Raw genomic sequence first — 124,550 nt, forward strand, 5'->3', positions numbered from 1 at the left:
CGTTACACGATTTCCTGGATTTTACACGATGAATCTTTTACACAATTCCTTGACCTGAAACGGCACAGGGAGAGCTTACAGCAATAGCTAGAAACCATAACCCAGCCTTTGGCTACACCTGGCAGAGCGGATCCCTCTAAGCAGCGCAGAGATATGGGTTTAGATGCGAAAATTGCCGGAAGCTCATTAAAATTTAAAGAAGCTGAGGGGCAACACGGGTCCGCTCATTTTCAGGAGACAGACCGGGTTCAGAATGGCCCCTCTGGGAAAGCGCAGTTTTCTCAGATTTCTTGAGAAACTTTTTTTTCCTTTGAAATAAGGAAACGGAGCGGCTTCTGAGGAGGCAGAGGCGGTGACTGGGCCCGGCGCCATGGCGGGGGGTGACGTCCCCGCCCGCTCGGCGACAGGCGACGCCGCTGTGGGGGCGATCCCTGTCACACAGAGGGTGTCCCCTCCGCGGGGGCCGCCGGCAGCGGGGCGAAAAGGCGGGAAAGGCGTTTCTCCTCAGGCCGGGCCCCGCCGCCATCGCCCCTTTAAGCCCGCGCATTCCGGGAGGAGGGGACCCGCTCCCGGCCTGCCCCGCGCTGCAGCCCCGCCCGGGCCGGGCCCATCCCAGCCCGCGGCCAGGCGGGGAGCGGCGGGACGAGCAGCAGCCAGCGAGCCCCTCCGCCGGCTCCGCGCCCGCTCGGCCAGCCCAGCGGCATGGGGGGTGAGCGCCGGGCGCTGTGGCTGGCGGCGCTGTGGCTGTGGCTGGCGGGGCGGTGCGGCGGCGCCATGGACGAGTGCACGGAGGAGCGGAGCGGCCGGCCGCAGCGCTGCATGCCCGAGTTCGTCAACGCCGCGTTCAACGCCACCGTGCTGGCCACCCACACGTGCGGGGCGCCGGCCGAGGAGTACTGCGTGCAGACCGGCGTCACCGGCGTCACCCAGTCCTGCCACCTCTGCGACGCCGCCCAGCCGCACCTGAGCCACGGCGCCGCCTTCCTCACCGACTACAACAGCCCGGCCGATGCCACCTGGTGGCAGAGCCGCACCATGCTGGCCGGCGTGCAGCACCCCACCGCCGTCAACCTCACCCTGCACCTGGGTAAGGCCCCCCGGGAGAGCGGCGGCAGCGGGGAGGCCGCGGAGGGGCAGGGGGGCTGAGGGGCCGCCCCGGGTCCTAGCGCCGTCGCTTGGGTTCGTGTTGGTTAAGGGCGGTAATTAGGCCCCGGGGCGGCGGGGTTTGGGGGTGTGAGCAGATCCCGGCTCGGTTTGTCACAGTGAAACGCCCCGGGGTCGCCTCAGCCGAGGGTTTGGTCCTGCGGGGCTCTTCTGAAGAGAAACTGCTAAATTAACGTGTGCTGTGATTCAGTTACAAAAGACGCGCCCGTCATTAACCAATTGACGTGATAAATGCTTTCTGACCACCTGCAAAACGAGGGGAAGTTTTTCAAGTTTTAGATCCTTTTGCATGACAAGAGACAGAATATTAAGTAATACACTGTTAAGAAGCAAAGTGCTTACCTTATATTTGACTAGTAATTAATAGATATATTGTAAGTAAGAAACTAAGGAATTGTAACTAACCTTATCAATTATTTCTTGGTATAGATGTATGTTAAAAACTTCTAAAAATTGTAATGAATACGTAAGAATTGTGTGAGCATAAGCAACGCAAGAGCATCTAGTCATTGGAGCACTTATGGAGGATGATCCCCGGTGTTCTAATGAAGAATGCCTGCTTAACAGTATAATTGACTTTGCTGTTTTCTTTGTTTCACTTCACCCCAGGCTGCTGGCGGTGTCCTTGGGGACAGTCACGGCTGCAAAACGGTGCTTTGTAAACGTGAATTTCAGCCTTCCCCACAGCGAGAATGAGTGTTGGAAGGGATCTCTGCTGCCCAGGCTGTGGGAGTTTGCTGTGGGGCTGAAACAAAGAAATAAACTTAACAGCAAAGTCAATTATACCGTTAAGCAGGCATTCTTCATTAGAACACTGGGGATCATCCTCCATAAGTGCTCCAGCAACGGGGTGCTGCTGCGTTGCTTATGTTCACGCAATTATTGCGTATTCATTACAATTTTTGGAAATTTTTAACATAGGATACATCTACACCAAGAAATAATTTGTGAAGTTAGTTGCAATTGATTAGTTTCTTACTTACAATCTATCTATTAGTTACTAGTCAAATATAAGGTAAGCACTTTGCTTCTAAACAGTGTATTACTTAATGTTCTGTCTCTTCTCATGCAGAAGGATCTAAAACTTGAAAAACATCCCCTTGTTTTGCAGGTGGTCAGAAAGCATTTATCATATCAATTAGTTAATAGTGGATGCATCTTTTGTAACTTAATATCAGCACACGTTAATTTGCCAGCTTCTCTTCAGGGTGCGATGAACCCCAAATTGTGAAGCCCCCATACTCTGGTTTGGGTGGTGGGAAGGCAGCAAGCACTGCAGGTAAACGTGTGTGTGCAGATGCACATCTGCCTGCTCTATGTTCTCTTTCTTATACTAGGGCAGCATTGTCTTTTAAATATTAAATACTGTGTGAATTAGGTTTCTCGGGGTAGTCAGCGTTGCTGCGGAACACGTAACGTTGAGTCAAAAAAGGAAAAGGAGAGTTGTCTCGCTCGCCAGCATTCCCAGGGGTTCCTTTGGGATGAAGTATTTTAGCCTTCGCTTTGGTTTGTGGGCAAGGGTTTGTTTTGCTCTGCTCATCCGCTTATCTAAGCTGTTGTGACATGGAGGAAAGGTGATTGTTTAGGACTGGAAGACAAGACATCTAAGGGAAAGTTGTAACCCCAGTGCTTATCCTCACATCATTAAATAAAGTAAAACAAAAAAAAAATCCTCAGTGTAACCGTTCATGTTTTTTGTTGAAGAGCTGCTCTTGAACCTTAAGTTTTAGCATCAATAATACATCTTGGGGACATGGTTTAGAGGTGGACTTACCAGTGTTAGGTTAACGGTTGGGTTCAGAGATCTTAAAGGTCTTTTCCAACCAAAATGATTCTATGATTCTATCTTGCTTTTGATGTAATTTAGAGGGGGGGCGGGGTAAAGAGTTGTGTTAGGGGTTGGGGAGCTGGATGTTTGATTTCACAGCCTGAGGACAGGTGGTGTGAAAGCTCCTGTCTGCTTTTGTGAGATAGAGACAATGGTGTAGAGTCCTGTACGAGGGGTTACCTGCTGACAGCATTCACCTGCCCCAGCTGAGGGGTTACCTGCTGACAGCATTCACCTGCCCCAGCTCTGGGAGCATCTCACTGACCTAAAAATCTCTGTTTGCGTTAGGAATCTTGAAAGCAATATACCATGTAAGTGTCTGTAATCGTTTGCATAAGGGAGGTAGTTACTAAGGCTGGTTTATCTTATTTTCCTTGTACATTGGGGATTTTTATTCAGGAAATCTGGGAAAAAATGGTGGGCTGAGATTTGATCTCAGCTTCTTTTGCAATAGAACATCAACATAATTCTTCATTATCAAGGTAAAACATAGTTTATAGGCGCGTCTGTATTGGTGCTGCCCTTGAGTCTGTGCATCTGTATGTATATGGGTGTTCTTTGAAAAATGTTTTTCTGACATACTGGAGCAAGAAGTGCGCTGCATCCTGGGCTTTGAAGAACTGTGCACATTTCTTTGATGAAAACAACCGCATCTTTAAAATACTGTAGCATTGCAACCTGATTGTCATAATCGCTTGGGTTTCAGGTTTGTTCACAGGCTCCTGTAGCTTTGTGAATTTGCTCCAGCATATCTTTTGGACTAAAGCATTTTAAGAAGCTGCCTGGCTGACACGCAGATGTTTGAGTGTGGCTTTTGTTTCTTTTTTTTTTTCCAGTTAGGTGTTTGGGTGGGGTGTTTCTAGTATAAAGCCTTTTAAGAATCAGAAGCTTGTTACAGGCATGATGGTGGCGGCAGGAGTTAAAGAAGACTCATAGCAAGGCATTAAGCTGTCGGTGCACGTGCTGTGCGAGCAGCAAATATTCCCGTGAGACTTTGTGTACATCGCCGAGGTCATTGCAGGTTGAAGAACTGTCGAGTACCATAAAGTGCCATTTCAGTCTCAAATGCCCCAAACTCCTCTGCTGTGTTGCTCCCTCTCTCTTGTGAAGACTTCAAGCCGTTTTTCTTTGTGTGAGCTTGGATTCTGCGTGCCCCCGGCACACCATGGTCTGCAGGACACTTAATTATTGGCATCGGTAAGAGGCAAAGGGCTTGACGAGTATTTGCGTACTTGGTCGGATGTGAGTGCGTTCTGGGACACAGGGCCCTTTTATGCAGTTAGTTTTGTGTGTTGTTTTTCTAAGATTAGGCTGTGTGCTCAAACCCGTGTCCTTGTTTGATGCTGCAGTCGCCTTTATTTCTAAGAGCACTGGTTATCCTGAATGGTTAGAGCTGGTTTGCACCTGTTTGGGGCTGGCAGTGTCACCTTTGGGCTTCCAACATGCAAGTGCTGCCCTGCACTGAGCTTATGGCAGTTTGTGATGTCTTGATTAACATCCAGCAATGTCTGTGTAAATCAGTGTAACGTTTTGGAGGAGCCTTCAAAGGGTCAGTAAGAACTGCAGCCAGCCTGTGAGTGTGGGTTTCTTTCCAATCTTATTACAGTTTACAGTTCAAAACAAGTTTAAAAATGTTTAGTTTTGGGGCTAGATGTTAGCAATGAGCCTGAGGTAGAAGAAAATACAGCCAGATTGCTATGACCAAGTTAAAGGCTGGGATCCTGGGGGTGTTTAGAAAAGAGATCTGTGCCTAGAAGTCAGGGTGCTCCCTGGGGAGAGTGGAATTGGGGTAATTACCAGTCCCTGCACAAGGAGCATCTGGAGTTATAAAAGCTGCTGCTCTTTGTGTGAGAGGGTATTAAGACCCCCTGAGTAGGAGTCCTCCCCCATGAGGCCTGGCGACATGAATTCGCAGCTGTAAATCAGGAGGGGGGGAGTTGTGGTGTCCGGGTAATGAGGTTAGTGGGCGAGAGGAGGGGGGAGCGCTGCCATGTCCTTTCTTCCACTTTTCTCAAAAGCATCCCTCTCCTTTCCCCATTTTTCTAGTTCTTCAGGTTGAATTATTTCTAATTTAGACTTGACCCAACCAGTCTTTCTTTCCCAATGCTGCCCTCCCCCCATGTTCCTGTATACTCCAGGAATAAGGACTTTGGAGCAGCGGTGCCAGCTTTTAAATAGAAGATGGACGCTGCGGCGTTACGGTATGTAGTTAGTTGGCCGCTTTTTCTGAAGCCAGAGCATCACGTTATTTTTACAGTCTGTGCTGTTTGCTTGTGCTGGGAGCATTGGGATCGCTCTGGCATCTCCCCAGCACTTTGTGTGTGTACATTTTAGCAGGGCTTTGCTATCTAGACCCCTAACACACCAAAGCCATGTGTTAAGGCTGCTCATCTAAACACTGGAAGAAGGGGAAAAGAAATAAGACTGAGTATTTTTGGTGCTAGGCAGTGTTGCTGGGCAAAAGGCTTGTGTCATTTCAGATATATCTTTTTTTCAGATCAGATTCTCACTTCTTCCTTCATCAGCTCTAAGTTCTCTGTGCTTTTTGTTGTTTCAAGACATTTTTTATCCACTTTTTTATGTCCCTGTTCCAAATTATCCCTGCTGGAGCCACCTCTCATTTTTCCCCCGCTGCTTTTACTCTCTGCCTGGATCTGCTTGATTTCGGCTATCGTGATCCCGGTGTTTTGTTCCTCGGACAAAGAGGCAGCGTCCTCAGCACTGAGAGCGGCCACACTTTCATCAACAGGCCTGGGAGGTGGGAGCAGGCTGGGCTGGCCGTCCCTGTCCCCGCATCTCAGCAGGGACGGTGCCCAGGAGACGTGCTGGACCGATGACACCGGTGGCCTCAGCTGTGGGTTCAGGACTATCTGGTAGATGGGAAGAGCTGATTCTCACCTCTTCTCTCGCCGCCTGGGAAGAGGAGCCTGCCGTCCAAGAAGAAAAATTAAGCTGCTGCTCACCTTCACTGGAAACACGTTGGCTGTGTTTGTGGGTATGGACTGTGGTTAGAACTGAGTATTCCCGCTTTCGAATTATTCTGGAATCCCTGCTGCAGACCAGCCTAGAAACCCTTGTCACCGAGCCAGAGGGTATCCTGCATGTATAAAATAAAGAAAAACTTGTAAAAAAAAAAAAAAAAAAAAAAGCTGGTTGTTAGGAGAAATGCATTGCCCATCTCCTTCACCTCCTCCTTTTCTAACCACTCTGTCCTTTATTTGGCTCTGAGGAGAGCGATGATGCTTGGTTATATATACTTTGTCCGTGAAGCATAGTTTGGGGTATGACTGCCATTTGGAGGCATTTACAAGGAAACCCAGGCAAGATGCCAGTTCTTTTGCTCAGCTACGGCTTGATTTGCCAGTTGTTTGTAGCAGATTAGTTTTTTTTTCCTATAGTACGAAAGAAAAAAAGTCCTTTTTTATTTTTTTCAAATGGAGGGCTATGAAATGTACTTTAAATTAACCATGTAGTTTATGCCACTGGGATGCAATCAGTCGCTTTGTTTTATTTAGTACAGTGATGCTGTTAATTTGCTGGGTTACCTTATTAAAACTTCACGAGGCTGCGGTTCGCTGCCTTCCCGGGGAACCAGCGAGGACGCGCGCGTCTGAAGTTCTGCCACAATTTAAAATCTCTGAGAAACGGTGATGACGGTGTTGGGAGCGAGCGTTTCCGGCATTTCGGGATGTGTTGGGAAGCCCTGGCAGATGTGCCGAGCCCGGGCCGGCCCCGTGCCGCGGCAGCTTCGCCGTGGTATTTGCGGAGCCCTGGGGGGACTCTATTTTAGTTGGTCTGGCAAAGGCTTGATTTACTTTTTGCAGGTTTCGACAGGAGTAATTGAGAGATGAGGGCTTTTAATGGCCAGCAGTTGTTCGGTGTGGTTATATAAAGTTGCTTTAAAGCTCTTTGTCGCTTCCTGCATACCCTTTAAATTCCCAGGTTTTCTCCAGTTCCTCCATCCTGCGTCTTCCTTGAGACGCCGATGTCAATGCGTGACGCCTTTGGGAATACTATACATGGCAGAGCGCTTATTTTGGGGGATGGAGAGAGCTGGGATTGTGTGGCATTCTGCTGCAAAAACAGCTGCTATTTGTGGTGCTTGCCCTGAGTTGCTAGAAGGGTTAATCGCTGGTTTTGACACAGTCAAATAGTTGCTTTTGTAGGTTCAAAACTTGGGAGCTTGGGTTTGCTGCTCAGAATTGTCAGCTCGCCGCAAAATTTCTGGCTTATTTGGTAGCGTTTTCTCTTACAGCCAAAGCTTTGGGAGGTTCTCCCAGTTTCTCTGAGTCTGCAAGTGAAATTCCCCGGCTGCTGCTTCCCACAGAAATGAAAAATGGGCTCGCTCTGCAAAGAACACATAGAGAAAACCATTTCCAGCGCAGATGGATGGGAAACTTGGGTCTCTAGTTCACTGTAATTCTGAGCCCGGTGGGATAAGCTGGGATATGAGGTCTGGGTGGTTAAACTGGACTAGTTGCATCAAACGTCGCCGTCGCTGGTTCGTAATAACCTTTGGAAGCTCAGCCTGGGGCTGCGGCCCCTTTGGAGCTCCTGCCCAAGACGGACTGTTTCAGCCCGCTTCTACAGATCTCTTAACCGTGAGATTTTGCTTATTGGTGGCTACCGCAGTGCGTTTTTATTAGAAAATAATATTAGTTTCAGAGTTCACCAATAAATTGCAGAAACCTTGCTGGGTCTGTTGTCCTGCTGCGCAAACAGGATTATGTTGGGTTTCCCCGTGGCCCGTGTGTGCCAAATTGATCTTTCCAGGCTCTAAGTGAGCGATAAATGCTGATGCTGGTGTTGGGGACCTGAGGCATCACTATTTGTGTTTAAAACTCCTTGTAATATTAGGACGAGCTCTTAACGCTGAGCCATTTGCCAAGGATGTACTTGAGTTTGCTCTCGTGGTCTGCAGCATCCTGTGGGTAATGTCGGGTTTTTAGCAGCATGCTGGTAGGATGGCGATGTTGGCTGTCATGTCAGTGTTGGTAAAAATTCAACTGTAAAAAGGAACAGAAATTGCAGGGTATTTTATTTAAATGAAAAAATAAAATCAGCCATAGTCTTTAATCTCTTCTACCAGCCCAGCCCTTTTTGGGAGATCACTTACTGTAAAGCCCCCACCCACCAACCAACCCCTTATATATTATTCAGTGATCTTGAGCATTTTGTTGTGAAACTGGGTGGCAAAGCGCGTCTTGTTTCCATGCTTCTACTTGTTTTAGAGATTCCGGTGCGATAGTCATCAAAGAGCTGTTTCCAGCGTTAATCACGCCCGCAGTTCTGACACAACACAGCTGTGTTCAGTAATGGAGAATTTCAGAATTTCCTCTTTTAGAAATAGTATCCAAAAACGATTATTGGATTTTTTTTGTTGTTTTGTTTTCCCCCTGGTAGGTAAGCTAGTACCATCTTGTACATGGGATGTAGACTTCCAGAAGGCTTGAGGGCTTATTTGCACAGTTGGTTTGAAGGGTTTGTTGTTTTTATGGGGGAAGGAGAAGATGGTTTTCTTTTTTACGGCATTTGTGGAGATGGTAGATTGAGATCTTTCAAAGACTTGGGGCTTGTAGGTTCCTGGGCCAGCTTTGTGTAATGTGCTTGTCTCCATTGTGAACTTGGGTGTGAGAGAGAATTGCTTATCTGACTTGGCTTTGTAGCAGGTCCCGTGTTTTCCAGGAGGTCACCAGCCCCGTGGCAGTGGGGACAATCCTGGAACTCATCCTTGGGGGCCTGAGATGCCAGTCAGGGTGCAGAATTGTTAAATGGCTTTAGGTGAGGCAGCTGGGGCTGAAGCGGAAAGGAGGAAGACTTGACCCTTGCATTGCTCTTAAACCTTTGAAGTTTAAAGATCGGCTGTGTCTGACAAGTCTCTTATTATAAATAAAATATTTTAAAAGCATATAATTAATAATAAAAATGAACAAACCAGCTCAAAAAAACCTAACCAACCAACCAAAAACCCTAAAGCCTACCAGACATCGCAACCTGCTCAATGATGGGTTGTTCTTCCCCGGTCCATGTGTGTTGGAGCGGGCGGCTGCTGACTGCACGTGGTAGCATTTGGATTACCGAGGGTTGCCCAAAATACTCATTCCCTCGGCCGAGGGAGCTCTGCAGAGTTTGGGGTTGGCACCAGCCCAGTTCTGAGCACTCTGCTCTTTCGTCTTGCAATTATTTTTTCGAGGTCTGTTTTATAGCTCAGCCTGCTTGGCTTCAGAAAAGACCTTGTTCCCACCTCGGTGAGCTGGGGCTCGTACAGCACGTTGTGCCTGGGCTGGTTTCTGGGTTTGTTTTTTTGGTTGGGGGAAAACCATCAAAAATCCTGAACAGAACTTAAAAAGTAAAAGACATAAAAATTCTTTTCCCGTGCATTTTGTTTCGGGAAAATGAATCTTTATAACCTACTTTGAGTTAAACGTTTAAGTGTCTCAAAGTCTTTAAGCAAATGGTTGTATTGAAGCCCTTCAGGAGGGGTAAATGGGCAGTTTTTGTGGTACTTTCTTATGCTGTATATACAAGGTTGCAGAGTAGAAACTGCGTGGTCTGAAAGATGCGGTTTGTGTTGGGAATATCTCTTACTGAGGTCAGTGGAATGAAAAACCAGTCCCTTCTGGAAAAAACACCATCAGATACTTCTTGGTGTCACATCATTCAGTGGGACCGCTTGTCCAAGCAAAAAGAAAATGTTCTCACCCTAGGACTTCTGCGGCTTCTGATGATGGTGATTATTTATAGTTCTTTCATCTGCGGTTCTTTACGTGCTCCCATCCGGTGGGATTTCGCAGGGGGATGTTCTTCCTGGCAGCTTTATTTGTGGGGCTCTGGCGTGTCTCCCTCTGCCCTGCCTCCTGCCCACGGTTGTCGGGGAGCAGGGCTTGGCCCAGAAACCTCCTTTTATTTTGTTAAAAAGCTTGGCTGCCTTCGCAGGTCTCATGGGTCCTGGCCGGACTAATGTAGGACGAGCAGTTTCTCGACGCTGAATCAGCTGCTCGATGAACTAGTGAAGAAGCTGATACTTAACGCTCTGGTTGCTCTAAGCTTGGTGCTTACTTGACCCTGTGTCCCCAAAAGTAAGACAGGGTCTTATATTAATTTTTGCTCCAAAAGATGCGCTAGGGCTTATTTTCAGGGGATATCTTATTTTTTCGTGAGCTCCATCTACATTGATTCTTTAACAAAAAAACGAACATTTATTGAAATACAGTCATGTCATCGCATTCTGGAACATCTGTCACATCTGTCTTGCATTCTGTCACCAATTAATTTTATGTTTTTACATGTATAGCTGCCTGGACACAACTTAAATAGACTTTTTAAAATGAACTGTGAGTACGGCTTATATTTCAAGCATCCTGAAAAATCATGCTAGGGCTTATTTTTGGGGAAAGAGGGTACTTGTGTTTTCTGGTCCCTCTCCCTTCCTTCTCCGTTGTCAAGCTTCTTGCAGCCTGTCTGGGTTTCATCTCCCTCCTGCTCCTGTTTCCCACGTACTGAGATGTTCCTGGGGGTGTTTCCCCATCCTGGGGATGTTCTACTGAAATTTCCCAGTTCCAGGAGCAGCCTCTCAGCCCATGTGCTGGCTCCTTTGTACACCTCTTCAGGCAAGAGGCTGACAGGTCTCATTTTGATCAGACTCAGATGAGTGAGGCACAACGCAAATTCAGAATTGATAAAAGCTTAGTATTATTCTGTAGTTTCCCTCTTGCACGTGGTAGGGTTCAGGAAGGTAGGAAGCCCCTCATTGAAGGACAGTTACAAGTTTTCCAGAGTTGAAGGCTTTATTTTTCCATGAAAAACTAACACTTTTCGGTGCTGATTTCCAGCAGGGTTATGAAGAAAACGCACAAAGCGCGGAGTAAAGACATTTGGGATGGGGCAGCTGTTGTAGGGTCTGTTCTTAGGGTGAAATGTGAACTCTAAATAAAACGATGTCCTGCCATCATCATGTAGTGTCTATTTAATGAAATCTCTTGTTTTCCCTTTGTTGCGCTCAGCCTGCTCCCTCCCCTGTCCCCAGCTCACTGGGATTGCTGGTGGAACTGGGACGGCTCTTCAGTTGCCTCCATCCCTGCTCTGCAGGCATGAGTTAACTGATTAAATTAGCGTCATTACACGAGTCACCGCTTTTGTGCTTTCTAAGCAGGGCGACTCTGCATACATTGTACGTAGACCCTCCCTCCCGCGGTCCCCAGGGACAGGGGGACGAGCAGGGACATCCCTGGTACCTCCAACACAGAGGCAGCTAAACCTGGGTACCTCAAGTGCTGATACAGAGATGAGCTTTATCAGGAGCTTTATAGGACTTTTAGGAAATAAAGGTCTTTTTTGCTTTTATTGTAACTGTTATAAGGAAGTGTATTTAGTGCTGTCTGTTTCTTTTTGGCAGTTTGTCTGAATACATTGCAAGTAGGTTGTTGCGGTGCCAGAGTCACCGGATTCTGGTTAGGAAAGGAAGCTTGTGGTTTTTGTGAAGGGCTGATATTTCAAATCGTGGTAAATACCTCTAGGAAATGATTGAGTGACAGAGCTACTGCTCTGAAACCACAGTTCTTTTGCAAGTGACCTTAGTTATTCTTGTCTTTCAGTATCCCGAAAAAGCAGGAATAAAGAGCACCTTTTTTTCTTTTCCAGAATTACATTTCTTTAAAAAAGTTGAGGCTATTGGGTGCAGAAAAAGTTGCTAGAAGTTACCAACATAGATGATGAGTGAGCATCTGGCTGCAAGTCTGCAGGACGAGACCCTGGAGGGCAGGCAGCAATAGCAGTTATGGGTTTGGGACAACTTAAAGTGCATTTTCTCCACTAGAGATATCATTGTAGCCTTATTTTTCTGTACTTCCTCTCCTTGTGGTGCGTAGGAGCCGCATCAGGAGAAGCCCATACCTCTTGCAATCTGCTGGGAAGACAGTAAATCCTGAAATTGGGGCGTCCCTTGCACCCCAGGTGGGTTCTGTCTGTCCCTTGGCAGAGTGCTGCCAGTCTTTATCTGAGTATGGAGCCCACAATTTCATGAGAAACTATCTAAGAGGCGCTCTTAAAAGACCTTTAATGTGGTATCCACTGTTACATTTGGAAATCTCTAGGAAAAGGTCTTTGCTACTTCAAAAGTACATGGGCAGGACACTAGAAGATTCCCAAAGTTGAGTTTGTTGCCTTTTGTGCTTTATTTCTCTGCAAATTCAAGCAAAACCATGGCAGTAACAATACTGGTGGTGGTGTTTGTTTGTTTGTTGTTGTTGTGTTTTATTTATTTTTTTAAAATGACAAATCCTGTTTTACTCCTAATTCATAGCACCTACCCCGATGCAGCTGCAGCAGTGGTCACTTGTGAGTCCTGCAAAGCTTGAGAGATTTGGTTACAGCCCCTGTAAAGCTCCTGTTTGTGTCGGGGAAGGAACTGGACTGGCTTTCTGGTGCACTTGAAGTAGTCAGTTCAGGGCGCTTTGCACTTTCTTACTCACCAAATTAGTGGTTAATTAGCTGCATGTGCAGTTACAACAGCGCTATGGTCTTGGCCGCTGATCTTTGCCTGGATAGTGTTGCTATTACGTAGAAGAGAATACGAGTATTCTCTCAATTCTTCCCGTTGCAAAACCTCATACCAAATACATCTCCTCATGAATTTGGCCGCGAATCGATGACCTTTTTCATGCCATCCATTCAATCTGTGGCATGTTCTTCTGTGAGCTGCATGGTAAAAAATCAACACGCTGCTCTGGTGGCTGGGAAGACCCCTGTCTGCCAGCCTTTCTGTCCCCTGGATCCTGCTTTTTTTAAAATATTAATTGTGTTGCTTTCACCCTTAAAAAGTCAACGTTAACTTGGAAACAGTGGGAGGGAACAATCTGTGTTTGGCAAGGGTGATCCCGTGGTGGGAGTGGTATCAAGTGCTTATACAGGGTATAGAGGGGGCTTATGAGAAGAGAGGTGGCTCAGCAAAAAGAATAAGGTCTGGAGCCATTAATCTACGTCATTACCAGAAAATTTAAACTGTGCCTGTCTAAATTGTGTGAGTCTTTGAACCTCACAGCAGTGCTGGTGGCCCCGCTGGCTTTTGTCCTTCCTGCAAGAACGCAGCTGCCTGGTCTGGGCATCCCCACGTGCTCAGCATCCCCGCTGCCTCCTCCATCCCGCCGCAAAAAACTGCTCACGGCTCTGGGGAAACAACGAGAAAATGGAAGAAACCTCAAAAAAAAAAAAAAAAAGAGTTGGTGCTGCCGTTGGTCCCATGGAGGACGTGAAAGTGCGGGGTCTTCGGTTCACATCTTTGCTGTCTGTGCATAATCAGCGTAACATGGGAAAACTTGCTTTATCATCCCCCTCTGAGGAGTGACGCGTGTCCAGACTTGCTGAAGAAATTTGTTGGTAATAGTCCAAAATGCAAGAGGGGCATGTGCTCCCGTAGCCGTATGTGGTCTGCAGAAACGCTTGCTTTGTTCAGGTAGCTGTGCTGGCTGCTCCAGGGAAGCTTATCTTAAAACATACAGCTTAAATCTATCAGCTTTTGCTTTTTTTTTTTTCTTGCTGATGTTTTCAAGCCACCTTTCAGTGTGGGTAACTCAGCAGAAAAAGTAATGGATTGCCAAAGGTTTTGGTTGGGAGGTAGGCATGGAGGCTGTGAAAGGTGTTTTACATGGAGCAGTTGCTTCAGGTGATGCTACGAGGTGTCTTGCTGGGTCTAACACAAGGACAGCCTCGCTGTGCTTTAAAAATAATAATTAAAAAAAAGTTTAAAAAATCCGTTGTGGTTTTCTCACTGTCCTCTGTCTTACTGCTTGAGGTAGATGCTAACACCACTTCTTTCTTCTTCTATCTGCCTTCTGAGCTGTGAGAAGAGATGGGAAAGGCAAGAGCCTCCAGGGCGAGTGATGATGGTTTTGCATATTGTGGAGTGGAACATCATACTCTTTATATCCTTAATGATTACTTAAGTTCTAGTAGTAGAGACTTGCTTTAAAGTGTAAGCAAGCATTTGTAGTTGAAAGAGCTCTAGCTCTGCACGGTTTTCTCGCATCCTTGAGAAAGGCAGGTTTAAAGATTTCTTAAGGGGAGGAAAAGATTACTGCTCATTCTGAATCAGCAATTAAAACGGGATTAATAAGTAATTGGTAAGGCACTCCTGGAGCGTCTTCCATCTACTGTGCCTAGAGGACATATGCCATTTTGTTTCTTTGAAGAATCCTACCAAGGTAAAACAACCAAGTCGTCATTAAACATCTTCCTTTCAGTACAGGGTGTTAAAGAAGGGAGATTCAGAGTAGATACAAGGAAAGAATTTTGGCCCTTGAGGGTGGTGAGAGCCTGGCCCAGGTTGGCCAGAGAGGTGGTGGATGAACCATCCCTGGAGACATCCCAGGCCAGGCTGGACAGGGCTCTGAGCAACCTGAGCTGGTGAAGACGTCCCTGCTCATGACAGGGGTGGCACTGGGGGAGCTGGGAAGGTCCCTTCCAACCCAAACTATTCTGTGATTTTTCCAAAATGAAGTATAAGCCATAAGGAAGCTCAAGCTTTTGTTCCGGGTGCTCAAATACTTGTCTCTATGTTGTTTTTATCTTGTGCATCTGCTTCATGCCCTCCTTCCTCTTCCGCCAGCCCCAAGGCTTTCAGGCTGACAGTCCCGTTGCTGTGACAACAGATTACAAGGCAGAAGCATTTTGCGTGCGTGAATCCCACGGTGTCCTAGTGTCCCCGCAGAATAGCCGTCCTGCGGCTCGGCAGGGTGTTAGCAATTCGAGAGGCAAGGAATGAAGGGGTGGTGGCTTTACATCTCCCAAGATACACTGGCTTCTCTCAGCCCTGCCCAACACACCACAGCTGGGGGCAAAGAATGACACAGTCCTTGCATCAGCTCGCTTGATTAAGTCCCAGTGGCTAATTTGATGGAAAGATAACCTTTCGGTGGCCTTGGTGATACCGGGATGCGCCTGAGGCCACTGGAGTGCTGGTTGGTGGGGAAGAGGCACCGAGGATGCACAGCCTGGGGATGAGGGTCACACTGACACTAGTTGCATTTTGATTTTGAAAACACCTTTGAACTTTTTCAGAAGGATTGTGGTGATAAGGTGAACTCAAAGCGAGGGCTTTGGATTCTGGGAAGCTACTGTGAGCTTTGAAAGAAAGGAAATGAGCAATCTGAAATTTCCACTTTTGTGCCTTGCACATGGATCAGCTCATTAGTTGAAGTAAGAAACCTGAGAAAAAGATCCAGAGAGAGATTAGAGAGCATTTTTGGGGAAGAATTGTCAAAGACATTACATTCTGACTTAAAACACTGAATTCTTGTAGAGTTTTACTTTATGCAAAATGCCTTTATTTGGAGATTCAGCTGTCCTGTCTTGTTTTAGCTGACTTTGCATGAGCAGAAATGAGATTTGTTTTGTTTTTTTTTTTTAATTAATAACCCATTAAAATAAGTGGGCAAATTGATATTTTTGCAGCTGCTTGACTATCCTGGAAGCAGATTCAAGGGCAAGAGATTGATCTATGGTGGAAAATCACTTGATAAACACTCTGCCTGTTTGTGTTTTTCAAAGCCATTTATCACAATTATTTTAGAGACTAAATCTATTTTTCATAAATTATGCTGAAGATTGAGGTGATGCATCCCGATGCAATTAAATTTATAGGCTTACTCAGAATTAATAACACCGTAATGACTTGCTTTTCTCTTCATGGGCTTGGAGTTCCCATAGTGATGGATGGCGTAGGGCCCGTAAGTGATTTTTGTGCCACCGATACTCGTTGCATATCTAAGAGTTAAACATGCGGCTGAAGGAGAGAAGGGGGCTGGATCGTCTCAGTGATTTGGGTTAATTACTAGAACAGCTTCTGCGGAATTATTGTTCTTTATGTGTCAGGCTGGCTGGGCTGACATTGCGTCAGCATTTCTTTTGTTAAAAGGCCTCCTAAGAGATGAAAAGTTGGCATACACCTCTCCTAGGAGGAGGTTTTCCTGCAGGTCATCTGCCACCTGTGCGGAGCTGCTCTTCCAGCAAACGGGGTCAACCAAGGAACGGCGAGAAATCTCTGTAGAATATAGATATAAAGATGGTTATGCCTTCTGTTGTAGGGACAAAAATAAACGCCCTTTGCTCCTGCAGATGAACTCATTAATCCTAAAATGGGTTTTTTCTTTAAATGCAACTTTCACCTACTCGCTTAATCCTTGGTGCCTGGAGGAGTGGCAAACGAGTTTAGCATACCTGAGGGCTTTTCTTACTTTACACAGGTCTCCCTTTAGTACAGTCCTGCCCACACAGATAAAGCTGAGTGAGCAAACCCCTGGAGCGATGCATTTTTGCACGGGTTCCTGCCCAGGCGACTCTTGCTGGCAGGATCCAGCCGGGAGGTGCCTCTGATATACTCAGAAGAGGTGGGGTGATCACATTTTGGGGGTGCTTGAGCAGAGGTCGTTGCTATTTTATCCCTGCAAGGGATGTTTTGGTGGTGATGCCTGATGGCAGAGCACGAGGAGGGATGCTCTTCTGTCACATCACTTTGCGAGCGCAGGCACAGTTTTGTTGTGCAACTTCATCCCTCCCATTTAGGGGGAAAGGTGGTGAATAGTCAGCTCTCTCCACCCCAGGTAATGCTTGAAAACCGTCCAAAATGGGCTTGGTTTAAGAAGCAGCGTGAAGTCGCTGCGGTACATAAGCCGCAGAGTCCTGCTGGGGGTTTTGGAGCACTCAGCCTTTCCCTCCTGCTGGGAGAGAGACTGGAAAACCTCCGGGTCATTTGATTTTTGATGCTAAATGCATGGTTTCCTTCCAGCGCCGCGAGTTGGTGGCGGTTTTGGAGCAGGGGTGTCTTCAGCCCGAACACAAGCCGAATCCTGCAAGCAAAGGCATGTTTGCTGAAGGCAGTGTGCGCACATGTATGCAGTCCAGCGGGTTGTTAAGGCGCTTTGTTGAACGCTCAAGACTTACAGCACGATCCCAAGGAAAATTAAAGGGATTAGATACATCTAATGAATAACGGGCCGTTTAAGGTCAACCGTATCCTTTACAGCGCCTGTTATACCAGATGACACTTATTCCGTCACACGAGCGTATCGCTCATCGGCCTTTGCACCAGATCCGACTCTATCACGTGCTGTTGTGCTCCCAGACGATCGAGCACCAGTTTTTAGCATCTTTGAGGCCCGTGTACGTTGAAGTTCAGTAACCCTTGCAACACATTTGGGCTGGTGAAGGTTACAGCTTGTGCTCGTAGTAATCCAGACAGCCCGGAAAAAAATAAGCTTTGTTTGACTCTTTTAGTTGTGCTTCCTTTAGGTTTATTAAATAGTTGTCCTTTGCATGGATGGAAAAATGTTAAAAATAGAAGTGCTCAAGGCAGGGCTATTGTGTTGGTGTTGACAGGTTTGCTGGACACTGGAGCACGCCTTGTATTTTAAGAAGCCCTGGGTTTTGGATGGAGTTGCTCTCTGATGTCCTCTTGACCCTGCGCTGAGGAGCTGCTTTTGTGAGCTAAGAAAAGATCATCTTTTAGATAAATTAGGTTTTTTTGTGTGCTACCATTCCCCAGGTAGTGCGATTATTGCAAATAATAAACTGAGCTTGGGATTGTTGCCTTTCGTAATTAAGAGGCACCAACTGCAAAGCCAGTCGGTGAAAAATAACCTGAAATAATAGCCGATAGACCATTTGCTTTTTGGTACAACTCTTTCCTCTACTAAAAATCTATTTTCCTTGTCCCATTGCTGTGCAGACAAGCCCATGTGTATAAGGGAATACAGCACAAGATATGATACAGGGGAAATGGTGACTCTGTACTGATCTGTACCATGCACCAAATAAGTAAGTTTCTGCCATTTCCTTCCCCCTAGTAGCTGTAACCACTACAAAAACCGATGTAATTTTTATTTCAGGACCCCTAATTTTGCTGAGCTTGCCTCATAGGACAAACATAAATGCAGAAAACTGTGGTGTTGTTTTTTTTAATTGGCTTTCCCAGAAGGGTAGGAATAAGGGAGGGTTTTGCTGAAGTTCAGGTTTTTGCAATGCAGGGATTAATCCCTCCTTTCTCCCTTTACGCTGCACAGGTTTTATTTTTCCCTCCTCACGTGATTAGGATTCCCTCTGATTCAGTGGGATCATCTAATCTTCAAGGCCCCAGCCCAACCGGGGAATGTGTATTTTGATAAGGAGCAATTAAACGGTGCTTCCTCACCCAGACTTGGAACGATCCCAAAATCAGATCACAGGGGAGGATGCTGGTCGACTTGTGCAACAGATGGTTGTACTAACAGAAAGAGGTGCTAAAAAGTGCACGTAAAAAGAAAAACCTTCATGAAAATAACTTGTGTTACTTCATGTCACTTACTGATTGTGCTTTTATTCTGACTGTGCAAAACTTTTTTTGGATGTGGTAGGTGTGTGGCGGGGAACACCCCTCCCCGACTTCACAAGGTCAATTGCGTTCAGAGTGTATACATTTACTTTCCACTTTCAGAAGTTATTTTAATATTTCTGGAGGTTTTTACTTGAAGAACAGGGGTCATTTTCGACTTCCGTTAAAAAGCAATGGAGACTCTAAATTGTTTTTTTGGGGGGTGAGAAAATGCTGTTGTGCTCTGAGGCTTTTTTGGAGTTCAGATGAGTAGCGTGCTTCTATGAGTCTCTCTTTTTTTAAGTTTCTATTTATCCTTGTGGTTGTAAGTTATGAAATATTCGCTGTCATAGGTCACAATACTTCTGTGCTAAATTGGGGAATATAGCTGGCAGCTTGCTTTTTCCCTGGGAACCTTCTTGTCTGGTTGGTACAGAAAGCTTAGGTTCTTAGTTTTATTCTTTATCTTTTTCCTCTTCTTTTTTTTGCTTCTGCTGCTTTTGTATCCTCCTCCACGGCCATGGAAGAAATCAAGATTCAAAGTCATTGAGCTGTCACAGCTACTTTTGATTTTCAGTGTCGTGTTTGTGTTGCCTCTGCTGCGCGAGGCTCTTTTCCTCTTTGTGGTTTCTCATGGTTTTGTGCCAAACCCCCGTATTTCGGCACTGCCCGCAGCTTCGTACCAGCTTGGGAATCTCCACACAGTTGTTCTTTGCTTTTCATGTGCAATAGAGGCACAACTGTGCAGGGCGTGAAATTGTAGAAAGTGATGAAAATCTGTGAAAGAGACCTGGGGGTTTTCTGTGCTTCTTCACAGATTTTTGCATATAACTATTTTGCATTTAAAAAAAAATCATACTTTTTTTTAATATATAATTTTTTTTCCTTATGGTATTATAGCTAGTCAAACTTTTTATTTAAGAAAAAAAAAGGCATCGCTGGAGATTAGTGATCTTCACCTGACTGCTTGTGCCTGGACCTTGACTACTGTGTCAAATGATGTGGCTTCTCTTGCAGAAGCAGGAGGAAAAACCCAGCTAATCTTCATGCCTTTCATGAAAGTTTCTCTCCAAAAGCACGGGGGAAACAATTGGTGGTAAGACCCCAAAAAGGAACCTGGCTGATCCTATTGTTTCTGGGGCTTTTCTGTTTAGTCAGCCTGGCTATCAGGTATTTGTCCTGCTCCTTACCAGACGGTGCTCTTACACTCGGCTGCAGGGTTCTCACCTGTCCCTCTCCATGCGATTTGCCTCCTGTTTTTGAAAATATTCACATCAGTTTTGAAGGATCAAAGGGAAACCTCTCCTCCCCTGCCATGGAGCAGCAGCCCATTAAAAAAGACAAACCAAAGAACAAGAAAGGGTATTTAGTTCTTGTTCCTGGCAATTCCTGGCTTTGTCCCTTCATGCAGCTCCATAGCACCCTGCTCCTTTTTGCTCTCACCTGAAACCTGGACATGTTCTTGTGTGTGTGTGTGTGTGTGAGCCTTTTGGAAAAAAAAAAAAAAATATAAAATAAAATATTTCTGTTGCTATGGGTTGCTCTGCGTTTGGGTTTTGGGCTTCAAGACTTCTTTATTCCTTCAAAAGTGGTGCATGCGGCATCATTTGCAGCGCTGTTTGCTCCAAAAGCAAACTTTTTCCAGGGAGCTGGGGCTCTCAGCTGGATGCTTCCTTCCTAACCTCTTGAGAAGAGCAGAGTACTCTCAGCTAAATTAAGTTTTGCCAAAATAAACGTTCTGCCTTTAAAGCAATAATGTCACCAGGAACACTTCTGGATTTAAAGCTGTAGGAAGGGTAGCTGTAGCTTGATTATATTTTCTTTTTTATTTTTTTTCTTTAAACACGGGCCTGCATTGCGGAGATAGGGTTTCAAGCTCTTGATCCAAAGTGAACTGGTAGGCAAGATACCAAATTATTTTCCTTGAGTGTGGTGTATTTTTGTGTGTCTCCCCAGCCTACCCGGGGGGTGATGCCCCTGGAGGGGTGTCAGCCAGTGTCCTACAGACAAGGTGGTGATCTCCAGCTTTGAAAACTCCTGACGGTTTTGTTCCTGAAAAATGTCAGGGACGCTTTGTTTCTGTCCCAAGAAAAAGAACAGAAACAAACTGCAAAACCTTGGAGGTTGCTATGAAACAGAACTGTCTTCCCTTTGGCTCTGTTAATAAAGCATTTAAATACGCTCTTTGCTGAGTTCCCTTGCTGCTGCTGCTGGGGTGCGGTGTGTGTATGTCTGATTTAGTAACTTCCCTGCAGAAAACACGATGCTGTTTGCAGAAGGGCTGCGTGCCAGGTCCCTGTGTGGCCCAAGGTTGCATTTGCCAGGCTCAGCCTTTCTGTGGGTACAGGTCTGGCTTTGCAGAGCAGAGCTTAGCGGAGGGACCTGGAGCCAGCGCAGAGAACTGCAGCATCTGGTTCCACCTGTGCATTTCAGATAATTTGTGTAAAAATAATCGGACTTGAACAAATCTGTGCTATGAAGGGAAACAGCCCAAATGAGGAAAGCTCTCTGCGTGCTTCTCAGCCCTTTTGGACCCCTGCACATACTGTGAAGTGCCAGAGGAAGTTTAAATTAGATATTTTGAACAATTTCTTCCTGGAAAGGGCTGTCGGGCATTGGAACAGGCTGCCCAGGGCAGTGGTGGAGTCACCGTCCCTGGAGGGTTTTAAAAGATGCAGAGTTGAGATTCTCAAGGACCTGGGTTGGAGGTGGACTTGGCAGTGTGTGGTTAACAGTTGGACTTGATCTTAAAGATCTTTTCCAACTAAAATGATTTGATGTTTCATTACAATCTCAGTTTTTCAGGTAGCGATCGCAAAGTGGACTGCTGAGCCCCTGGTTGTTAAGCATCACATATAAAGTAGCTTCTCAGAAAACACTGGTTTGGGTGGTTACATCCATTTAACATGGAGATACTGCCTTAAGCAAAAACACTGACTTGAAAGAAGAAAAAGGAGAAGCCGAATCAGCGAGGTTTTTGCTAGCTCAGTCATTTTCTGTATCTGGCAACTTGAGAACATCTCCATGGTTGTGCAAAGAGGGTGCTGGACAGGATCAAGGAATATCTTGTTGCCCGTGCTCTTCCTTGTGGTGGGACGTGCTTGCAGGGTCTGTGGACTTGGTGCTTCTCTACCTACACACTTGTTATTTTATATTCTCTGCAGACCTTTGTACTTTCTTTCAGAAAGCAAAACCTGATAGATGAGATTACAAAGCCACGTTAAGAACTGACAAGTATCCCACTCTGGGTGCTCTGCAGACCTCCATTGCAGTAACTGTAGCAGTGACTGAAAGGTGTGAATTGTCCTGTTCTCCAAAATGGGTTATTAAAACTCAAATCTGAAAGGTGCCAGTGGCATTTATGCCCTAGAGAAAGGGACTGATTCTGATGTGTGGTAGAGGTGAATGTGCCAGATGAGTTCCACACAATGAGTATTAAGGATATAAGGAGTTCGCCTCTTGTGGGTTGGTGTGATGGAACAGCTATTGCATCCTCTACAGGAGCTCGGAAAGGACCTGAAAAGCCTTAGTTCTGTGTCTTTCTTCAGGGCTTTGAAGTTTTAAAATGGTGGAAAGTAAAAGGAGGTGGCTTGGGAAAAACCCTCAAGTGACATTTCCCCTTCAGACAATTGCGAAGCCCTCTCCCCTCCACATCTTCCCTGGGCTGGTTTTTACTAATGTTGGTAGCAAGCTATTATCTAAATTTGGGGTTTGCTATTATTTTGTAAAGCAGAAGTTGTAGTAGAAATGCATCTCAAGAAAAGCAGGCTAGAGGGGTTGCATGTAGGCACTGGATGCCTGTGGATTTTTATATAAATTGGCACGTCCTTTTTTCCATCGTGTTCCCTCCTGACCTAATAGCTGCAGTTTCTGGTTATAGTCAAGATCTGAAGACTGCTAGATTTATTTGTTTCAATCTTCTGTAGTTCAGGATGCCAACACACTGAAAATCAAGAATGGATCTGACACACAGCTGAGGTTTCCATGGATGAATTTTTATTATAGGGGTAAGTGTTTACCACACAGTACCTGTAGTTCTGCGTCAGTTTGGGCCACACAGCTGAAATCCCACCAGCAAGGGGCAGTTGTCAGCATGTCCAAGGGTTGCACAGAGACTGTGACATCTTGGGCTCACAAATGAGGTGTATTTGGGGCTGGAAATCGGGGAGCTGCTCGTGTGGGCCCATTTTTGTCCATTCAAAGAGCTGGAAGGGTGGGCAGTGGCAGTCAGGAGGAACAGATGCTGCTTATTTCTGAACTTACAGTGTTTTCTCTCCTACCCCCACCCCCTGCGGACAGACAAAATGATTTATCTTATTAATTCCAGAGACTTCTGTAAACAGAATGTGTAAATACGTATAAACATATGCTTGATGTGCATGTCTGGGAGCAGTGGTTTACAAAGCTTGGTTCCAGCCTCCGGGCAGAGGAGGAGAAGTGGAAGAAGGAGCTCAAGTACCAGTTGCTGTTTATCTTTGCTGGCGTTCCCTCTTCTGGAGCAGGACCCTGAGCCTTTGCGACCCAGGGCAGGGTCACCCCAGCTTTTTCAGCTGGGCTGGGAGGCCTAAAGTTCATCTTGAGAGCATGGAACAGAACGAGCTGTTGTGTCAGGGTAGGAATGAACCCTGGTCATGGTTTTTTCTGCCTTTTCCATCCGTGGGAGGCTTACTTTGTGCCAGTCTCCCTTTCCAGGCCAGCATCCCTGTTTTTACTGATATTTTTGTTTATAGCTGGTGTTGATGAACTCCCAAAGGGTTGATGTCATCAGTGAAGTGGCTTTTTGCCACTCTCCACTGGAAGTGCTTGGCCAGGCGTGGTGTTGGGTCATTTTGATCACCATCTAGTTGGAAGTTTGACCCTGGCAGAGCAAGTGATGTGAAAGCCATTTTCTGCTCTTCATTGCTGAGCTTCGGGTAGTAAATTCTGCCAAATACCAGTGCTACCAAGGGAGGACACTCTGTTTCTTCTAGTGAGTTTAACGGGGTTTGGATGGAGTTGCCCATCCCAGGCCAGTTGTGAAAACCACAGTGTCACCTCAAAGTGAGCGCAAGGTATTAATGTGGGAGCTCAGCTGTGAGGTGGCTGCGCTACTATTAATATTCAAGCTCTGAAGTTGTTATTTCAGAGGTCTTTTAAAATGCAAGGAAAACTAAAAAAAACCCAAAACTGTTCATATTCCTCATTGGCAGCCAAGAGGGTATTTTGATGCTTGGTGGGTTTTCTGGGAGAGGGAGGGAAGAGGCTTGTTGGCCGCATTGAACTGAGAGTGGGGTATAGGACACATCAGTGCAGTGATGCTCCTATAAACTCAACCTGCCCCTTTTCAGTGAAAGAAAAAATTAAAAAGTAGCTGTCTAAGATGCATTCCTGCAATTAAAAATGAGAGCACTTGCTGGAGCATGGTGTAGGCTTGGAAAGGCTTTAGACTTCAAGGTTTGCTTGCGGTGAGGAGGGAAGAAACAAGCGCAGTCACTTTTCATCAGAGGTTAGAAAAAGGATTGCTCAAGAAGCTCTGTTGGCATCTGTGGTTTTTAATCTCTTTTAAAAAGTGAAGAGCTAATATTTTCAGATGACACAGCCGCTAAAGTTGGTGCTAATGAAGTCGGTTACCTGGTTTCTGAGGAATTTCAAAAGGCTGCAGCAAGATCAGGTTATTCAGCAGCGTCTTGGCAGATGAAATCCCCCAGGGATGTGTGTAGTATTGCACAATAAAGGGGAAACGTTTGAGCTGTGTGTTTATATTGCTGAGATCTGAATTAACCCTGGGAGAAACACTTATTGTTATCGGGTGCGCCTCCACTAGCGGGTGGGATTAATTGCATCTTGGCTCTTGTTTTAGTAATGGAAGATGTAGCCAAGGGAGAACAGAAACGTCCAGCGGCTGCTACAGCGTTATCGCTGTGACTGCTCCGCAAACCTCGTGTGAACTCTGTGACTCTGGAGACCTCTCCGCTGCTTGGAGCTGGCGGTTGAATTTAAGACGCTGTTGGAGAAATTAGGGGGTTGACAGCGTGGATTCAACTTCACGAAGCTGCAGAAGGGGAGGAAAAATTTTAGACGTGGAAAGACTTGAGGTGAAAACATCAGTGTAGGAAATGGCATCTTTGCTGTAGTGTGGACAATACTGTTGCAGAGTAATTTGGGGAATACAATAGTGAAGATGGGGATTGCCACAGGCCCACTGCTGAGGCTACTTGGCTCTAGCAGAATTTAGCAGGAGCACCTGGTGCAAGATAATTTAATTCGGCATGAATATATGCTGTACGTGATTTGTGACTTTACGCTGAATAACAGTTAAAGCTCTTTGGATCGTTTTTGTTTGTTTTTGGTTTTTGTTTGTTTGAGTATCCAGGCTCAAAACCCCTCCGTACCATTTTCTCAAACTGGGATGGGGTGAGTGGCAGTCTCAATACTTACTAAAAGGGGCAAAGTATTCTAAAACACTGAAGAATGCTAACTATTAAGCCAGCAGCATAATGCTTTAATTTAATGCTGGATAATACCCTAATAAATTTTAAATATTAAGTGCTCAAATAAATTTTAAAAAGTCTTCCATTTATGGGTTTTGTTGGAGGTGGAGTGTGAAAGGTCAACTCCTCTACCCCATACAAACCCTCTTCCATCAAATGAGTTGGACATTAATCATCAAGGGCAAGGGCAGAAATTTCTCTCGGCCATCCTGCCACCTCTCTCAGCGACATGCAATCCCAGATTGTACTTTTTTTTACTGCACTGGGCATTTTCTTTCCCTTGCTCCACAGCCCAAAACTGCTGCAGCTCCTGCACGTTTGGTGAGGACCTGCAAGCCGGAGCAGGAGGCAGAGAGAAGCAGCAGGTGCTTCTTGTGGGCAGAGGAGGGATGGGACACATCCTCTGTTTCATTTAATTGCTGAACAGGCTCTTTTGAAGCACAGGTGATTTATTTATCGCAGACTGTGACTGACATTTGCCCTGCGAGATGCTGTCCCCTTGTCGAGGGTTAAGATTGCGGGGAGACAATAAAACCCTGGCAGATGTATTGTTAACCTCCTCTCTTCCCCCCCACTTCCCCTTCTGCTCCTCCCGCTCCCCCCTTCCACTCAGCACAGGCGATCGGGAGGGAAAGAAGGACAGAGAGAAGAGAGTTGGAAAAAATTAAAGATGTTTTACTAATGCTACTAATAACAATAGAGAAAATAATACAAAATATATAAAACCAATCTTGAAAGTCTCAGCAACTGCAGAGCCGGCACCCAAAGTCCTGGATTAGTCTCTGCAGCCAATCGGAGCGGGATTCAGTCTGTCACTAGGCCTCAGTTCGCAGGGACGACTAGCAATGTCGGCCATAAGGAAAAAGGGACGAGATCCTTGTGGTCTCCCACTTTTATATGAAGTATTCACGTGAATGGAATGTTATACACAGTTGGTCAGTTTCTTAGTCACTTGTTTCTCGTCGCCCCTCTCGCGAGATGTCCATCCATGCTTATCAATAAGTTTGCATTCCATTGCTATGTTTACCAGAACATGGGTCTGGTTCACCAGGAAAATGCAGTTAATATGAAGGCTTTAGCTGACAGGCAAAATTCACTGAAAGAGAAACTTGTTTTTAACAAAACCAGGACACCCCTGCAGCCAGGATGGGTCCTGGGTGCTGGCGTGGGAAGCTCTGGACTTCAGGGCTTGGCGGGACGGCTCAGACGTGGGTTTGGCGCTCCTTGGTGTGGGTGTCCCACATGTGGGGACACAGGAGCTGGATTCACTCTACGTGTTGTTCTGCAGCTCGTGGCCCAGTGGGGCTTCAGTGCTGAGAGGCTTCCCGCCGCAGCTGCAAGTTTTTAAGGGGTCAGCAGGAGGAAAAACAAAAATATTAGTACAGTTTGTGCTCGGTTGAGCTGTCCAGACCCTGATTGATCAAAAGGGAGCAGATGCAGCGGATCTGGTGCGAGTGGATCTGGCAGTTGTTGTCGCACGCTCGGCTGGGTGCCGGACACTACGTGCTCCCCCTTTTCCACTTCACCCCAGACCTGAGTTTTATTAATTTCTTCTTCCTTTCTTAATGCTTTTGCTTTGGCAGAGAGAGAATGGTGACTGTCTTGAGCAACAGTGATGGTTTACCTGAGCCGTTTTCAGAAGGATAAACACTTGCATGTAACAAAAACAAACCCTAACCCCCCATCCCCAAAGCTGCGTGGGTATCGGTGTGAGATTGTCACCTCCAGTAGTGCCAGAGGACTTCAGATATAGTACAAGTATTAACACTTTTCTCTGGTTTTTGAGTATTTGAGCAGTTATTGAGACTAATGCTGATGCTGAAGATGTTTGTAGTCGTGCAGCCTGGGAGGGAATGGGGGAAGAATTCTTGAGCACATGTTGTAAGGCTGTGCTGGTGTCTCATTTTGGAAAGCAAACTTGAAACTTAATTTTGAGTTGGAATTGAAGCGTGAGGGTAATATCAGTGCTGCTGCTGACACACATAGCAGAATCACTGAAGAAAGAGGGTTCTTTAAAGTCTTTTAATACCTTGACTTTAGCTGGGAGATATTGAAGTCTTTTTTCTTCTTCTTTTCTTTCCTATTTAGACAAAGAAATATATTAGGTCGAGAATAATCCAGCTCTTTGCTTACAGGTTTGTTACTAAGCTTTCCAAGCTATCACTAGTTCATCATTTTCTTTTGCATAGATTTGAAGGTGGTTCTCTTATTTTTCCCTGAATGATGTTTTGTTTGAATACACTCTTAAGATTTGCAGTTAATGGTGGGTATTGAGATTGAGAGATTATCCGGAGAGTTGTAGCGTTTCATTGTTAGACTTGGAAGTGGGAACTGGGTGAATTAGCTGCTTTTAAAGGGGGAAAAGGGAGAACTGTAAATGTTGTGCGTGCTGGTCCTGAGCGTCCACCCATGCTTGGGGTATAAACATGAAGGTCTCATAACCAGGACTTAATGTTATTTTTAAATTTAAAATTTCTTTTTGGATTAGTGCTCATTTAAACACCACGTGGAGACTATCCTGTATACAAATAGACTTGGCACAGCTAGTTTGCTATAGAGACACAAATATTTAGGGGAACTTTGCTTAGTAAATATGTAAATCCACCTTTTTCAGCTGTAAAAATCCTTGTGTCAGAGGGACCTTGAAATATTTGAGAGCTCTGTATTTGGAGGGAGTTGAATCGTGAAAAGAATTGATCACAAAAAAAAAAAAAAAAAGATTTTCCTAATGGTAATGTAATATATGGCTGCAACTCGGCAGCACAATGCTTTTCTTCTTCTGCATCTTCGTGCTTGCAGCTTTACCCGCTGAAGTTCATCTTATTTCCAAAGCTTATTGGTATGTCCATGAAAAGGCTGGGAACAGCCTGGCTTTGTTTTCCCATGGGCTGGGGGAAAATAGATTATTCTTCAACCAGCCAGTCTGGGGGAGGATATGCTCATGTTAGGCAATGTGGCTTGAATTTGAAGGCCATTACTATCTGGTCACTTGGTTAATGAAGCGGTGAATAATTTGCGTACTTAGTGTTCCTGGGAGATTGAAATGCCCTTAAAAAGCCAATTTGTCCGACTGCCCTGTCTCTCCAGTACATAAATTAAAACAAGAAGTAACCAGACCTGGTTAGGTGATGGACTCAGCACTGCTTGAGGAAATTGAAGTGGTATGTGATCAATGTAGTGACTATTTCCATAGCAGTGATCCTTGCCTGGGTAAAAACTACTTTGAACGTACACATTTTTAGCTCCACTCTTTTTTTTTTTTTTTTTAATTGTTATTTTTTTTAAATTCTGCTCACATTTACTTACCATCAGTACTTGGGGGTTCTAGATAAATTAAACTCTGCTTACTCTAGCAGCATTTTACCAGAGTAATACTGCACTTGGAAGCACAGGGAAAACCGGTCCCTTTATTCTCAGCAAAATGAGTATTCCAGGAAAATCCTCCCCCCTGTCAGCACTATTGACTTCTTGTCCAGGATTTTACCCTTTCCCATCGTCATCACTGCATTTCAGAGATCAGCAGCACAGATCTGACTTTCTTCATATGCTCGTCAGAAGAAATGCACCTTGCTGTTTTTTCATCAACTGAAAATTAACTTTTCACTGCTATTCCTAGCCTTGCAAAAAGTAATAGAGATTAAAAAGTTCAAATAACTTCTTGCAGAAGTGTCCCGGAGTGATCTGGAAGTGATTATGCTATTGCTGGTATTGATTTAAGGTTCTCTTCTTGTCATCTGTGTGAAATCTGGTGTGTCTAATCATGGGCTGGCATTGTTTTTATAGCAGTGTTTTTCTTTGCAGTGGCTTGTGTAAGGAGACTTGAAATTAAACTATACTGTGTGTAATTGAGCTTTTTTTTCCTTGTGTTCTGAAAATTCAGCAAGTATCTGTTAGCATGCCAATAATAGTGGAAATGTTGGATGAGCTTGAAAATTACTTTTTCTGACTTTAAAGGAAATATAATGTATTTTCTTAAAAAGGCCTTTTCAGATGAGATTTTCATAGTGATGTAAATATTCTACAGCAAAATATAGAGTCATGAGACCTCGGTGAAAGGAAACCTGAGCGTTTGTGCAACTTGTCCACGCGTTTGAAGTACTTCAAGTGTTCTTGAGAGTAGAAGCTGGTAATGGAACCATTTACTAAGTCTGCTCTCCAAGTCTTGGAAGAAATGAAGCTTGTTACCATCCCTCCAGAGAAGAGGCAGTTACATCTGATATTGCCCTGTTAGTCTTGTACGTTAAACCTTATTTTTTTTTCTGACAGTGTCATGAGAGGCTCACGGAGTTCTTGCAGTGACTCGGGAAGGAAGGGCTGTTAATTTTCTTTTTGCAAGTTTCTCTTGCTGGAATGCATTGTCCTGTGAAAGCAAAACTCACCTAAGAATTCGGTCTGTGCCCTATCTTGTCCCACATAGTTTCTGAACCCTTTGCTCTCCTTCTGCTTGGATGGATAGAAGGAGGAAGCTCTTGACAATAATGACAGTTCTTGTTATGGAAAAGATCAACCGAAGAGGGCACCTGGTTTCAAACGTACGTCTCCACCTCTCAGAGTTTCTCACTTCTGCTGTCAGATGCATCTCTGGAGGGATCCCTGTCAAGGAATTCAGACAATGCAAGATTTCGCTTCTAAAACTCAACCGAGATGCTCACATGTGGGACACTGTATGTTGTTAACTCCTCTGCTCACAAGGCTCCTTCTGTCTCACCTCTCCTGTTTTACCAGTACCAGGAATTGTGTGTCATTCTGGGGAAAGTGGCTTCAAATCTCTCACTTTGCCTGAGCAGATCCAGGTGGTTGTCCTTCTGCTTGTCTTGTGTCCATCTGCTGCTCCATGGTAACAAAAGGCCTTGCATTTAAGACCAGCCATGAAGTCCTTGTTAAGCTTTTAATCTCTGGAATCGCTTATTTTCAAACTAAAACCACTGCAAAATGGGGCTTTTCACTTTTAATTTGGTGTGAAGTTCCATAAGGAAAGTTTGAGTGGGTCTGAAGGCAGAAGGCAGTGTTGGTTTTCTTGTGTTCCTGGTGAATGAAGATCCTCCCGCCACTGCTCCAACGCATTTGCAGCATTTCCTTAACGTGGGCAGATCCTGGATTTGATGTATTTTCTCCTTTCAGAGGCTCATGTGACTGCTGAATGTCCTCTAGCAAAATGTTTTTTCTCTAAATGTTATGTCTTTGAAGTACCGACCCAGTGTGATGTGCTTTGTGCCAGAAGATACCTGCTGTCCACCTGGTTGATAAGTGCTGCTTTTGAGGGTTAAAAACTAGGGTTTATTTATGAGTGGACCTATTAATTACTTTAAAGATAAGGACTAATGCCTTCATTTGATATCAGAAGTTTACTGGGAAATGTTAGACCTAAAAATAATTATCTGGCCAGGCCATCAAGGAAGCAAGCCTCTAGAATTTGTACCATTCAGTATCTTCTGGGTTTTTCTCCATTTCTGTTGTGCTGATTTACACAATTCTTTCTTGAAGAGATGAATGTATTGATTGCTTTAGCTGGATCCTCGTTCAGGAAGGAGTGATGACAGTTTTTAAGAGGACAGAGGAGAGAAACATCTCGTCCTGGATGAGGCTGAGCAGAGCTCAAGGGCCTTATGGCGTTTTGGTGAAGTAGGGCTGCACACCTGCTGTGAAAAATGAAATCCTAGCTCTCAGATGATGCTATTTTCCGAATGAAGTAGCTTTGGTTTTCCTTGAGCTGTCTATGCTTCGTACAAATTTTGGTCTTTCATGGGCACCTTGACACTTTGGTAACAGGGTCATGTCAGTGAAAATCGACATTTGGGGCTGGGTGGTGGTGGCCATCCTTGACCTCTGAACGAGGTACCTGTCTGGGCAACAGAGAGACATGGGGATACTGTGGGGTCTTGAAAGTCCAAGCCTTTGTTGGAGCCAAGCCTTTGTTGCTGTAACTTAATGGTAGTTTGAAGAACCTGATACCCTTCAGGTCTTTTCAGGTGTCTGGAGACTGAAGGAGGCAGAGGTAGGTTGGTTTGGGTTTAACCTGTTGCTAAACATGAGGGTTTATTGAAATCAAAGTCTTGGGAGTGCTGTATTGTTTGAGACTTCACAAAGGCAGCTGCTTTACAGATAGGTTTAAGTGGCTGTTTCTTCTCCATTCTCCCCAAAAATAGTGTCAAAAGAGTCAGTATACATACTAAAGACCCTGAAAGCAGAGGGAGGAAGAAATATATTCACCCCTACTTTGTGGTCAACAAATTACTTCAAGTTTTAATGTGTGGTAGTTTATGTTACTAATTGAGCTATGAGTGTCATCTTCTAACTTCAAAAACCACTTTATCAATCAGATATTCAACGTTTTTAAAGGAATTTCATTGCCTTAGCAGTACTAGTTGGAAAAGGAATTTTTAATAGCCTCTCTCCTGAGAAAAATACCTTCTGGTCAGGTTTATTTAGGCTTTGTAGTGGTGTAGCAAGCCTGAAAGAAAATCGCATTGCCTGGCATTCGGTGCAAATGATTAAACTAATTTTCTGTGCAATCACCCTCTTTTAGGCAGTGCTGTTACCTAAGGAAATCTTGAGCTCTTCTTGCACTGCTGAAGAACCCGCGTGCAGGATGTGGTCTGATCTAACGAGTCGTAGTCTCAACGTGGAGCTTGGGAACAGGAGGGTTTTGTTGTCTGATGTGCAAGATGTTTCTTAAACACTTGCTGGAAGGCGGCTCGTCCTTTTCTGCAGTGACCTGGCTGGAAATGTCCTCTGCAGCGGTCCAGGGCTGGCGAACCCACGTCTTGTCCAGCGAGTGGGTTTTTCTGTTGCGTTGTCTGGGCCGTGTGTTTCTGCAGCTGTTCCTAATCCGTGCTTTCTGTACATAAATGTAGGTCTGAGTTCTTGAGCACCATGACCTCCGACCATCTGGGAATAAAATGTATTTCTTTGCCTTTTTTTTTTTTTCTTCTTTTCCTCTGGACGACTTGGGCAGTTCTTCACAAAACAGCTGCCTCACTGCTTTGCCTCTAACAGGGCGAATTAATTGCACACCCAGAATTTATGAGGGTTCAGTTGCATTCCTGCCATTGGGAACCAGGCACTGTATGGCCCCTGTTTCAAGATAAGCTCAACAAATCCCTGTGGTCTTTTAACCATGTTAACTTGTTGTTGTTGTTGTTGTTTCCGCTGGGGCTGTTGTAGGAAAACATGCTTTGTAGGAAACTGGTTTTAAGTTCTAGCATTTCAGCGGGATCCCAGGTGGTGTTCAGTCCACCTTCAGCGAATATGTCAATAGCTGCTTTTACGTCTTTCCTTTGTGAAGGAGCAGCAAAGTGATGCTGTCACAGTCTGGAAATCTCCCTCTTACACAAAATGGTAAGGAAAGCTGGTGCACATATCTATTTTATTCCTTTTACAAACTGTTCTCCATTCCTGGATGGGCATCCTTTAGGAATTTTGATCTAAAGACACCTTTGTGACTGGTGGTTCGGTGTGGATAAATTAAGGTATTTTGGAGCCTGGTGTCAAGCAGGTTTGGCTCGATTATATTCTGTGAATTAAACTAAGGGCTTCAGATTTTGCAGCTGCAAGTATTGAGGAGCCTGGAATTAGTGTTCTCTTTAGAGGGTCAGCAGAGAGCGTCCAGTTTAATTTTCTTTGTTTGTGGTGTTTACAAAATAACCTTGTGGACTTGGGAAACCAGTTGCTCTAAGCCATGCTCCCTTCTTGAGTACATGTAGTTTTCTGCTAAGCTCTTTCTTTAGAATTAATCGCTGCATTTCATAGTTCTCTGCGTGTCTCTGGACAGAAGATGTGGCTGGGCATGAACATGCACCATTGTGTGTTTAACACACCTTTGCAGCTTCCACGAGCATTTGCAGCTTGTGCGGGTTGTTCTCCGCAGGCAGAGTTGAAGGCTTGCTTGCGAGTTGAGAACTGGAGCGCAATTCCCTCTCTTTGCTTCAAGAAAAACTTGGAAGAGCTTTGCTTCTGGCTTTCCAAAAACATATTTGAAACATAACTCAGTGGCAAGCCTTGTTTTGGAAGTGGCCTCACTCCAGCAATGGTTTTGTTGAGTCTGTTTATCCCAATTCCTTCCCTGGCTTAATAGGCTGAGAAAGAAAAACTGCTGTGTGTGGGTGGTTGAAAATGGCCCATATGGATATTGCTGTAATTTGTGTTTCATAAATAACGGTAGCTTGTGCGTAAGCCTGTAATTGACTGAAAATGCATTAAAAGATAGTGCGAACCACACAAACTGCTACTTAAAATCCATAGTGGGAGTCAATCAGGGGAGACTTCTTGGTGGGAGATGGGGAGGCTTGCAAACTCTGTGCAACTTAAACACTGCATTTCAGATATGCTAAAAATTAGTTTTGCTAAACATTTACTGAACAATGCAAAATTCCTTAAATAGTTGAGAAAATAAAGCTGTCTTGTCTGCACCGGGGCCAGGTGATGGATGCTCAGAGCAACAGTATTCTTTCCAAATAGCTGCGGCGTTAATTACGGCCTGTGTCTGGAGAAGAAAAAAATCAATCTGTGAGTGGGAGGTGGAAGGGCAGGGGCGGGAGGGAGATTAAACCATCCAAATTCCAGAGAATTCCAGTGTTTTGTGTCAGGAACATTTCTGGACTCTCCGTGGCTGCGTGGGAGCTACTCTGGAAGGTCCTTTTGCTCCTGGAGCTGCTGAACTCACTGCTGCTCCGAGCACTCCTATTTAGTCATATTGCTTAATTTGTTCTTAATTGGGCTCAACAGCAAGCTCGCTAAAGCGGAGCGCTGCATGTGCTTTGACTTTGGGTGTGCAAACGGAGCTGCTGGAGGGTGAGGCACCTGGGAGGGCACGGAGAAGGAAAACAGACCTCAGGAAAACTTGTTAACATTCCTGTACTAACTATCCCATTTGCAACACGCTTTTTATTTGCGTTTTTTTTTTTCCTTGGTCGCAAGTCAGTAAAATCTAGTTCTCCTTTAAAGAAACGGTTTTGTAATTCTCACCAGATCATTCGATATTTAAATATCTTTGCAATCCAATACATTTACTTTCTTGTTAAAAGAAGTCATGCGCTTGCCAGTTGGTCAAATATCATATTTAAAGAAGCTGCGACTTCATTTTTGTTTAGCTATTCAAACTTTTACTTTGGAATTTGAAAGTGATTTTTAGTGTTTTCCAGACATTCTTCCATCCCCACAGCTTCACCTCTGAAAATATACAGTTGGAGCTGAACAAGGGAAATATCCCCTCCCATTGTAAATTTAAAATATCCAAGGGGAAATTATAACGTAAAGTGATTTGCTCTTTGTTTTGTTACTTCAAGTTGAATGCTGTGAGAATGACGTGAAGATGGGCAAGATTTGTTGTGTTGTTGTGATTCCTTTGGAGCTGCTTTCTTACTCAAGAAATCGCATTGTGCAATTCAACTGAAAGCTTTTTGGTGAATCTCTGATGGTTTGGGGGTTGCGGTGGTGATGGTCCTGTGCTTTGGTGATTACTGAATGATAACTCTGTCTCCAACATGAGGAAAACCCTTGGGAAAACTTAACCTTGCTGGGGCACCAAGGTCCCCAAGTAAGCTGGAATGGGTGGAAATTGCCACGTTTAAAGGGCGGTTATTTGGTTATTACTGAAATTGCTGTTGGTGGTGTTGTTACAGACTATCAGTGATGAAATGATGGTTACTTGGTAATTGTTGTGCCTTCTGCTGGGAATAAAGCACGAAATGTGTCTTTTGTTTTTGGTCTTCTCTAGATAAGTAAATTTTTCGGAAAAATGTATATGTATATTCTTTTTTTTTTTATCCTTGGATAAAGCCCCATTTTGTGGGGATGAGCAACCCCCTGCTTTTCTCTGCTCCTTCATCTGGGGGACTGAGTTGGTTTTACCCAAATACCTGTTGTGTACCTGCGGGTCATGGAGCAGCTTCTGGAAGTCTGGTACAAGCCGATGAACTCTCCGAGGATCCCAACCCGCCGTATCTGTCTGGATACGTGAATGAAATGGAGCCCTCCCCAAAGTGGCCCGTGGTGTCCTTGATCATCTGTGATCTGGCTGTGCTTGCCAAGTGTAAACTGCCTTTTTAAAACAAGCTCTTTTTTTAATCATTTGTGCTGAAAAAGGACTTTGAGGCTTCCTGTGCAGATAGGACTTTTGTGTTGTGCGCGGGATCTTTTGAGTCCCTGGTGAATAAACACAGCTGGCTGTTTTTGGGAAATGGACTTAACATCTTTGCATCAAAGCTGTACAAATAAGGCAGCAAGCTGTACTGAGTTATTAGACAACATTTTTTGACTTTTACACACTGCCTTAGGAGCGATCAAACGAAAAAAACGCATTTCTTACGAGGCCGCCTTCAGCCTGTAAAGGGGAAAATGAGTTTCCCCTTCTCCTCCCTGCAGTCCCCCTCTTTGGAAATATGACTAAAACAAGTAGCCTCGATGACTTATCAATGTTGGATTATCGTGCAATCATTTACTGGGCAGCCTTTTGCTGTCCGGGGCCGCCCACGCGCGGGAGTCAATGGTGCCTTTGTTCGGGAGCGCCGGAAGAATGCATGAGCTAATGGGGTGGTGGGAGTTTGCTGTTCACCCTGGGCTGTGCTCGTTCCCCCGGTGTCCCAAACGCGTTTCCTTCCTCCGTCCCCGTCTTAGAAAAAGCAACACGTGTTTGTATCTCCGTGGGCCTTTCTTAAAACCCCGTCTCTGGTGGAGCTCTGCATGCCAAAATCTTGGGTTTGGTGGAGTGTGGTTTGTGACGACGTTGCATTAAAACGTTGCGGACCTTTCTTGTTCATGACTTACATGCCTGACTCTCTAGACTCTTCAGATGAAGACAGAGAAATAAACCTGAGGTTTATTATTAGAATAATAGAATCATTTCAGTTGGAAGAGGCCCTCAGGATCATCGAGTCCAACCATAACCTAACTCTAGGACTAACCCATGTCCCTAAGAACCTTGTCTAAATGCCTTTTAAACCCCTCCAGGGATGGTGACTCCACCACTGCCCTGGGTGGTTTGTGTTCCTATAAGGGCCACTACTCAGCATTCGAGAGCTCATCTGTTCTCCCACGTAGAGTTATTTCCCCAGTAAAAATCATCAGAAAGTGAAAATCTTGCATCTTCTTCTTTTCAGACCCTGGATTCCATTTGCTTGCGCAATATCAGTGTTCTCGTCTTCTCCTCCTCCTCCACAAACATTCCCAGAAAAACTAGGGTGTAGTTGTAGCAGACGTTTGCTCCAGTGCTACAATAATTTCTTGCTTTCTCTCACAAGTTTGGCTTTTTCATGCACATGTGATGCAAGCAACATAGCTTACCGCTTATGTGTTTTGCAGGTGTTTGACTGTTGTTTAATCAAACTTTTTTTATTCCAAAAGAGCAAGTTGCTCAGGATGTTTCTCGCTCTCCTCCCTTCCTTATAAACACTGTCCTGCTCTGGTGCCCATCTGCATGCTGGAAAATCCTTCACTGTTCCACGAGGTGGGTTAACTCTTAGTCCTTAAATGTTCCTCTCTCACCTGCAGCCCCTGTGCTCCAGGAAAGAAACCTCCAAGAGGGTTTCCGGAGTGGGAGGCTGAACAAAACACTGCAATAGCTGAGAACTTGGAGTAGTGGTTGACTCAAGAAGCAGTGATGAGCCTTGAGCAAGGACTCGTGAACTCGCCGGCGTCTGTCTACTGACATCAGTGTTTCCATCCCTTGAATTCATATGAGGTTCCAGTGTTTGTGCTGCCCTTTGCAGGTGCTGGTAGCGTAAGAGTGGAAGGTGCTGTCTCCTGCTATGGCCAGGAGCTCTTTAGTTTATTTGTCAGAGCAGAGTGTTCATGTCTTGAAGCTGCAGAGTGAGTCTGTTTGCTCATAGCTGGTCCAGCAGTGCGCTTGGTGTTGGAGAGGTTTGATGGTTCAAGATGAGCAGAGTTGTGGTTGGAGTAAGGGTGAGTGGCATGGAGAGCATTCCAGTCTAGTAAACTGGGAAAGCTGGGCTTATTTCCTGGGAATGATGGGGAAACAGGTCAGACGAGAGCAGAAAGAAATGCCAGCAGTAGGTTGCTTGTTCTCTGTCAAAATGGAAATGAAATCCAACCAAAAAGTAATGAGCAGGCTGGTATTTTTTGCTGGTTTGTTTTCAATTCTTTTAACTTTTACTTACACAAATAGGTTGTCAACAAGTACCTGTGTGGAAAGCAAGCTGCCTTGAAACAGGAGCCAACCAAAAGAGAAACAGAGCGAAGTTTTAACCGTTTCATTACTGCTCAGTGAATTTTGCTGAAAACAAATCTGCAAAGCCTTGGTTCCTTTGCCCAGGACAACCTTCTCGGGTGGATTTTCCTCTTTTATTTCCTAGGCAGCAAAACTCTGTGGCTGTATTTTAAAGCTCGGTGCTGGGAGGATGCACCAAGGGACCGCAGAGGGTGCAGAAGGGGCAGTGTGATTTTGTCCAGCGTGCAGGGGATGTGGGTGAACCCATAATGAAGGAGGCGAGAGCGTCCTCTGGGCTTATCTCATCCAGGCATCTGCTCACAATTCAGTGCTTGTAGTCGGCTGTGCCAGCTGGCGGGACCTTTTCCTGATGTAAATTATCCATCCATTCTGAGGGATCTGAACACAAGGAAGCCTTTTGTGTGTAGGAACAAATTCCTAACTTGGGGGGAAAAGGGAGGAGTTTCTAAAGATCTAAATAGCATTTGCTTACGTTTCTCCAGTCTATCTTTATGGTTTTCAGCGTTGCGTGTTTCCTGATAGCCCTTGGGATACAGAATGGGACGATAACCCTGCTGAAGAAGGGCTTTACCTGCTGATGGCACCTGAGGTCGGCCCAAAAAGTGTTCCCTGCATTGAACATCGCTGAACATTTCCAGTGCTGCTGCTGCTGCCTCTGCAGGCATCCAGACTTGCTCACTGGTTGAATCTCTAATTGCAATACTATGTTGAAGGCGTATGCTTGCTTACTTAAGAGGAAGATATTAGGGGCTTTCTACATCAGCCCAAATTATCAAAAGGGACTGGTTATTTGTCACCTTGTCTCTTGCTTCATGCCTCTGAAAAGATGCAGTTTAAAAACATGCGGCTTGTGATTTTGAGCTCTGGGTGCTTTAAAGACGTGTCAGGTTGCGCTCCTGAGGTGTTGAGCTTGCGGTTGCCAATTACTGTGCGTCTTCTTTTTACTAATGAACTTTTGTAACAAACATCCAGAGTTCTTACTGCAAAATAGATCTGCCGCTTCTCAGTACGCAGACGGAAATCTTGTCTGATACTTGACACTACCAGGCACTTCTAAGCCAAACTGAGATCAAAATAATTACCAGCTTCTAGAAACAGGAGAACAATAAACGTTCCATTTGGAAAACTAAATGTTAAAACTGCCTTTTACCTGGTTATTGCTGTTACTGTTTCTCAGCATAACAGCGGTACATGTTTATTTAGCCCTACAAGAACTTGTAGGCTTGTTTTTGCTAGAAGAAGGCTCTGTGACTGTGTAGAGCCCTGCTAGCTGCCAGGCTGCTCAGCGCAGCTTTTACGTTCGGTATGAACAGGGGGAAACCGCATTTCAACACTGTGTCAGCTGGTCCTGGGTAAACTCCATTGTTCCGGCAGTATTTACCCACGGCAAGCTGATAGAGCGCTGGCATTGGGCCGCTCTGTGTGCATTAACTGCATTCCTGTTTAATGCCATTAACAGGATTTCTCAAGTAGTTACAGTGCCAGCTGAAAGAAATGGCTTTCACCTGGGTTGCTTGGTCGGGAGGGTTTTGAATGCGTTTTCTTTGGCCCGCCACATAAAACCGATTGGGAAAAAAAGGAGGGTCCTTTCCGTCTAGCACAAGGGGTTTCTATGGAAGGTGCTTTTTTGTGCCACCCCGAGTGCTGTTTGCACGTGTGGTGCCTTTAGCTGCGCTGGAATTTTTGCATGGAGCAGTAGGAGACCTTGTCAGGGAACAGGGGCCGTAATCCAGTTATACTGGAGAGGGAAAAAAAATTGAACTCATTATTTTTCGGGACACACGGGCTGTGACCTGGTATTGCTGCTAGAGCAGAAAGTCGTGTGTGCGGAGTAAGAGCACGTGCCTGGCCCCTTCATTCCCAGGATTCTTTCGAAGCGTTTTCTTCCTGAAATCATCTGGATGAAGCCTGAACATAAGGTTTTTTGCTTCACGCTAGAGGAATGCAGTACTAGTAGGAGAGGACTAACCTCCCCAAGTTGAAGTAGCAGGGTGTTCTCCACAATTCAGTTGACACAATTTATTTGAATGATCTTTGTGCTGTTGGCTCTTTTTTTTTTTTTAAATTTCCCCCCCCTTGACTCATGGAACAGCTGTCCTTGCCTGCTGTCTTCACTGTTATCAGTCGTCATAAAAATTGCCCAAAGAAATCCCACCAGGGCAGACTCTCAGCCACATATTCTGCTTTATTTTGGCACGTAAGCTCAAAGAAAACTTTCCCATCAAGCTGATGACAGCGGTAACACCGTGATAGTAGGTCTGGTTTTAGTTGCTGCCCATCCATGGTGTTGGTGAAGTTCTCGGACAGGCTGGCAAGCTGCAGGTTGCCACGTCTACTAGAGGTTTCCTGCAGAAGAACAAGGAGGTGTTTGCTGCTGGAGCTCCCTGACTTTACTGGGAAAGCCGGGGAGTATATTCTGGGTTTGGACTGGCAAAGATCTTTATACATGTCTGGCCTGTGGGCTCATCTCAGGTGTGTTCACCTGGAGCTCCTGCCTTTCACCTCTGGAGCATCTTTGAGAAGAGACCATGTAGCAGGATCTATGGGAAACCTGTGGGGGAGTGATTTATACACCTGATGTCTGCTGCTTGTCTCACATTGAGATTCATATTAAACCCACTTCCAACTAAAAGGAAACAGGGTTAATCGTCTCCTGTGTTGGGCAGCGAGGGGAGGCTAAGACTGAGCTGCACTACGGTGTTAAATGTTGATCCTTCGGAGTTTCTAGCTGTTGTGGAAGCAGTTTGGCATTAGTGGTGTGATGGCTTCTCACTTGTCTTCCGCATGTAAGAAGATCACATTAAATAACTTCACCCAAAACTACCAGAGAGCTAGTACCGCACAAGAGCCACAGATCAGGAATGTCTGCTTTCCAGTCTTGTGCTTGGCTCATCTGTAACCTCACACGTGATATAAATAGGAAAGGGGATTTTGTGGGAAGTATCGGGGGATTTGTGTCTGTACAAAGCCCCAGCTGTCTTGCATGTCACACACAGACAGTGCTCTTTGGTACGTTGGGGTATCAGCAGATTTCTTTGCCTTTAAACACAGGATTGGTCTTATTTTTTTTTATCCTTGCGGCATGTAGGTGTAAGTTTTTCGGGTGCTGTGTGTCTGGGTTTTTTCCGGTATGTTGAATTCTGGACCCTCTGCTGTGCTTCTCTTGCTACTTTGGTGTTTCCAGCAGCCAGAAAGGACAAAGGGCTTTGGGTACGATGTACCTAATGGAGACTGGTCCTGGTCTAACCAGTGAGCATCACAGGAGCTGGAACTGTGATTTCTGACTCGAACCTGACCCATTGCTCTCAGGTTTTGCACTTGTGCTCTGAGAGGCATGCTGTTCTTGTTGCCTGGTGCCACCTGGTCCTCTTTAACTTGAGAAGAGAGCCCATCTTCAGCAGGTGCAAAGCCTCATGTTAAAATTTAACATGGTGGAGTTAATTAATTTTACAAGTTGAGGTTAAACCCATGTGACTTAGGCAGAAATAACCTGTTTCTCAACTGGTTGAAACTGTTCTATTAGCTTTTTTTTTTTGGCTTGACGAAGGGACCACTGATGGCTGCAACCTCTGCTCAGAGTAGTGTTTGTCTTGGAGGCGGCGGGTGCGTAAAAGAGCGTGGCGGGGACTAAACGCCCGAGGTTTTGTTCCGGACAAGCCTCACGTTGTTTTAGCAAGTTCCCTACGTGCGCTGGGGTGTCCTGATTGTACCCAGCCTGCTTGCCGAGGTGCAGCAAGCACAGCTGACGTGCAGCTGTGAATCTCCTCCTGGGAACATGCCACGGGAACGGCAGAGGAATGGGGCTGAAGCCTGCTGGGGTGCTTTTCCCCAAACTGGAGTTTCTCGGGGGTCTTGGAGACTTTGATCATATGGTCTGCGAAACTTAAGCTTTGCTTTGTCTTGCCCTGGGGAATGAGTAGAAGAGGGTATCCTCACTGGTGGAGGAAAGGCTTCACGAGTAGTAGAAGGAGTTTGGGATGTTTTCTATTTAGGGAAGAGGCAGAGGTGCAAAACAGGCTCTGTGGTGTGACTCTAACCTCTCTGGTTAATACAGTTTCTCCCATACGTGTATTTGGAAGAAGTATTATCAAATGGTGTGGTTAGCTTGGACCTGGCCTTAGATACATTACACCAGTTTGTGTGTAGCATCTCTTGGGGTAAGGGCACCACTGGTGGTGTCTGCTGAAGAGAATTACAGCTTGTGAGATAAGTGTTTGGTTGCTCAGATGTCTGTAGGTCTGTTTATTTATCTACTCAGCCTGCCCTTGACTTCTGCCTTTGATTCCTTCACCTTCTTTTTGCTGGGAGATACAGTACATAGGACTGGAGGAGATACTTCTGTTCCTGCTGGACAGTACTGGAGATGTTTCTTCCAAAGAGAGAGTTGCTGAGCAGCTCTGTCCATTCTTCCCATTTTAAGTTGGAGTTTTTCCTCATGTTTGTCTTCTCTTATCCGCAGGAAAGGCCTTTGACATCACATACGTGCGTCTGAAGTTCCACACCAGCCGGCCGGAGAGCTTTGCAATCTACAAACGCACCAGGGAAGACGGCCCGTGGGTACCTTACCAGTATTACAGCGGCTCCTGCGAGAGCACCTACCACAAGGTCAACCGTGGCTTTATTCGGACTGGGGAGGACGAGCAGCAGGCGCTCTGCACGGATGAGTTCAGTGACATCTCCCCTCTCACCGGGGGCAACGTGGCCTTCTCAACGCTGGAGGGACGTCCCAGCGCCTATAACTTTGATAACAGCCCCGTGCTGCAGGTACGTGAGCAGGACTAAGTCAGCAGCATAGCTGGCTGCACTACAGATCCTATTTGTACTGAAAGACCCTCGCACAGGTGAGTTGGGACGTACAATCTGAAGAGGTGCTTTTGAAGGAAGATGTGAACTTTCTTTATGGTACTAAAAAGCAAAAGCGGTGGCATTGAGGATGATTTGTTATTAGGCATCATGGAAGTCTTTAGAGGGTGGATGTGAATCTCTGCCTGCTTAGAAAGCATCTGTGGGCATTTTGCTGTTGTTTCAGATATAAGGACAGAGGAATGTAAAGCCTAAGTCAAATGAATATTTGAGGTGTCTTCATGCATATTTTGAGCACAAATATTTAAGAAATGCATGATTCTTCTAAACAAATAAAGGGTTATTGGGAACCCTAACCTGTTCTCTTACATGTGTGTTGGGGTGGGCAAGCTTGATTTTGTCCATAGTATTTGTTTTCTCTTACAAGCAGCTTGGTGAGGGCGTTCAGTTGGGGCTTTTCTTGTTGTTAGCATTTGCAGTGCTGCTTGGGCACTGGTCAAGAGCATACGGGACCACCAGTTTGTCCAATTTCCTCGCCACTTTGTGTATTCTGCTTGGTGACTTCTCTATTCGCCTGAAATGGAAAAGAACCTTGTTGGTGTAGCTGGCCCTTGCAGAGAACAGGATCTAATCGTCAAGGTGAACAGAGAGATTTTGAATTAATGATAGGGCATATAATTTTCTGATAAGCTTCTCTATTTGAGGAACAGAGACGTGGCCACCGGTTTCCTATAAATGTGTACAAACCTCTGGCGTTGCTTTTCAGAACTGAAGTAAACGTGTATTTTGTGCTCAGCATTTCCATGTGTTTATGTCAATGTTTGTAATTCAGTAAATCTTCTTATTGTACTGGTTAAGCAGTGACGCAGCTGCAACACGGTTGTACATACATACAGGGATGGTTTTCTCCTTTTTTTTTTATGGTGCTTGAAGGAAAAGGGCATTTGCAAAAGCTGTAATAAAACCAAGGTGTGCTAACAACAGTCAATGGCTGAAGGTGGTGTGAAATTTGGGGATGGGCTGCATGTGCTGGCTGTTGCAGGAGGAGGGTAGGGTACTGTGGTGAAGATGCTGTGTAAATATTATGGAAAGCTCTTGTGGTTTAAGTTGGAGCTGCCTGTCTGTTTTTCTTCCTCAGCCTCCCCCAGCCTCGTTCGTCTGTGTCTTTTTGTCTGATGTACATCTGCAGATGAGTGTACCCTAAAGCTTTTCCCATTCGTGCTGTATAGCTTTGCGGGAAAACTGCAGTCAGATAGATATGTACAATTAGTAAGCGTGTGTAATTGTGTGCACTGCGCTTTTTGCTGCCCAGCTGAGAGCAGCCAAGAGACAAAGAGGCACTGAAGAGGTACCTGGGGAGGAGCAGGGTCCAAAACCACATCCGAACCAAGAGGATGGGTTGTAAGGCCTCTTGTGCTTCTGCGGTGCAGAGGGGAAATTGATGACGAAGGAACTTGCTGACTGATGAATGACTTTGTAAATACACCTGCTAATGGCCTGGCACTGATACGCTCTTGAGGGGGACGTTTGATGTTTAATCTGATGGGATTTCTCTCTGCTCTAGGAATGGGTGACGGCCACAGATATTAGAGTGACCCTCAATCGTCTGAACACGTTTGGAGATGAAGTTTTCAATGACCCAAAAGTTCTCAAGTCTTACTACTATGCAATTTCTGATTTTGCTGTGGGTGGTAGGTGAGTAGACAATAAACCTCTGTACTTATTTAAAGCTGTTGGTCAGGATTACCAGAGTGCTTTAAAAATTGTGATTATACTCACATGGTACCATTAGGCTCTGGTCTTTATTGACTGTCCTAAACCAAAAATGCAGCAGAATGAATCTTATGAAGCTTGCAAATACTCTGTATAATCTCTTGTGGCTACAATTTCAGGCAGACAGAGATAAAGTATACTTTTTTCCTTGATTAGTTCAAATGTCAAGTGATGTGGGAGGGGAGAGGGTGAAAAGACTGACAAAAAAGTAAAACAAAAGAAAAAAAAACACACAACTGTTTTCTACTGTGCTCTTTGTGTGGTTTTTAATGTGTTATTAATTGTTTTCTGCCTACATCTGTGGCTTAGAGTAACAGTAAGTAGAAAATCTCAACGTCTCTGCTTCACATGTATTTTGGGAGCGATCTCCTCTGAAGATCTGATGCACTGGACAATACCCTCGTTGTACGTTCTTTTTGCCAGAGCATATTGTCGAATACTTGAATATTTTGCTGGTGATAAAATGTTTTGATAAACAGAGCTGAGGCCAGTGCAGTGTGTTGGGCTGTTGGTACAGTGTGTTGGGCTGCAGGGAGCAGTCCTGAGACCAGGATTTGACAACATGGGGATTTGCACTGGCTGCACCATTGGTCTGTGTAGGTCCCTGGGCTTCCGTGTTAGTCACCTTCGTGCTATTTAATTTTTACTGATACAAGCACATGGCTGTGCCTTTTCCTGAGGTGAGAGAAGCTGCAGAGAATATACTGACCTAAAGCTAACAAAATCTTTGCTTCTCCTACTCAACATATTCTGTTTTAGTGACAGATTGTGAAGCAGTTGGTTAATGTTCTCATGTTTCTAAATGCCTACCTTGATCTTGCTACACTTGTTTATCTCAGGGAATGGTTTGGGTTGAAGGGACCTTCCCAGCTCCCCCGGTGCCACCCCTGCCATGAGCAGGGACATCTTCACCCAGCTCAGGTTGCTCAGAGCCCCGTCCAGCCTGGCCTGGGTTGTCTCCAGAGATGGTTCATCTACCACCTCTCTGGCCAACCTGGGCCAGGCTCTCACCACCCTCAGAGGCAACAATTTCTTCTTCATGTCCAATCTAAACCTGCCCTCTTTCAGTTTAAAATCATTACTTGTTGTCCTGTCACTACAGGCACTGGTAAAAAGTCTCTGTCCATCTTTCTGGTAAACCCCCTTTAGGTACTGAAAGACCTCAAAAGTTCTCTCTGGAGCCTCCTCTTCTCCAGGATGAAAAACACCAGTTGTGGTCTCACGTCTGTTGCGATCACCTGCCTTCGAATTTGTCTCATCTCATATTTTCACATCTGGGTTTTGCTTTTGGGATCGCTCTGCGAGTGACCTAGATCCTTGGAGTTTCAATACCTGTTCCTTGTCTCTTGTTAACCAGATGCAAATGTAACGGCCACGCCAGTGAGTGTGTGAAGAACGACCTTGGGAAGCTGGTCTGCAACTGCAAACACAACACCTTTGGGGTCGACTGTGAAAAGTGTCTCCCTTTCTTCAACGACCGTCCGTGGAGGAGAGCGACGGCAGAGAGTGCCAATGAGTGCTTGCGTACGTACAGCCACGCTTGACAGGAACAGCTTTGTTGGCATCCAGAAGCTGGCCCTGCACGATTTGAAGTTGTCTCACTTGCAGTCAGCCAGGGTTAAGCACAGTTCTGGTGTTTTTCAGCAGAGATTTTGTGGGACTGATGGTCATTCCAGTCCCATCCTATAAGAGCTTTCTGGTAGATCCCTAGAAAGGGGCATCTCCGTTCTGGAGAAGGGTGGGAGTCACCTTTAGGAAAGAAGTGTGCTGCCAAAATGTACAGGCTTGTGCTTTATAGGACTCATGGGGGGAAAAAAAAAATGTATTTAGTATGCTAGAGCATAATTGCCTTTTAAAACACTCCTCATTTAGCATCTGCTGACTTCCTGTTGTATTTGGGTTATTAGTTTTAACAGTTACTTGTGGACTATTTCGTCCAATTTGGACACTGTTGCAAGAGTTCTGGGCCGCAAACGTGGATCTCTGTGACCGAACGCCAGTTTATTTTGCTTGGTTTTGCGTTGCAGACCACAGCTCCTGGTAGTTTACTTTATAGGGAAGCTTTTTAGACAGAAAAGTGTTCTTCCTGTCTGACCTCTGTGTGTGTTGATCAATCCTAGCGGTCTGGTCAAATGGTGAAACCTGGATCTCCTGCTCCCTGGACAGATTTGTAATCTGTTCACATGCAGGGGAGAAACTCTCCTTGCAGCAGGGAGTCAGCGCTTGCCATTATCTTCTCATACTTCTTTGCGTGACTGTGATCGGTGTTGCTGTGTAGGAGGCTGGCGTTTTGGCTGCAAGCGGCAGCCCAGTGTGGAAATGAGTGGGGTAGAAAATGCTGGTTTTCTTCTGGATGTAGGTGAGAGTGGTCTGCAGGAGCTAGTTTCACCTTTACAGCCTTGCTTCCCCCATTTTGGTTGGAAAAGACCCCTCAAGGTCATTGAGTCCAACCATAACCCACCCCTGGCACTGCCCCATGTCCCTGAGAACCTCATCTCCGTCTGTTCAACCCCTCCAGGGATGGTGACTCCACCACTGCCCTGGGCAGCCTGTTCCAATGCCCGACAGTCCTTTGGGGAAGAAATTATTTCCAAGATCCAACCTCCACCTCCCCTGGCGCAACTTGAGGCCGTTTCCTCTGGTCCTGGTGCTTGTTCCTGAGGGGCAGAGCCTGACCCCCCTTGGCTCCAAGCTCCTCTCAGGCAGTTCAGAGGTCAGAAGGTCTCCCCTCAGCTCCTGTTCTCCAGGCTGAACCCCCCCAGATCCCTCAGCCTCTCCCATCACACTTGTGCTCCAGCCCCTCACCAGCTCCATTCCCTTCTCTCAACTCGCTCCAGCACCTCAAGGGCTTTCTTGGTGTGAGGGGCCTAGAACTGCCCCCAGGATTGGCAGTTTGGCCTCCCCAGGTCCCAGCACAGGGATGGTCACTGCCCTGGGCCTGCTGGCCACACCAGTGCTGGTACCAGGCAGGATACTGGTGGCCTCTTGGCCACCTGGGCACATGCTGGCTCATGTCCAGCCGCTGTCACCAGCACCCCTGGGTTCATTTCTGTGGAGGAGTTTTCCAGCTGCTCTTCCCCAAGCCCAGAGCGTTCATGGGGTTGTTGCGACCCAAGTGCAGGACCTGGCTATGCTTTGCGTGGTGGGTTTTGTGATGGGGGCGCCTGTCTGGACACACCATTCACCAACGGAACCCTTGTCCCTGCAGCTTGCGACTGCAACGGGAGGTCACAGGAGTGCTACTTCGACCCCGAGCTGTACCGTTCCACGGGCCATGGGGGCCACTGCTCGGGCTGCTCGGGGAACACGGCCGGCGCGCACTGCGAGCGCTGCAGGGACAGCTTCTATCGCCTGGGCAGCGAGGAGGAGTGCCTGCCCTGCAGCTGCAACCCCGTCGGTAAGTAGTGCCAGCAAATGGTTCTGCTTGCAAACTTCCCTGTGCAAAAGCCAGCTCTTCTCTCAGTTATGCATCTGATTGCAAACTATGGGGTAAAAAGAGGGTGTTTTTTTTTCTTTCCTTTTTTTTTCTTTTTTTTTTTTTCCTGTGTACTAAACGCTTATTAGGTTGTGTTTTAGCTTAAATTATCCTTGGATCGAATTGGGATTATGGTGGCGGGGGCAGATGGTTCACCCCTGTGGCGTTTATTCCTTCAAATATGTTCTGAAATAGATATTTTCATTTTTTATGTTTTTGTCCCCTCTGCATGTGTTACCCTGGACACTCCCAGCACTGAAGAACTCATTTAAATTCTTAATAAACAAGATGATGTGAGCGGATATTTCTGGAAGTTGGCCACACTGAGGAATTGTAGTGAACTTTAGCCACATCAGTTTCTCCTACTGAGTGTCCAAGCACTATAAATACAAACCAGTGAAACCTTAAGCATAAAAGGGGGTGGGGGTGGAAAGAAAAACGAAGTAAACTCAAAATATGGAGTTAAACTCCTGTAAAAAAAATAAATGAAGAAAAATATTCTGGCAAGAGAACAAATCTCTTGTCCTGAAGGGAACCACTTGACCTGTATGGAGTGATCCCATAATTACACCAACCCACAGCAAATAAGGGGCAAGGAGACAAAAGGGTAACAGATAATAAGATATGATGTGAGGTTCCAAAATAGAGTAGCTGGAATAAGTAATTGCTTGCAGCATGCCCTAAAAGCAGCCAGGGAGAGGTCTGCCAGGCTACGTCTCCTCTCTAATTTGGTCGGAGAGTTGAACAGTTGTGAAATTTTTGACCAAGAAAGGCCTCTTTCTCCGTCTGCTTTCCCAGGTCCTCGTGTCGGACCTTATTTTAAGAGGGGTCTTTAAGGACAGTTTTCAAAGGGCTTTATAAGTCAGCTGTCAGCTTGTATCCCGTGGCATACCAGCACCCAGAGCGTATTGGAAGCCCCTGGTTTGGTTTAGGTTGCTGATTTTTTTCCAAATACTGTTGTTTTCCTAAATAACCATAAGTGGGACTGCAAAGAGGATTTGAACTTTGGCTGTATATGGTAAAGGTTCTGTCCTGTCCAGCCAAATCATCGTATAATTCTTCACTTTGCTATAATCTTCTGGTGTGGATTGAAGTGGAAAGAAGCAACTATTTCTGTATATTAAAATATTTTTTTCCTGGTAATTAACTCTTAGAGTGCTGACAACTCCTAGGCTGCTAGCTACGCTGGTGCTTGGGAGAGAGCATTTTGTCTGCCTCGGATTAAAGAAACCTGCTGCCGCTTTTTGTGCAAGTCTGCTTGAACAGAGCAGTACTGAGGAACATGTCCTGCCAGAAGATGAGAGTTTTGCTGAAGCAGGTTAATAGTGACACACGCAGCCTCGCTCCGAGGAGGTGGTTTAGTCTTTAAATCCAACTTGGGAATCAAGAGAGGAAATTGGAGCGTGAAAGGGAGAGGTCAGGATATCCCCTGCAAAGGGGGAGATGGTGATTAGAAGGAACACACGGGGTTCAGGGAATAAAATCTCAGAAATGGTGCATTGCAGGGTAAAACAGGCATGGAATTAAAGATGTTACATGCAAAGGTAACACTGAAGATGAAACAGGAATAAGGACAACAACTGGAAGTTAAAATTATATTTATTTATTAAAAGGGTGGTTGGTAGGAATAATTAAAGCTGAATATAGTTTGGGAGACTAGGTAAGGATTCATCTCTCTAGAGGTGCCAGGGGAAACATCCCTGTGAACTAGAGGCAGTCTCTAGGTAAGCTTGAAGCTGTGCTCCCCGCTTTCTTTTCTTGCTGATTTTGTAGAGCTGGAAGAGCTGCGGGCTGGCAGACCGGGCTGGTTTTGAGGTGCCTGTCCCCTCTGTCCCCGCAGGCTCCCTCAGCACCCAGTGCGACAGCTACGGCCAGTGCAGCTGCAAACCCGGCGTGATGGGCGAGAAGTGTGACCGCTGCCAGCCAGGCTTCCACTCCCTCTCCGAAGCCGGGTGCAGGTAAGGGGGCTGCTGCTCTCTAAAAGAAAAAACAGGTGCCTTTTTAAAGTTTTCTCTGCCTGTCTCTGAATGAGTTATCCTCTCTCTTGGCTCCTTCAGGCCGTGTTCCTGCGATCTGGCCGGCAGCACTGGCGAGTGCAACGTCGAGACGGGACGGTGTACATGCAAGGACAATGTCGAAGGCTTCCACTGCGAGAGGTGAGGTTCTCTCCCTGTGGCTTCATTTCAAGAATGAGAAGCATTTGAGTGATGGCCTGAGGTAAGCATTGGGGAAATTAATTCTCTTTCCTTCGCCTCTTCAGATGCAAACCTGGATTCTTCCATCTGGATTCCTCCAATCCAAGGGGCTGTACCCCCTGCTTCTGTTTTGGACACTCTTCAGTCTGCACTAGTGCTGTTGGTTACAGTATCTACAGCATCACCTCCAACTTCCAGTTTGGTAAAGTCGAGCCTTCTTTTATGTCTCAAATCAGGCTGTAGACTCAAGTCAGAAGCGATTAAAAAAACCTGCTCCTTCCTGTCTGTGCAAGACCACAAACCTTGGGCAGGCAGGTCCAGGATCCCTCTTTTGGAAGTGTTGCATTACTGCTGAAGTTATGGGGAGCTTCCCAGTCTGCGGCTCATTTGTTCAGCCAGGGAGGAATGAATTAACATGCACCATACAGGTGCAAGCAGGAATTGTAAATGTAAATCTTTTAGAGCTTGAGAGAGGTGCTGGCAAGGGCATTTTCTCAATTTTAGAACCAAATCAGGAGTTTCTGATTGAGAGGGTTATAATTGCTTTATATTTGGGGTTTACATGGCTCTTAGTAAAACACAGTTGTATTTCCGATGAGTCTGTAAGCTCAGGAGACATCTTTTTTTTTTATACTGTCTGTTTCCTGGGTATGAATGTTTTCATGCTGTGTAGTCTGAAAAGAATGTCTTTTTAATTAAAAAGTTCCTCTGGAGAACAGTGAGTATGAAGTTTGAAACTTGCATCAGGTTGCAGGGGACTGCAGGTTTTCCCATCCCTGCTTAAGTCCTTTAGAAAACAAGATTTTGAACAAGTAGCTGTTGTAGGGTTCAAGTCAGCACTTGAGTTAGGGGCTTAAATTGGAAAGATGACGATTGCTATCGATGTTCTTCTGCACATCTACGTTCTAAAGTCTGTTAGTGCTGGTGTACAGACTATAAATTAGTTATATAGGAGCAGAGTGACACGGGAAGCGTGTGCAAAGCTGCGTCTTCAAAGGGTGTTAATTCTTGCATGTTTGATTTTTTTGTTTGTTTTGTTTTTTTCCAGGAGAGGATGAGTGGCGTGCTGAGCAGCGCGATGGCTCTGAAGTCTCTCTCCAGTGGAGTGCAGAGACCCAGGATATCTCTGTTATCTCGGACACCTATTTCCCCATGTATTTTGTTGCACCACGTAGGTCATTTGAGAATTGAGGCTTTCTGTGCTGCGGGTGCCCTTTCTGTTCTGTCCCCGAACTCTGAGGATTTCTTCCTCTTTCAGGCAAGTTCTTGGGCAACCAGGTTTTGAGTTATGGACAGAACCTGACCTTCTCCTTCCGTGTGGACAGACGGGACACGCGCCTCTCCGCAGAGGACCTGGTGTTGGAAGGGGCTGGGCTGAGGGTGTCTGTGCCACTCATTGCCCAGGGCAACCCCTACCCCAGCGAGAACGTGCTGACCTACACCTTCAGGTGAGAATCACAGAGTGGTTGGGATTGGAAGGGACCTCTGGAGATCTTCTAGTCCAACACAGCTGCTAACACATGGTCACCAGAGCAGATCACACAGGATCGCATCCAGGCGGGTTTGAATGTCTGCAGGGGAGGAGGCTCCACAACCTCTCTGGGCAGCCTGTTCCAGGCTCTGGCACCTCACAGGAAAGAAGTTTCTCCTCTTATTTAGATGAAACCTCCTGTGTTTCAGTCTGTGCCCTCATCCTGTCGTTGGGCACCGCTGAAAGGAGTCTGGTCCAGCCTCTTGACACCCACCCTTGAGATATTTATCAGCATTGATAAGATCCCATCTCAGCCTTCTCCAGGCTGAACAGCCCCAGCTCTTTCCTCATAAGAAAGATGCTCCAGACCCTTCATCATCTTCATAACCCTCCACTGGACTCTCCCTCCAGTAATTCCTTGTCCTTCTTAAACTGGGGAGCCCAGAACTGGACACAACTCCAGATGCAGCCTCACCAGGGCAGAGTAGAGGGGGCAGAGAACCTCCCTCGACCTCCTGGCCACACACATTTGCCTTCTTGCCCACAAGGCACGTTGCTGACTCTCCAGGCACGGTGGGGGCAGCTGGGACCCAGCTTGTGGTGCCTCTGCCCTCTTAGCCCTTGAGAAAACAAACAGCATTAATTTTAGCTTGGAAGAACGGTCTTATCAGGTTAATTTGGAGCTCGCTGTCTAGCAGCATTGCGTAAGTGCATGTGAAGTATGTTGCAATAGCATACCACTGCTGGAAAGGGTGCGCTGAAAGGGCGCAGCTGTTAGCATCAGAAAGCTTTGCCGATGGTGTGTGGCTCTTCTCCGCAGGCTTCACGAGGCCACAGATTACCCATGGAGGCCTGCTCTTACGGCATTTGACTTCCAGAAGCTTCTCCACAACTTGACTTCCATCAAGATCCGCGGGACATACAGCGAGAGAAGTAAGTTGCTGGGCAGAACTATTCGTCTAAGGGCTCGGGTTGCTTTATTGTTGGACCCCGTCATAAATAGCTATGACAGGTTATTTGGCAAACCCGCACTGTTTGCTTTTCACCTGATGTTCCAGTATAACAGCTTCTCCTGGAGAGCAGTTGGGGAAGAAAAGGTGCTGCTTTTGAGAGTTTGGGAGCTCAGCACCCATCACCTTCTGATTCTTTGCTTCTAAACATGGGAGTTTTGTTGTGTTGCACAACCAGTGACTTCCAGATTGGGAGAAATATGTAGCACAGAGTCCTGAAGGACGTGGTGGGATAGATGTAGGGAGTTTATAACATTTGGCCTCAGTTTCTGCTACACTGGGAATAACTATGTCCCATCTCCTCCTCTTACCTTGGCATGACAGATGGGAAGGACAAGGTGTTGAAAGTGCTGCCTGTGCTTAACCCTCTTCTTAATGAGGGTTCATAAAAATTGGTGACGAATTAGGAGCAAAACTATCTGGGTCCTTGGGTATTGACGTGTGAAGAGGAATTTTTGCAGAAAGATGCAAAGGGATGAACTTGCATTTGGGGAAGGTGGGAAGAGCCACAAGTGTTTTCTGTAGAGGTGACTCAGAAAGAAGAACGCAGGGTTGAGAAACGGAGGGGAGGAAAGGTGCGGAGCGAGCTGTTCCCTGCGTGCTGTAGCTGCTGCTAAGATGTGGGAGCTGGGGCTCTGCTCGGTGCTCCGGAGCTGCCGAGGTGGTACAAGCACTCTGCCGTGAGTTAAAAACCAGCTGTGTTGTGTCTGGGCTCTGTTCTGCTCTGGGGAAGGGGCAGGGAGCAGAGGGGCAGCGCTCAGATGCCAGATGAAAGAATGGCTTGGGAGGAATAGCTGAAGAGTTTGCCCAAGGCACGGTTTGCAGACGTTGTGTTAGAGACAGGGTATTAAAGTCGCTGGAGAGATGGTCTGTCCTCCCTAAAAAGACAGGAATTGGTTTTGGTATTTGATTTGGAAATGGAAACCACATGCATGCAAAGTTTAACTTATTTTAACTGACTGTATTTGCTCACGTGCTGTTCTCAGCATCCTCCTCTGTGCTGTTATTCTACGTGAGCTATATTGCATCTTTTCTCACGTGTCTAAGTCTTCCTGGAGGATTTTGCTCCTTGATTCACCTTACCAACTGCAAGCACCCGCCTGTCCATCTCTCGCACTGTTCAGATGTGCATTTGGTGAAGCACTGAGAGCCTTTGTGTTTAAAAAGCGTTTCTCCTCTCGGTGCTTTCTAGGTGCTGGCCACCTGGACGACGTTACCATCACGAGTGCTCGCCCCGGGCCCGGCGTGCCCGTGGCCTGGGTGGAGAGCTGCTCCTGCCCAGCGGGATACGAGGGGCAGTTCTGCGAGCGCTGCTCCTCCGGATTCCGGCGAGAGACACCAAGCCTGGGGCCCTACAGCCCCTGCGTGCCCTGCGCTTGCAACGGGCACAGCGAGACCTGCGAGCCCGAGACAGGTAAGAGTGGCTGATAGAACAGGGAGCAGCAGGAAGGCATTGTTTTCTTCCTACATTGGATGATGAAGCAAAAACCACGTGTTCCTCTCTTCCAGGCGTGTGCAATTGCAGGGATAACACGGCGGGGTCTCACTGTGAGAAGTGCAGCGATGGGTATTACGGAGACGCGACAGCGGGCACGGCGTCAGACTGCCAGCCCTGTCCATGCCCCGGCGGCTCGAGCTGTGCCGTCGTGCCACGCACCAAGGAGGTTGTGTGCACCAGCTGCCAGACTGGCACTACAGGTGGGTTCTTCCACAAAAAGTCTTTTTTTTTTTTTTTTTTTTTTTTAATTTTTTCTACACCCCACGTGCCTGTGGAAATGTGTCTCCCACCAGTTCTGGGGCTGTGAGCAGCACAGAAACCTGCTCTGTCTTCTGGTTCAAATGCTTCTCCCTTTGGCACTGGTGAGGCCTCATCTCGAATACTGTGTTCAGTTTTGGGGCCCTCATCGTAAGAAGGACATTGAAGTACTGGAGAGAGTGCCGAGGAGGTGACGAGGCTGGGGAAGGGTCTGGAGCACAAGTGTGATGAGGAGCAGTTGAGGGACCTGGGGGGTTCAGCTGGAGAACAGGAGCTGAGGGGAGACCTTCTGATCTCTGAACTGCCTGAAAGGAGCTTGGAGCATGGATCAGGTTGGTCTCTTCTCCCAGATAACAAGTGATAGAACAATAGCAAATGGCCTTAAGTTGCGCCAAGGGAGGTTTAGATTGGATAGTAGGAAAAAATTCTTCCCAGAAAGGGTTGTCAGGCATTGGAACAGGCTGCCCAGGGCAGTGGTGGAGTCACCATCCCTGGAGGGGTTGAACAGACAGAGATGAGGTTCTCAGGGACATGGGTTAGTGCTAGAGTTAGGTTATGGTTGGACTCAAGGATTCTATGAATACTCAGCCCTGTTTTCTGTCCTGTGCGAGGCTCAGGGCTCCCCATGTTCTTTGTGCCCATCTCTTGAGAACAAAAGGGAAACAAAGGCTTAATCTGTGTGGAGTTGGAACGTTTCTATGCTACACAGGTGAGCTGTGCTGACTTCTCACAGAGCTCTGTTAATTGCACAGCACTGGGCAGAAAATAGCACAGATTTAAAAGAGCCAGGAAGGTGGGTCAGAGTGAAATAAAATTAGAAAATGCTGTTTGGCAGGCAGAGACGCTGCAGGAAGCTTGCCAGGGAGGGCCAGTGCCCTCCCTAGGAAAAGCAGGAGGGCTGCAGTGACTCACCAACGCTGCCCAAAAAATAGAAGACCAAATTTATGCTCAGCATTTTTGAAGAGAAATATGTGAACGAGTACAGATCTTTTTTTCTTAGCGATAAACCATGAAGTCCAAGTATGTACCCGAGTCATTAAGCAGAGCCTCTTGTTCTGCCTGCAAACAGCAAGGAAGCCTTGGGATGGTTGGCAGTCTTCACGTTTTCCTACTGATTTTATGCTTGGCGTGTCAGAGTCCAAAGTCCAGAATACCTGTAAATGTTTGAAATGCTTAAAAAAGCCCCTGGCCAAGCACAGAGGCATCTCATGGTGGTTCCCATGGGTGCCACTGCTTTGTGAACCAAAGCGAAGTCCAAGGTTCCGGGTTCCCTGCAGCTGTCTGTATGAGTTTACATGTAGCTGTGTGGTCGCACCAGAGTTCCTCCTGTGTCCTGCCACCTTCTTGGGACGTGAGGGGAAAGGCGAGGGAGAAGAGGGTTTGCGTGTGCAAGAACTGCCTCAGAAATGGAGCTCGTAGCTGGCTGGGGAGCTCGAATCCCCATCAAGTGTCAGGAACTGCGGAGGTGGATGCTTTGTGGGCTGCCTGCGGAGGTTTGGCGGATCTCACTGGCAGTGGGGCTTCCTGGAGCAGTGATGTCCCGTAGAACTTTATCTGCTTGGACTCCTAAATTAACAACAAACTACAACAAATAGATTTGGCTTAAAGGGCTAGAAGGGAAAGAAGGAGCTGAAATAATTCATAAGGCAAAGTTCCAGGGAAAAAGCAGCTTTAATTTAGAGGTGGGGAGGGATTCGTGTGTGGTTTTGTGCACCTTTCTGGCCCCAGCAGAGGATGAAGGGGGAGGAAACTGAAGAGTTTGTTTCTCAGAAAGGGCTGTAAAGGGTGTTGGGGTGGGATGGCAGCGAGGGGCTTTCTGCTGCAGCACGTGTGTTTGTCCCGTCCCAGGCAAGAGGTGTGAGCTGTGTGACGATGCCTATTTCGGGGACCCGCTGGGTGAAAACGGTGCTGTGAGGCCTTGCCGCCTCTGCCAGTGCAACGACAACATCGATCCCAACGCCGTGGGCAACTGCGACCGCCAGACGGGCGAGTGCCTCAAGTGCATCTACAACACTGCCGGTTTCTACTGTGACCGCTGCAAAGACGGCTTCTTCGGGAACCCCCTGGCCCCTGACCCTGCCGACAAGTGCCGAGGTGAGAGCCGGTTCCTATCGCATTTAAAAACAGCTTTGTCCCCAAGAGCTGCCGTTTCCTGATGTGTTTTAAGACACACTGTCAGGCTGGCATTTGTGCCCATCAGCAGTGACACGTGGCTTTGTGCTGATTTGGTGGCTGCACCTTGCTAAAGTGCCTGTGTTTGTGGGTGCGTACTGCCATCGAAGCAAAAGCATTGTGTGAAGCTGCGTGTTTTGAATCCAGGTCCATTTAGGGACTGGCTAGCAGAGAACCAACGCCACAAGCGACTTCTAACTTTCCGCATGTTTCCCCACCCTTTTTTATTTTTGCAGCTTGCCGCTGCAATCCCTACGGCACTGTGAATCAGCAGACGAGTTGCAATCAAGTGACGGGGCAGTGCGAGTGCCTGTCTCACGTCACCGGGAGGGACTGCAGTGCCTGCGAGCCCGGCTTCTTCAACCTCCAGAGTGGACGTGGCTGCGAGAGGTGACCGTCACCTTGGCTTGGGGCAAAAAGCTTGCTTTTGGGTGGTCTGTGCTTACTTTGTGCGGGAAGGTGACTTTTGTCACAAGTGACTAGTGTACCTCGGTGCTGCTATGGGTGGGGAAGAGCAGTGGTCAAGGAGCAGCTATGAAGGCTGCGCAAAAAGCCTGACTTATAAATAGCTTTATAAATAGCTTTAAATTGGGGTTTTAAATAGAAAAGTGCCACGTGACTTGGTAGCAGAGACTCGTGCTGTCATTTTTTTTGTGCAGGCACCAAGTGACCTTGCACAGGTCAAAGTCTTGGCACGTTGCCTCCTGCATTAAGCTGTGCTCACTAGGGCTCCTTTGGAGAGGTGCTTCCCCCGTGCCGTACCTCTGTGTCCCCACCTGATGTCCGTCTGTCCCCTCACCAGGTGTAACTGCCACGCACTGGGCTCCACCAATGGCCAGTGCGACATCCAAACTGGGCAGTGCGAGTGCCAGCCCGGTGTCGCCGGCCAGCGTTGCGACAGATGCGAGGTCAACCACTTCGGCTTCAGCTCCGAGGGCTGTAAACGTAAGTCAGAGAGGCTGGTGCGAGGTGGATGGGAGGGACATCGCACCCCCAGCCTTGCCTTTGCGAGGTTCTTTCTCACCTCGCTCTTCATCACAGCAGACGTTGGCACTTTTACGTCCACATCCTGCATGGTGAAACTTGATCCTTGTACAGTGGATTATCTCTTGTACAGTAGCTTATCATAATTTTTTAAATTAAATTTAGTGTAATTTAATTAATAATTTTTATTTTTATTAATTAAGAGATTACTAGCTACCTACTTCTGTTTTGTATAAATCATAGAATCATTTTGTTTGGAAAAGACCTCCAAGATCATTGAGTCCAACTGCTAACCTAACACTGTCAAATCCACCACTAACCCATGTCCCTAAGAACCTCATCCAGCTGGTCTGGATCCCTCTGTAGAGTCTTGTACCTTCAGGCAGATCAACACCCACCCAGCTTTGTGTCACCTCCAAACTTATTTGCTCCGACTCTGTCCTGCAACAGTCCTGTTTCCTGCCGTGGAATTTATGCACAGCTGCTGTGCAAACAGCCTGAATATAGATTCTGTCTTGAAGAGCAACGGATCCTGTAAACATGATTGAAAAACAGGATGATACGAACATTCATCCTCAATATCCCTGCTTGTAAAGAGCAGGAAAAATTAACTGCAGTTGGTTACAATGAAATAGGGTAGAAAATTGTAGTGCTTTGTGGGAGAGGCAATAGCAACACTGTGAACACACGCAAGAGTGTTGTGTCCAGCTAGACAGTGCCCCACTGTGCGCAGATCCACCCCGATGGGGACTGGGACTCCAGCCCTGCATTTGTGCCCCGTTGCCCTTGCAGAGTATTTAAGGTATTTAGGATATGCTCTCAACTTGTGGGTTTTGGGGTATTTTTGCCTCTCCTTCGGTCTGACTGAGGTTTAACTCCCCCGCAGCCTGCGACTGTGATCCCGAGGGCTCGCGCTCCCTGCAGTGCCAGGAGAACGGCCGCTGTGAGTGCAAGGAAGGCTTCGTGGGCAGCCGCTGCGACCAGTGCGAGGAGAACTATTTCTACAACCGCTCCTGGCCGGGCTGCCAAGAGTGTCCAGCCTGTTACAGATTAGTGAAAGATAAGGTAAGGCCGCAAACGCCGCTGTTGGTTCTGCCGGAGGCGGCAGCACGTGCTGGCTCGTGCAGCAGCTTTTCCACCCATGGCTGAAAACTGAGAGGCTGAAGGTGCTTCACCCGGTGTCGCAGCTGTGCTCTGTCCCTCTCGCGTAGGTGGCGGAGCAACGGGAGAGGTTGCAGGAGCTGGAAAATCTTATAGCAAATCTTGGTACGGGAGAAGAAACTGTAACTGATGAAGCTCTTGAAGAGAGGCTGAAGCAAGCGGAAAGAGATGTTACAGAGCTGCTCCAGGAAGCGCAAAACAGCAAAGGTGAGTTGACCTCATCAGTCGTGGACCGATGCGCAGTGTGATCTTTGCTTGATGTTCCCTTTCCCTTAGGATGGAGAGTGTTTTATTTCAATCCCGTGCTGAGCATCAGGACAGACGGCTGTTTCAGATAACACCGCACACAGTCTCAATGCTGTCCCAACAAGGGTGTTTGCGCTTTTATCCCTGCTCTTCTCCCAGTACTCTCTGTTCTCCATGTGAAGTAAAGATCTGCCTCCAGCACTGTACCGATGCAAGTGTTACCCTCTTCTCCAGACGCAAAGGAGGTTTTTACTTACTTTTTAAACAAATAGAAGACTTTCCAATATACTTATTTATCATTCTTATAAATTTGCTCAGATGTCTTGGGATAAAGAACTTCAACAATCAGAATGAAGGCTTCAAAATCCTGCCGGCAAGCTTAATTATCTCACCATGAAGTGTATAACGTTCTGGAAAGCGCTGTTGTGGTGGCCTGGAGCTATTTTTCCTGTTAAACTCCACTTCAAAGTTAGATTCTTGTACTGACACCTCTACCATAGGATGCCTGTGAGCAGGACATTAAGCTGCGTGACAGTGGTTTGTCCTGAGGGTCTTTTTAGTGTATAAGCTGGCATGTGTTTTGAAGAAGAGCAACTTGAAGAAGACCCTTGACTTTGCAGTTAAAGATTTTTCCCCTGGGAGTTGGTTCAGTGATTTCAGACCACTTTGGAAATATGCCTCCTTTCTGTGATGCTGGAAAAAGCTGATGCATGTCTAATGCTTTTGTTTGCTTGGGAAGATTCCTGCTGGTAGGAAGCTTTTCTCAGTTTTAGCTGGCATAGCTATATGCTGCCTGCTTGGTATCTGTGCCTAGATAGTAGTCCTGCGCAGGAGGGTGGGATTGGAGCAAGATGAGGGAGTAGATTGGATATTTCAGTGTTAATTTTCATCTTTCTTTCCACCTCTTGCAAGTTAAATGCAGAAACTACCCTTGCAAAAATATGTGCACACCTGTAGCACTCATTTGTGGTTTTCTACTTAATAAGTAGTTTGTAGTATGTTTTTGAAACATGTCAAACATTCACATTCAATACATAGGATGTGCTGCAAGTTTGAGGCAATCTGTTTAGGAAGAGTCTAAATTTTGGAGGCCTGTGAGCTTTTGCTTGTATTTCACTCAATAATACTCTCACCTTTTCAAAAGTTGTTCCTTCTGGTCATGAGGCACATGTCTGTACCTGAAAGCTCCATTATTAAGACAGCGTTGTGGGGAGTGACCTGGTGATTAAGAGTTTGGGGAAGCTGGGGGCCTCATGACTAGAGAACCAACGCTGGGTCCTCTGTTCTGCCAACTTTTATGTCCTTGCCGTCCAGCTTGGGAGTCCCCACCATTGCCCAAAGCTGGGGGGATAACACGCAGCCTATTAGTCCATGTCTGCTTGCCTTCTAGGAGCTAAACTGAAGAGAATGTGCAAAGCAGAGGAACAGCTCTGTTGTCTTTTTTTTGAGTCAATGATAGAGGTGAAACTTGATTCTGAACACAAAATTCCCCATCGGAGCTGGTTCCAACACCCAGCAGGACTGTCTTATTAGTAGTTAATGACTTTTCATGTCTCGTATTTGATGCACATTCTGATGATGACTTTGATCTCGAGCTGACCGATTTATGAAATGGCTTTGCTGGTCCCCTTTCAATAGAGGATTAACCTACCAACCTGTTGCCTGCAGTGGGAAGCTGCTGCTCCGACTTTTCCTCCTGCCGTAATTAATTCAACTTCCTCTCTTTTGTGTCGTGCATTTCAGATGTAGATCAGGGCCTCATGGATCGTCTCAAAGATATCAACAGCACCCTCGTGAGTCAGCTCAACAGGCTGAGGAACATCCAGGGCACGGTGCGGGAGACAGAGAACCTGGCGGAGCAAGCCCGGGTGCGGGTGGAGGACACGGAGGACCTGATCAGCTTGGCTTCCAATCTGCTTGAGAAGGCAAAGCTGGCAGCTGACAACGTGGTGAGTGTGCTGCTCAGGTCCCATGCAGCAAGGAGAGGAGAGGGCCTTGCCTTTCTCTGCCCTCTGGGTGTGTTTCTCTGCTTGTTCTATCGCTCTCGTAGCAAACTTGCTATGGAAGTATCTTCTCCCCTACCGAAGATCATGGAAAATAAATAAAGGAAGATCACCACTGTCTGTCGTAGATTGAATTGTAGCCCCCGCTGAAATAAATCAACTGTAAAAACCCCTAAATAAACATCAGCGCCTTTGTTTTTGAGGGATAACCAGTGGTGGAAACTGCATGGGCTTAAGAAAAAAATACAGAGAAGTCAGAAGTAGGTTAGACACATCTCTAAGCATTTAGGTCATGACAATAAATATTTAAAGTGAAGGTGAATAAAAGGTGAAAGAAGAGCTTTAAGATTACTTTTTTCTTTCTCTTTTTCCAGTCCATTACACCTCCGGAGTCAAGCGGGGACCCGAACAACATGACCCTATTGGCAGAAGAGGCCCGTAAGCTGGCTGAAAGGTAGGCTGCGGCAAGACACGCTCCTCACAGCCCACTTCAGGGCCCTGCTCTTCCCAACAGCGGGGAAGCAAAGTTTAATTTGCTTGGTACGAAACACACACCCTTTGCCGAGTAAGAGGCTGGTGCTGTGGGTGCACGCCTGTGTATCGCTGAGGGCAAACGCCAGACGTGCAAATGCAGGATGAGTGTAACCGTAGCGGTGCCTTCCAGCTGGTCACTGGGCACTACTGGAGTTGGTCTCAAACAACATCCTCCGCCGCAAATGTTTTAGCATCTTCCATTTGCAAATCTGGGTGAGGGAAAAGAAAGACAGAATAAAACCTGGAAGAGAGAATAAAATCTGGAATTGAGGCTAGAAACCACTGACCGATAATTCTAACATCATTATTTTTCTGCTGTCATCTTGTCCAGACACAAAAAAGAAGCCGATGAGATAGTTCGCGTAGCCAAGGCAGCAAACGATACTTCCACAGAAGCGTATCAGCTGCTGCTGAAGACCCTGGCTGGAGAAAACCAAACTGCACAGGACATTGATGAGCTCAACCAGAAGTGAGTCAGTAACGGAAAGTCGGTTTTATTTCCTGGCTTTAGAGCGGTGCTTGAAGCTACGATGCCTTCTGTGGCGTCATGTGCTTTGGGTTTTATGGGAGTTGTCTTTCAGTTTCTTAACCTCTCTACTCTCTTAGTAAGTTCAGTTCTACAGAAAAAAATTGTAGCGTAACTGGATCCCTGGGGTTCTTTAGGTATCATCAAGCAAGGAACATTTCTCGAGACCTGGAGAAACAGGCCAACAAGGTGCTTGCCGAGGCAGAGGAAGCTGGAAACAAAGCCCTGCAGATCTACGCTAACCTCACCAGTCTGCCCACCCTGGATTCTGCAGGGCTAGAGGTGCGTGTGGGAAGTGTTTTCTAAAGATCAATGAGGACGAGCATTATAGAAGTTTGTTAGGTGGTTGACATACCTTGTGTTTGCTCTGATAAGGTTTCTCTGCATGAGAACGGTCTGTGAAGTTTTGTGCATCTAGTCATCATCCAGATTTGTGCATTTTAGCTTTGTGCAGGTTTACATGTATAAACCCCACCTCCCCCAGTGCCTGAGGGATGAAAAAACCCTGTGAAATGTTTGCCAAACATCTCAACTTGAACAGAGAAGTGCAGAAATTTCAGCTCCCTCTGAAGTCTGCAGAACTGCTCCCTCTCCTGTGCTCGCTGTAGTGCAGCAGATTTTTCTTGCACCTGAAACTGTTTGCGACCTCTGCCCTTCATTGCACTGAACCTCGTGGTATTCAGAGGTTTGAAGGCAAAGTTACAACTGTAGTTGTAAAAGATAGGAGCCCATCGTAGCTTCGACCTCTTCGATGGTTAGAAACTCTGTGTTTTCACACCTGTTTGGAAATTCTCTAACGTTCATGAATGTCCAATTTCTACCAATTTCCACCTGCAGAATGAAGCAAACAAGATCAAGAAGGAAGCAGAAGAGTTGGATCAGCTGATTGCCAGGAAGCTGAAAGATTATGAGGACTTGAGGGAAGACATGAAAGGAAAGGAGCTAGAAGTAAAGAACCTCTTGGAGAAAGGGAAGACGGAGCAGCAGGTCAGTTCTGTTCTGTGCAGACTTTTGTTCCTAAAAAAAATAAAAGGAAAACAAGTGATTGGCCAGATATGAAAGATTTGGTCTTATTCACTCTTATTGTGGTGCTGCTTGTTACTTGCAAGAATCCTGAAGAACAGTCCCAGAAAGATGACGCAAAAAGCTAGTAAAAGCAATGGCATTGATGCTCTACGAGAGAACAGGGGATGTTGGCCAGGTGCGGTGTCATCTTTGTGTTCAGAACAGTATTCCAAAAGTATCTAAATTCACCTTGTTTCAGAGGAAGCGTTGCCACTTGGGGTTGAACGCTGTTCTGTCTGGCGTTGGCGTTTCGGGTGGAGCAATGCTGTTTCATACACCTAGATGGTTGTTGTTCAAGAGGTGAGAATGTGTTGATATGTGTTGTCTCCTTAGACTGCAGACCAGCTCTTGGCTCGAGCGGACGCAGCGAAAGCCCTGGCTGAAGAGGCTGCTCGGAAGGGCAACGGGACGCTCCAGGAGGCCAACACCATTCTCAGCAACCTGAAAGGTAAAGGGGAAGCACTTGCTGTGAGTCCTTCAATTCCTGTGTGACAAGCCAAGTGGCAGTAAGGTAAATAAAAAAAAAATGAAATGTTTTCAGTGACTAGAATCTCCTTTTTGTTGAAGTCATTTAGCATCAGAAGATGTGGAATAGGGAGAGCTGCAACCACACACCCTCCCAAACCCGTTTCCTCTTCATCCCTTTAATGTGAAGGTGGCAAAGCCTGGGCAGCTTGGTCAAAGAAGCATCCTAAGGCTCTTCTGGAGCAAGGGATAACAATCTGTTTTGCTCTTTCTTAGACTTCGATAAGCGGGTGAATGATAACAAGACCGCAGCGGAGGAGGCGCTGAAGAAGATCCCTGCCATCACCCAGACCATCGGCGAAGCCATCAATAAGACGCGCCAGGCAGAACTGGCGCTTGGCAATGCTGCTGCCGATGCCCGCGAAGCCAAGGCTAAAGCTGATCACGCCGAGAATATTGCTGGTTCTGTTCAGAAGGTGAGTCCTTTGCAGTTCTGAAGCCAACACTCCCCCCGAAATATTGGTGTGTAACTGCGTAAACTCCTCTGTTTCAGTATTTCCTGGGGAGCCTTTTGTGTTTTCTGCTGTGTTCCCCACCAGGGAATGCAAATCGTGGCCTGATAGGAAATTGCTGCCCATACCTTCACCACCTTTTTCCATCCCGTTCCCCTTGCTGGCTGTAGGGTGCTGCTGACACCAAAGCCGAAGCTGATAAGACATTCGCTGATGTGACGGGACTGGCCAGAGAAGTGGACGATATGATGAAGAAACTACAGGATGCTGAAAAAGAGCTGAAGCAGAAGCAGGATGATGCTGAGCAGGACATGATGATGGCAGGAATGGTAAGTGATGCTGGCAGGTGGCAGCGGTGGCAAGAAGCTGCCTTGTCCCTGCTGTCCTGCCCATGCCAGCTGTTCTCCTGCTGTCCTGTTGCAAAGACAGCCCTGGGTCCAAACAGCATTCAATCTCTTCCATGTTTTAAGTGGGATTGAAAACTGGAGGCGAGCAAAGGAGCTCCTCTGGTGGCATTAGCATAGGTTCCCTGCTGGAATTTGAGAGTGTTCTTAGTGCAACGCTTCTCTTTTATTGTAACTGAAACCAAACCGTAGCCCTATTGACTCTGTTCTGACCTTCCCTGCAAAATCCTGCTCAGTTGTCAGTGCTGCCCATCCTGGAATAATCAGAGAAAGGATTATTTGAAGGTGATTGTTCTTTACAGGAGCTGTGATAAAGATCTCAGTGCAGGGGTGTTATCCTGGAGAGAGGAGCCAGGCACAAATGTGGCTAAATGCTTGGGCAGACCTGTGCAAAGGAGAGGCAGCGGCTTTGTAATCCCTACAGCTCTTTTTGTACCCTCATATTTTAAACTCTGCAGGCCTCACAGGCTGCCCAGGAGGCAGAAGACAACGCAAGAAAAGCAAAGAACTCCGTGAACAGCTTGCTCGCTGTCATTAACGAACTGCTGGATCAATTAGGTAAGGCTGTCGTTAATGTGCCTTATGCCTTTTGGGTGTTTCCCCACTGCCCGTTTCACATGGGTCCACTCGCTTCTAGAAATGCGGTCTGTGTGTTTCCAGCGAGGGTTTTCGGTTTTGCAATGGTTGGCACCACTTTTCTGCAAGATGAGGAGTGTTGCGGGGGCAGTGAAGGTGTGACCCATTTGGTCGCTCCTGTTTTAAACACCGTTTGTAATGCGGAGGTATCCCGATGGAGGTCTGGGTGTGGGCTCAGCTGTGTAACCGCCCAAAACCAGCGTGTCGAAGGCTTTTAAATGGATTTCACTGTTTGCTTCTGGCTTTTCAGGGCAACTGGAGACTGTGGACTTGAACAAACTGAATGAGATTGAGGGTACCCTGAACAGCGCCAAAGACCAGATGAAAGATAGCGACCTGGACCAGAAAGTCTCTTTCCTTGAGAGAGAAGCCAGAAAGCAAGATGATGCCATACAGGCCTACAACAGGGACATCGAAGAGATCCTGAGGGACATTAGCAACCTGGAGGACATCAAGAAGACCTTGCCATCTGGCTGTTTTAACACCCCGTCCATTGAGAAACCCTAAGGGTGCGCTGGGGGTAGGGGGTGCTCCCCTGGCGAGCGCTGGTTTGGCGATGGAGTGCCTTAACACACAGTGACCTTCTGCAGATCCCCGACTCCACTGTTTTCTTTTCAAATCAGGATAAGTTGAAAGTTGGTTTTTTTTTTTTTTTTTAAGAGAAGCAAATTAAATATCCGTCTTTGGGCATCAAAGGGGTTTTTTTATATAAATTGTCTTCCCGAGCACTCCACCTTTGCCCCTTTCTCAGACACAGTTTCCCTTTGATTAGCGCAAGGATGAGAGATGCTCTGGACTCTTTATACTGTGGTTCGGAAATAACTATGTCAGCTGCATACAGCAAGGCAAAACTAACCCAACTTTCTCTCCTCTTTTCTCCCCTTGACTATAAAATCCTCGGTCCTGGAGCTTTCTGTCCCTATGAAGGAAGGGGATGGCTACCAAAGTGTTACTGTAACGGCCAGTATAGCTGCACTCATTCACATCCTTCTTCCCAGCTTATAACTCTGTGAATTTATATATATATTTTTTTAATCGTTAACTAGTGGCCAATCGACAGCATTGGTAGCCTTTGACAAAAACAGCCGAAGCCTCTTTCTGAAATGCTTTCTGTGATGATGCATCGCTCTGAGAAAAAAAAAACAACCTCTGAGAGGAGTTCTGTGGGCAGATGGGATGCCGGTGGAGCAGTGGGGCTTTGCTGCTGGAGTGGCAGGTCTTGCCAGCCCCGCTCCTGGTCTGGAGAAGTTTTGGGTCTGGTCTGTAAGCAGCTGGGTAGTCCAGGCTGGAGAGTGTGGAATCAATGAGCTGCGTTCCCATCTGTAGCTGTTGCTATTGAATTGCCAGAGGATTTTTTTTTTTAATTTTATTTTAGGCTACGAATGTCGGATTGACAGATTAGCTTGTTCAAAGAGGAAATGTCTTGCTGAAGAGGAGAGCTGCCATCCCGAGAGCTCTGACAGCCTTCGGGTGAGGGGGAAGAGGATAAGCAGGTGGAAATGAAAAGCTCTTTCTACCCATCTCCTTCGCGGAGGAGGACAGGGACATTTTTCTATCTCCTGGCATTGCTCTTATCTTCTGCCTGTTTTTAACCCAGCAGAAAGAGCTGGAGCCCTTGTTTCTTTTTGCCTACCCTAAAGCCACGGCAGCAGAGGGACCTCAGGCCGGGCTGGGGTGGCAGTTCTGTGTTTCACGCCACTCGTGCCGCCTCCCCGGCAGGTCCCCTCCCCAGTAGTGCCTCCCAGCTGCTTACTGGTGCTGGCTGGGAGCACTGGGGAGCCCCTCGCCTCCCCTCCAGCCCCCCTCTGAGACAAGAGCATCCTCCGCGGCTTCCTCCTTGCCTCCAGCTGGCACCCCCTCCCCTCCCTCGAGATCCAGTATATATCTATCCTTAAACACTATGCAACTTTGTACGTTTGCGTAGCGGGGAAGAAATTATTATCTGACACACACTGGTGCTATTAATTATTTCAAATTTATATTTTTTGTGTGTGAATGTGATTTTTTTTCTTTTTTTTTCTTTTTTTTTTTTCTTTTTTTATCATGATTATAGTGTGAGGAAGTCTCTTGTGTGTGCGTATGTGTGTGTAAATATACTCAGCCATATTTCCAGAGCGGCGCAGCCTGGCCTCCTCTATGTGCTCTCCCCTATAGCCATCGGGGTGCGTGCACCATATATCGCTTCTCTCCGTGTTATTCCCTTAGAGCTCGCCATTTCTCCTCGCTTTTCTCCCCTCTCTACATCCTCAGCATCAGCAATAACCTCTCTGCCCGTTGGGCGGGTGCTCTCCAGCCCCCCTTCAAAGCCAGGTCGTGTCCCTTGTCCCTGGGGTTGTGCCCGGAGGGGCGCAGGGGCTATGGCTTTGCAGTTGGGATTTGAAGAGCCGGAGTGCTGTCAGGACACCAAACCCGACGTTGAGGCTTTGGGGACGTCTCGGTGTCCCCGTGCGAGGCAGGAGGCTTGGTGCGCCCTCAGGCCTGGGGGTGCTGCCAGCAGACCCCGCATCACTCTTGCACCCCCTCTCTTAGAGATTCTGGGATTTCCCTCTGCCTAAAAACCTCCCCGGTACCTGGAGGAGAGTTTCCCCGTGCTCGGGACGCCAAGGGGGGTGTCTGGGCCGGCTGCTCTGGTCAGATGGCTGGTTGTAACCGCGTCACCTCTGCCAAGGCTGTGAGAAGAGCAGACACGAAGATGTGCGCATGCCCTGGCTGACCTCAGGCCTTAAGGTTTCCTGCTTTCTTCTGTTTTTTTTTTTTTTTTCTTAAGCTGTTTTTAACAGAATTTTATTTTTAAATAAAAATCTTTATAAGCGATCTCTTAATCACTACTGCATTACAGCCATTATTCATTGTATAAGTCCAGTTATTTCTTTACGTAATGTGATGATGTGAGAGCTGCTGGTGGAGCGCTGGGTGTCACGGGCGACGCGTGACAGTCCCGTCATCACCTTATTCCTGACTGTGGCCCCCTCAGGACGTGCCTTCACTCCAGCTTTTTGCCTTAATCTGTGGTCTTGCTGTCTGGGGCGGTGAACAAAAATGCAACACTTGCAGTTTTTATGTATAAAACAGTATTTCTTATTTATAATAAAGTCTGAATATTTGTAACCCCTTATACCTCAGCATTCTTTTGAGTATTGCTTTTTCCGACGGGGGGGGGGAGGGCGTTGTTGGGAATGCGTCTCAGTTGTACGATTTGCCTTGTGCTTAATTAATCAGATGAGCTGGATCAGGGCAGGATAAAAGGGGAAAAGTAATTTGGAAGATTGTGGTGGGCTGCAGTGACTGTGGTTTCTCCCCGTGTCTGCTGCTCCATTGCCATGGCTACACTGAATTTTATGCCTCTGGTTTTCTGGCTTTAAAAAAATAAGATTATGTTGTTGGTGCTGGTGCTATTGGGGCTGAACTGTTTTCCTGGAAAGCCCTGGGGGTGTTTCTTTGTGACATGAGGGTAAATCCTTTCTGCTTTCAGCTGAACACGTGGAAAAGGATGGGGGTCCTGGGCAGAAAAACAAAAACCCTAAATAAAGAAGATAAAATTTCTCTACAGGGAACCACCGCAAATCTGGGTACTCTGTGGTGTTCTGTGGGTCCAGCCTGCCTGAGCCTGGGATCAGTTTTATTCCTGAATGAAGCAAGTTGTTAATGTCAGGACGGATTACTGTGGTAACAGCCTGGGCAGTTCTTACACCCATCTTGCAGTTGCAGACTGGATTTCTTATATTTTTCCCAGCGGAGGAAAACGCACGTCTCATTAACTTGCATCAGAGCCTAATCCCTTCTCAATTGGTAAGTTCTTTTCATTATTTTTTGTGTTTCAGTTTGCCTAGCTTCAGCTTTTTTGTTCTTCAGCTATAATTGCCACTAAAGCATTTGTTGCCTAAATCACCTTTTATTCTTTATTTTTTTGGCCAACATTGCAGTTGAGCAAATCCTGGCCGGTAAAATCTGTCGGATGTCACAGCTGGACTGTAAGTAGCAAGTTGAGGCGTTGGGATGGTGCTGACTGTACGGGCTGTAGCTTGACGTGGAGCCTCTCACCATTTTGGGGCTAAAATACTCGGCAAGCGAGTCTGTGCCCTTTATGTTTAGGTCACACAGTGTCCTGCGGAGCCTGGGCAAAACCCCCAATTAAGGTATTAGGCGTAGGTATCTGTAGATTTAGGCTGAGTTTTATAATACTGCATCTGGTGAAGGGGATGTACAGCTGTCATTGGGCTGGGGGTGTCCTGCACTCCCCATCTGCAGCTGTGATATCTTGGACCATATTCTGATTATTTAGTCGTTCTAGTGAGCTGCTGGGCCATATGTCCATCACGCCCCTATCCAGAGAAACATCAGAGATGCTGTGTGAAAAATCCCACTGAGGTCCCCAATGCGGGGGCACAGAGGGGATGGCGATGCTGCCTTCCCTCATCTCCATGTGTCTGCCCGTGTTGAGAAGCACCCGTCTGGTGAAGGAGAGACCAAAGTCCCGGCTTTATCGCTGTGCTGCATGTTTGGTGACACCAGCGCGGCAGGATCCCCCGTTTTCCACACCCTGGGCACCCCGGGGGGGCAGGGTAAAGGTCTGCAGGGCTGGAGGAGAAACTCCTCTGGCTCAGAGGTTGGTGCTGAGCGGGAGGGAGCAGGAAAACCGGAAAATAGCTCAAGATCAGCCTGTTCTCAACAAGCCCTGAAGGAGAAGGAGCTGCAGGAGGACATGGCCGCTCAGAAGGTCCCTTGCTGGGGGAGGCTCGGGGCTGAGCTGGGCTGCAAGGACACATACAACGTCCCAGCATTTATCTGTCGTGAGCCACCAAAATGGGTTTTCTCCCTCAGTTACAGCAATAAAACTATTGCTTCAGGGCTTTCATGCATCCATCACTGCAACCACCAGCAAAATCCAGATTATTTTGTGGATCCGGACCGTCGCTGTGGTGGTCGCCCTGCTGTAGTAGCTTTCTTAGTCCTGTGATGAAGAATCAGCGCAGGACATCTTCAGAAGGACATTCTTTACATTGCAGCTTAAAAAAGTCCTCAAAATGCTGTTTCATTGCAATGTCTAGTGAGTGCCACTGTTCTTCACCCTTCCCATCGCTTACACTTCTACTCTAAAAAGTAAGATTTCTGTTAATCAGGTTTATATGATGAGACCTTTTCTAAACAGTGTAGCGTCAGGTTGCAATGGGCAACGTTTGCTTGGTGGTGGGCATCAGTCTGCTCAAGATTTGGTGAGTTTCGAAAATCATGGCTCCAGAACACATATTTTCAGGTAGCCTTACGTGTGCGTTCTTGTGGTTTTCAGAGGTAATCTTGAAGGATGATGGAGGATGACAAGGTAAGAGTAATAACCTCAGTAAACATGCAGAAATGACTAGAGGGAGCTGTGTCAGCGCCCTGTTTGCAGAAGCAGAGGAAGGGGTGGGGTGATAATGGTGAGACAGGAGGGACAACACGGAGGAGCCCGATGAGGGAGAAGCTTCCTGATGGTGGGAGCTGGGCTTCCAAGAGAGAAATCAGCCAAGGATTCAGGCTGGGCAAGATCCCAGGGACCCGCTGTGCTGGCCGCGCTGCTGGAGGAGCCGAGTCCCTGAGCAGAGGGGTGGCAGCCGGTGAGGACACAGCAGAGATGTTCGGGGCAAATAATGTCCTTTAGAGCAGAAGGGATTAAGTGTGTTTCATTAGAGGAATAAGCAGACCCATAAGAACTGCCAAATCAGTGTGAACACTCAGAGTGGCTTTGTCTTGCTTCTTAAAAAAAAAGAATAATAATGATTTTAAAAGTCAGATAAGACAACCTTGGGTGCCAAAAGCCAACAGGCCACCAGCACATTCATGAAGCTGGGTTCCTTGTCGTGAACTAAATTAAGATCCAGCCTGTGAAATGAAAAGGAAACAGCCTGTTTATAAAAGGCAGTTGACTCAATTGGCGGTGGCAGGTAAGCTTAGCGAAGGGAGGTGCCAGGACATGGTGACTTGGGGCTGTTTGCGCCCATGAGCTCACCAGGAGCCGCGGAGGAAAGCCCTCTGAGTCAGCTCCAGGTGCACCACTGTCTGGAAGCTGTTGAGCAGACTAAGAGGCTCAGATGAGGACCTAACCATTAATCACCCCAGGCCTGTCAACTCCAAAACGAGCAGTGCCTCAGCACCTTTGTTTGGGTGGAGTTTCAGTCCCTAATGCAGAAGGTGATCTGGAAGGCAGCTAGTGTCTTATACTGGGGACAAATTTGTTAGGTGTCTTCATTCCAACTGAAGGTGCTCATGGACCACTTATCCTGACATATGCAGGACCATGAGGACCCCTGCTTCCACATTTGTCTTCTCCTGTGGAAACAGTCATGTCCTCCTCCTCCCAAAGGTGAGGAGCAAAATGGAATTGACCTTCAAGTCTTGTGTGGCTTGTTGCCTATGCTTGAGACCAAAATGCTCATGGACCCAGGACTGTGGAGTTCCGTCAGTGTCCTCAGGCAAGCATTCTCCCCTTGCTGTGTCCTCTCTTCATCCTCTTTCTGGCATAAATAGGATGAGAGGAAATGGCCTCAAGTTGTGCCAGGGGAGGTTGAGGTTGGATGTTGGGAACAATTTCTTCCTGTAAAGTGCTGTCGGGCATTGGAACAGGCTGCACAGGGCAGTGGTGGAGTCACCGTCCCTGGAGGGGTTTAAAAGATGCAGAGTTGAGGTTCTCGGGGACATGGGTTAGTGCCAGAGTTGGGTTAACAGTTGGACTCGATGATCTTGAGGGTCTCTTCTGACCAAAACTGTTCTGTGATTCTATAAAACTAGTTGTTCTAGGTCGGGCCAAGAGCCCATCCAACCTCATTTTTTATCTCAGGAGCAAAACCAGAGAACTCTGTGTGATGATTCCCGGTCTCCACCCCATTTCTAGCTCTGAGGATTTCCTGAACCTGACACTCGTCAGGTAAATCCCTGTAGATCTGCTTTCTGAGGTCACGTCCAAGCTGCCCTCAGGGTCTTTTTGCTGCCCCAGCAGCCCTTGACTGTGAGTCCTGCTGCTCACCCCATCTGGCCAGCTTTGAACCCAGCTTTTGTGGGTTGGTTGCCCAGACCTGGCTGTGAGCCGGCAGCCCCATCCACCCTCCCCAGGCTCCCCGTGAGCTCATCATGCTTCCTCCAGCTCCTGCAAGCCACTGGCATGCCCGGGCAGCCCCGCTCTGCCCCGCCAGCTCATGGAGGCAGCGGGTGGGATGGAGCTGGGATGGGCAGCAGTGGTGTCCACAGGGGCTGCAGCTACGTTTTATTTTTCCCCCAGGAGCCAGCACCCCTGTGGGGGTGCAGGCAGGAGGTCCTGGGGTGCTGCACCCCACAGACGGCGGGTCCCTGCCAGTGCTGCCGGGGCCGGGCTTCCCGCGCCGCGGTGAGTCAGCCCGCAGCACACACGTTCTTCCTGTTGGGAGTGACTCAGGTGGAGCAGCCGATAAAAAAACCACCTCCCCCCCAAAAAAAATAAGCAGCAAGCTCAGGAGCCCCGCTGTCGTCTGCCGGAGCGGGAGCCCCCGAGCCATGGCGGGGGGCTGGCTCCTGCCCCTCAGCTGCCTCACGGTGTCTCTCCTGCCTGCAGCCCTCAGCACCATTGGAGGAGAAGGTGAGCCTTTGGGAAGGTTGGATGTTACTGTTTTCACGCGGCTTTGCTCGCAACCCTGCCCTGATGCGGGTAACGGGGAGCTCTTGGGGTGCCACGGCACGCTGCGAGGGCGCTCACCCTTCCCACCTCGGGGATTAAAACTGGACTTGTAGGTGCTCCTCCTTTTACTTCTTCCAGGGTTAAATAGCCCATGAGCATTTAAACTCTTTTTTTTTTTTTTTTTTACCGGTGTCCCCTTTAAATAACTTATTTACATGCAATTATTTATTGCTTTCCATCTCAAGCCTCGCTACGTGGGTGGGATTGGGGCGTGAGCATGAGCATCGCCCGGGAGCGAGGGGCTCAACTGCTGGAAACAAACTGTTCCCTAAGCCTGGGGAAGGGCTGGGAGCACCTGGGATCCAGTTTGCTGTAGCAGCACATGATATTGGTATTTTATGTCGATATCTGTAGGGTTTATGGGCTGCCCACGGCCCCACTGCACCTCGTGGGATGTGGCAGGTTTCCCACCATCCATAGACTGATGGAGGACTTGGAAAATCCAGAGGATCCCCTGGTATATGCAGTTGTAGTGAGGAGTGTGATGCAGGGATGTTTAAATGCATTCAGCCCAGTGGTAACTCAGTCTCAGGGTTTCAGTTGTACTGCTGCATGCTCTGGAGATGGGTGTGTTTGGCCAAAATCCAGTCTTTACATGTATTTTGTAAATACTGACTCATTTCAGGGTTTTTTTTGTCTGCAATACTGGTGTTCTGAAATACACTCGCTGGGCCTGAGGTTGATTCTTGATCAGTTTTCCTTTAAGTGCAGTGCAACATAGTATGGGGAAAAAGTGCTGAATAAATGGGATTTTTTTTTAAAGTGATTTGCTTTACATGCTACTTGGATAATTATTACAGCAGCCTTAATTGCATGCAGGTTTTAAAATACTGATGTAGATTCCCCTGCTGCTTTTCCATGGACTCTTGAACCTGTCTCTGTGCATGTCTCAAAGCGATAACCAGCCATGCTTTGATGCTGCAGCAGGCATTTTGGGTTGGTTTGGTGGTGTAAATTTGTCTCTTGTGATGTAAATTAGTCTATTGTGCTGTTAGCCCTCTGGTCTGGGCGCTAGATGTGTGCTTGCAATTAGCACGTCATCCTGTTTTGCTTGCAAATGAGCTGCAGGAGTCAAATTGGGTTTGGATACAAGCTGGGGGCATGTGGTGTGTGCCAGCACATGGCAACTGAAGGGATCTCCTGGGGTTCAGGGGGGAGTTGGGGTGTAGAGAGCAGAGGTGTCTAACTTGGAGCCCCAGCAGACACAGGCAGACCTTCCAGCAGTGAGAAAGCGGTGGAGTCGGGTGGTTGGGTAACCCATGACTTTGGGGAGCAGATGGGACATCCCTCTGGGTCACTGACCTGAAGGCACAGAGCGGGGATTGGCTTGTATTGTGGTGGGGGCTTCCTTGCATGCAAAGCTCTGATCTCTTGGAGCAAGGAGGAGTCTTTGCAGACCGGTTCATCTCTATGGAGCTGTCAGATCTGCCCCTCGCAGACCCAGCGCCAACCTCATCTTCTGGGTTTGTGAATTTAAGGTGACAGTTTAAGAGGTCTGAAGCTGCCTGTCTCCTCCTCCAAGCCTTTCTGCCACGGGGATTTGTCTCAGCATGGCAAACAAGTGTTTTTCATGCCTTATTCTGGCGGGTGGGAGTTGAGGGAATGATGTCCTGCTGGATGTGTGCCCTGGACCTCCGTCATCCTGACGTACCGCTTAAGAAATCCAGCTGCAAAGCTGCTCCTCTGTGGAGCCTGTTCTCCACAGCTGCTTGAGGAATGGATGATCTCAGAGCACCTGGATGCAAAAAGGATCCTGTCCTCACTTGGTCCTCATCTCCCGGAGCTCTGGCATGCTCCGTCTCGTCAGCAGCTCCGGTGCCTCATTCTCGGTAAAGATTAACTTGCCTGAGCTCTCAGGTTTCCAGGAGACCAGCGACAGGAACAGCTACACCAGCAAGGTGGTGGCACTAATCTGCAAGGGCATCTGAAGTGGCTTTGGGTTAGGGTGACCTGAAGCTGTGCCAGCTGGAGAGCTGGATCCCAGCGTGCAGCAGCCTCACAGTGAGGCCTGAAAAAAGGTTTTTGTTCCCTGAGGGAACGGTGTTCATTCCTGTAATTAAGTAACCCAGTAAATCTCCTGGATTACACAGACATAGGGTGATGCGTGGGTGGAGTTTAACAGCTTCAGAGGGAAGGGATGAGGGCTGGAAAATAGTATAGCCAGCAGGCTGGCTGCCCTATACTGGGCACTGGGGAGATCAAACCTCGAACCCCGGGCTCAGTTATGGGTCCCTCACGCCAAGAAAGCCCTTGAGGTGCTGGAGTGAGTTGAGAGAAGGGAAGGGGCTGGAGCACAAGTGTGATGGGAGTGGCTGAGGGACCTGGGGGATCAGCTGGAGAACAGGAGCTGAGGGGAGACCTTCTGATCTCTGAACTGCCTGAAAGGAGCTTGGAGCCAGGGGGGTCAGGCTCTGCTCCCCAGGAACAAGTGCCAGGAGCAGAGGAAACGGCCTCAAGTTGCACCAGGGGAGGTTGAGGTTGGATGTTGGGAACAATTTCTTCCTGGCAAGGGCTGTCAGGCATTGGAACAGGCTGCCCAGGGCAGTGGTGGAGTCCCCATCCCTGGAGGGGTTGAACAGACAGGGATGAGGTTCTCATGGACGTGGGTCAGTGCCAGTGTTGGGTTAATGGTTGGACTCGATGATTTTGAAGGTGTCTTCCAACCAAAATGATTCTGTGACTCTATGAAATGACCCCTTCACTCGCACTGTGAAAGTGACTGCAAATACCTTGAGAAAACCCTGTGCTGCTGCTTTCCATGGGCTATTTGCACTGTCCCTGCCACTTGGTCACTGGTGATGTCCACTGAGTCTCTAGACACCTTTTCATACCACAAGAGACAGAACTTCTGCACCTGCAGGTCCCTTCCCAGTGGGCTGGGGTGGCAGGAGACCTCCAGCAGCCGGGCAGCCCGCTGCAAGGGCAGAACCGCTTTTGCCAGAGCTGGAAAAATCTCTCTCCCTGTTTGCTGGAGCATGAGGTCATCTCCCTCCTTGGCAGCAGCCTGGGCTGCCACTTGCTGAGTGCTGTCGTCTGGAATGTGGGTGGTTACGGGTGTGCGGGAGGGCTGGGCGCTGCGTGCTCAGGCGGCGAGCGAAGAAGCCTTTGCCCAGAGTCACTGATGGGGAGGACAAGGATCTTGTATCCTTGGGCTAAGCCGTGCCAGAAGAGTGCTCAGGGAGGAGCCTCCACGTGTCTAAGTACAACGTGCCGTTCGAATCCGCACTGCAGGTTTCTGCTTGTGCTTGGGTTTCCTCCAGCTCCCGGTGCTGTTGGAGGTGACCTGAGCTGGGATAGGGACCACTTCTCATGCCCCAAGGAGATCAGCAGTGAGCAGAGTTTCTTACAGGAAGGTTGAGGATCCCATGGCAGTGTTGGGGTGGTTTGGAGCAGGTCCTGCAGACCCTGCTTTGTCCCTCGGGGTGTTTCTTTCTCCTACCTGTCTTGGCCAACCATCATCTCAACTGTGTTTGCTCTCCTCAGTGATGCTGAGGAACTCACCTGAAATTAAAGGCCGCAGGCTTGAACACTCTAGTACTGACTGCTGGGGTCTTGGCAAGTAGATGAGAGGTGACTTCAAGAGAAGACCTGGGCAAGGCAATGAAGAAGAGTGCTGGTGCACTCATGTCTGATGGGGTGCCTGCTCCCCAGAGGTCCTGTTTGTCCTGGCTACACTGAGATGCAAAACTCAAGCCTGTCCTTCCTGGCATCTGTCACACAGTGATGTTGGCAGCCGCAGCTTTTCTTCCTGGGCAGGGTGAGGTGAGATGACCTGTGTAATCCTGCCAAAACCTTTTTTCGATCTCCCTCTTGGCTGGCACATGTCCACCAAGCTCTTCTGATCACAAGCCACTTCTCATCACACCTGTGTTTAGCCAGGAAGACACTTGCATCACAAAACTAGATGGAGGGACCTGGTGGAAGTCAGTTGAGCTTTTCTTCCTGTGCTTGCTCCTGGTCACAGGCCGGGTGAATGAAGTATAACCTTAGGGATCTTCCCCTTTTCCCTGAAGTCACCAATAAAGTTCCCCATGCTTTTATCAGGACAAGGTTTGGGGTTGTGTTTACCATCTCCGCTTACTCAAAAACCTCATTGTGTTGGAAGGCCTCTGAAAGGACAGAGAACATTCATGGACATGCCGCACTGTGGAGCAGAGGTGCTCAGATTATGGGGTTTGTCCCTCCTGAGCTGAGTTGGCAGTGAAACCAGCCATTGCTCCAAAGCTTGAGGATGCTCATGACAAGAAAGGCCTTGAGGTGCTGGAGTGAGTTGAGAGAAGGGAATGGAGCTGGGGAAGGGTCTGGAGCACCAGTGTGATGGGAGCGGCTGAGGGACCTGGGGGGTTCGGCTGGAGAACAGGAGCTGAGGGGAGACCTTCTGATTTCTGAACTGCCTGGAAGGAGCTTGGAGCCAGGGGGGGTCGGGCTCTGCTCCCCGGGAACAAACGCCAGGACCAGGGGAAATGGCCTCAAGTTGCGCCGGGGGAGGTTGAGGTTGGATGTTGGGAACAATTTCTTCCTGGCAAGGGCTGTTGGGCATTGGAACAGGCTGCGCAGGGCAGTGGTGGAGTCACCATCCCTGGAGGGGTTGAACAGACGGAGATGAGGTTCTTCAGTACATGGGTTAGTGCCAGAGTTGGGGTAACAGTTGGACTTGATGAATTTGAAGGTCACTTCCAACCAAAAAGATTCTGTGATTGTGTGATGTGGAGCGTGGTGTGGCATGGAGGTGGCTGGTGGATGCAGACGGTTGGGGATGGGGCTCGCTATTAGCAGAGCAAGACGGGGACATTTGCGTCACCTGGGCTTGTTCCTTGGGCATCACAGTGGGTTTACGGCTTTGTAGCTGGTGTCTTTATCTTGAATCACCACTTGAGATGTGTCTCTCCTCTCCCCAGTGTGTGACTGCAACGGGATGTCCAGGCAGTGCATCTTTGACTGGCACCTCCTGCAGGAGACGGGGAACGGGTACCGCTGCCTCGGCTGCCAGGGCAACACGGAGGGTCCCCGCTGTGAGCGCTGCCAGGACGGCTTCTTCCGCCGGAGGGACAGGGACTGCTGCCTGCCCTGCCTCTGCCACCCCCAGGGTACATGGCTGGAGGGGACGGGGTGGGGACAGCGGGGTTAAAGCATCTGTGCGGCCCTCGGCTCTGTGTGGGCCAGGTTGGGCGCTGGGTCCCTGCACCGGACCAGAGCGTTGCAGGAGGAGCGAGTGGGACCAGTTTGCTCCAGGTGAGGTTATCTGGGGAGGTGTCAGAGCCCAGTGCTGTGTTGCAGCACCATAATTCGTACCAGCATCTCCTGGGTGCTTCACCACTTGGTGCTGGGTGTTTTGAACCCTGCAGCAGCTCCAGGCTGCAAAACCCACCTGGCCCCCAAAATAATCACAGACTCACAGAATGGTTTGGGCTGGGAGGGACCTTCAAACTCATCCAGTCCAACCCCTGCCATGGATAGGGACATATTTCTCTAGAACAGGTTGCTCAAAGCCCCATCCAACTTAACCCTGAACACTTCCAGGGACTGGATGCCCACAACTTTTCTGAGCGACCTGTTTTAGTATCCCACCACTCTCATCATAAAACATTTCTCCTTTTTGTCTAATCTAAACCTCTTCTCTTTTGGTTTAAAACCTTTAGAACTTTCTTCTGTTGCTACAGGCCCTGGTAAAAAATCTCTGTGTCTTTGCACCGTGTCCTCTTCCCGGGCATAGTGCTGTGAACTTGGAAATGATCCTTTTGCTTTTAGGATGCAATTAAAAGCCTTTGTGGAGCCCACCTTTCTATATTGAGGCCCCATGAACCTGCTGACCCCCACCAGGGAACTGCTTGTCCTTCCCAGCTCCCATCCTTATGTCAAGGGCAAGGGCCAAACCCCAGTGTGGGGAGCGGCGGCTTTCGCCGGCTTTGTGAGTCAGGCAGATGCCTCCTGGGTGTCGCAATGTTTGGCAGGCTCCGCAAAGGCTTTTAATTGCGTCGTAAAAGCAAAAAGATAATTCCCAAGCTGGCAGCATTGCATCTCAGCAGGGGAGGTGGTGCAAAGTGCCGTGGCACTTGGGATGCACAGGAGCCTTCAGCCCCTGCAGCTACTCCAGCAACTTTTGGGGGGCTGCAAGGCTATGAAATGGGCTTTCAAGCTCTGGGGTGTTTGCTGTGGGTCTCGTGGTGGTTGTACAGTAGATGGGATGGCTCCTTCATCCTCAGCAGGTTTCAGCTTGCTTGGCAAGTAGGCAGCTAATACCTCTTGCACCAGGGTGCTGTAGATACTGAAATGCCTGTTAGTCTTTGTCAACGCAAGAGCATCACTAGCAGCACCACCTGAACATAAAATGGCTTGCAAGGACAGAGCAATAGGCTTTGAGGTGTTGGGGTGCAAATATCTCCTTACATGTTCCCACACCCCAGCAGCAGGACTACTGTCCATGTCTCTGACATCCTGTCCCTTTGGTGCCCACATGTGCAGGGTGGTAAGTCAGAAATGAAGGATCCTGCCATGGTCCTTGGCCCCATAAAGTCCTTGTGGTGGCCCCAACATCAAATTGTACCAATGTCTGCTAGCAGGGGGTCCAGCAAAGAAGAACTAGGCTGACATGAGGAAGGAATTTTTTACATTGAGCATGGTGAGAGCGTGTCCCATGTTGCCCAGAGAGGTGGTGGATGCCCCATCCCTGGAGACATCCCAGGCCAGGCTGGACGGGGCTCTGAGCAACCTGAGCTGGTGAAGATGTCCCTGCTCACGGCAGGGGCTGAACTGGATGAGCTGGAAAAGTCCCTTAAACCCAAACTGTTCTATGATTCTGTGATTTTTAACTAATTTTCCACTTGGTTTGTGTGCCCTGGAGTCTGTTTTGTCATTTTCAATGATGTTTGTAGTAGCAAAGAAGCTCCTTGTCCTGGGCATCTGGTCAATACCAGCTGGGATTTGTCTCTTGCATCAGCTGGGGAGGCTGGAGCAGCTTTAACAGCCTGACCTGGTGTCTCAGCGCTGTGCTGGGACCTCAAGGGGGTCCTGGGGCAGGGTTGCTGCTGCGATGATGATCTGATGCTTTGTTCCCCTGTCCCGCAGGCAGCATCTCTGAGAGGCGCCTGTTCCAAATCTCTTGTTCCCCTCTTTCCACAGGTGCCCTTGGCCCGCAGTGCAACAGCAATGGCCACTGCAGCTGCAAACCCGGCGTGATGGGTGAGAAATGCGACCAGTGCCAGCCGGGCTTCGAGTCCCTCTCCGAGGCCGGGTGCCAGAGGAGCGGGCAGTAAGTGCTGGAGACCATCAGTGGCATAGGGACAGCTTGGGGGTCCAGCCTCCAGAGCTCTCCCAGCACATCTAAAGAACCCGTGCTGGCTGTAAACACCTCAAGCAGAGGTGGAGGCAGCTTGTTTCGTGGCAGCGCACTGATAGCCCCAAGCTAACCCCATTGCTGGTTTGGGAGAGAGAGGGCTCGAATGGGGCTGGATCTCCCTTCTGACCCACACAGCTGTCAGACAATAGCATCAAAATCGGAGCTTAACCACTCTCTGAGGCAATTGCTTTATTATCCAAATAACAGCAAGCAGACACTGGCCACATGGGCCAATGCAGAATAAAACCTGCCCGCGTGTGGTTCTGCCTGGTGTTGATGCCGCTTATAAGGACTGTCCCCATGCAAAGATGTACATGCAAAAATCTATCCCTTCCTTTGCACGAAGCCCTGTTTAAACACCTTTTGAAGTGTTTCTGGTTTGTTTTCCTCAGTATTCCATCCTCTTCTGCCTTGCTTCACCCCACCATTGCTCCTTTGGGCACCCAGCAGGCAAAAGCTGGGTGTGAGGGCTGGCTGCCTGCTGCCATCCCTGGCCCCCTGCCTGAGCCTTCTTGGGGTGTTGCTGCCTGTTGGAGCTCAGCCAGGCTCTGTTAAGCTCAGCAGAGCTTTGCTTTGCTCTTGTAGGTGGGTCTTGCTAAAGAGAGGCACCTGGGGTAGTTGCAGACTGGTCCTCAGGGGTGTTGTGAGGCAGTGGCATTGGGCATCATCCCAGCCCAGCATCCGTACTGCTGGGTTACTCAGAGGCATGGCTCTGCTGATTATTTTTCCCTTTCTAGCATGGGACGGGTAGCTGGGCGGGTTCTCTGCTGTCCTGTATAACAGCTGGGGGCACTGAGCTCTCAGCTGAGCTGGAAATGCAGGTGAAGGATCCCGCTGTCCCCGTTGCAGGAGCCTGCGGTGCGAGTGTGACCCGGCGGGCAGCACGGGGGGCTGCATCTCTGGCCGCTGTGTCTGCAAGGCGAGCGCCACTGGAGAGCGCTGTGAGAGGTGGGTGTCAAGGGACTTGCTGGAACACTGTGTGCATCTCCTCCATCTCCCTGGCAGCGGCACATGCCCATTCTTCACCATCCTAGCCCAGGGGTGACCTTGAACCGTGGCAATGGCTGCGTTGCACGACTATCACTTGAGGGCTTGTGTTTGTTGGCCAGGAGAAAACACACTTAAACATTGTCATCTTCTTATGTTTTTCCCAGGTGCAAGCGAAACTTCTATAACCTGGACGCCAGAAACCCTGCGGGATGCTCCCCCTGCTTTTGCTACGGGCACTCGGCTGTGTGTGTCAGTGCGGACAACCACAGCATCCACAACATCACCTCCACCTTCCAGCAAGGTGAGGCCTGAGTAGGACATGCCTATGGTTACTGGGGGTGTCTGCCATCTCTTCTCTTGGACGTGCTGGAGGAGCCGCCTGGTTTGCAACCCTGCTGGGGTCCCTGGGTTTTGATGGGTGGGATGGCTTGACCATGGGCAGAAGTAGAGTGCAATGGTGGGGGAAGCATAGGTTGCTCCATCATGTCTTTCCTGCCACACAGGAGGAAAGCCTCATGCCAAGCCTGGCTTATTTTGAAATATATCAGCACAGGGATATCTGTGCTGGTCCCTTGGAGGTCAAGGGGTAGGAAGCTGGAGGGTTTTGGTAAGACACAGCTCCATAAAGATGCTGGGGTCCTGGAAACACCTTCCCTGTCCACGCTGACTGCTCCTTGTTGGTGCTCCAGGTTCTGAAGGTTGGCGAGGTGTCCACGAAAGTGGTTCCCCAGCCCAGCTCCAGTGGTCCCCACGCCATCAGGATGCCTTCATAGCAGCGAGGAGACCGGAGCCGATATACTTCGTGGCACCTGGTAGGTGTGGGATGGGAGAAGTGATGGTGTTCCCTTTGCTTGGTCCAATCTTGCTATCTGAGCCTTTGGAAGGAAGACAAGATTTTAAACCTTTAATTTTCTCCTTTCCTTCCCTTTGCAGGGAAATTCCTCGGGAACAAGCAGCTGAGCTACGGCCAGACGCTGTCCTTTGATTACCGCCTGGACCGAGGGGGACGCGAGCCATCTCCGCATGATGTGGTCCTGGAAGGAGATGGCCTGAGGGTTACTGCCCCCTTCTTGCCCCAGGGGAAGGTCCTGCCCTGTGGTGTCAGCCAGACATACACATTCAGGTAAAGGTGGATGCTGGGGTGTTTGCGGCAGGGTGAGCAAGAAAAGCTATGGCTTCAAAGAACTCCTGAATTCAGCTGTGGTCCCTTGGAGGTGGTGAATGGTTGCCTGGTTTGGGCTGGATGCGTCTCAGATGCTTCTGTCCTGCATGAGGTGGTTACTTTGTGAGAGGGGCAGTACAGAATCTGGCTTGAAGGTTGATCTGGGGACTTTGCTCAGGGTCAGTTGCGTGGGTGGAAGTTGTTCCCCAAAGCCTGGAGCTCAAGAGGGAGATGGGCAAGAGCTGCCACTCAATGAGGCCACTCAATGGCCTCAAGTTGTGCCAGGGGAAGGTTCAGATTAGATATTAGGAAAAAATTATTCCTGGAAAGGATTGTTGGGTGTTAGAACAGGCTGCTCAGGGCAGTGGAGGGGTTCAACAGACATGGAGATGAGGTTCTTAGGGACATGGTTTAGTGCCAGTGTTGGGTTATGGTTGGACCTGATGATCTTAAGGGTCTTTTCCAACCAAAATGATTCTATGATTTTCATCTCGTTTTCTTAAAACTGGTTCTACTTCTCCCCCTCCCACGGGCAGGCTGGACGAGCACCCAAGCAGCAAGTGGAGCCCGAGGCTGAATCACTTGGAATATCGCAGGCTGATGGGAAACCTGACAGCTCTCTGGATCCGAGCCACCTTCGGGGAGTACAGTAAGTGGGGGGAGAGCTTGCAAGCACAAGGGTGGGGGCTTGCAGGTGGAACTGCTGTCACCCATGGGTGACTGGCCGTATCTCCCTCCAGGCACTGGCTACATCGACAACGTCACCCTGGTGTCAGCGCAGCCCGGGGCCGGTGTCCCCGCTCCATGGGTGGAGCGATGTGAGTGCCCGGCGGGGTATGAGGGCCAGTTCTGTGAGATGTGTGCCCCTGGCTACCGCAGAGATGCCCCTGGCATGGGACCCTTCAGCATCTGCGTCCCCTGCAATTGCCAGGGGGGAGGAATTTGTGATCCCGACACCGGTAAGAGAAGCCACTGCTACGTTGTGCTTGTAGGGCATGTGGGATCACCTGCATCCAGAAAGTTTGGCTATAGGGGGGTGTGGGGAGCACTGAGCGGGGCGAGATCCCTGGTTGCGGGGGGCTGGAGTGCAGGGAACATCACAGGTAAAACTTTCTGAAGTCTAGAAATTCTTCAGCCAAAAATACAGGAAAGATGCATTAGGATCAAATCAGGCTTAGGTGATCATTGAGAGATGAGAAAACATCTCCTGCTGCTTGGATAGTATTAAAAATATTTTCTTATGACTTTTTGTTTTAAAAGTGTGGTGTGTGTAGATAACAATGATGTAAACATTTTACTACACATTTTGCTAAAATAGCCTGCAGTGTTGCTGTAGAAAGTCAAAGTAATGCAAAGTTAAGCTGTCGCTGTTTTCTAAATCTGAATTGGAATTAAATTTCCCAGTATCTGAGCATTGATCAGAAGGCACAGAAGGCAACGTGTGGCCCCATGGGAGCTATATGAGCTGTGAAAAATGAGATGCAGCCACCTTTGTGTGGTGATGGCCATCCTCCATGCCATGGGATGGGCTTCTCCGTGGCGTCCCACTGGGCTCCCGTTGCAGGAGCAGGACATGGTCCTTCCCGCACAGTGATGGACTGATGGGCAGAGAAACAGAGAGTATGGGCAGGTGTGGGGATCGCAAGGGGTCTGGTGGATGATGCTGGACCACAGGGGCTTGTGATGCAGTGGGTCGTGTGGCCAGGAGGTGGGGTGGTGGAGATTGTCCCACCGGGGGTGAGAGAAAACTGTCCTAAGCCTTTTCGTTCCTCTTCCAGGTGAATGCTACTCGGGAGATGAAAACGTGGGCAATAGCATCGGCTGCCCTTTCGGCTTCTACCGAGACCCCCGGCAGCCGCATAGCTGCAGGGCATGTCCCTGCGGCAACGGCCAAGGCTGCTCCGTGGTGCCGGGCAGTGAGGAGATCATCTGTGACCACTGTCCTCCTGGAGCTGCTGGTAATGTCCTTGTCCAGGTCACTTCTGCTCTGCCTGTCCCTGGAGTTTTCATGGGCTTTTTGGGGAGACGGAGGATGCTCAGAACTGCGTGGATCATCCCATCTTCTCAGCATAGCTCGCCTCCTGCAACGGGATGCTTCAGCCCCAAGGGCTGTGCAAACGTGTGTTGCTATGCCTTGGGAAAGGTTCTTGTCTAAACAAACAATGTGGATGGAAAAAGGATGGGTGGGGAGGGAGTGGAATAGAAAAACAGGGAAAAAAAAAAAAGATAACAAAACAAAACACACCAAAAAGAAACCCCAAAGAACAAAACAAACCAACCAACCCACCCCCCAAATAGGATATGACTTGCACAAGGTCAGTTGTTGCACCCACCTTTTGAGAACCTTCCCAGAGCATCATGTGTTGGCCGTGGTGGCGAGGAGAGTGGAGATGCTGTTGTGCCAGCCCTGATGGGGCCGAATGCCCCCATTTCTGTGGGGCGGAGGAAGCAAGGTGGCTTCTGCCTTTCAGGCAATAGCATGAACTTCAGCGGCTTAAGTCACTTGTTTTGTTCAGCCTGGAAAACAGGAGACTGAGGGGAGACCTCATGGTGGCTGCAGCTTCTTCCCAAGGGAAGGAGGAGGGACAGGCACTGAGCTCTTTTCTCTGGTGGCTAATGATAGAACGTGAGAGAATGGCAGGAAGATGTGCCAGGTGAGGTTTAGGTTGGATGCTAGGAAAAGGTTCTTCACCTGGAGGGTGTCAGTGTTCAAGAAGCAATTGGGCAACACCCTCAGACACATGGTGTGAATTTTGGTGTTGTTCTGTGCAGGTAGAGGAGTTGGACTTGATGATCCTTGTGGGTCCCTTCTAACTCAGGACATTCTATGAACTACTCCCCATCCCTCTTTTCCCAGGGGCCAACTGTGAGTACTGTGCCGATGGCTATTTTGGGGACCCGGCGGCTTCCCAGCCCTGCCAGCTGTGCCGGTGCAACGGCAACGTGGAGCCCAACGCCGTGGGCAACTGCGACCGCCAGACGGGCGAGTGTCTCAAGTGCATCTACAACACTGCCGGCTTCTACTGCGACCGCTGCAAAGACGGCTTCTTCGGGAATCCCCTGGCCCCTGACCCTGCTGACAAGTGCCGAGGTGAGAGCCGGGCTCTGTTTTGAGCTGGGAATGGCTAGAGGAGAAGCAGGATGCTGGAAAGTGGGAGCAGAGAGCAGGAACGAGAGCGTAGAGCTAAACGGTGGGAGGAAAGCAGGGGGAGAGGGTGGGCGGAAGGATGTGTCGGGACATGAGGTGGGGACGGGCTCCTTTGACCGTGTGCTGCTCCCACCCACAGCTTGTGCCTGTGACTCGACTGGGGCCGAGCCACTGAAGTGTAGGAGCGACGGGAGCTGCATCTGCAAGCCTGGTTTCCAGGGTCCCCGCTGCGAGGAGAGTGAGTGCCCAGCTTGCTATGGGCAGGTGAAGGAGCAGGTGAGCATCTGTGCCAGCCTTGGAGCCACTGAGCAGCAAGGGGTGCAGCAACACGCCAACCCTCACGCATCATTCAGGATAGAGGAAATGGCCTCAGCTTGCACCAGGGGAGGTTCAGATTGGATATTAGGAAACAATTCTTCCAAGAAACGGCTGTCAGGCATTGGAACGGCTTGCCCAGGGCAGTGGTGGAGTCACCATACCTGGAGGGGTTGAACAGATGTGGAGATTAGGTTCTCAGGGACATGGGCTAGTGCCAGTGTTGTGTTAATGGTTGGACTTGCTGATCTTGAGGGTCTCTTCCAACCAAAATGATTCTATGATCTTCTGGTGCAAGTGAGAAGTGATTTTGCAGGCGGCATCTGAACTTTAGGGTTGTACTCAATTCAACTGATAAAAAAAGCCATGACGTGGAGCTGCAGGCCCACTGTGCCCCATCCAAAAATGATCCCTTGCTTTGCTCTCCGTTCTCTGTCCAGACTGCAGACCTGGTTTCCACCCTGGTCTTTCCACTGTGAGTTTTCTGTCCTGCTGGCTGATGGCCTGATCTGCTGTGTTTGCAGGTGGACCTGTACCTGCAGCAGCTGGCAGAGCTGGAGCTGATGTTCTCAGAGGTACAAGCTGGCAGTGGGGCCGGGAGCCAGGAGCTGGAGGGAAGGATGCAGCTGGCTGAGGAGATGCTGCGGACCATCCTCGGGGAAGCCCTGAGCCTGCAAGGTACCACCCACTCTGTGCTGTAGTAGGGGAGGGTTTTCCTCAGAGATGATTTTTTTTTTTTTTTTTAAATTTTATTTTTTTTCTCTTCAACCTCTCTCTTTCCTTCTCGCCAGCCTCTGACAGGTCTCTAGAAAGCCGCCTGGCCATGATGAAGGGGCAAGAGTCCAGCTCGCAGGGCCGCTTGGATGAGATGAAGGCAACGGTGGAGAGGCTGAGGTCTCTGGGGACCCAGTATGAGAGGCAGGTGCAGGACACCCGGCGGCTGCTGGAGAGAGCCCGGCTGGACCTGGACCGCAGTGGAGCTGCTCTGCGTTGGGTGGTAAGAGCATCCTCATGCAATGTGCTCCTAGTCTAGTCTAGGGCTGAAAAAAATCCATGGAGAAAGCAAGAATTTAACGTGCTCCAGTTATTATGTCTGTTTTGTGAGTGCAGAAGACATTCTGGCGGCCCTTTCTGTAGGGCTGGGACTTGGAGAGGTGCTGGTGGGTGTCTCTGAGGGGCTGTGGAGGTTTAATGTGCCACAGTTGCCTCTTTTGCAGCTGAAGTGGATGGAGGGCAGGGAAGAGCACTCACACCTCTCTTCCTTCCTCCTCAGAACATTCCTGTTTCAAACCTTCCTGGGGGCTCAAATCAGTTCTCGATGCTGGCCCAGGAGGCTCGGAGCCTGGCTGACAGGTGAGTCCCTGCCACTGTTGGCCGAGAGAGAGGGGAAGGGGATTGAAATCCTGCTCGGTGCCCAGAAGGTCCCTTTTTGGGGGTCCTCGACTCACCCTCAGGCTACAGCTGCCCCAAACTCTTTGCCAGGCCTGGAGCAGGGGAAGATGTGGCTGCTGAGCTGGTTTTGCTGCAGTATAGAGCCGTGCTCGGTTGCCATTGAGGGTGGTGTTTGGTGTATTTTGAAACTATCTTTGGGGTCAGAGTTTGTCCCAAGGATGTCCAGTTGGAACAGGCAGCACTGCCTCCCACCTGGTGCTCCTCTACCCTTGGGAGATGCAGGAGAGACATCAAGGTGTGTGTCACATTGTGTTTCCCAAGAGGGTCCAATGCAGCATCACTGAACACAGCAGTAAGGGGAATTGGTGGAGGAACCTGGGGTGGGAAACATTTCTCATGACCCCGCCCCGTGCTTTGCAGCCACCTACAAGCTGCCAACACCATCGAAGGAGCCGCCAAGGCGGCGCGGGAGGACGCACGGCAGGCACTGGAGCTTGTGCGTGCAGCTGCTGGTGGAGAAACAGCCACCTCCGGGTCCCTGCGAGGGCTGCTGGGCAAGTGAGTCATGGCTGCGGTCACCTACGTGGTGTGGGGGGATATGGGAGGGACGAGGGGGATGTCTGTGTCCCTGCTCTGGCTTCCTCAGCAGAGCTGCAGGAAGGTGCAGTTGGAGGCAGGGCAGGCAGGGACTTGGTTAGACTTTGGTCACCGGCATGTCCGAGTGGTGGAGATATGGAGGGTTGGCAACTCTGTGGAGCATCTGAATGAGGAGAATTGATAGGACAAGAGGAAACGGCCTCAAGTTGTGCCAGGGGAGGTTGAGGTTGGATCTCAGGAACAATTTCTTCCCAGAAAGGGCTGTTGGGCATTGGAACAGGCTGCCCAGGGCAGTGGTGGAGTCACCACCCCTGGAGGGGTTCAACAGACAGAGATGAGGTTCTCAGGGACATGGGGTAGTGCCAGGATTGGTTTAATGGTTAGACTTCATGATCCTGAGGGCCTTTTCTAACCAAAATTACTCTATGACTCTATCTGCTTCCCACCTCATGGGCTGTGATGCTCCGCCAAAGCTGGGGAAGGGGTTTAGTGCCACGTGTGTGAAGAGGCTTCCAGGGGCAACTCTATGCCTGGTTGCAAATCTGGGCTGGGTTTAACCCAAGGATAGATTTGACCTCATGTTGTCTGGTCATGGTGGTGCCTACCCAGAGCCCACTATGGTGCTGGGTCTTTGCGCACCACTGGTGGGCTGTGAGCAATGACTGATGAAGTTCAGGAGCTGAACGGGGACATGCAGGAGGAAACATCATGTGGCAGGACAGGGATTAGCAGAGCCACTGAAGAGCCTGGGAGGGTTCAGCTGGTATGAAACACCTCTGGATGTTGGAGCATGAGGAAGGAGCCAGCAAATGCCCTGATTAGCAGTGGGGCCATGATGTGGGAGATGTTTGCAATTAGCTTGGCCAGCATGATAAACCTGCGTGGAGCCCTGGAGGGGATTTGGAGAGTATAAACAAGTCAATGCAGGAGGCAGCATTAATGCTTGAGGAGGGCGGTGCTGGAAGCTTGGTTTGTACCATGTTCTTCAACCTCACATCCATGCAGGTACGAGGAGCTGAAGTTGCGGGCTGGAGGCCTGAAGGCTGAAGCTGATGATATGGCCTCTGAGGCAGACAAGGCTTATCAGGGCAGCCTGGTGCTCCTCAACTCCCTGTCCCGCTTGACGAAGACCGACGTTGGCTCCTTTGAGGTGAGCGCTTTGTGCCTGTGGGACCAGGAGATTCCCCTTTTGCTCTCCCCTACACTCCCTGCCAGCAGCTCAGCCCTTCCCAGGGCTCTGTCTCCACGGGGGAGCCATCAGAGATGCATCTTCCCACCCTTTTGCCCTCATCGCTGGCCATGGCACAAGGAGCAAGAGACAACCATCCATCGCTGCTTGCTGTGGTTCCTGGGTAGATGAGAAAATCCTATGACAAATAGGATATGATAGATAGATATGATAGAATCACAGAATCGTTTGGGTTGGAAGGGACCTTCAAAGCTCATCCAGTCCAACCCCTGCCATGAGCAGGGTCATCTTCAACCAGCTCAGGTTGCTCAGAGGCCCGTTCAGCCTGGCCTGGGATGTCTCCAGGGGTAGGTAACCCACCATCTCTCTGGGCAACCTGGGACAGTGTCTCACCATCCTCATTGTAAAGAATTCCTTCCTCGTGTCCAGCCTGATGCTGGGACTCTCAGGAAGTCTTCACATCTCTGTGTTTCAGGGGGAGGCAACACAGCTGAAGCAGGACGCCAGCGCTCTCCTGACCCTGGTGGACACCTACATGGCCCAGTACCGGCAGCTTCAGGCCCGCGCGGGACGCTGGGAGGAGGAAATCCAGCAGCTGCTGCAGGGGGGAGAGGGCAAGAGAGCGGTAAGAGGTTGGCTTGGGGGCTGTGGCTTGAGTCATCTTCATTGTGAGCTGGAGCCTTGGTGGGATGTCTACGACACTACTGCTACTACATGCTGTTCTGGCCTGATCACCTTCCTGAGAAATACAACCCCTTGGGGTTGGTTTTCTGGGGCCGGTGGGACACTGTGTGTGCAGAGCCGCTGAGTGCAGGGTCTTGCTAGCACAGCTCCTCCATGTGAGGTGGGTTGAAGACCTGCTCCTGGGAAGAGTAGGGCTCAGATGACTCATGATGGCTGCAGCCAGGTGAGAGACTGTCTGATGCTCCTGTACTATATCCTTCATCTGCCTGTTGTGTCCCTTTGGCCTGTCACAGGTGCTGATGCAACTGCTGTCCCGAGCCAACCTCGCCAGGAGCACAGCCCTGCAAGCCATGAGTGCTGGCAATGCCACCTTCTATGAGGTGGAACAGATCCTGAAGAGCCTCCGGGGTAATGTCCTAGAAACCTTCCTTTCCCCTCCCTCGTGGGACCTCACAAAGGCAGCACAGCTTCATTCCACATGCATTTCTTTCAGAGTTTAACCTGCAAGCAGATGACAAGAGAAGGGAAGCCGAAGATGCCATGAAGAGGCTACCGATCATCAGCAGCATGGTTGCAAGTGCCAGGGAGAAGACAGACCGAGCTGAAGCAATCCTGGGCAGTGCCGCTTCTGAATCCAGGGCGGCCAGCAACACGGCAGGGGAAGCGAAGGAGATCTCCATGGGGATCCAACAGGTGAGGGCAAGCCCTGCTGCTATTGCTGGCAGAAAAGGGTTTGGAAGGGAAAACCAGGGAAGAAGAGGAGATGGTTGGCAACTCCTAAGGATCTCTTCATGGTGGACCTGATGCATTGACTTTTGTGCCTGATGCATTGACTTTTTGGCTTATGTTTGTCTGTAGTGAATCCTGCAGAGAGAGTTGGCTGTAGATGAGTGGGAGTGTGGGGATCTCAACAGGCACGTTTATCCCCTGATGATCTCTGTGGCCTCTGAAGCCACCTGTTGGTGACCAAGGGGGTTTTTCACTTCCACACTGAGATCTTGGCAGGCTTGTGAACTCCTAGACTTGGTGGATTCAGCTACCAGAATGTATGTTGTAGTTACGAAGTGGTTTACTGGTGTCTTCAGGAGGGGTTGAGTCATAATCACAGAAACAACTCTCTGGATCAGCTGGTGGGAGCATGTGAAGGATGCAGGAAAACCTGCAATAATTTTGGGTCCCTGTGAAAGGAACCAGTTTCCACCAGCTCCATGCCCCAGTGCACCCAGGCAAATTTCAGCTGTGCTCTGCCCCTCTGAAAGTGCCTTTTGCCTTCCCTAGGAGATCACACGGCTGAGGGTGGAAGCCAACAAGACGGCCGATGGTGTCCTCGCCCTGGAGAAGGTGGTGGCCACCCTGCAGCACGAGGCCAAGGAAGTGAATGGAGAATTTGAGAGGAAGCTCTCAGAGGTTGAGATGGATGCCACTATGATACAGAAGGTGGGTCCCCATCTCCCTCACCTTGCCCCTTTCCCTGTTGACGTTTGGGTGAGACTTTGCCTTACAGCTGTCACCTTGCCTTCTTCAGACAGCTCAAGAAGCTCAGAGGGTCCATGCCAAGGCTGGCCGGGCAGGGGTGGCTGTGCAGGAGACATTGAGTGCCCTGGAGGAGCTGCTGCGTCTGATGAGTAGGTTTTGCTCTGCTGCTGAAGGGCATGGGTGCAGACAGGTCCCTGTTGAGATCTAGGTGGGTTGCCAGGAGTTGTATGAGAAGCTGCTTCAGTTTTGGGCCCCTCAGGACAAGAAAGACCTTGAGGTGCTAGAGCAAAGAAGGGAACGGAGCTGGTGAGGGGTCAGGAGCACAAGTGTGACTGGAGCGGCTGAGGGACCTGGGCAGTTCAGCCTGGAGAACAGGAGCTGAGGAGAGACCTTCTCGCTCTCTGCGACTACCTGAAAGGAGGTTGTAGCATGGAGGGTGTTGGTCTCTTTTCCCAAGTACCAAGTGATAGGACAAGAGGAAATGGCCTCAAGTTGCACCAGGGGAGGTTTAGATTGGATATTGGGAACCATTTCTTCCTGGAAAGGGCTGTCAGGCATTGGAACAGGCTGTCTAGGACAGTCACCACTTCCGGAAGGGTTTAAAAGACACAGAGATGAGGTTCTTAGGAACATGGGTTAGTGCCAGTGTTGGGTTAACAGTTGGACTTGATGATCTTGAGGGCCTCTTCCAAACCAAAATGATTCCTTGGTTCTATGATGCCCGTAAACAGGCTGGGCAGCAGGATGGAGAAAGTATCTAGAAATATCTAGTCCTCAGCCCTCATCCATGGCTCCCTCTTCTTTGTTTTCCTCCTGTGCGACAGACCAGCCTGGTGCTGTGGATGAAGAGGGCCTAAAACAGCTTGAGATTAATTTCAGTAAAGCCAAAACCAGAAGCAACCAGCTGAAGGATGAGCTGTTGGAGCTGGAGCAGACGGCTATACTGCAGAAGACCCGGGTGCGGACACTGGAAAGCAGCATTGATGAGATCTTGGCAGATATTAAGAACCTGGAGGATATCCAGAGAAGTCTTCCTCCAGGCTGTTACAACACAAAAGCTATCGAACTGCCGTGATTGAGCTCTGGAAAGGCTGCAGCAACTGCCAGGCTGTGAAGGCAGGAGAGCCTGGTCCAGCTGCCCTCCCCAGACCCAGCAGGACCAGCTGCATTTGGTTGTATTGAACTGACCCTTAACCTCAAGCTCAGCGTGGCGGCTGAAGTTCACATTGTCACGCTGGCCCTGGAGAGTCCCTGATTTTTACAAAGTGGTCCGTCCCTCCATCACGGGAGGAAGGAGAAGACGCTTGGTTGTGTGAAGGTGCTACTGGCTGGAGAATAGCCCATTCCTACATTTCTCTGTGGTGCAGGTGGGGGTTGCTTGGTGTCAACCTTGGGAGTTTGCACAGTTCAGAGCCTGATGTTCAGGGCTGAGAGGTTCTCCACCCTCTGTGGATCCCCTCTCCTGGCCTGGCATGCACGGAAGGACTAAAGTCTCTGTCCTTACTTTTGACACTGCCACCACCACTTCCTCCTCATGTTCTCCATGGAGTCTTTCTCACATTTCATAAAGCTGCAAGTCTTCCACAGTGCTTCTCAGTGAGGTCATTACCATTTTGCTAAAGGAAAAGAAAAAAAAATGCCAGCTGCCTTTGAGCTTGGTGATGTGCTGGATGGAGGAAAATGGGTTCCTGCACTAGCAGGTTGGCAGAGGAGAGAACTGCTGGGCCTCCTGAAGTGGAAAGTCTTTCATGTTCCCTTCAGCCAGGAGAAAACCTCATTTCTCCTGCACATCTTTTAAAGTCCCAACACCCTTTCTTGTCAAACCTCCTCCTGGGCAAGCACAGGTCTCCCTACCATCCCCTCACATGCTCCAGCACAACCTTTCCTTCCAAGCCTGGCCAGTTCGGTACCAAGCAGCTTCCTGTGTGTCCCATAGCCTGGGAGAAGGCGGTGTCCCCTCTGCACAAGCATCTGGGACCCTGCAGCCCTTGTCATGGGAATGGGGGTTTCTCCAGGGGTCTACAGCCACAAGCTCTCACTTCTGAGAGCCCAGTCCCATCCTACTGGAGAGCCACTGCTCTGATTTGATCCATTTAAAAATATTGACGATGTCTTGAACGTCTTTCTGCCTCTGGTTTGGTGCTGCCTTTTCTCCCTGGCTCCATCCATCCCTTCCTCCTGCCTGATATTGGACGTTTCTCAGAGGCTCAGAGGGGGTTTCCCACTCTACATTTGAGCAGAACTTGGAGGAGATGAAGACTGTGGTGCTCACTTCACTCACCCACGGCCTTTCTGTGGGCCCAGCTCCATTCTGGCACTGCTCCCAGCTCCCTTTAGGTTTCATTTCAGGGAAAAAAAAAAAAGAGCCAGCAGGTGCTGGAAGTCAACTCTGCTGAAGCCCCCTGACCTGCATGGTGGTGAAAGATGTCCTGGATGGAAAGGGACACTGTGGGGGACATGCTCACCCCTCTGACTCTGACAAAGCATCACCCATACTTTCGCTTGTTAAGGATACACCAAGTGCTATGTCTGCCTTATAATTTTATTTAAGCAAGATGCATTCTTGCCTCTGGTATGTCTTCCTTCTCCCATTGTACAGCATAGGGACCGGTATTATGGACATGGCTTGATTCTTCCACGAGTTGGGGTTTTTTTGAAAGGGAGGAGGTCAATAAATAATGACTATTTTTGGCTGGATCTTGCCTACTGATTTATTTTCTCTAGCTCCCTGTTTCGGGTGAGTTTGGCAGTGCAGCCACTTGCATGCTTCATGCTGAATTTGGTCTTGGGACTGTTTTGAAATGACACCAATAACATCTTTCTTCTGTTTTGTTTTGTTTATTACATAATTTAAACATTTTGCTGATAAAGTTTTTTTTTTCTTTTTTGTCAATGACCATTTTTTTTCCATATAGCAACAGAAGAAAAAAAAAGTTAGTCTCCAAAACTTTTGACAAAGGTGAAATCGGTGGCATGGCAACTTCAACCCCTTTCCCTCCCCACATGTATTATTTTCTTTTACCCAAAAGCGTTTGAAGTTCATTTCTCTTTTCAGCAAATTGCACTGTTTAAAAGTGGAGGTTCGAAGACCAAAACCCACAAACATCTTCCCCCCCTCCCCTGCGCCCTGGAAACCCTGGTCCTCACCTCCCCAGTGGTCACATGGATCTTCAGGGATTACTATCTTTTTGTTTTGCATACCAAACCAGTCCCAGAGCTGAATGACCTGTTACAAACCCCCCGACCTGTTACCGCCCACCCCCCCATACTGTGACCTTTACTGTGAGCAGATACACAAAGGCGCAGGTAAGACCAAATATACTCATCATCCCTACCACAAGGCTACATCTCTAAGGTGCGCTGTCCTAACCGCGGTGGGGTGGGACACCGGCTGGCTCCCTGTGCATCCCACCTCACGTTCCTGAGGGAAGGAGGGAGGATCTGAGATGGCTTTGGGATGCACCCCTTCTCCATCTCCTTTGTTTTATTTCCTCTTGTCTTTTCCTCAGTTCAAACCCACTGTCCTTCCACCCACTCCAAGGAGGAGTTGCTCCCCCAGGAGGTTAAATTCCCTCTCTGTGTGTGTGTTTTGGAGGCTGGTTGCTACCATAGCTTTTTCTCCTCTGGCTGGGACCTAAGAAACATAGGAGTTAGGAGAAATTTAGGCTAGACATGAGGAAGAAATTTTTTACACTGAGGGTGGTGAGACCATGTCCCAGGTTGCCCAGAGAGGTGGTGGATGAACCATCCCTGGAGACATCCCAGGCCAGGCTGGACGGGGCTCTGAGCAACCTGATCTGGGTAAAGATGTCCCCGTGGCAAGGGCTTGGACTAGAAGAGCTTTGGAGGTCCCTTCCAACCCAAAAGATTCCATGATTTTATGATTCTATGTCTGGCAAGGAGAAGCAGCTGCTGTCTGAAATAACTTCTGTGCAGGGTAGAGCGGGAGGAGAGACTGAAAAATGGAACGCACAAGAACGATGGATGGAGTCCAGCTACCTGCTTACGTACCTTGGGTGTTTCATGGATATGTCCCACCACAGGCATCTGCCCTGTGTGTTAGCTAAGGGGGTCAGCAGGGTGTTGGTGAGCAGCCCAAACTGGGGGACCAGCAGCTCATCACTGCGCTGACCTAGGAAAGCCACAAAGCCAGCATGGACAGAAGTTGCGCCTTGGTGGGGGGTTCTAGCCTGAGCCTAGTTAGCCCAGATTTGTGGCGAGCAAGCAGATGTCCAGGAGCTACAGGCAGAAGGGCTAAAAGGTTAGGCGGAGCAAAGGGAGAGGAAAAGGTGAGGAGCAGAGCAGGACTGTACCTTCCCCCTTGCGGCTGTGACCTTTTCTAGGGGCTGTGCAGGGCACTTGCACCCTAAGGATGCTCAGCAGGACAATGCAATGCTTCAGCAACCTTCCTGTCCACAAGATTTAAATAATATTCTTTTGTTTCATGTAACCTGTCCTGGTTTTAATGCCAGCATCTCCACTAGGCTCCTTCCCTGGCATTTGGGGGACGTCATGGGTGGGAGAGCAGGAGCCTGGCCTCTCCCAAGGGATGTGTGAAGTAGCCACAGCCTGTTTGGAAGGGGGAAGATACCGTGCCTTTAATAAACTCTTCAAAGAGAGGAAGAGGGGAGGAATGGAGGTAGAAGGGGGAAGTTTCCAGACAGAAATGGAGATCTGGAGGCCAGAGGATGGGGATAGACCCAGCACCCACAAAGCTCAGCCAGATTTGGGGCAAATTCTCACCAAAGGCTTTGGGTCACCACCTACTTCTTCCTCCCTGGTTTCCTGGCAACATAAAGGGCAGGTCCCTTTCTAGGTGCTCTGGGCTGACCCCTCCAACACTGGATCAGAGTAGAGCATCACCGCAGCTCCACTTGCCTAGGGAATGGGTTGGGTTCACTTGCAGCCAAGGAAAGGTGAGACATGACCTTCCCCTCAGTAGTGCTTAGGCAATGGTGCTTGCCAAGGCCTCTGCTCCCCTTCAGAAATGCCCTTTTCGTGGTTTTTCAGGGCCAGGAGGAGGATTTTGTTAGCTGGTTTGTCCTACTGCTGGCCTGAGAAGGTCCACCTGCTGTGGGACACTGTGCCAGTTGGTTACAACTGCCCACTGCCAACAAGGATTCATTTGATCATTGTTGCCACAGGGCTCATGCTAAAACTACGTAAGAAAAAAGAAGTCCACCTAGATTTATTGAGCTTAAGTATCATAAGATGGCACAGAAGAGGAACGCCCTGCTCTGAGCATGCTGGGAGGATGGACCGGGGGACCATTTCCCAGTGTTGTGCTGGGAGGGGGTGCTGGAGCTGCCCCACCTCGAGTGCACCAAGCATATCACTCTTTTACTGGCTCCCCTCCTTCCCTATGTATGAGGGGGAGGGCGATTCCCTGAAAAAAAGAGACCAAACCATTCCCCTCAGGGCCATGCCATGGTTCCCTGGACATTGCTGCACAATGGAGTGTTGGCGCTGGGAGTGAGAGGCAGATGCGGTCAGAAGGCCATGGGGCGGGGAGAGAGATGAAGACATGGACTGAGAGAGAGAAACAAGAGTGATGAAGAGCTGTGGGCAGGTGGGACACGAGGGCTGTCTCGCTGCGAGGCCTCTGGCGCTTAGCCGGAGGCGTTGATGTAGAGCTGGCTCTTGAGGATGTAGTCGATGACGGGCTGACAGAGGTAATCCACGACGTGTCCGTCCCCATGCTGCAGGGCCAGTCTGGGGGTGTGGAAGGAAAGAAGGGGTCAGAGCCCACTTGGGGGGGTTGGGTGGCACCTTGGTGTCCACACAAATGGAGAGGTTGGCTTGGGGGCACCCATCTCCCTGCCTCGTAGCAGAAGTCACCCACCTGCTTTTGGTGGAGCTGACGACTGACATGGGGTGGTTTGAGTCATCCTTCACCACCAGGATGTTGTTCTGCAGGGGAAGGAAGAAGAGAGGAATGAAGGGATGGCCTGAAAGCAGGTGTCTGTCCCTCCAGCCCTGCTGTCCTTTGGGGGCTGCTGTGTGGTGGCCCCATTGCTTATCTCACCTAGCAGCTCAAAGCATCTGGCCTCGAGACTTTCTGTGTCCTGTGGCAGAAGTAGGTAAAGAGAGGATGGGGGGGTCCTCTCGCACCCTTCCCCAGCCACACACACATCCACTTACTTTGTACTTGCGGAGTATGGAGGAGTGGTTCATGATCCGGTCAGGGTCTGCTCCATCTCGGGGCACCACCACAATCCCGAACTCCCCCACAATCACCTCCATCTAGGAGCAAACCAAAGTGAGGAGAGCTTTCATAACAGTCCCATGCAAGACCTGCCACCATCTGCCAACCCCTCCCCATGCCGTGAAAGCCAGGCCATGGTCTGGATGGACATACAAAGTGAATTTGAGGCTATCTGGACAGTCTTTGGCAGAAACTTGGATTTATCAAGGAGTGGTGAGTGGTCTGCAGTGGATGAAATAAGAAGAGGGTTAAATCCTATGAACAGATGTTGAGGCTAAGGAGGGCTTGTCATAGTAGAAAGATTGTCTGAGGAGGACATGACCTCTGCCTCGCTGAAGGCTTTAGGAGCAGGATGGATGTGTTCGTCCTGACAGAGGTCTTCTAGGGTTGTTCTGCCCTGAGCAGAGAAAAACCGAGTTTGCGCCAAGGCTGGTGGCCAAGTTTCTCACCGCATGGGTCTGGCTCCCACTGCCTTACCCATCTCAGGACAATCCAGGCTCATTCAAAAGAGCTCTGGGTCAGCAAATTTTAATATGCAAAAGCTGTAGATTTGGCTGTGAATGTGTTTAATTTCTAATGTCAAGCCAACTTCTGCAAACCTATTTCCTACCGCCACACCTCACTCTGCTGGGACTTGCATCTACTTGAAGTTGGCTCCTTCCAAGGGACAAGGAGTGGGAGCAGAGCCTTTGGAAATCCCTTGGGACAAGCTTACCTGTACCTGGGGTGATGTCCTCTGTGTGAGGGGGAGCAGGGCTTGGGGCTGTGGAAGGGGCAGCTGGGCAGGGTTGGTGACTTGGGTGCAGGCTGCCCATGTGCAGGGGAGGTGAGGGTTGGGATGGAAGAGGAGGTGGGGATGGTGGCCACAACTCCTGCCATCCTGAGGGACCTTAGCAGCTCACAGGAGTGCTGGGTGTGGGGAGCAGAGGAGGAGGAGGAAGGGAGCCTGGGGAAGAGGAGCACAGAGGCACCCGGCAGTGGTGACTCACATCTGCCTCATTCCAGAGACCAGGGATGCAGAAGGACTCCAGCAGGTCGCTGCCGCAGAGCAGTAAGATGCGAAGCTCTGAAGAAAAGAAGCAGAGACTCTGAGAGGTGGGAGCAATGGTGAGCACCTCCCATTGCCATCCCACTGTGTTGCTTACGGCGATCCTCTTCCACATAGACCTCCCCTGCCAAAACAAGTCTCACTAAAGATCCTCTGGTCCTTCTCACATCTCTGTTGGTACCAAACATTAAATCACCTCTACCTTATTTTATTTCAGCTCCTCTCCTATGCTGCTGCACTTGCTATGGCTGCACTCCAGCCCTGGAGGCGGGGTATACCAGGGGAAGGAAGTAATTTCTCCATGCTATAGAATCATAGAACAGTTTGGCTTGAAGGGACCTTCAAAGCTCCCCCAGTGCCACCCCAGCCATGAGCAGGGACATCTTCACCAGCTCAGGTTGCTCAGAGCCCCATCCAGTCTGGCCTGGGATGTTTCCAGGGATGCTTCATCCACCACCTCTCTGGGAAACATGGGACAGGATCTCACCACCCTCAGTGTGAAAAAATTTTCCACTTTGGCTGCTTAGGCTGCCAAAATCCCTCCTGCTGCTGAGTGAAAAGCTTGTTGGGGCCATGGACAAAGTGAGGATGTGGGTGATCTCACTGCCAGAGGGAAGGTTTCATGGCACTTGGCCTCAGGTTGCACCAGGGGAGGTATAGGTTGGACATTAGGAACAATTTCTTCCTGGAAAGAACTGTTGGGCATTGGAACAGGATGGCCAGGGCAGTGGTGGAGTCACCATCACTGGAGGGGTTGAACAGACGCGGAGATGAGGTTCTTAAGGATGTGGGGTAGTGCCAGGGTTGGGTTAAGGTTGAACTTGCTGATCTTGAGGGTCCCTTCCAACCAAAATGATCCTGTGATTCTATGGGGTGACTTTCAAGGCACAATGCCACAGTGGGTCTGTGCCAGCGCTGTGAGCCGGGTCTCAGTGGCATGCTCAGTTTGGGCTGCTTTTCTGCCCTCAGGAATAGGCTCTGGCCAGTTTAGTGCTGCTCTGGTTTTACCCCTGAGAGCTGGCACTGGGACAGGATGAAGCTCCAGCATCCTTCTCTCACTGCCAGATCTGTTGTGCAACCTCTCCTGAGCCTGTAGTGCCAGCCCGGAAGAGCCAGAGGGAGGTGGGTGTGTACTCACCGATCTCCTCGTACCTCATCACCGTCCCCAAGTTGGCGTTCTCATCTGCGGGAGGGAAGCACAAGAGAGTTGCTGGTGCCCAACCTGGCAGGAAGGCTGGGGGATGGTGTTGAAGCCGAGGCAATGCTGGAGCTTTCCTCTACCTACCCACAAAGGTGAAGCGCTCCATGGGCGGACGAACGCAGCAAATCCGGCTCAGGCTTTCTCCCACCTTCCCCAGAATTTTTGCTAAAGGTGAAGAAGAAAAATTAACCAGAGGCAATGGTGCCCTGGCAGACTGACCCCTATGAACACTCTAGACACCCTGATCCTGCAAGATGCTCCTGTGCCCAGGGGTGGGAACCGCTCTCAGCATCTCCCCATCTTTTGTGTTCTTAACTCCTGAGTGCTATGCTGTGCCCTGAAGAGAGCAGCTGGACAGCTAAAATCACTAAAAAAAAATCATGAGATGTTTGTTTTTATGGGATTTAAGTAATCCTCCCTCTTCTGCCCAGCTAATACCTCCATGTCCCACATCCCATTGGCTCATGGGGGATCCAGCAGTGTCACCTCTCCTGCCAGCTTGTCCTTTGCATGCACCCCACAGGTAGCAGGTAGCCTTTCTCTTGGCTGCTCTCACTGCCTGAATATCATCCAGCTGAAGACCAGGGAGATTTCACAGACATTTAAAGCTGTTCTGGGCTGCCCTTGCTGTGCTGGGTGCTAACCAGTTCCTCCATTGCATTCCACCCGAACCCAGGCTTGGGGCATGGAGCCCAATAAATCGACCTGACCCAAAATTAAGGTGATGGAGCACTGTTCCTAACACTTGGCAGCCCTGGCTGGGAGGTGAGGAGTGGGTGGCCATTCCCTCCTTCCATAATCTGCTGCCACCTGCCTGCGGTGGGCTTGTTGGAGACGTTGTTGTTGTTTTGGTAGATGGTCTGCGAGGACTCGTTCTGCGGCTGGCCAATCACAGGGGTGATGGAGGGGGTATTGACATTGGAGAGGATGCAGCCGGTCACTCTCTGCAATGAGGGAGAGATGTAGTTGGAACAGGACCTTCATCCCAGCTGCCTCCCAAAACCCAACCCCTGTATCGAGCCTTCATACCCCAGGCTGAAGGTCGTCTCCAGTAACAGAAACACAACAATCCCTGGATGCACTACATGTCCTGCTACTTCTGTGCCTCCTTTTTGGGTTGCCCATGAGCTTTTGTGTTTTCTGTCCTTGGTTTGCTTGCTATATCCACGTGATGGCAGCAGTCCTTCCCTCCCTGTCCCTACAGTCACCGAGGGCAGTCACCTCCTGTCTCATCTCTCAGGCCTGCCTGGGCTTTGGAGGGACTCTTCCTCCTGGGTTTTTTTTGCTCCCCACCTGCTGAACTTTCCCAGCTCGCTGAGTCTGTCCCAGCCATATTTTGGTGTTTGATGTCCATGTGCTGCTGCAAAAGCAGCCCTGCTCCCTCGCTCTCCCCACACCCCAGCCAGGGCTGCCTCACCTTCATCAGGTCCCGGTGGTGCTCCAGCACGCTGCAGGTGGTCTGCCAGGTGTCCTGGTAGCACTCCCAGGGATCCACCCTGCGGGGAGCACAGCAAGGCAACAGTGTTCACTGATGACCTGCCTGGACTTCTTGCCATGCTAACTGCTCCCCACTGGGCCAGCCAGCAGCACCGTGAGTAGCCACCATCACCCCATGAACCATGTCTTCCTCCAGCCCTTCCACCCAGCTGTCCCAAACAGCCCTGGGGACCTGAGTGTGTGCCTGGACACCATTCCACTCTTGGTATCCAACTAACGAGGTTTATTTGGCTCGGTTGTAACTACATGTGTTACAACCCTGTTTCCCGAGATGTTCCTGGTCCCACCTCATCCGTCAGATGCCATGTGGCAAGGCTGGGAAGAGGAGTCAGCGGGCTGGTGCTGCAGGTGTAGCAAAGGTGCCAGGGCACAAGGCTGGGGTGGGCTGGGTGACTTTGGGCCTCACTTAGATATCACTGACTCAACAAGTGGCTTGTGAGACCCGCCCCCAAAGCCAAAGGGCCTCCTTGAAGGGTGGTGTAACACTCCTGATCAGTCCTCTGCTGAACTAGGAGAGGAAGGCCTCCGATTTTTAATCAAGCTTGGCCTGGGAGAGGAGATCCATCCTGGATCTCTAGCAGCTGGTGGCATCTCCACTTTGCATGCAGGACTTTGCCCTCATGGTGCCAGGGAAGGGGCAAGAGCTGCCAGGGCCGCCGGTGCTGTGGTGGGTACGGGCTCTGCCCCTCACCTGATCCAGTCGGAGGACTGAACGGCCAGTTGGCACATGGTCAGGCGGTGCCGGCTTGAGACCAGACCCTGCAAGAGAGAGTGATGGGGGAATGGTTATGGGATGCCCTGGCCAGCCTGGGCTTGCAACCCTTCCTGGCGCAGAGCATCAGGCTCGCTCAGTTCAGACAAGACAGAAGGATTTGTTCCTGATCACAAAAATTTATTTAAGCCCCTGTTGGCTGGAGAGGAAGAATCCCAGCCTTGCTTCAGTCCCAGCTACAAACCAGTCGGTAAGGTCTGCTCAGCACCACTACTCTCAGCCCTGAGCTGGTGGGGCCAGAGCCCATGATAGTGGTTTCTGATGAAATTCCTCCAGTTTTCAGGAGAGGAGAAAACTCTCTCCTATCCTAATCTGGATTTTTCCCAACCCAGAAAGTGCTTTTAAAGGTCCCTGTCTGCAGTGTTGCCAGCCCCACAAAAAATTGTCTTTGAAATTGTTCAAACAAAAAACCCAACCCAACAAGATGACCACTATTGTTTTGGGAGAGAACACTTGTCCTTTTTGTCTAGTACATCAGCTGGTTGTAGGGTCTCACTGCAGTTTTTATCTAAAGAGTGAGAGGTTTCATCCTCTCCCTCCTCTCGGAGGCTTTCCCATGGTCAGGAGCTACCCTGGGCAGAAGAGATCCATAAAGGATCATAGATGCATGCAGCACTGCCCAGTGCTCCTGCCTGGCTTCAGAGATACCATCATACACAGGAGAAAGAAAGGGAAATTAGGACAACCCACCGTCTTCCCATAGGAGTCGTGCACGGGTGAGACAATGCCACCGATGACAATGAAGCGTCCAGTCTTGTGCAGGTAGTCCCGGGCTCGTTCTGAAGGAGGAGGACAAGGAAAAGGGTGCAGGGGGATTCAGCTGGACCCACCAACCCCACTATCACCCACCGGCTTTGCCCAGCACCCGTTGAGCGGCTCATCATTGCGTAGATGAGGTTCTTAGGGACATGGTTTAGTGCCAGTGCTGGGTTAACAGTTGGACTCGATGATCTTGAGGGTCTCTTCTAACCAAAATGATTTCATGATTCTATCCCAGTGCAGGAAGTGCTGGGTGGGGAAGGCAACTAAGGGCAGGACTGGATGCATCCTGACTGCCCATCTCATCCTTGGTGATGCTGAGCGTGGACCTTCCTGGGGACCTCCAGACCTCGCAAGAAAGACAATTTGGTGGGGAGAGGGCAGGTCTTTAGCAAAAGCTAAATCACCTTCAGACCCCAGATCACCTTCAACCACCTCACCAGGGTTCTTCTGGCAGTCCTGGAACAGCCAGACAGAGCTCGTGAGGTGATGCATGAAGCTGTTCATTCCCTGCCTGCAGACAAATTCTTTCCTTTTGATTTTTCATTGTTCGTGAACTATGTGCACCCCTTCTCTCCTCGTAACTTCTCCCTTCCTCACCTGCTCCGGTTTGCAGCTGTCTACCAGCCAAAAATTCCCTTAGCAGCTAAAAGGTGACCAGTGGCTCTCCTGACATGGACCATCACTTCAGACAAGGGCTCCTGGCCTATTTGTTGTTGTTGGGCTCAGCTTCTGTCACAGTTTTCCTGCCCATTTCTTGCCTGTTAAATACCTGTGATGTCCAGAGACTGCCCTGGACCCCAGAAAACACCCTCAGGTATTTTTGTTTTCTATAAGAACTTTATAGTCTGCAACACCAACACAAGGATGTTGGGTCTGAAAATAAAAGCTCATTTCTTTTCCGGTGTAAATTGTCCTTAATGCCCCAGCCAGCCTTGCATGGCTTTTAAATGTTGTAACATAAATAAGCTACCGGTGATGGACCCTGCCAAGATGTGCATTAGCCCACCGGCAGCGTGCTCGTGCGGTGGAGAGCTCTCAGCTGCGGCTCCATGTCCCCCAGCACAGCCCCGCTGTGACAGCTGGTGGTTGGCCTTAACCTTGCCATGGTGGGGATGGGAGGGACAGGGGTGGCATTTGAACCCTTCCCAAGTGCTGGTGACACCTGTCCTGGTTTTGTTAAAAACAAGTTTCTCTTTTAGTGAATTTGCCTGTCAGCTAAAGCTTCATATTAGCTGCATTTTCCTGGAGAACCAGACACATGTTTTGGTAAACCTAGCAATGGAATGCAAACTTATTGCTAAGCATGGACGGACATCTCGCGAGAGGGGCAACGAGAAACCGGTGACCAAGAAACTGACCAACTGTGTATAACATTCCATTAATTTGAATACTTCATATAAAAGTGGGAGAACACGAGGATCTCGGCCCTTTTTCCCTTTGCCTTTCCCTTTTCCCTTCTGCTTATGTCCAACATTAGGAGAGGACCTTGCTAGTCATCCCTGCGAACTGAGGCCTAGTGACAGACTGAATCCAGCTCCGGTTGGCTGCAGAGCCTAATCCAGGACTTTGGGTGCCGGCTCTGCAGTTGCTGAGACTTTCAAGATTGGTTTTATATATTTTGTACTATTTTCTCTATTCTTATTAGTAGCATTAGTAAAACATCTTAAATTTTTTCCAACTCCCTTCTCTCTGTCCTTCTTTCCCTTCCGATTGCCTGTCCTGAGTGGGAAGAGGGGAGAGGGAGGGGCAAAAGGGGGAAGTGGGGGGGAGAGGAGGTTAACAATACATCTGCCAGGGTTTTATTGTCACCCCGCAATCTAACCCTCGACACACCTCAGCCTTGCTCACTGCCCCTGCAAATGCACTTCAGATGTTTTCTGGCTTCACTGCTTTCCTGTGAGGTGATGGGGGCGAAAGACTGGCCAGAGAATACACTCTGGGGCAGCAAAAATTGTAAGTGATGATTTTTGTCCCAATTGCATAAAAATAGTGTCCTGCTTCCCCAATAGGAAATCAATGCTTATTTATGAGATGTTTCTTTTTGGTGGGTCTCACTGAATATATTTAATCACATCATTTTGGCTCATCTGGCACTGCTCTATCACCTAAACCTACGTTAATGAAATCAAATATTCCTCACGTTCAATTTTTCAAGGTGTAATTTCAAATAGCATTTGCTTTGACTTCGTGCACGGTTCATCCGCTTCCTTTTTCCTTTGTTGTTGTTGTTTTTTGGTGGTTTTTTGGTTTTTTGTTTTTTTTTTTTTTAAATGGAGGAATACCACTGGCTGACTGTGATTTACGCCCTTCTCCCCGCCGGGGGATGGAAGCTGCAGCCTGCTCTGTGCCAACCCTCTGAAAACACACACGAGACACCGAGGAGGCGAGAAAGTTTTGCACAACGTTAATCGCTCCTCCCCGAGATCTGGGGCAGGGGACGGTGCACGGCCACGAGTGAGGGAGAAGGCAAAACCATTTTCCTGGGTGCCTCATTCTCCTTTCAAGCAATTTGGCCTCCAGCATCCTCGGACGGGAAGCGAGACGTGGCTATGAGGTGCTGAGGGCAAGGCAGGAGCTTTCCCGCTGTCTGAAATACCTTCTCCTGCAGGGGAGAGTGACCTAGATAAGCCAGCACAGTTTGGTTTATTATCGAGCTAGCAGCACTTGCAGGACCTAAATGTTGCTTCCTGCCCTGAGCCCAGCTCAGGAAAGGAGCCAACAGTTGTTCTTTGTCTAGTTGAGTGATGTACGTGTATATATATATTTTTAAAAATAGAGATATAACTCTGAATGCCAAACCAGTGATGAATACATCAGAAATGTAGTCATCTCAGAGCCCAGCTCTTCTCTCCCACCAGCCCCAGCACCACTTTCTCTGTCCCACCTCATGTCATCACCTCCACTTCCTTGACTTCCCAGAGGGACAAAACAACTTTTCTACTAGAAGAACAAGCCCTGATTGTGCTTCAAGACAAGTTTCTCTTTAGGGAAGAAGCAGGCGGAGGGGGCAGAGTGTGGTTCTTTGTTGTGGGATTGACCCTTCCTAAGGCGAGCCTAGGGAGATCCCAGTGTATCCTGCCTTGAGCTCTGTGCCCCTTTGGTGATCTCAGTCAGATTTCCAGGAGACTTTTGGTTGGTAAAACTATCTCGTTTAACCCCCTAATGTTTAATGATTTTTCATCTCCAAGCTAATTGCTCGGTTATGTTTTTTACCCTGCACCCCATTAGCTGCTTCCAGGCACTGTAGAAGTAAGAAATTTGGAAGGGACTTCCATGCTACACATCTTCAGTCTTTGCTGCACATTTGTTTTGATGTTTTTTTCATAGGCACAAAAAAGCATTGGCCACTAAGTACCTGAAAACTCCTGGAGGCTACGAAAGACCCCAGAGAAACGTTGCTGCTGGTGCCCCCACCTTCCAGCCCACCCAGGCACCCCACTGGTGTCCAGCTCTGATAGCCGCCCGAGTGATGACTAATGCAACTCGCGTTATCACCATCTGTTGACCACTTCATGGCGGAAAAGTGAAATTAGAAGCTTAAAGCAAACAAGCAGCAAAAGGTTGAAGACTGAATCGCCATGAGCTGACCTAGAAATAGCAGAGCATTTGCTGGAGAGCTAATGAGATGGGGCCTGGGTGAGGGACCTAGCTGGGCCCAGGTGACCTGGGTTTCTTAGATGAAGCTGTAGAGGAACAGCCTATTTGATGTGATTGAAACAGACTTAAATTGAAAGCATCCTATTTTTCCCTCTTTTTTTTTTTCAGAACTGGAGTATTGCAAGTGGCAATGAGTGAGAGGAGGTCCACAGGAGCCCGGGAGGAAACTCTGGATCTGAGAGCTTGAGAAGAAGCATCTGAGGAAGAGCCTGGCAAAGCAACCCAGGCCAAAGAGCTTTTTCCCCCCCCCCGCCCCGGAGCATCCCACCTGCTGTGGTGGAGCAGGTAATGCCCATCAGATGAGCAACATGAGGACAAGTATGGGGAGATGCTGCGTGAGTTGAAGCTGCCACCAGCTCCTCCAGGTAGGGCCTGGACCTACTTTTATGTCACTCTCACCACTTCTAAGGAGAAGTGATGTAATTTATTGCCCAGAGATCTCCATCCTGGTATCACAGGGAGAGGACAAACATGCTCAGCAGCTTTCTGGGTCTCACCTGAAGGATGGACCAAGGTGGACCACCCTCCACCTGGTATTTAACACCCAGAGCTTGGGGCAGCCTCTGACCTGGTAAAAGCAACTCTTAGCAGATAAAAATGGGTGAAGAAGATGACTTTGTGTAAAGAAGGATGTTTTGTTGAGCTCCCTGCTGCAGAACAGCACCAAAACACCCTGCTGGGAAACCCTCGGAAAAGGATTAAGCATCTCTAGGTAAGGTGAGTGTCTGTATACACAGTATTGAAAAGTGAGAGGTGGTAGAACTTTCCCTGGCTGGTGTATTATCTGGCTGACCCAAAAGTCAGCAAGGGCTGTGCATGCTGTAATGTGGTGCATGGTGGAGAGGAGAGACTGTTCCTTTTCCAGTGTAGTATTTTTCTCATTTTTTAGAGAGAAATGTACCAAAGCGCACATTTCCCAGCACTTGGTGTAAAATGCCCCCCTGAGCACCAGGATTTATTTAAGTACAAACCGGGTTAGGGGACATCAATGCTGCTGGATCAGGCAGAAAGCAGTCAGAGCAATTTCAGCTGGAATCCGTCTGTCCTATAGGGTTTTTGAGACTGAACAGCTCTCCAGCTGGTGTAAAGCAATGTAAATACGTTGCCTGCAGTAAAGTGACATCAATTTGTGGTGCGAATCTGGCTCAGAGCTGGTATTCTGTGGCTGTATGAGTATAAATATCAGGAGCAAAAATAAACTGTTTGGCAAGCAAAGGGGACGGTGTTCCAGATAGTCATGACTGCTCTGTTTTGAAATGATTTTTCTTGCCCTGGGCCCACAGATATAGTCAAACAGCACAAGGGTAACAGTGAAAGGAACCTGGTGAATATTTTCATTATCCTGCTGTGGTCTTATTTTGCTTCCACCAGGGTGGGGGTGGCACGGCCAAAGTAGGACACGCACCTCAATGTTTGTCCCTGGGGAGGTCCCCGTTCTTATCTTAACCAGCCACAGGTTGGGAAATCAGTGTCACCCAGTGCCTTTTGTTTAAAAAAAAAAATGGAGGAAAAAGACCTAAAATAAACAAACAAACCACAACAGATTTCTCCACTTGTTTTCCACTGCCCTAATTTCCCTGTGCAAGTGCTCTGTTTTCATTTCCAAGCTGTTGTAGCACATCAAAGGCAGCAGTTTGTACCCATGGGCACAGGCTGATGCATGGCAGGATTAGAACCCTACTCGGAGCTGAGGATTTATGGTCCTCAAATCCCCCTGCAGCATTTGCCTGGTGGCTCTTTGCTGGTCTTGGGTTGCCTCAATGTGGGGCTGAGCCCTATGCCATGACTCTGACCCCCTGCTTGTCTTTGGTGGCAAAGTGTCTGGAAATGCTGATCCTGGCAGGGGTCTGTGTTGGCCGAACGAGGACTGTGTGGGCAGAAAATGTCCCACCTACAGAGATTCAGAAAGGTCAGGGGGACGCTGGTGACAACATGGGGCAGAGGAGGCAGCCGAGGGAGGACTTCACCCTTGTGGTGCCACAAAAGGGATGTCACGTTCCCATTAACACAGCTGCACAGCTTAGTGAAACCCTCTACTCTTTGCTGATCTATTTTCAAGACCTCTTTTCCCCCAAAAGAAGCTTTGACGCTGGCTTTTCACAAAGCAAAGGCACCAGAAGCAAAGCCATGAGCCATGCCTTCCAGCATCCCCAACCCAGCTCATGAGTCTTGCTGGGAAAACTGGATTTTCCTTCCTTCCTTCCCTTACCAATAAGCCCCAGCAAAATGGGGTCTCCTTAGAGAAGGGGCTATTGGGTTTTCAGTGAAAGTAGAAACCTTGCTGGAGCAGAGGCTGAGCAAATCCTTCCTAGCTTGGCTCAGGGCTCTCTACCCATCCCGTGGGGAGCTCCTCTGCATTTGCCTCCTTCTGCACTGGCTCCAAACCAGACGTATCCCAGTTAATCTCCTCCTGGGAGAAGCTCTATAGTGGCTCTTGAAAATATGTATTTCGAAAGGCTATAGGTTTTTCTGTTACCAAAATATGGATTTAGCAGTTTTCTGTGGGTGTGAACTTTACTAAGCTCAAGCTTACTAAAGTAAACTAGTTGATTCTGGAGGGGGAGAGAGATAAAGCGTGCTCCTGAATTATACTGTCTTCTCCAGGTGTGATGCACACCTTCAACACAAGCAAGCAATGCTGCTTTGGGGAGATGAGAGCTGTGCTTGGCCCTGTTTTGTTTCCAGAGCTGTGATGGGCACTGCAGACTTTTCCCAGCTTTCTCTATGCAGGCGCATCTCAATAAATCCAGCCCTGTTTGGCTGGGCACTGGTGGCACCATGACAGCAATTGCAGTGCTCGTCTCAAAGTCCAGAGCTACCCTGGCTTTATCTCCATCTTAGGCTGACTTTTCTGTCTTGGAGGTTGTCAGATCTTTCCACAGGTGCTTTAGGCTAGGGTTAAGGTTAGGATTAGAGCTAGAGGTGGGATTACCTGTGCTGCACATTCTATGCCACTGGACTGTTTCTGTTTGCCCCTTGTCTTCTGGCCACAAGTGGTGGGACACGGCCTTGGACCTGTCTCTGATCAATCTCTGTGCCTTCTTCCTCATCTCTGTGGACCCCTCTCAGCCCCCCTGCTTTGCTGCCAGAAAGTATTTCGGAGGCCAGGACATGCAGGGGTGAGTGTATCTATTTTGGGCCAGCTGATGCACAAAGATCAGCCTCATCACCAGCCGCTCCTACCCGCATCCCCCACCACCACGATACCCGGCACAAACCTGCAGCAGCCCGGCAGGGAAAGCTGAGACACAAGTCCCCCCACATTGCATCCACAGGGAGAGATTAAGTGACATGCCCAAGGTCGTGTGAGAGATGTGGGCTGCCACTGCTGGGGTTTAGCATTCAGCTAATTGATACCCTCGGTATTGCACGGGCTGCTGTTAAAAAGTATCAGAGAGGATGATGCGGGAGGTGCGAGCGTCTTAGCAAGCATGAAGGGTTTTTAAATAGAAGCAGAGCCCCTGTTTCTTTTTTGAATGAGGTTGTAGGACTGGATTTGTCGCTGCTAGGTTTGTTTATGGTTGGTGGAAGTAAGAGAATGTACGTGGCACATTTTGGGAGGTGGCATTGTCATGGAGACAATGTAATGTCTCACAGACCGTAATAAATGCTGCTAAATATTTAAGAGCTTATAAATATTTTAAAAGAATCCCTGAGTAGTTATTGATGGAGTTTAATACGGTGCTTGGGAAAACTCCTCCTCTCAGTGGGTCATAAAGAGGAGACAAGATGCTTGAGATGCAGGAAGCTGGCAATAAAGGACATGAAAAAAGAGTCTGTACGGGGTGCAGTGATGGGAATGTGACTTTAACTGATATATAATGGCACCCAAAAGCACTATGGCTGCAGTCCTCTGGTGCTGCTCGGTCCTCCTGGCACAGCATCCCAGAAACTGCAGTTTCGGAATGTTTTGGGCGAGTGCTGGGAGCGGAGGTGTCAGTGACACCCCTGTGGCACAAGGCTGGGCTGACCAGTTTCACTGCTCTGAGCTGAGAGCACTTGGTTGGGCAAGTAACAAGTGATACGATGAGAGGAAAGAGCCTCAAGTTGCATCAGGGGAGGTTTAGATTGGATATGGGGAGCAATTTCTTCCTGGAAAGGGCTGTCGGGCATTGGAACAGGCTGCCCAGGGTAGTGGTGGAGTCACCATCCCTGGAGGGCTGAACAGATGGAGATGAGGTTCTCAGGGACGTGGGTTAGTGCCAGGGTTGGGTTAATGGTTGGACTTGATAATCTTAAAGGTCTTTTGCAACCAAAATGATTCTATGATTCTATGTCTTGCCCTCCCAGACCCTTTCTACCTGTGAAAGATTTTGGCTGTTTGCTGTGAGTTCAGCAGCCTGAGTGTCAGCAGAAGCTCCCCATGGCACTGCAAAAGCCTGGCCAGAATTAACTTTAAAAGCTGCTGAGAGGTGGCATGGATGCTGCGACTCCCTGCATCCGATAGAGATGAGATGGAAACACATGGCAGACTTGCAGAGGCCTCAACTTATTACTCGTGTTGTAGATGGCAAAGGCAAAGACTCTCTCGAGCTCCTTAGGAGCTTTTGTGAGATGGGCGGGGGGTTTGGAGTTTTCATTCTGATCACTTGCAGATATATTTGCTTTTAAGCAAAAGGGCAAAGTGCAAGCTGGCATCCTGCTCATCCTCACAGCTCTGTACCAGGCAGCGATGCTCTTATTAAGCTGTCCTGCAGTTTAGTCATCTCAATATACTAAAAAAAAGTTATTGAAATTCAGGATATTAAAACAACACACCAGAAACTAAAGCCTCAGCTCCTGCCTCTCCCTCCCTCTTTACTCGCAGAACTTCATCTCTTCAGCTCAAACCCATCTTCAGATGATGCAGCAGAGCTCAGTGCTGCTCCTCTGGAAAGGCAGCCTTGAATCACCAAAGAGCAGCCTGCTGGGATTTTTAATTGCTCAAATTTTCTTACAACGCCATACAGTGGAGAATTTTACTTCTGATGGCAGAGTCCTCTTTCATTGTTTTCCATCAGAAATGTTTTTTACCCAGCTGTTGGTTGGGATACAGAGTCTGTTCAAGTAGCAGATGCTCATAGGATATAGGGACAATTTAATTCTAATCAGAAAAAAAAAGGGTGAGGAAAGGAAAGATGTTGGAGACTTGCGGAATTTCAGGATTCACCCTATTACGAGCTACGTTTTTTTTTGCACGAGTCCAGGTCTCAGCACTGTTTGAAATGAAGTGCGTGGGAAACGCTGCGCCTAAAGAGTTTCGAACATTGAAGGTACCAAGACTCCCTATGAGGACGGCACATCTGAGCAACACGGGGTGTTTCAAAAAGATGGATCCAATTCAAAATCATTACACATTTGAAATCGTGTCCATCTTTTTGAAACACCCTGTAATACGCAAGCCCCTTCTGCGTGAATGGACCTGGAGCAATCCCTCACTCCATAAACCATCACGCAGGAGGTGAGACAGTCGGGATACAGGTAGACGCTACAGATTTGATTCGAATCACCTATTTGCTATCTAAGGCTTGGTAGTGCCAAAAAAATCAGTGTAACAAAAAGCCAGATGCCTCTGATGGAATGAAATGACAGCATCCCAACCCCTTCCTTGGGGGTGACACACCTCTGAGCATCCCCACCACATTGCTGGACCTCACGGGCACCGTGTGACCATGAGAGGGGAAGGACAGTGTGAAAGTGTCCTCTGCAAGGGCAGGGACATGCCCAATAAAGCTCTGCTGATCAAAGGCTTACAAGCAGAGGTGGACGGGGGACAGAAACGTGTCGGCAAGGGTTGGGTTTAATGGGTGACCCAAGCCTCGGAGATGAAGCTGTGTCAGGCTGCTCTTAGAGCTGGGCAGAAATAAAACAGCATTTGGCAAGCAAGGCTGTTTACTTGAAGCCAGAAGTTTGCATGTGAGAGGATGGGTTTTGAGGAATTTCAGGACCTTAAAAAGGCAAGAAAAAAAAGCCTGCCCTGCCAAAATGGGGAATGGGAATTTACAGAGAGGCCTTTCTTCTACAATGGAAGAAAAACAAGTAAAAAGAAAACAGAAAAAAAAAAAAAATCAATATCAAAACACTGCATTTTGATCAACCTGATACCACTGCCCCCCACCAAATCCCTCATGCTTCTGTTTGCAGAAATCATCAGAACAAGCCTCCAGTTCTCACATATCTGTGTGACGGTACAAGCGCTTTTCCCCGCAGAGCTACGAAAAACCTCGCTCAGCATCTGCCCTCCGACTGGCAGCTTGTTGGCTCCCTCTCCAACCCTGAACCACCACGAGGGAGAACCACACAAGCCTTGGAGCCTCTGACCTTGTGTGGTGATGACTTTAATCCCAGGATTTTACTCAAGACCACCATGGCTTTTTGATCGAAAAATACACTTTCTACCTTCCTCTGCAGGGCTGCTCAGTGGTTTTCATGCTCTGAACCTCAGGTAGGAGGAGGACACAGCTGTGCTGGGGTTTTCTGAGCTGGGACAAGGTGAGGAAATTATTTAATTGTCAAAGTAAGCACCAGCTCCTCAGCTGGAAGAGTGCCAGCACGCGCCTTGGTGCGTTAGCAGGGCTGCACAGATTAGATTTTGCTTTTCACATTGGCTCATTGGCTTTTGTCCTTTGGGTGGCATCACTTGCACAGGAAGGAAGCAGTAGGTGACCTGCGGTGAGGCCGAGATGGAGGGAGGTGTTCTTTAGGCAGTAAATCCCACTGCTGGCAGTGTTGTGCTGCTCCATGTGTCCCCACAGGTGCCAAAGCCACCATGGGAATGTCTCAGAGGTTCCTCTTCTGAGCTGGCTGCAAGGAAGGAGGGTTAAGCATCTACCCCATGCTCAGGTCTTTGTTCTGAATCTTGTTGTTCTCAAATTTTTAAGACTTTTTTTGCATGACATCTGCTTTTCCTTCTCCCTGCCTCTTTAGGATACAAATGGATTTTCCTTTCAGGCTGAAGCCCAATGATGTTCGCAGCAAGTTTTAGAAACAACCTCTGCCCTCTTCTCTCCTATCCCTGACATTAGCATCCTAATCTGTCTCCCATAGCCACATAAAGGTAGAAAATACAACTCCAATTTGTGACTCAGAACATACATACATCTCAAAGCACATCTGATACCACAAATAACTCAGAGTGTTTTCAGGGCAATGTGGGTGTTTGTCTCAACCCCTTGGTATGGATGGCTGTACAGCACTGCATCTCACCTACTTCTTAATTATATTATGTATCTTATGTGAATTATTAGTTTGCATGTATGGTATTCATTTTATATACACAGACATGAATCAGCCTCGTTTGGGGAGCCCTAGTGACCCAGCCTGTTAACTGGCAGAGGATGGAGGGAGCCCTGTTGCAGTAAGTTCAGCTCCACGTGGGTGCAAGGCTTGGGTTGCAGTTGTAACAAGAATCCCACCTTTCTGGAAACTCAAGGATAATGATGATACTGAGTCTTAAATCCATATGACTGGTGGAAAAAATATCCCAGTGGGAACCTCTCCCCCACTAGAAGAGATTTCCAAACAATTAACCCGTCTCCTATTCAGGCAAAAATCCTGTGGGCAAAGGTTGGCTTTTGGCCTGAATAAAACGTGGCAAAATCCAGTCTGAGAGAAATGATGGTTGGCGTACAATGGCATGTCTACAGTGGCATACCAGTGCGAATGTTAGATTTTTCTTTGGCTCAGTGCCACGTGTCAAATAAATTGTGTCTCTCTACGTTAAACAAAAAAATGCCTCTATCAGTCTCATGATGCCCAAATTTCTGTCTGAAAGATAAAGTCCATCCTTTTGCACAAATTCAGCTCTTTGAAATACATTTACAGGATGGAGTACTGTTTTGGTTGGATTCCTACAGCACAGAGCTAAAGGAATAATGCAGATTTTGGCTGAGATTTCCATGGCTTCACATGATATTTCTTTTGGGCTTGGGGGGGGAAGTGTTTCTCAAACAAAAATGAACAGGGATTTAGAAGCTAAATTCTGTGTACCTTCCTTGTAGAAGACTCATTTGTCCCTAGTAGGTATCTCGACTTATATTCCAGTGTGCCTACAGGACATATATAGAAAATTTCCACATCAAGCCTTCCTCTTTGAGCTAAAACATGTCTTCCTGAAACATGTCCGAGTCTTGAGCTAACAGCCTTCAGGTGACGGAGCATCCATCAAGTACCCAAGTACCTTTTCCTGCTACTTGATTAGCTTCGCTCAAAACCACACATCATATTTGCAGGTTGAAGTTCTGCGGGATTCAAACCTGTTCCTGGCACCTCCTCAGTCTGCTGAATAAAGAAGTCCCCTTCCATCACACACCACGTATCCCTCCCCATGCAGATACTTAAAGGCTACCATCAAATCACTCCTTAACATCTTTAAGGATGGATCTAGGCTGAGCCTCTCTAGACTCTTGCCACAAAGCCTGGTTTCCAGAGCTAACTTAATTCTAGTTACTGTTCTTCCAAAAAGGGTTTTGCTAACACTGTACATGAAAATAATACCACCTTTCTTCTGCTGCTTGATATTCCTCTGCTTATATCTGCAAAGATTACATTTGCTGCTTTATTTACAGCGTCACATAGACTTTGTATTCAGTGAGCTACAGACAATTGTTCCTCAGTCCTCGACACGGCCACTGTTTGGCAGAAGACATTTGCCTGTTGTTTATATTTGATGTGCATTCCTCCTGGCTGGACATATGACTTTGCATTTGACTTCACTGTTTGAACAAGCCCTTTTGATCAAACAACCTGAGTCAAGAAGCACAACTGATTCATTACCATCATTAATTGCTATTCTACCCACTTTGGGGTTACCGGCACTTTTTACTGGCAGGGATTATATATTTTCTTCCAGGTCATTCATAGAGATACTGAACAGCACTGAGTAAAAAAATAATCTCATCAGGAGTCCACTAAAAACACCCACTGTATACCAATATCTCATCCTTATTTTCTAAAATCTATATTGTTGGTGGCTTTTAGTCTACAGAATACGTGCCATGTTAATAATTTTAGTATTATTTTTCTTAATAAAAATATTATCTAGGACTAAATAATGTGGATTACAGAAATCTGTTTTATCAATAGTTGCTTCTATCAACAATGTCTTTGTAATTTCATTTAATTATTGTTTTTATTTTTAAGTAGTTACTCTTGTTCCTTGTTGTTTGCAATTGTTTTAACCTTAGTGAATAGGCTTTTTTTTAAGTTTCAGGTATATTGATACCCAGGACTACATTTTGCTGTCACTTATGAAATGGAATAACAATATGATCATTTGCATCCAGAAACCCATCATTTTCTAGCCTGCTGCTAAACTCATTATGATCGACGAAAACAAGGTCTGACTCAGAAATACCCCAAGCTGCCTTCAGTTATTTTTGCACTTAGAAACTTATCTACAGCTTCTAGAAACCCCAAGGATGCTGCTTCATCTGTAGCATGAGAACTTCAGCATCTGCTCACCAGCCTCAAATCTCCTGTCAGACATCAAGGATGGTTCCTCTCTCTGTGCTCCAAGAAGGGATATTAGAGGAGCTGATTTTTCTACTCCCGTGCTTTATGTGGTCTGCAGTAGACACTTCACCCTCACTCCTCCCCACCCAGGTAAGTCGCTGTTTACATAGAGATCTCCTGGCATTTCGAGCTTTACCCAAACCGTCAGTATTTATGGCACGTCAGACTGCCTTTGACAGAGACTGCCCTTCCTCCATCCCTCCCTCCCTCTTGTCTTGCCTGAACAGGCTGTAGCAGTGATTCCAGCATCCCCATCATTTGGATCATCTCACTGAGGCTTGGTAATATCAGTCACCTCACATGAACACTTCGGATTCCTTCCCACTATTATCAATCTAATGGTTGGGTACCTTAGTATTTCAATTAACTGCCCATATTTTTGTTCACTTCTGGTTTTAGCTGCTTGGCCCGGTCCCTCCCTCGCTCCCCGGTCAGAGAGGATATAGAAGTGCTGCAGCGACCGCAGGCTTGAGACCTAATGGGCAAATGTCAGCTTAGAAATAGCACTGGGAGTGACCCCCGGGGGGCTTGTGGGGGGCTCCTGGCGCTATTTTAAGCCGCCGGTCTGACAAGGTGAGTGCAGAGGGGGAAGCCCGTTATCTGAAGGGAAACACAGCCCACGGCTGGGGGCCGAGGGTGGGGTTCCACCTCCCCCCGCAGCGCCTTCAGCACCACCTGCCGCGGACAGCGCCCGCCCGGGGCCCCCGCTCCCGGGGGACCGCGGCTGCGCCCCTCGAAACGTCCTCCCTCCCCCCCCACCCCGCAAACCCCTGCCCCGGACTGACCGAACATCTGGATGTGGCCCTTGGTGATGGGGTTGAAGCTGCCGCAGGCCAGCAGGATAACGTGGGTCTTGGTGGTCTCCGTCATGGTGGCGGCGCGGCCCTGCCCGGCCCTGCCCCAGCCGCTTTTTGTGTCTCGGTGCGGCTGCGGCGGCGGGAGGGAGAGGAAGGAGGGAGGGAACGGGGGCGGTGCCGCTGCTGCGGGAGTGGGGCCGGGACCGCCCCCCCCGGCATAGCCCGGGGCACGGACACCCCCGCGGGCACAGACACACACGGTGCATCCATCCACTGCCCTGGGGGTGGGGGCTGCGGCCAGGCACCTGCATGTGTACACACGCATATATGTGTATACACACATACATCTATGCATACACACATATACACGTATGCCCACACACATGTGCACACCCCCCCCATATGCACACATCTACCTGCACAGGCACAAATATGTGCACACACAATTGCAGAGACGTGCACACCTCTACACATGCATAAACACACAGACATGCACACATAGAATCGTTTTTGTTGGAAGAGACCCGTAAGACCATCAAGTCTGACCGTTAACCCAAACCTGGCACTAAACTACATCCCTAAGAACCTCACTGACGTGTCTGTTCAATCCCTGCAGGGACGGTGACTCCACCACTGCCCTGGGCAGGCTGTTCCAATGCCTGACAGCCCTTTCCAGGAAGAAATTGTTCCCATGATCCAATCTAAACCTCCCCTGGTGCAACTTGAGGCCATTTCCTCTCATCCTATCACTTGTTATGTGGGACAAACAAGTATGTACATGCAAACATCCACACCCTCTGTGTGTGCACATGCATGTGCACTACTTCACATGTGTATGCACACGTACACAGAGACACATCTCCCTGCTCCGCAGAGGGCTGGGGAGAGGTGGCAGATACCTACACACATACATGCAGGGGCTATGCCACCCCCACCAAACAGAGGGAATGCATTGGCTTCCTCAGAGCTGAGATGTAACACACACCAAATCACCCCCAAAACTTGGTGTTCGAGAGCAGCCACACTGTGCTTGTCCCCTGTCCTGCTCAGATGACCCCAGACACCCCAACAGCTACACCCCCAGCCTGGGACACACTCGGGCCTCCCAGCTGCCCCAGCCTCAGTGCAGCATCGCTGCAACAGCCTTCTCTGGGGGGGGACCAAGGGGAAGCCAGCCTGGGGGGCTTCAGCTTCAACCACCACCTCCATTTCTGTCTGAAGGAACCCAGCTTCACATAGATGTTGTGAGTGAACTGAAAACTAGTCTTTACATCAAGGTAAACCAGTACCAGACTGCCTGACTGCCTGCCTTCATTCCTCATTTGTATGACTGCAGCATCGCTGCTCTCTGCTAATGAGGCTTCTCTCTTGGAGAAAGGGCCACCAGAGTCCTCTCTGCTGCCAGCCACTGCTGGCAGAGCTGCAGGCAGCTGCCTTCAGCCACCTCTCAAAGGCTGTTTCTGTCTCTGGCCTCTCACTTCTCTCCATCTCCCACACACAGGTTTCCCTTTCTCTTTCTTCATCTGTCCTCCTCCCTCTGTCCTTAGAGGTACCAACACAGGGCTATGAGCCACTGTTATCTCCCCTCTGCCTTCCTGGGGTGCTGGCTTCCAGCCCTGCCTGCCCCAGCAGGATGTATTTCTTGCTGTCCTGCTAAGACAAATTATCTCTAGCCCTTTGCTTGAAAACTTTTCCCAGTTCAGCCAGGTGCTGGGATGCTCGTTGATCCTACCCCCGAGTGATACGAAGGAGCAAGACCCCCAGGGGATGAACCCAAGAAGATATTGAGGCCATTTGCTCAGGAAACCCTTAAATCCTTGTTGTGTAGGTCCTGGCTGCAGTCATAACCCTAGGGGCATGTGCTGGTCTCTCATTGCACAGGGGTGCGGTAACACACCCTGGGGTTATATTTTTAAGCTGATTTTTAATTCAGACTAAGCTGGCATTGAAGGAGAGGGATGCTGAGATAGCCGGTGTGCTCTGCCTCTTGCTCCCGCCTCCCCGCTTCAACTCCATCCAGATCCCCAGGGAGACGTGGCACATGTTAATGGGGGGGCTCCTCTTTGGCGACATGTGGGCTGAAAACCTGCTGGTGTTTGAGAACTTGCAGCCCCCTTTGAATAGATTTTGCAGGTTGGAGGCTGCAGGAAGGAGATTGGGAGAGAAGCAGGCACACCTGCTAGAATTGAAATAAACCATTAAAAACCCCACCCATACAGCACATGCAGCACAGAAAGGAGAAAGCAGTTTACATGCATTAGTCAGAGGTTCTTCTAGTCAGGAAAAAAGTAAAAATAAAAACCAAAAAACACCCCAAACCGACAACAAACAAAACACTAGGCAAATACTCTCAAGTAGGAGGAAAAAAATGGTGTTAAGTGTGTAGATGTCTGTCTACAGGCAAAAATCCTTCAGGGAATCTTCTTTTCTCACCAGTGGAAATCCAGATGTGGAGCTTGCTGCTGCAAACACCAAATGATTTGGATTCTCGGAGGTTTGCTCTTGGTGCCAGTCTTGGAGCCCACAACAACAGGCTGGTAGGTGACATGGATGTGGCAGATGGGCTGCAAGGTGGGCTTGGCTGGGCAATGAGGTGGGACCAAGAACGGCCACCCAACCATCACCCTGCTGGGGTGGGAGCGAGGCTGCCAAAACCAACCTGGTAACAGGGCACAAGCCTGGATGAGGTCAGCCACCAAATTAAATGCACACAGTGGCCCCTAACCTGTGCAAAGTGTCCTGATTGTGTCCTAAAAATGTCAGTGTCACCTTTGCTTGCTCGGCTCAGCTGCAAGAAACACCAGGGGAAGCAGATCCATTGCTTTCCCTCAGCTGTGTGGGGAAAGGGCGGTAAATAAACGAGCAGATAACAGAAAATTAGTAAAGGTGCGGTACCCTTCTACTAGCTCTGTTCAGACATTTGATGATTCAATGGGAGGAGATTTTGGGGGTCATGGTGGGGTTTTTTTGTGTTTCTCTTCTGAGCTTACCCTGAAAGGGCAAGACTGGCTGCTTTAGGAAAAGCTGTGGCTCTGTGCAGCTTAACACTGGTGCTGTGCTTGGTATAACTCTGCCTTTAAAAAAACATAAGCTTTAATTAGAATTTAGAAGCCTTGGGGTAACAGCAGAAAAAGAGGACATTCCTCATGCCTTCCCTGGTCACACGTGTGTGCTGACCAACTGGTTCTCTGTGTGCACGTGTGTGCATCTTTCTCTGTTAACAAAACTTGTTCTCCAATTTTTTTTTTTTAAATCAGCCAACAAGTTGAGAAGCTGTCGTATAATCCAGCAAGGGACAGAAACCTCTTCTCCTTTGGAAACCTGACGATTCTGGGTAAGCTGGTTTGCACAGTGGCAAGGCGGGGATAATGGTGCTTGTTCTCCATTGCAGAGGCTCCGGTGTCTCTACCAGAGGTACCAATTGTTGGTTGTGTGATGGAGCAAGCTGCAAGCCACTACAGCTCCTGTGCAAGAGCTGAGGTGAGATGCTTGAAAACCAGTTTTTCGTTAATCCTAACTCCATTCTCCAGTGATTTTGCAGGGGGGGGCATCTTTTCCCTTCAGCCTTCCATAGGTTGGCAGCTGCAGGAGCATCAAGTGCTGGTATTGCAGAAAGCACAAATGGAGAAAACCACGCGTAGCTGAGCTCTCCTTCTGCATGGCGATCCACACCGCAAACCGGCAGGACTGCCAGCTCCTGGCACACACAGCCAAAGCCATCTGCCCTCTCCATTTCATGCTGGAGTTTGACCGTAAACACAGGAGAACGAAAGGTGAAGGTGGCCTCTCCAGATGTGGGTTACACACCATCTGGCCATGGCAGGGATGAGGTCTGGCCAATGCTGGCTGTACCCATTCCTCTGCTGTCCTGCCGTGAGCCGGGGTGGGTAAGCGATGTGGTAAATCAGCTGTCACTTAGCAACACGGCAGGTTTTGGTGCAGGAGCAACACCTGCCAGGCAGCACGGCGGCTCAGCCAGCCCAAGATGTGCACCCAGAGCCGAGCGCCTGGGAGAGACTGGGGGGCACAGGGAGACTTCTCACCTCCAACGCAGGCTGTGTGTGCGGGACAGGGCCAGATCACCCTTTTTGCCCCGATGTTTTCCAGCCTAGTCTTGATTTGCTTTTCCTTTTGCTGCTTTCTCTGAATGTGTGGGTGCGACTTTCCCACCACCGGAGCCAGATGCTCCCTGCCAGCCCTCGCTGTGATCGCAGTGTCGGAGCACCCCAAGCCCCCCAGCCGATTTGGGCTTCAAGCCAGCCCCCAGTGCCAAGCAGCCATCTGCATAGCTGGTACAGAAGGACAGACAGAGGGCAGAAGGACGATCAGCTTGGTTTTATCCTCTGAGGAAGGAAATAGCAGGGAGAAATGCAGCGACATGTCCACCCTGACACAGCTTGTAGCAGCACTGCAAAATCGCTGTCGGCGGGACCAAAGAAGCGAGGCCGGACCTCTTAATGTCACCTGGGGTTCACAACCAAAATCTATTGAAAAAGGGGCTGGCGGGTAGCAGGAGTGAGCTGCTCTGCCAGAGCACGTGAGCAAGGAGCTGAGCTCAAAAGCATCTCCTGAGCAAAGGATGGAGGCCTTGAGGAGGCTCCTTTAGCTGCGGGCTGGTTGCAGGTGGCACCAGACATATGGGAAGTGACCCTGAACTTGGTCACCTTTTCACTGCTCCCCCATCTCTCTGCTGCTGGACCCAGCAAGTACAAACTGCATCAAGTTCTTTGGCCATGTTAACCACAGACAAGTGATTGTGAGGTCCAGCCGAGGAGTAAGAGGGGCTTAAACCAGTCATGAACCCACCCTGGCACAATTCAGAGCTGGCTAGAGCTAACGGGGGGGGTTCAGTTCTGCTCTCCACATGCTGGCCCTGTAACATTTTGTAATGCAACAACCCCCATTTAGGAAAAAAAAAGAAAAGGTACTTTTCTTGAGAATTAAGATTAAGGAGCAAAATATCTTGAAATAAGGAGGTACTTGCTTTGTAGCTCAGTTGGAATAAAACCCCCAATTGCCACTAAGCAGGTTTTTCGTGTCCACCCCATTTTGAGATGCTGTCTGAACAAAACTCAGGCCTGCAAACCCAGCCCCTGAGAGAGAATGGATTTGCAAACGTACGGAAGTCATACTGGACTAGCAGATTGAGCCGGGCTGGACCCACCAAGCTCGACCAGCTGGTCATGAAGACACGGCACAGGGCAGTCAGTGGAAGCACACGAGTAAGGCTCAGTCTAAGTGCTACGGCGGGAACCTGGCTGAGCTGGAAACCAGGTCTAAGGCCACACTGGATGGGACAGCCTGGCCCAAAGGAAGAAACCTTCCCGTTCTCATGACCCAAGGAAGGAGCGAGCAGCGCTCTTCAGCTGGTGAAAAAGATGACTTATAACCAGCATCTGGAAATTCCTCAGTAGCCTGGGGAGCATGGCCAGTGACCATCTGGTGATCATCTCTTCCAGCTCAAAAGCTTTCCTCAGGGTATAGTTTCTCATTCCCTGGAAGAAGCTGCTTAAAGAGGCCAGGGCATAAAGCTCCTGGGGACATGCTGAGTTTGTGGACCTAACATCTTGCTGTGGTGGCGTCTGCAAACCGATCCCAAGTGCTGTGTGACGTTTCTAGGACACCAGGCCGACTTTTCAAGATATCTCCTTGGGAAGGTCAGCTCGGTAACAGATTTCTCTCTCACCCGTATTCAGCAGCTGAGCATTGGCCACAGATGCAATTAGCTCCACAGGCGTTTTAATGTCTCTAATTCTGTCTGAGGTTACAGCTCAGGCGTGCAGGATGGATCGATCTGCGCAGCCACGGTCTGAGCTGGGCTCTGTGTGATGGGGATGCGAGGAGGAGGCGCTCAGCGTGGCTTCCCAGGAACGGCTGCTTTCTCCTTCCCTTCCGAGATTTAGCTTCTATTTAGTGTGAAGGGGTACTGCTCCTCAGGATGTGCAGCACTTAAAGAATTAAAAGTAAATCCATTAGATACCTTATGAATTATAAGGATTAAAAGGGATTTCTTTAAGAGGTGCAGCCTAGTTTTCAATTTTTTTCTTTGGCCTGAACGATATTTGCAAGGGAATGATGAAGACTTGACAAACCTCTACACAGTCAAAATTCCTGGAGTTCTGCGTATAGGCCATATTTGGAGAAATGAGGTCCTAATTAGGGTAAGATGAGGCTTTTGTCACTAACAATTAAAAATCTAAGTAGCATAATCTGGGATGACAATAAGTGCACTTTAATCACGGTAACATAATTACAGAGAGGGGTGAATACAGGGCAAAATTAAGATTGTTTAGGTATCTTCATATTTTATTTCTTCCTTCAAGTTCTTCAATTGCTTTCAAGTGCTAATTTCCCACGTTGACATCATTCAGATTGAAATAATCACCAAACCTGCAGACAACCTGGCAGAAGGCCATTCACAGGGTCTCTGGTCTTCTGTCCTCATCTGGGCATCAAATCCTTCCCAATGCTCTGCAATTAATAAAACGGTAGGCCACAGTTATCGACTCTTTTATTATAAAAATGAGAATATGCGTTGACCTCTACAAAAAAAATCTGCTTCTTTGAAGATAATTTTCATCACAAATCTCTTGGAACAAAACTGCAAGGAGACTGACTTGCAGCTCCCCCTTCAATGTAATGAAATTAGCCCCCGTGCTTTGTGCACCAAAAGGTTTGGAGTAGACTTTCATAAGAGCAATCACCAGTGACTCTGAGTCTTTGAAAATGCTGTGTGGGAGAAACTGAGGCCAAATCTGAAGGTGCGGGGATGTGGAAGAGCTCTCCAGGAGGTAAGAGGAGTGCGCAAGGGAGAGAAACTCACTGCTCCAATGGCGTAGAAACTCAGAGGGAGGCAAAAGTCTCCACAATTCAGAGGAAAAGCCCTGAAAAAGAGAGAAAAACCTGTGCAGGGTCTGACATCTTTCCCTTCTGTGGCTGGAAGATATTAAAGAGGAGTGAGAAGAAGTAAAGGCAGGCTTTGTGGCTGGGCAGGTTGCCCTGATGGGCCAGAGCTTCCCTCACGTCACTGCCCCGAGGAACGGCACTGCTCAGCAATTTATACTGGTGCTAAACAGGTTAAATTACACCGGCAACAACAACCCCTGTCAGATTCGCTTGAAAATACTTGGGGCTGCCTGTTCCCCACTACTCAGGACTTGGAAACCAGTTCTGCCCCACGCAAACCTCTCGGGCATTTTGGGGTGGCTCTGGAGGTGGAGTGGACTCAGACAAGACCAAACAAGAGCCATTGAGTCAACGCTGCCTGCTCCTTGCTTGAGTGTGACGCCTCGAGGAATCACTTTCTGGTCTCCTGGATGAGACTTCTGTTCATCAAAGAGATACTGCAGAAAGGCAGAACATGCCCTGGCCAAAATACCCCAAATCAACCTTTTGCCTCCAAATTTTCCTTCTCGTATTCACACACAAGTGCAAAGGTCAGGGAGAGGCAGCCCTAAAAACTCCAGTTTGCACAGATCCAACCTGTCGAGCTCAGAAGTGTCCTTCCCATTGCATGGGACAACCAGCCTGTGCTCCAGTGACTTTGCCTAAGGTCCTGCACGGTACTAAACAGTCTGGAAAATAAATAATCACCTTTTAAGCAATAACAGTGCAGGTTAACATTAATTTAATGTTAAGCATTTTTAAGCAATATTGTTGCTGCCACAGGGGACATGAAGCCGAGGATGTGCCAGAGGGCTCTTTGAAGTTTGGTGGCTACTCTGTAGTCACGCTGTACAATATCGTTGTGCCTGGCAGGAAGCCTCTGGCAGGGGATTCTCTCCAGAAAAAGAAAAAAAAGGCAGAAAAAGGTAGAAAAGTGAGTTTGTTTGGCCAAAACTAAGGAAGGAAGTCCCTGGAACAGCCTCTGGGAGAAAAGCGATGGAGAAAACAGACATGAAAATCCCAAGTCACCTCTGTGGGGGCCTCACAGGGAGCCTGTGTTCCTTTTGGGTTTTGGCTTTTGCTGCTTGAGCCAACGTAAGCTGCTCTCGCAGCACCACTTTGCTGTTGTGCGACACTTCTAATGTGGGACTGGGTCAGGATCCGGCTGCAAATGGGGAATGGAATTGAGGGGCTGGTGGAAGGGCAAGCGGCACCAGCTTAAGGTGCTTCTGCTTTCAAAACTTGGCCTATTCGGCTCCTCTGTAGGGAGAAGGAATGGATGGAAAACTATGGGCAGAGCAGAGATAAGCGTGAGGTATCTCTGCAGCAGTATGTGCTGCTTGGTGGGTCTCCTCAGAGATCACAGAATCATTTTGGGTGGAAGAGACCCCCAAAATAGAGTCCAACTGTTAACCCAACCTTGGCACTAAACCACATCCCTAAGAACCTCATCTCTGTGTCTGTTCAACCCCTCCAGGGATGGTTACTCCACCACTGCCCTGCGCTGCCTATTCCAATGCTTTATAACCCTTTCTTGGAAGAAATTGTTCCCAAGATCCAGCCTCAACCTCCCCTGGCGCAACTTGAGGCCGTTTCCCCTGGTCCTGAACCCCCCAGGTCCCTCAGCCGCTCCCATCACACTTGTGCTCCAGCCCCTCACCAGCTCCATTCCCTTCTCTCAACTCGCTCCAACACCTCAAGGGCTTTCTTGTCACAAGGGACCCAAAACTGAACATAATATTTGAGGTGCAGGGTGGCCCCAGCATGATGGTTCAGGACCCAGAGGGTCGAGGCTCCAGACAATGTGAAGCATCCAGGGAGAGCTCAGGACAATGTGCCCTGAGAGACGGACCTTCTAAGAGCTGCACTTGTGTGTTGATCCAGGAGATACAGGCTGTGCAAACTCAGCCTGTCTGTCTTAGCCCAGGACAGGCTGTGGGCAGGCAGGAGCGGCCCCAGTTTGCCCAGTGCTGAACCAGTTTACTCCTGCTTTGCAGCCAGGAGCCTGCAGGGATGGCGGCTGAGCCCCAAGCCCTGCTATGGTGCCTGCCCGAGGTGCCGTGCAGTGTTCGACAGGAGGTTTG

The 124,550-nt window shown here is 48.7% G+C and overlaps 3 protein-coding genes across 3 annotated transcripts; 2 read left to right on the forward strand and 1 right to left on the reverse strand.

Moving 5' to 3' along the window:
- The first annotated feature begins 592 nt into the window (after positions 1–592).
- LAMC1 (laminin subunit gamma 1) lies at positions 593–67,292 on the forward strand. Its single transcript, XM_082053977.1, has 28 exons — positions 593–1,087; positions 41,446–41,750; positions 43,354–43,484; positions 44,920–45,086; positions 46,771–46,959; positions 48,878–48,995; positions 49,095–49,193; positions 49,298–49,434; positions 50,281–50,403; positions 50,491–50,680; positions 51,524–51,636; positions 52,906–53,127; positions 53,223–53,411; positions 55,318–55,563; positions 55,878–56,031; positions 56,444–56,586; positions 57,512–57,690; positions 57,837–57,993; positions 59,776–59,981; positions 60,410–60,489; positions 60,901–61,038; positions 61,233–61,377; positions 61,933–62,082; positions 62,494–62,608; positions 62,902–63,101; positions 63,308–63,466; positions 64,000–64,099; positions 64,428–67,292. Exons 1-28 carry the CDS (start codon positions 703–705, stop codon positions 64,682–64,684), a joined length of 4,797 nt encoding a protein of 1,598 aa, XP_081910103.1. The 5' UTR covers positions 593–702; the 3' UTR covers positions 64,685–67,292.
- Positions 67,293–71,680: 4,388 nt separating this feature from the next.
- On the forward strand, positions 71,681–91,727 carry LAMC2 (laminin subunit gamma 2; the record flags this gene model as incomplete). The annotated part of the gene is made up of 23 exons (XM_082053133.1): positions 71,681–71,762; positions 76,760–76,948; positions 78,981–79,110; positions 80,047–80,145; positions 80,352–80,488; positions 80,877–80,999; positions 81,121–81,310; positions 81,886–81,998; positions 82,090–82,308; positions 83,128–83,307; positions 84,207–84,440; positions 84,637–84,773; positions 85,337–85,490; positions 85,604–85,809; positions 86,086–86,165; positions 86,625–86,762; positions 87,807–87,951; positions 88,466–88,615; positions 88,968–89,082; positions 89,168–89,367; positions 89,953–90,111; positions 90,200–90,299; positions 90,975–91,727. The coding sequence occupies 23 exons, from the start codon at positions 71,681–71,683 to the stop codon at positions 91,223–91,225; spliced, it is 3,531 nt and encodes a 1,176-aa protein (XP_081909259.1). The 3' UTR covers positions 91,226–91,727.
- A 3,980-nt stretch (positions 91,728–95,707) lies between these two features.
- NMNAT2 (nicotinamide nucleotide adenylyltransferase 2) lies at positions 95,708–115,692 on the reverse strand. Its single transcript, XM_082052228.1, has 11 exons — positions 115,570–115,692; positions 101,564–101,652; positions 100,793–100,860; positions 100,022–100,100; positions 99,419–99,548; positions 98,689–98,769; positions 98,542–98,586; positions 97,345–97,421; positions 96,292–96,393; positions 95,993–96,060; positions 95,708–95,862 (listed from the first exon to the last, which is right to left on the reverse strand). Exons 1-11 carry the CDS (start codon positions 115,652–115,654, stop codon positions 95,760–95,762), a joined length of 927 nt encoding a protein of 308 aa, XP_081908354.1. The 5' UTR covers positions 115,655–115,692; the 3' UTR covers positions 95,708–95,759.
- Between the last annotated feature and the right edge of the window lie 8,858 nt (positions 115,693–124,550).

This window comes from Streptopelia decaocto (genome assembly GCF_964273445.1).
Source record: "Streptopelia decaocto genome assembly, chromosome: 5".
Lineage (NCBI taxonomy): Eukaryota > Metazoa > Chordata > Aves > Columbiformes > Columbidae > Streptopelia > Streptopelia decaocto.

Coding starts and splice junctions, on each gene's coding strand:
- LAMC1 (XM_082053977.1), top strand. CDS start 703: ATGGGGGGTGAGCGCCGGGCGCTGTGGCTGGCGGCGCTGTGGCTGTGG. Junction 53,128..53,222: donor GACCTGCGAGCCCGAGACAG/GTAAGAGTGGCT, acceptor CCTCTCTTCCAG/GCGTGTGCAATTGCAGGGAT. Junction 62,083..62,493: donor AAGGGAAGACGGAGCAGCAG/GTCAGTTCTGTT, acceptor TTGTCTCCTTAG/ACTGCAGACCAGCTCTTGGC.
- NMNAT2 (XM_082052228.1), bottom strand. CDS start 115,654: ATGACGGAGACCACCAAGACCCACGTTATCCTGCTGGCCTGCGGCAGC. Junction 100,861..101,563: donor ACGACTCCTATGGGAAGACG/GTGGGTTGTCCT, acceptor TCTCTCTTGCAG/GGTCTGGTCTCAAGCCGGCA. Junction 99,549..100,021: donor ACCACCGGGACCTGATGAAG/GTGAGGCAGCCC, acceptor CCCTCATTGCAG/AGAGTGACCGGCTGCATCCT.